Source organism: Protopterus annectens, chromosome 6.part0 (assembly GCF_019279795.1).
Source record: "Protopterus annectens isolate FY-2018-M chromosome 6.part0, PAN1.0, whole genome shotgun sequence".
Taxonomy (NCBI): domain Eukaryota; kingdom Metazoa; phylum Chordata; order Ceratodontiformes; family Protopteridae; genus Protopterus; species Protopterus annectens.
The window spans coordinates 1,452,813,807-1,452,957,985 of NC_056737.1; positions in this window are offsets into that span (position 1 = coordinate 1,452,813,807).

Sequence of the window (144,179 nt, forward strand, 5' to 3'; positions counted from 1 at the left end):
TGATACGCTAGAAGGCTTCCCTCCAACACAGAAAGGCTTGGGGGGCTCAGAAGCTTACAAACAGTCCTGGATACAGCAAATCTGTATCTGGACTAGACTAGTTACAGGAAAGGTGGGAAACAATCATAAACACAGGCTTTTAAACCAGGAAGTTATAAGAGATGGAAAAACTGCCCAAACAGCCAATAAACTACAATTCCTGGGCCAGAAACCATTCTTGTGGTAGATAGATGACCTAGTGCTTACCACTCCCACTGATAAGCTAGAAGGCTTCCCTCCAACACAGTCAGTAGGACAGTATTGGAAGATCTTAGTTGACGCGCAGTATTATGGAAGGTGAGCAGACCAGACAGGGCAGGTATTTTATTTGGTTGGTATAGCAGTTGATGGGTCAGGAGAAGTTTATTGTATTTTAGTAGGTTAGAGAGTTCTAACCATCCTAGCTGTCCTAGGGAGAGGCAATGGTGAGAACGAAACTTAGCATTGGTTACAAGTTTTGAGATTTTATTGTAGCAGGTAGATAGTTTTAGAAGGTCAGGTTTGTTTAGGTTAGTTAGAACTGGGGAAGCATATAGTAAGGTGGAAAGTAGATGGGTACGAGAGATAGTGATTCAGGATTCCTGTTTGAGGAAGCTCTTGCAGCGGTAGAGTAAACCTAGTTTTTTATGAACTTTGGCAATTGTTAGTGTTATATGTTTATCAAATTTTAGGTTTTGGTCAATATTTACACCTAGTAGCTTGGCTTGAGTTATTGGTGTGATAAGGGTATTGTTAGAGGATGTTATTAAGAATGATGAGGTAGGGATAAAAGTTTTGGATGGGGGGAAGATCATGAGTTGGGTCTTAGATGGGTTTAGTATGAGTTGGGAGTAATTTAGCCATTTTTCTATAGTAGTGAAGGCTTCCAGAGTTCTATCTTGGAGTAATTGTAGAGAGGGGGCTGAGCAAATAAGGGTGGTGTCATCAGCATACTGAACTATATTAGTTTGTTGGGTAGCCGAGGGGAGGTTATTGGTAAAGATGGAAAATAGTAAGGGACCAAGAATGGATCCTTGCGGAACACCTTGTCCCACTGGGAGGAGAGGGGAGAGAGAGTTATGCCATTTAACAGCTAATTGCCAGAGGGCAGATAATTTTTAAACCACGGTAGAGAGGAGTTATCCAGATTAAGCTCAGAGAGAGTCGATAGTAATTTGCAGTGGGATACCATGTCAAATGACTTTGCAGGTCTAGGATGACAACAGATACTAAGTTACTGAGATATCTTTGTTGGTTGACGTGGTCAGTAAAGGATATAAGGGCAGAGGTGGTACTATGTTTTGGTCGAAATCCATGTTGGGAATTTGCTAGCAGGTAATATTGAAGAAGATGATTCAGTAATTGGGTGTGTACACATTTTTCTAAGATTATTGATAGAGGAGATAGTATAGCTATGGGGCAATAACTGCTAAGTTCTGTCGAGGAACCACCTTTGTCTAGGGGGACAACGTAAGAAATTTTCCAGAGAGAGGGGACAGTGTGTTCAGCTATGGATCTGTTGATGAGTATGGAAATAGGGTAGGCTATGGCAGAGGCGGCAATCCTGAGGTAATCAGTGGGGAATTTATCAGCAGCGAGAGTGGCGGGTTTCAGTTTGGCAAGGTGTTTACGAATTAGGTCAGTTGGAACTGGTTTAAGAGAGAATTGGGCATTGGTCTTATGGTGACAGTTTTGTATTTTGGGGGTATTTGTAGCAGAAATGGGGAAATTGTTGAATAACTTTTGGATGGAGGAGGTGAAATGGTCATTAAACTGGGTTGCAATATCATTGTTATCACCTTCAGTGTTAGTGTTTGCATAGGTGATTTTGCCTGGTTAGAGAATTTGATTGATTGTGAACCAGAATTTTTGTGGATTGTTGTAGTAAATTTTTTGTAGCTGAATATAAAGTTTTTTGTAGCTGGATATAATAACTTTTTTGTCATTGCGTATTTGTTTTTTTTTGCTTTGTTTCGGAGCTCTAGGAAATATTGCCAATTTGTACTTGTTTTGTTGGTACGCCAGTCTGTCTAAGCTATGTCTTGTTGTTTGAGTAAGGATCTTGTGTCCTTTGAGATCCAGGGGGCTGGGTTGGTTTTAGTACGAATTATATGCTGTGGGGCCATAAGATTAAGGATACCTGAGAAGGTAGTATTAAAGTACTCCATGGCTTTATCTAATGGTAGAGTTTTAAGGGGTGACCAATTTATTTTTTTAAGGTGTTGATAAATTGGTCTGGTAGGAAATTTTTGGAACTACAGATAGAAAGTAAGATGGGGGGTTTTATGGCTTTTGTATGCTGTCTTAGTATGAATGTGGGTAGGTGATCACTGAGGGAGTCGGGTAATGTACCAGATATATTGGCAGATGAAGGCTTGTTGGTTAGGGTCCAGTCTAATATGGATTCTTTTTTGATGGATTTGTCTATATGGGTGGGGGTTTGGATAAGTTGTGTGAAGTTAAATAGGTTTAAGTGGTACTTTGGGGGGAATGCCATGATAGAGGCCCAATCAGTGTTGAAGTCCCCTAGGACAAGTGTCTCCTGAGGGAGGGCAGTGGAAGTCCAATGTAAAATGGACACCAGAGTGGCAATATTGTCACCTGGTGGTAAGCAGACACCTATAATGTTGAGTTGTTTCTGCTGGTTTGATTTTATATTTGCAAACAGGGTTTCTGCATAGCCGAAAGTAGGGATATCTTTACGTATTTGTTGGAAAGTAACATTGTACCTGTAAATTAGGGCAATGCCACCACCTCTTTTAGCTATTCGATCACATCTAAGGATGTTGTAGCCAGGAGGGACTATGGTGGTATCTTTGGTGCGGGGCTTGAGCCAGGTCTCAGTTAGGAGTGCAATGTCAGGGTCATAGAAGGATATAGAGGCATGTAGCTCTTCAGTTTTATTCATGATGCTGCGGATGTTTATACTGAGTATTAAGGGGTCAGAGGGTTTTTGCTTCCAAGGGTTATTAGGCCCACGCAAGTTTGTGGCGGTGGGTGTAGTAGTGGAGGGGCCGGGGTTAGGATGGATATCGCCACTGAGTGCAAGTTAGTTAGTAGCAGTGGTCAGTGTGTGTAGGTAACTGGCGATCATATTATGTATGAGTAAGCTGGGTAGTTTTTTATAATTAGTTTCTTTGTTAGTGAGCTTGGTGAGATCAAAGGGGGTGTGGTTGAAGATGGTAGGTGAAATGTATATGCGATTATGGTGGTGAGTGTTTGTAAAGGTTAGTGTGGGGGAGTTTAGGTGATTGTGGTTAGTGATAGTGGAGTGGTATGAAGTTAGATGGTAGCCCAGGGAGAGGAGAACTGCTAAGAAAATAGAAGGCGCAAGCATGGTGATAGTTGAAGGGGTAGTATATGTGGAGTTAAATTATCTGGTTTGGGAGATATTAGAGGGAGAAAGGATAGTGTGATGTGGCGGAGCACCACAGAACAAATTAATGAGCAGGTGGTGAAAGGAAAGAGGGGGGGGAGTGGTTGGAGGATGATGGGCTAGGTTGGTGGGAGGTGTTAGCAAAGTCAGGTGACTGTGGTTATGAATAAATTTGGGTATATGCAGGGCGGGTGGGGAGCAAACAGAGTGGGCTGAGTCAACTCCACAAGGAACTCAGCAAAGAACTGAAACAGTGAACTAAAGTAGGTAAGGTACTTTTAAAGTGCAATTATATTTAACTGTGACTGGCAACACCACTGCAACTTTTATGGGCAGTAGCTAACAGTAAATCAGGGGGAAAGTCAGGGTCGACTGTTAATTAAGGAACGTTGTTAATTTTAAGTCAGTTGCAAAGTAAAAGGGGTGGGTTCTATGGCAGACCTTAATATCCATGCACACTACTCACTCAGAGCAACAAATATGATACTTTAATGAAAAAAAAAATCACCTACAGGTTTTAATAACTAGTGCAGCTCTGTAGTGGAAGATGGTGGAGCAGGTAGTAGACCACTGTAGCTTCAGATCGCAGAGTACAGTCCCGAGGGAGAGGCAAAGCTGCAGAGTAAGATATTCAGTAAAAAATGCAGCAGGTATATTTAAGCAAGAGAGAAGCAGGAGGTGCATGGGACGCCAGGACAGAGGAGTTACCAGGATTCACAAAATGGTGTAGGATGTCTTGCTGTCTGGCTGATATCATTGGTCTGGTCCACATAACTGTTATGTATTCCTGACACATCAGTGGGATGATGTGGGGGATTGAGGTCAATAACTAATGAGATGGAAATGAGTCACAGACTTGTGATATTTCAGTCAATATATGTTAGGACATGCAGTGTTACTACATCAACTTTCTCAGCTTATTTACTCACGTATTTTGGATATGTCCCTAATTTCATGCCTTTGTCTCCTCACTTTGTCAGGCTTGGTCCAGATTCATTGCACTAATGGGTTCTGAGCATACCTCTCCACTGCCAGGATTTTCACAGAATATCCAGATGTTTGGCCCATACTTTTGTTCTGTTCAACAATTTATTTTTATTTGTCTGGTAAATCACTGTGATGATCCAAGGATTTATGTCAGTAAATAATGACATAACATTTCAGTTTCCATCCTCATATCCTTCAGTAATTGTCTGCTGAAACGCACCCTGTTGCTGTAGTAAATGTCTTCATTTCTAACAGCGATAGTTGTAATATGTCCCTATATCTGGCCCATTCTCCACCCTTTACAGCCTTTGTACAAATGTCTTGCACTAAGAGGTTGAGAGGGATGGTTCTGAGGTCTGACTGCACTGTGTGTTATGTACACACACACACACACACACACATATATATATATATATATATATATATATCGCCCACCTAATCATGAAGGGATTCACATCCAGATCAGGGGAGGTCATCATACCTCTTTACTCATCCCTCATCAGGCCCATAATTGAGTACAATGCCCCTTTTGTGATGTACCTTACCAGACACCTGCAGCAACTGGAAAGACCCCAAAAGTACCTCACCAAGAGGATCAAAGGGCTCAAACAGATGCCATATGCTGCCCAGTTAAAGAAACTCCAGCTCTACTCAGTGGCATACCGCCTGTTCAGAGGCGATCTGTGCCTGATGTATAAAAGCCATGTCCATCCCGAAATTAATGGACATGCTGCACCTCAGAAAATCCAAATCCCATCGAGCTACGCTCGAGACTTGAACCTCAGCACTGAAATAAATAGGACATGCTGGAGGGACAGATTCATAACCCAGAGGCTCCCTTCACTCTGGAATAAAATCCCAGTCCAGGTTAGGCAGAGTCCCTCATTGACTCTCTTCAAGAGGAATCTTGATGAGTGGATGGGAGATCGTAGGTTTACCCCGGGTATCACTTCTGCGTCACTGTTAGACAGAGGCACAGTATACTAACCTCGAAAAAGGGCATAGCAAAATAAATTTAAAATGGGTGGCGAAAGCCAAACACATTCTGGCTAGGCTTATAAATGCCCTAGGGCAGATAGCCTAGTATGAACCTATGAACCTATGAACCTATATATATGTATATGTCTATATATAACACAAGAATGATTACACAGAGCTTTCTCCCTAATGTTGTATGCCTCTATTGCATGATATGTTTGAAAAAGCAACACAAACTCCTACAGCTTAGATGGTGTGGTGGTGCATTGCTTTGAAATTAGTGTACAGGGTCATGATTTTGAGACTTGGGACTGATATTTTTTTCCTTAATGTTAAATGGCCAGAATGCATGGTTGTTAAAGCATTGCTCACAGCTTAGATGGCGCAGTGGTATGTTGCTGTGAGTGTAGAGCACAGCCTCCTGGGTTTGAGACTTGGCAGGCTAACTATTTTGTTTCATTTTATGTGTATCAGGTTTGTGGGATTGATATCATAATTTTATGTTTGCCCTCCATGACATCCCCCTATGTGCTTTCATTACATTATATTCTTGTGTGACTATACTGTATGGGGAACTTGTGTTTATATGGGGTTTTCACATCTTTTATAGACTAACATCTCACTTTTGGACCTGCTACACTACCCTGGTTGACAAAAAATAGTTGCTACATAATTTAAATTTACAAAAATAATTTTAACACTACTTTCCCATAGAAAAATGGGTTGTCTGTTTTGGTACTTGAACTGTGAACGACTGCATGTATACATATATAGCCAGGACTTTATCCACTACACTATTGCAGTTTGGAATGTTCACTTGTATATTTGCATTTATCTCCTAGGTAATGTTTAAGCTATGCTAAGCAGATGGCCATAACCCACACACCCGCTTAGCTAGGCTTAAACATTCCTTAGGCTTGAAAAAAATACAAATTTATATTATAATTATATTGTTATGTTATATACATGAGTCTTGTGGTATTCTGACAACTCATTGAGGACTGCAGTTGTCAAATAATGGCATTCATTTGGTTTTCAGGCTTCTATCCTTCTGGGACTCCTGCTAATACATATCCTGTTTTCTATCAACTTTCTGTGTGTGTGAGGGCAATTTTTCATGTGTGTCCCTAATGTATTATTTATTCCCCCAATCATTTGTGCCTTTGTCTACATGCACTGCTATAAGGGAATATTGGCATACATTTGCTTTCAGACTTCTACCCTTCCATAATTCATGCTGATTTATGAGCTGTTCTCTATCAACTTTCTATGTTTGTGAGGGCTATATGTGTGTTTTGTCACTTTTGAGGGATTTATCCCCCATTATGTGTGCATTTACACACATTTACTGCTTTAGCAGGTTGCAGAAATGTCATACAGCACTCCAGCAATGCAAGGGGTGTGACAGAACCTGTCACATACCCCCTGCATTCCTTTCTTTATGCCGATGTTTCTTTCAGTGTCCGCAGACACTGAAATGATCATTTTCTCATTTCAGTGTCCGCAGACACTGAAATACTGACATAATATTAGAGTCAATCTCTAATATTATGCCAATTCCTCTTAGAAAGTGCTGTATGACACTTTCTGTGTACAGGGGGCGTGTTCAGTGTCATTGCATTACTTGGACATGCCCCTTGCACTCATTCACAGTTCGTGTACGCATAGAAAGCACAGCAGCGCACCTTCATGAGTATTCAAGGTGCGCTGCTGTGCTAAACTGACACGAACCACTCCGTGCAAGAATAGTCTTATTCTTACACTGAGTTTGTTGAATCCAGGGGCCTGTTTAAATTAATTGTTACTTAAAATGTTATATTTAACAGAAGCTGTTATAAGTTACTGAATTCATTTTGTTTTGAACTTTATGCATACAAGTGTTGTCATTATAAGTAAGTGATTTCCTCCCCATATGCAGCTGTACAGACAGACTTGTATTGCAAATGTTAACAGTATATGAAGGATGATCTACTGCACATCTTCAGTTCTTATGAGTAATTCCTTGCACTCTGTGGTATAACTATGGAAACCTACAGATTCCAACACTATCCATATCTAGTATGTGATGTTGATATTACCAATATTTCTTAATTCATGTTTCTAAACAAAACTATTAAAAAGTATTGGTACTTATGTATTATTGCAACCAGATTTTGCGGTACAATGTACTTTATTGAGGCTAAGTAAGCAAATGAAAAAGATGTGTATTACGGAAGGGTAAAGTGTTCAAAAGTGTTCTGGGGTATCAGTAGTGCTTTTTTAGGCAATTATCATGTACAGTTTTAGGATTTGTGGCTTGCGTGCTGTAAAAACATCTAGCATTGCGTTCAGTGCTAAGAGTGGTCACGTGTTTACGTATATTGGCCTGAAAGCACTGTGGGACTTAGCGTACAATGTGTAAGGTGTTTTCCAGATTTATTTTTCTGCTTTAGTTCGTTATTTTTGGAGTTGCTACTTACAATAAGAAACAGGACACCACTCGGAAGGATTATTCTTCCATTTTACCATATGTAAACTGAATGTTTTTGAAGAAAAGAAGAAACTGGACACATGAACGTAATATAGGTAAAGTATTTATTGGTCATTTTCATACAGTATACAGTAAATCGGAGACATGCGATTTAATTTATGTGAAGTACCAAGTAAGTTTCAAACAAAATAATGAAAGGTTGTTTAATAAACTTTGTTAGAAGTACAAAGTTCTGCTTTGATTTTATGTACTGATGCTTGTAGTTTTACTGCAATGCCCGTTTTCATTTCTTTTTTTTGTATGTGATACGACTCTAGAGACAGGGATTGTTTAGTTGATCTTGTACTGTTTTTCTGCATACAAAGCTTGAGAAGATGTGGATTGCTCAGTTGCTGTTATACTGATTTCAGTGTAGAAAAGTTGAACTAAAGCTTTGACAACTTTTGATGGCACGAGAAAAGGAACGCAATAAAGCAGTATGGGGCAAGCTTAGCTGACGTGACATGCTGGCGGTAACATGGGAAACCTATTTTCAAGACTCATTTTGTCAGTGAACTTAATAGTAAACATTGTTAAACCTTACAAACATTACAGAAAATATGTTGTTGAAGTTTATAAGACTGTATTAGTGTTTTTCCACGTAAACCAAAGCAACTAGCATTACCGCGAAAATCTGGTTGCGATAATACGTAAGTACCAAAGTATTGATGCTTTTATGAATAATTTTTCAGTGATGCCTCTTAACAAAGGTGTTATGCCTACTGGCTCATTATACTAAGGATCTGTATTGTCTATGGCCTGCCTATGGATCCTGAGGTATTCCGACACTTTCTGAAAAATGTTCAATTGTTACTTGCTGTAGTATTTTAATGTGAGATACAAGCAGACGCCTGTGGAATGATGCTGTTGTCTTTGGACCTCCACACATTGTACTTATATTGTCAGAAGTCCTAATCCCACCCATGAAATGTAAAGATATTGCAAGTTATGTTGATTTTACAAATGTTACGTACGAAGGTATTATTACTTTTTCTCTGTTACATTTGTATTTATTACAGGCAGTGTTATACAGACCTTTGCATTGCACAAGAATGCATGCTGTTTATGTTGACATATGCTGCTCATAAAATCAAATACAAATGGGTTCACACAAGAATATTATCATGTGCATATCTCTGTCTTTTAGATGGTCAAACATCTTAGGGCTGACAGCTTCTCTCCTCAGGAAAATTACATCACAACTGATGCTTTCCAGCACCATAGACAGAGACTCCTAGGCTGTTCAGGTGATACATTTTGGAGAAATGAAATTTGGAATGATGTCACCAACATGATTAATGCAGTTGGAGGCCACATCCTGTGAAGCCATCAGATGTCACAGCTCAGACATGATCATTCATGCAGCCAACAGAGTGAGGCATTATGGGAGATCAAGGGATGCCACTGGTGGCGGATCACCATTAATCCCCGATGACATCACAGTGTTTCTGGTTTCACTGCATACAGTAAGAGGGGAATGACACTTTTCTGATGGTGGGATTGAAGCTGGAGTTCTAGGCTGAAATTGTATGTCTTTCTTTCCATTACATGACTGTGGATTGAAAAAATCACTGCATATTGCTGTAGGATGCATATTCATGTATTGTTTTTGATTTACAGCATCAGAGTTGAGGTATGCACACACATCCACACTGGGTGAGGATGATGAACATAAGTTTAATAATGTATTTTTACAACTGGAGTACAGAAAGAGCAATCCAAAAAAACACTGTAATGCTGTTTGCATTAATATTCACAGGTCCACCTACTTCAGCACACTGCTGTTTACTGTCATATTGTTATTTACCTAAAATTGTACACTGCAGGTATACCCTGTGGAGGCCCATGCCATGCAGGTTCAAGTGCAGACAGACCAGGAATGTTACAGCAAAATTGTCATAGCTTACATCAATGTGCAGCACACATGTGATACACAACATTTATGTCAATATTTGTCAACAAAGGCCCATCTGGTGTACATTTGCAACATCCACCACATAAGTATTTGAAGCTCCTGTTACTGTGTTGTGTATGTGATGCTGTCAGTATTGTTTTTGCTAAATACATGACTGTGTTATATTTCTCTGTACTTTCCCACTGCAGGATCCACAGTACAACCCACAACCTCTCATCAGCAGGAGCCTGTCAGTGGTATGATATTAACGAAGTTTCAGATCTGTCATTGCTGTTAATCCTATTGTTGTCCTCCATTAATACTGTCCTTCTTCCCATTCCTAGGCCAGACTACATCAACAACATCAAGTGCACATATAAGTGGTATGTGTATGCTACATCTCTGCATGTTTTAACTGTGTTTACCTGGTTAATGCTGTCAGTGATGTGATCACTAATGCTGTTTTTCTTCCCCACAATAGTTGAAATTCATCATCTTCCAGTGAGCTGTTGTCAGGTGTGTGTTTTTTTGTATTCCCCACATATGTTATGTATGTTGGCCTTGTAACCAAATTATGTACTTCATATATGTAGATTATGTGAAATATACGTACAGCAGACCTCATGTAAAGTCATTATTATTTGTAAAATTGAAGTGAGATACATAAGTCATATCTCTTTGATGATATCCATCATGTGATGTGAGCAAATTGTCCTGATCTGTGTCTTTGTATTTTGTAGCACATCAATTATCTATATTATCCAGCAGCCCATCCAGCAATCAGGATGGTATTCAAGATGTTTATCAGCATGATAGTATGGCTTCTGACATAATGGACCTTGATGTGTTTGGAGAGTCCATTCATGAGGTTGACAGTGATGTTGCTGAAGCTGTAGCCTCAGATGTGGAGGTCAACTTGTCTAGCTATTTGGAGGATACTGGCACAATGGATATTAAACAGAGTGAGACCATTGACCAACAGACTCCAGCTGAGACCGCTGCTGATGGCAGTTCCACATAACAACCAGAAAGAGGGCATCGCTGTAGACATAGGCAAGCAGATGTTGTGGATGGCCAGGTGTTAGAGGGTGTCTGTCTCCTTCTGTCATCAAATAAATGGTCACAGCAACAACACTGGCCAGCTGTCTGTGCACTTGCCAATACCACAGATCATGTGGCATGCCAGCTATGTGTCATGCATGAAGGACAAGAGCATAGACATGGCTAGATTATGGCTGCAGTGGCCGTTCAGGATGAGAGTCTGCTAGTTGTGGCATAGTCAGTAGAAAACCTGACCTCTGTGGCACTGCAGAAGTGTCATACATTCTGTGTTCCCTCATTGTACTCAGCTGATTGCAACCTAGGAGAGACAGGCCACCTGTTTGCAGAACTACCATTGGCCATCAAGAATCACTGTCTGTGGTCCAAATCACACAGAGTTCAGGTGCTGGCCTATCTGCTATGGCCCTGCCAGTGACAAGGACCTCAACTTGCAGTCATTCTCCTTCATCTCAACATGGTTTTGTCACCCCATCCATCTCCTCTGTGGAGCAACCAGGGCAGCATATGTCTGTACATGGTCGGGGTAGAGTGTACCATGGTGTGAGACATCAGCAAGGTCACTCTAGACTGTATTAGAGTGTGTTCAACAGTGTAATACACACAGCTGGCTCATATTACTGAATTACTACATTACTGTGATCTGTGTCTCCTGATATTGAAATTTCTGCATGTTGTCCTGGGTGGTTTCTCTTTGTTCATGTTATTATATTGTAGAGAAAGAAATGTGTAGCACTTATGTGTGCCCCTTACTGTTTTCCATACAGTGATACAACAATCTGAGTGTGTATACATACCTGTGTCAGTTGTGCAATGAGTTGATGATCCTTGTGACACATTTGCATATGTTCATGTTATAATATGTTATGATTGTGATGTTATGTCTGATGCTCAGTGTGTATATCTAGGGGGTACTTGCAATTAAATGCAATCTGTGTTGATGTTGTTAGGAACACCTGAACATCAATGCTCCATCTGTGTACTCATGTAAATGTGACTTGTAATGACTCACAGATATGGGTTAGACTCTGCCAAGTTGTCTGGGCCTGCAGTTGTGGCTGCACCGTACATTGCCTATGCCTGTAACTTCTGCATCTTTGTCCTCCTGCTCCTCCTCCAAATACCTGTGGGATGTCCTCTTCAGACAGCTGAGGTCCTTGGGGTAGTTCACCCACACTTGCAGCTGGAAGAATGCCATGTGCTCTGGTTAGCATGTTGTAAAGCATGGCATACACCGTTATCATCTGTGCTGCCTTTTTAGGTGTGCACTGCAGTGCGGTCCCAGATGTGTCCATATATCTGAACCTAGCTTTCAGTACACCAAACACATGCTCTGTGGTGTTTCTGGTTGTTGTGTGTTCAGCCTTGTAAGCCTCCTGTGAAGGGATGGATGATTCATGGTGCTGTGTTATTAGCCACGGCTCAAGTGAATAACCACAGTCACCTGTTGTAGGGAGGGGAAATACGTGTGGTTAGGATGGATATTGTTGTGAGGGGTACCCTTAACTTCCATCCTAGATCTCTTTCTGTGCTTACCCAGTAGTTCCTGTACTTATCCAGTAGAAGTTCCTCAGGTATTTCATCTTACTGGAATGCAGCCCTCAGTCCATCTTCCCTCCAAATGGTAGCATCACGGACACTTACAGGGTGTGTTGTCATGATATTTGTTATGCTGCCATCTGCTGCACACACAACTTGACAGTTGATGGATGGCCAGCCCATTCTGTTTATCTATCAGTCTGCTTCAGGATATACTGGTGACTTCACAAGTATGTGTGTGCAATCTATTGCACTGAGTGCATGCAGGAAGTTTGTAATGCTGTAAAACTGATACATTACAGTTCTCCACTCCATGGGGTTAGATGGAATGTGTATGGAGTCATCAACCTTGCTGCACATTGCTTCCAGGAATTTTGCCAGGATACATCTGGCGGCTGTCTGTGATACTCCCACAGTGTCTCCGGAATGTTCCAGATGAAAGTACACTCAGGCTAAGACACACTTTGGTTTGAAGGCGGTAAGATTTTCTTGTTGGGTCTACACAGACTTGTGGGGCACACATGTTGCAGACAGCCTGCATCAGTTATCTGTCTAGCCAGTATCTTTTGATTATTTGCTGGTCTGACAACTGGTTTAGTTGCAGCCTTGCTCTGGCTCTAGCTGGCTGCCTTCTAGGCTGCATAGCTGCAGCCCCATTTATGGTTGTATCACTGCAGCCAGATATAGTTCATTTACAGCAGGTTGCGCTTTTACATATTTTGTTATATTTTGCTACAGATTTTACCGTAATCCATAGTGTTCACTTGAGTTCCTTGGTCTGTAAAGCATACGCCGGGGATTTCAGAAATTGAGTCAGTGTGGCTATTTGTCATATTTAAGCTGTGTTGTGTTCGCATGATGTGTTTTGGAATCAGACTGGCGTGCGTGTTATCCCTAATTATTCCATGCTGAATACGTAAGTACTCGGGCTACCTTCAGAGTGTCTTCTGAAATCACGTCTGCAGCAGGTGTGCTGAAGTCGTCCTTTACTGTGCTGCACTGTCTGCACATAGCTCCTGCAAACGTTATGGAATCCAGTACATTGGATACTCATGCAGTCTACTTCAGCTCAGGACACCTGCTAAAGTTGCATCTTTCACAATGATAACTAAAACCAAAAAAGAGAAATATGGATAAAGCCTATACCAAATATTACTGATAGCGTGAAAGAAAAAAATTGATTGAAAATATTGCAGTCATAAAGTTCCAGTATTCCATATTTGTATTTTTGAAATTAAAATAAGGCTGGGTACAGATTATTTACATCTACTCTCATGACTGTCAGCATGGTTATAAAACAGATGTGAGGCATATACTGTCTTAGTAAATTTTTTCTAACAGTGTGAATTGAGGGAAATTACTTCTGGATGAAATTTGGAAGGCTTGGTGGCAGAACTATACATGCTGGAAAAAAATTATCTGACTTCAAAGCTCAGCAAAAACAGATTTTTTTTCTCCTTTGTACATAACAATGAAAAGATCTGAATACTACATCTTGAAGCAGTCCTATTATCACTAAGAGTATGGTTCTGTTATGACTGTCACTGACAGGATGTCTAAAGATTTTGTCTTTATTAATGTATATGACTACTGAACGAAAGTTCAATAGTCTGAATCCACATTCACCGAACACACTTTAGAGAAAGCACTTTTAACCGAAAAAGCGCTTTCGCTAAAGTCCCCAAAATAAACAAAAAAAACTAAAAAACCCCAAAAAACATATAACTAACATTTACGCAGGGGGGCAAGCCCCCCTGCACCCCCATGTGGGGCATGCACCCCCCTACTTTTATATTCTCACTCCGCAATCGTACTACAGTGGGGAAAAGGGAATATTCCCTCATCCCCACTGTACTATGATCTCAGCAACAGTCATTCCCCCCTGATTTTTCCCTATATCTTATTATACTTTCGCGAAAGTGCTTTTTCAGTGAAAAGCACTTTCACGAATGTATGATCGGCTGTTTCACTTTTGGTAAAATTGCCATTTGTGCATTAGTATGGATCCCGTATAAATATATATATATATATATATATATATATATATATATATATATACATACATACATATAGGTTCATAGGTTGATAGGTTCATAGGTGTGTACTAGGGTAATGGCCCTGGAGCCTTTACAAGCCTAGCCCATAGAAGTGCCTTGGCATCATGCCACCTGAAGTTAGTTCCCAGTTCCTCTATTAATACACACACACACACACACACACACACACACACACACACACACATAGATATTTATTAATAAAGATAAATTCTTTACACATCCTGTCAGTGGCAAAAATTTACTTTTCATGGTTTTACCATTTGTAGGTCATCCAATTTGATTTATTTGGTGAATAGTGAATAATGCTCTTGCATCTATTTTGATAAAACAAACATGATGATAAAATAACATATTTCTGAACATTTAGCAGATTACATAGAAATGTTAATACTAATGCCTTAACTAGACATGTATCTAATAATTAAAGTATGCATAATTTTACTTATATAATTATTACTGTTCAAAGTAGGAGAAAGAAAGGTGGTGATATCCTTTTAAGAACTGAATGCACTGAATACAAGTGGATAAATTATTTTCATGCAGATAATTTTCTGGGACTTAATAGCACTGTGAGCATCAAACTTGTTTTAAGACTCAGACTGTTATTTTATAATTGAGATTGCTAATTATTTGACTATTTTGGCTGCATTTTGATTAGTTCAGTATTTCTGAATGTTAACTAAATTGATATCGAGCAGGATTCAATAAATCCTACACAGCTCACTAAAACCATGTGTGAGTTATGGTGTGAAGCGCGCATGACAGCTGGTCGATTTGTATTTCATAAGCAGCTCTGCACGGTGTAGAGCTGCACAAACATGGTAAACATCATAGTAAGCTAATTTACTTTATAAGCATCTGAATTGTATGCTAATCAACAAATTCAAGATGGCATAGCTATTTAACAAGCTATAAAGCAGTGTACACTTAGCGTAGCCTTCTGCCTTGTACTTCAAAACCTAGTGGAATATATCTATGGAAACTACATTGGAGGGATAGAATGTTAAGGGCTGCTGTTACTCTTCTGCATGTGTGCGTGTGCATCAGGCTCATTGTTTATGCTGCTGCTGTTAGACATCGGGCAAGGAGAAGGGTATTTAGACCCAGTTTCACTTTTCATGCTCTGCATGAGATGGAAATAGTAGACAGCTCAGGGTGGACAGAGACACACTCCAGGAACTCTGGAAACTCTGTCACCCTCACCTGAGAGCCGGGGCAAACTGAGGTGAATGAGTACCTGTGGAGAACAAGGTATGTGTAGCACTTAGAATATTAGCTAAAGGAACCTTTCAGTGATCCACAGGGGACATGCTGGGTATGTCACAGGCATCAGCATCCATAATCCTATACCAATTAATGCATGCTATGCAAAAACATGCACATAACTATATTTATTTCCCTCTTACCCCAAGGACAGAGCTAGAACTATGCAGGAGTTCTACCCCATAGCACACTTTCCTGCAGTCCTGGGTGCCATAGACTGCACACACCCTGAGATTAAAACACTACCTGGGGAACAGGGAAGCATCTATAACAACAGAAAGGTGTTTCTGTCCATTAATTGCCAGGTCATGTGCAATCCTAGGAGAATCATCATGAATGTGTGTGCTGACAACTCCAGCAGTTACCACAGCTTCCATATCTGGCACACCTCACAGCTCTACCAGAGGTTTTTAGGGTTAATATCCCACTAAGATGTTTACTGGGGGATACAGGGTATGCACTCAAACCATGGTTGATGACACCAGTCAGAAATGCACCCACACCCCAGAGAGGAACATAATAATGAAGTACATGCTCAAACAAGAAATATCACAGAGCATGTGTTAGGGTTGCTGAAGTCACAGTTTCAATGCCTGGATACATTGTGGGTCGTTGTAGTATGATCAAAGTACTTGTGCCAAAATTATCACAGTCTGTGCTGTCCTACACAGTATCATCCTGCGAAAACAGCTGCAACAATGCTACCAGTGGCTAGGAGTACATGTTCCATCACCACAGTCAAGGTCCCCACATCCACATGTAGGTGAGGAGTTGGGGGAAACCCCCAGCTACTATGGATGCAGCTTGACATAGGTATGTACAATATGCCCTTGCCCTGGCCAAGTGGCAAAGGATAGCACACATAATGACTAACTAAGGAGGTACGCCTTTCATCCTAGGCATATACATGCAGTAAAATTGTTGCCAGACAACACTCAGAACCTCATATAATGGATGTATATTACTAGCATCAGACAAAGTCAGCCCCGAATAACAACAGTTGTAACTGCAAGATTATCAAGGTAAGTATTGAAACTGTAATAGAAAAATAAATGTGTAAAACATGGATGTTGCCTAACTGGTACTTGTAAATGCAGCTAAATAGAATGTGTGTAAGTTGTCCAGCAATGCCATCAATATCTAACATGATTGGCATCAGTAATATATAGTTATGCAGTTTACCAAATAAACTGGCACATGCAACTGAAATACTCACTATAGAAAAAAAATTCCAAAAAGTGTACTTATCCCAATATTCCCACAAGTGGAGCAATAAGCATGATTGAAAACAGTCTCCTCCCCTTCAAGTTCCCTATCTACATGGTCACCTTTCAGTGTAAATTCAGCTCTCTGAGCTCTCCGAACATGCATATGAGATGTGAATTCCTTAGAATTGCTGAATACCAAAATTCTGACTGTGTGTAGCAGATATGAACATTTTGTAGTCTCTACACCACTGTTATGTGCTAATGGATTGTAACTGTGAAAGATTACGCTGACTGATGCAAAACACAGTAATGCACAGACACCTGTCCATACCTCTCAACCTTTTACTGCAAGAAATCTGGACAAAGCCTGACAAAATGAGGGGACCCACACTGTGAAAGTAACAGACTCTAAATCCAACTTCAGACCAGTGACAAGTGGAGTACCACAGGGTTCAGTCCTAGGTCCTCTCCTGTTTGGTATCTATTTCTCTGAAGTACAGGCTAACAGAGAAGGTCTTTGGCTAACAAAGTTCACAGATGACTGCAAACTAGGAGCCATAATCAAATCTCCTAACGATGTGGACATCCTACAAAAGGGCCTCACTGAGACAGATGCCTGGTGTCAAAGCCATGGCCTCAAGCTCAATGCCAAAAAGTACATTGTCATCCCTTTTGGTAAAAACTCTGTACCTATGAACTACCACATAGGCGGTAGTCTACTTAACACCAAAAGTGTGATAAGAGACGTTGGGACACAGATGGACAGTAGTCTCTCCTTTGATAATCACATCGCCACAGTAGTCAGGAAATCCTTCTAGATGGCACACCTCATCACAAAAGGTTTCTCATCCAGGAAAAAAGAGGTCATTGTTCCCCTCTACTCATCACTCATTAGACCCATTATAGAGTACAGCGCCCCTTTTGGTATGTACCTCACAAGACATCTACAACAACTGGAAAGGCCACAGAAATACCTCACAAAGAAGATTACCGGCCTCAAACAGATGCCCTACGCAGACCGTCTCAAAAAACTCCAGCTTTACTCTGTCGCATATCGCCTACTCAGAGGCGATCTCTGCCTAACATACAAAGCTATGACAAACTCAGAGCTGTTGGACATGCTCCATGTAAAGAAATCCCAATCCCTCTGAGCTACACGCTCTAGGGACCTAAACCTTGTCACAACAATAAACAGAGCATGCTGGAGGGATAGATTCCTGTCGCAGAGACTTCCCATACTCTGGAACAAACTACCTATCTATATCAAACAAAGCTCCTCATTAGCACTCTTCAAGAAAAAATCTTGATGATTGGATGGGAGATAGGAAATTCACCCTGGGGATCACTTCTGTGGCTCTGCTTGACAGGGGCACAGGAAAATAATTTTCTTGGACGGCAAAAGCCAGGGTACCATTTGGCTAGGCTTATATAGGCCCTAGGGCCAATAGCCTAGTACCTACCTATGAACCTATGAACCTATGACTAAGGCCCCAAAATAGGGACACATTTTAAATATTGCTCTTATAAACTTAGAAAGTTGCTAGAATAACAGGATTTGTGTTACCATACATTTTCTGAAAGATATGAAGTCAGAATCTCAAATGATTGTCATTATTGATTTTAATCCTTAAATCATCCCAGTGATTTGTCAAAAAACACATTTATTTTATGAGGAACAGATAAAAAAATATGAGGCAAAAATCTGGACATTCTGCAAAAATCTGTACGGTTGAGAGGTCTGTGCTGTCACTGAAGTGGGTGTGTCAGTGAGGATACACGTAAACAGTGTGGAACTAACTGCAGTGAGATTTTAAGCAAAAGAAAGCACTCCACATGTAATTTCACTGGCACAGCAGCACAGTTTCCTGCCTTTCTGAAAACTGTTGTTGACTGTCAAGTATTTGCATCACACCTTGAAAGAAATATGAGAGAAAATGCACTAGAGATTGCATGTGTGATAGTAAAGCAGAGATAAGATAATGATTACCAGAATACAAACAGAAGGTAGATCTGCAGTTTTGCAAACATACTAATAAATAACATGTAATCAATTATTCCTCTAAATATGTCATGTACAATTTTCCAATCAACTGAGAATGTCCATCTGTATGAACTGTTTATTACTGGGTATGAAATGTTAATTGATTGTATGCATATTATTTATTTGCTATTGCAAAGCTGTGTCTGTGGCAAAGAGAGATAGCCCACTATAATTGTGTTGTGTAAGTGCAGCACTCTGATGATTCAAATCCAGAGCTCTGTAATTGTTTAATCTTTTATTTCCCTTTGTTTTATCTTTTATTCTTTTTCCTTTTGTCTTTTACCATATGCACAGTGCATGGCATAGTGCAAACATTGTTAGCAGCTTAAAACTGAACATTTAATGTTAGTCACCTTCTAGAATGAAAACACATTTAACAACATTGCACAGCAACTTGGATGGTGATGACTGCAGAAATTCCAACTGTCTCTGTGACACCAGTTGTAAATAGGTTGAGTTGAAAAAGAGAGGGTTGGAGTCCCACAGTAGTTATTTTTACTGAGGGTGGGTCATAATGAGTATTAATGAGTATTCACACAAAAAAAATATATGTTCACTGTGGCCTTTTATATTTGCATGTTGCCTACCTGTGTGCAACATGGTTCACTACATAAGAAATAAAATTGAAAAATGTAATTTTGTTCACCTTCCTCCAAGCAAACAGGCTAAATGGTAAGGTGTGGCTGTCAGCACTCTGGGCAGTAAGTACTAAGTGTTTAAAAAACACTTCTACTCTGGCTTTCTCTGTGGTACCAAGTGTAAGTGCAGTAAGTTCTTAACTAAAACACGTGAGGCAAGGTTCAAATCCTGCATGTGTCACCCTTTAGTAAGGGTGTCTCACTGTAATTTTACAGAAAACTTTGATTATAAAGGTAATACTACATACTAATAGCTATGTAGATCAGATTGATTGACAGAAAGGTATCATTACTGCTTGCATACACATACATTTGTCGGTATCATGTGTATTATATGTGTAACAGGTTTAACATGTCAGTGATGATTCTGTAATAAAAAATGCAGTTGCATATCTGTGTTGAATACATTAGTTTACTGACAATCATCTACACACATCCCATAACTCATGTATAACAGAACATACTGCCAAGTATGTATCATAACTCCAGTCTCTGTTACTAAAGTCATGCAAGGCTGTCCATTTCCAATATAATGTCAGATGTTAGTGCTGCATCACAGCTGAGAATGCATAAGCTAGGACTTTTTAATGTAACACATATACAGGATTAATTGAAGTATACCAGCAGTCACTCTTTTAACTTCCGTAATGACCATGGTGGGTAAATCCTTCTTCTGTGGCAATGAAGAATAACCACCTGTGTGGAAATGTATGTATTCTTGTTTACATAGGTTTGAATCCAACATTGTACAAATTACTTTAAACATTATGTAAGTCCCCACAAAATGTGTCAAGCCATCACATTTGTCCCTCTGTAGTTATGGCTCAAAAGCCAAGTCATCTAGCATTTCAATGTTGACCATTGAACAATGCGTGACTAGGCATGGCAACACACATGCTATAAATGAATGCTAAGTCTAAGATCAACATGTTGCTTCATAAACTCACTTCCTTTGTGTTTGGCAATGTTGTTCATCGCTTACCATAATACAAACATAGCTAGCATGATTGTGTGTGTTTGCGCACATATATCACAAATTGGCAGAAAACTATTACAACTGCTGTTGGAGGACCTTTGTAGACATGGCAGGAGATCGGAAGGATGGTACCAAATTCAGGGAACAGAGGTGGGGTGTGGAGGGGTCAGAAATAATAGTTGCACTCCTTGTGAAGTGCTACAGCTGTAGGCTGCTGCAGGGGGGACTACACCGGGTTTCAGTATAATGTTAAGGCTTTGAACATCCTAGCCAAGACTGTCTCTAGTTTGACTGATATACCACACACTCTGGAGCAGTGTAGACACCACTACAATGACCTAAAGAGGTGCAAGCAGGTACAACTCAGCCACTGGCTGGATGAGTTTAGAACTGCTGACATCCCTCAGTAGTGTAAGTATACAGATCAAGCAACTTTAAATGTTACTGAATGCTGTAGATTGCCAAGACTGGTATGCATAATGCTTTCATGTGCCTTCTTTCAATTTTTATTTTACAGCTGCAGAGGAAATCATTTTACAGCTGCAGAGGAAATCTTTTTACAGCTGCAGAGGAAATCTTGGTGAACAGGGAGGCACATGCTGAGAGACTGGAGCAACTCAGAGAGGCAAGGGGTATGTATGCAGCACAAATGACCCTGATTGTAATAAATGTATCATGAGTCCATAGATCAATATCAAGTTTAGCATATATTTCTTAACTGTGACAGCAAACATGCATGCTGTCTATGTAGGCAAGAGTAATATTATATTCAGATTATATGGGTTCAGTTCCCACAAGTAACTTATAGCGTCATTTCTGCATTTGATATGCAGCAATATTGGCTTTGATGCCATGCTGTAGTGTCTTTTAAAACATAGATGGAATATCTCCATATTCCAATGATTACTTGTAATAATTCATGGTCATTTTTTTGTATTTTTAAAGCTTTATAGCTAGTATAATAATAAAAAGGATATTTATTGTAAAAATGCATGTGAAATATCATAGTTATAAGCATCTCCTTTCTTTTTTGTCTCACCCCACCCATTATCTCTCTTCTTTTTTTATTTTTGTGTTTCCTGGGCTCAAACCATTCTGATGTCATACCTTTCTAACAACAAACCAAATGCTTTTCAGCACAGGGAGGAAGGAAAACTGCTGTGGCTTGGCCTGCCATCAGGCCATCAGCTGCCTCACCAACAACCAGCACTTCTGCGATTCAACCTGGCAGTACTGCCTCCTCAGTCCCTGCATTACCTGACCCATCTATATCAGGTAGCGTTGCCCTGACTACTGATGCATTGGTATGCTTCAGGAGTATTTGTGGTGGTGGTGATTGTGCCGCCCACTAGGAGATCCCAGGGATGTTGTGTGATGTAATAGAAACTGGACTTGGTGCCTGCATCAGCCACCTGTAGAAGTTGCTCATTAAAATAGAAAAAAGACTCCCACATCAAACAGCCTCTTAGGGAATTGAGAAAGGGGACAGTGATGACAGTTCTGAGGGTGAGGACTAGATTTTCACTGTTGCCACACTTGATGAGTATGTAGCACCGATATCTCCTACCTATCCCTAATCTTGGTGTTCCCCAACTGTCTGTGTCCATCACCATCCCTGTGTCTGTCTTGTTTGTCCTTTTTGTCTGTACATGCCTCCTCACCTACCCTACCTACCTGACCCACACATTCATATGTCCCTTACCCAACATTCCTCTCTTTTTGAAATCCAAAGGAAAAAACGGGCTCATGTCCCACAACAAAATTTTGTTCCAAACATATCCCTCCATTTCGCATATGTGTCTTTTTGACACACTTGATTTGGTCCAACTGGCTATACATCATTGCATTATTGTCACCCATATGTGTTGTAGTGACAGTACAAATTAATCAAATTTTCTCTACATGTACACATTACTGTGTAGAAGAAGTGAAGATCAGTGGTTCTTTCCTAATTCCCTCTTGCAAATGTCTTTATTGCTTCTCCTTTGTTCTCCCCCCTGCTTGCCTCCCCCACCTATTTCCCCTTTTGCCTTTCTACCCCGTTTTTACACCTTTAATCTGGTCAAAAAATAGAATAACACACCATGCGCATAGCCAGAATTGGCCCATAAAAAGCCTTCAGTGTTTGTCCTCTGCATTTGTGCGGTGTGTGACATTGTGTAGCAATGCCGAGTGATGGTGAATGGCTCTTCCTGTCCTCTGGCAAAACCTGGTGAGTTTTTGCCATCGGCCTCATTATTCAGGTTATCTCCAGGCAATGGTGCTTAAACATGCTGCACTGTAGGAACACAGAGGTAAAGCAAAGTAAAGGCACTACTTTGAAACAGTCTGACATTTTTGTACAATGTTAGATGTAACAAAGTGTACCTTCCAATGTGGACTGTTGAAATAATTTACTTGACGGACTGTTTTTTTGCTTATAACATCAAGGATTCAGTTCCAGATTACACTCAGATCATTTCTTACTGTGATGTTATGTTTAATCACCCACATCTTAACATTTGTCCCAGTTATGAATTCTCATGAAGATATATTGGATGCTGGCCAAAACAAATTATTTGCATTGACATTCATCCCTACAACTGTTACATATTTATCCAACCTTGTTCTGCTTTTCATAAGCCTGTTGTCCCTCTCCTAAACCTTCTTTACCTCGATGTCAGTCACTTCATGCTGCAGAACATGACAGCTTAATAATGAGAACAGACCAAACATGTCCATCAATGTAACATTACAACAAACATTGTTATGTGTAGGTCCATCCCTCCTTGTATGCACCCCTTCACTCCCACCCTGGTTTATGGGTGTGTATCTATTAGGCTGTTGGATATGCAAGTCATCTCAGGGTGTCTGCATAATGGTATGACTCTGCTAATGGATAATACAAACCTATTCATAAGTTAAACTCCACTCGCTCAATCCGCACGCAAGGCCTCAACCTGGTCTGTGACATTAATGGAATTTGTCAGCAGGATAGATTTCTGTCCCAAAGACTCCCCCATCTATGGAATATACTCCCTCTCCATGTCAAGCATAGTACATCTCTAGCCCTTTTTAAGAGAAACCTGGACGACTGGCTGGGAAACAGGAAATACACCCCTGGGATCCCAGCTGTGTCCCTGCTGGACAGGGGAAACAGGTGCTGACTTTGTGGAAACATGGGAACAATTCGTGGCTAGGCTTATAAGGGCTTCCGGGCCAATAGGCTAGTATCATTCTATGAACCTATGTTACTTTGATTCAATAGGTGATCAGTGCTCCTGTAGTGCTCAAGGTTTAAAACTCTGCTGTAGGATTCACTTTGTGTCATGTTCAGGTGATGAAGGATGAAATGTTCATCTAATAAGATGTGGAAACTGTCCTTACTGTGAAGAAGCATACTGCATACACTTTTTGGGATATCCGGCCCTACAGAAATTATCCGCTGAGTCAAAATAATCATTTCAGAATATGTATCACCCCTTGTCGTTTACACGCAATTACCTTGTGATTTGCAGTGAGGCCTGCAAAACAGCAACTAGTCATACAAGTGTATTGAGGTAGGCATTACTGATACAATTTGGGGAAGACACACACAATAGTGTAGTAATTTATTGTCATATTTCCAGTCCTGATCACATTTACTTAGCTAATGGCATCCTGGCACCATTTGTAAAAAAAAGATAATTGTCTTTATTTGAACCCTGGCTCAACTGTGTTCTGATCAGGAGCTCACTGCTTCCACATACTGTGCCATGGAGAAAAATAGGCATCTGGTTATTTTCCACACTCAGTACTGTTTCGCACTGAGCATGTTTGCACAAAGGAAGGTGAACCAAATTAAATCATACACTTTTTTCTTTAACCAGAGAAACATGTTTGCTCAATGTTTGCCCAAATGGGGAAGGCACAGCAAACAGTTATTTATGTAATAAAACTGTGGCTCCAACATTTCAAACATAGGCTACAGCACGCATATCATACTATCTGACAGCAATTTTTCTGATAACATATCTTGCAAGCCTGACACATGATACATTATCAACAAACAGATGTATTTTGCAGTTACCCCCAATCAGGTCAGTTACTGGATGCCCCTATTTGCACACAGTTTGGCACTGAGCACCAGTGGATATTGCTACATCACAAGTCCAAGTTGAATTCTTGAAATTCGAACCATGCATGTGCTAATACTTTCTCATCATCTATGCACAGCAGCTTCTCATTGATGCACTATGTAAAGTGGTGTATAGCATATTTAACTCTGGTTACTGGGCTGTAATCCTCCAATACATGGTAATGCATTCATAAACACAAAACACGTGCAGTGATATGTGTGCTTAACTGGACACATAATTTCTGATATTCATGTGTGACCTGCAGTGATGCATGTCCTAATAATATAGTAGTACTTGAGCCATTGTCAAATGGAATCCAACATTACAGAGCATATCTGCATTGTTACATTTGTTATAGGTTTATAGTGGCACTGGAAATTGGTCATCCATGATCATATCACACTGATATTTTCAGTAACTTGTATTAATGTGGCCATACCTTCATCTGAATATGAAGACACATGACTCCTTCATTGCACTACTGCTGTTTCCAAAGTGTGTGCTCTGTGTGTGTGTGTGTGTGTGTGTGTGTGTGTGTGTGTGTGTATGTGTCATCTGCACAACATCCTGAGAAAGAGGTACATGGCTGTCTTGCTTATTCTTATTTCACCCAGGTTGCCAGAATGTATTCATATGTACTTTGTCAAATTGTGATCACACAATCATATCACAAGTTCTGCCTTTTTACAGGTATCATAACAGTACATGTAACCTGTTGCACTATGATGATGTCATCCTCGATAAAGTGCATTCTGACATTATGAAATGCAGATGTTTGTGGTTTTGCATGCATTAAGTGCCATGTTCTCAAGCTTGTGTTTCTAATCTCTGAGCACTCACTTGAGTGTGTGTATGTGTTCATTCATCTATCAGTCTTCAGGCAATTTTATGCCAGGATGTGAGTCCACAGCTATGTCAGACGCACTTGCCAACATCTTCTCTGCATCCACTGATGATTTCATCCTCTATAAAGTGCACTGTGATATACCTCTCAACCTCTTAGTGCAAGAAATTTGGACAAAACCTGACAAAATGGGGGGACAGAGGTCCAAAAATAGGGACAGATTTTAAATATTGCTCTCATAAGCAAAGAAAGTTGTTAGAGTAACAGGGTTTGTTTAAACATACATTTTCTGAAGGATGTGGAGGCTAAAACTCAAATGTATGCCATTATTTAGTGACTTCAGTCCTCAGATCATACCAGTGATTTGCCAGATAACCACAAATTTTATGAGGGACAGACAAAAATATGAGCCAAAAATCTGGACAGTCTGTGAAAATCTGGACAACTTAGAGGTATGCACTGCAACACTGTTAAAGAGAGATCTGCGTGGTGTCACTAGTGCTAAGTACTGTGTTCTACAGCTTACATAACTTGATAGGTTGGGATTCTAATCAAACCTCAATCAACTTGAGTGTGTGTATTAATTTGACTATCAGTTGGAGGCAATTTTACACCAGGATGTCAGTCCACAGCTATGTCAGGCACACTTGCCAACATCTTCTTCTCTGCATCCACTGATGATGTCATCCTCTATAAGGTGCACTGTAACAGTATCAAAGACAATCATGTGCAGTGGTGCTAGTGCTATGCTGTATGGAATACAGCTTCTGTGCCTCCACAAGTGTAGTGTTCAAAACTGACGTCAGACAACTGGAGGCTGGTGGTATATTACAGTCAGGGTATGATGTTTGAATCTCTACTAAAAATTTAGTAGAACAAAAAGAAGCCAGATGGCAGTTAGAGCTAGCATTCTATATAACACCAGGTTTAAATGATGTGGTAAACATTAAGTGTTTTTTAAAAGACAGGAGAGTGACAGTTTGTAAAGGTTTAGTTAAAACATGACTTACTCAAGCTTCAGATTGTGTTAAGGTAGGCATCTAAAGGGTTAAATTTGTGATTGTATTTTAATTGCAGTTAGTTCTAGGTACAAGATGCATCAGCATTCATTTAATTATTTATCTGATTGGTTGGATTTTATTAGTTCTGTTATTTAAACTTGAAGTGTTTGTGTGAGAAAATGTTTCTGAAGAAGTCTTTGTGGCCGAATAGCGAATATTAAATTTTGACTATGATAAAAACTATATTTCGGTCAGTCTTCTTGGGGCTATTTTGGTGTTTTGTCATTGAATCTCTTTTCATTTGACTACCACTCAGGAGAACCTTTTACATAGCCCCCTGAATCCAACATCCTCCTTTTATCTCTGTTCACATAACATCCTTTCTATGGAACACTGAGGATGTCATCATCTCTCGTGATGCAGATCCCCTCCATGACCCTCTTCAAGCCATCTCCAGACCACTGGATGTATGATTGCTAATTTTGTCATGGGGTCATGCACATGTCACATATGGACAGAGGCAGTCTGTATTACATCAAACATATACACCTTATGCACGGGCCCCTACTATCTTCTCACATAGTTATAGCAATTTTTTTAAAATGGTATAATGGCTATGATTTTATGTGCTCCTGGCCGGTCACCTAGTAATGTCTTATGACTCTCTGAACATTGAACATGTCAATGGTGTTGTCATCTACATGTGCAATGTTGAGGTGTGGATGTGGTGTATCCTTATTACAGTGTATTTCAATCTGTGAGTTGAGCTACCATATTGATAACCATTACTGACATTTAGTTACATGTTCCTTCCATAATAACTATAGTAATATGCCTCCTGAGGATTGTTGACATCAGATGGTGCTATGTATATTGCTGCCTTATTAAGGCATGTGTCCTTGTATTGCAGTATATCAACATTCTTCACAGTTGCCATGCAACCATCGCAGTGACAGATGCAATATAGCACATGTGTGCATGTGTATACTTAGCAGTTGGAAATGGTCATCTTACATGCATCAATATTACATCATACTGATTACATGGGCACATACTCCTGGGTTTATCCACATATTGTAATGGTTTTATAGAGACAAACATATGACATGTCTGGATTCACTTGCAACCTTGGGAATTCATTGTATGCACTATAGCTTTGCTATTCACATGGATTATATGGTGTTCCCCAGCAGCACTGTGTGACTGTCAGCATTTGTGTCATCAACTGTTCTGCATGAGCTGCCTCAACCTCATTTGTCATGTGTCCACATATGGTGTCATGGTCCTCACCCACACATTTCCACTGTTGTACATATAAGCATATGATGTACCACTGATGTAATGATGTGGGTGGTGTAGTGGTGCAGTACTTAAGGTTGTCACCTCACAGCAAGAGGTTCTCTGGTTTGATTCTTGGCTGGGGTGCCTTTTGTGTGGAGCCTGTATGTCCTGCCTGCATTCACATAGGTTTTCTCTGGGAACTCTGGTTTCCTCCCACATTCCAAAGACATGCATCTAGAGTGTTTCTCTCTTGGCCTCCACTGAAAATAGGCTCTGTTCTAGTCAGACTTTCCTGGTCAACAAATGTTAAATAAATAAATTATCAGAGTTGCATGACTGTGTTAATAGTTCAACTGTGTCACATGTGATTTAGACCAAATATTTTATTTGGAGGTGATATACAGCCTGATGTCCACTTGTAGCATAAGTACAGCTGTGGTGTGACTGTACTGTGTCATAGACATACCAGTACATCACATCGGTTTTACCACTTGATAGTTAGCATTAACACACATGGATGTATGTCAGGATTTCATGGTAGTATCACATTTTCACTGTCAATGTTGGGGGGGGGGCAGTGCTTGTGTGGCAAATGTGCTGAGTGTTGACATGTAGTTATATAGGGTGCTCCATGTAGTATTTGTTATGTGTGCAGTATCACAGTGACAGCTTCCTCCTTCATTGAACTAGACTTTGCACTGATGTTCTTTCTGTGCACATGGGCATAGTAGATGCATTGCCATCAGTCTCACATAGTGCTGAACCATTCATTATAACAGATCACTTTTTAATTCACACATCAATTAAAGATGCTTCAAACCATATCCATCGCTATTACATGTGGCAGAAGCATGCAATACACAGCTGTGTGTAGGGAATCTACTGATAATAGTGTGTTGTTTCTTTGTGTTGCTATCCCCAAGTGTATCACATTTGGCACAGTAAGCTCCCACACATTTTGTCAGCCATACAGTACTATTCTTTGGGAAGCATACCCATTAGGATTTGACAGTACAGTCTTCCTTTCAAGATGCTTTACTAGATGCTTGTGTGCCACATCTTTCTGTATGCACACAGTAAATACAGAGCTCAGTGACAACACTGATTGCATGGGTTTGATTCTTGCAGGTGTGGATTGTGGCTTAAATGTCATGAAAACCTCTCAACTGGCCACAATTGCCCCTGATTTCATCTCCAGGTTTAACACCGTCCCTGTTATCCCCTCCAAAAAGTTGTCATTTTTGGGGAAGGGGTGGTTAATTCCCCTTATAGAATACTGATAATCATTACAGTTGTACATGTATATTCCTGCAGAACATGTATAGTAAGTTACACTCCCATATTCTGTCAATGCCACATAGTCATGGTTATACAGTTGCACCTCCACTTTCATGAGGGTTAGGTGCGGCAACCTCTTGCGAAGTCCAAAGAATCATGAATAATAATTAGGCCCTGTAACCTCAGCCCCTACTCTGACACATAACTAAAAAGTCCATCTAGTAAACTTTTCTTGTCAAATTCCAGGGACAGGAGTGGCAGAAGTGGATGATTCTACTTTGGGAAAATACATTGTGATTGGCATATGACTCCTTTGACTTTTCATTTCTTTAAAAACATTCCTGTATGGAATTAATGCCTCTTCCATTGCTTGTCTCACCTTTATTGCTAACATCATCGATGGATCAATCTTATACATGGTGTCCAAAACAGCCATGAGAAGACTAGCCACATTTTCAAGTGTAAACTTGTCCTCTGGCACCAGTTCTTCCTCTTCTTCTTCCTCATCATTCCCAACCTCATCCTGTGCAGCAGTCATTTCCAGTAGATCTTGATCGTGCAGTTCCATGATGTCCATGTCAATTAATTCTTCAATTTCCCCAAACTCCATGTCTTGAAAACCTTCCCCACCAACCTGCCTTGGTACTTCCACAAGTTCTTTCATTATCTGTTTTATTGGCTCAATAGTAAAGCTTGTGAAATCATTTGCACATTCTGGACAAAGATTCCTCCAGCAAGTGTTTATTATCTTGGGCTTTATGGCTTTAATGGCTCTATTGACAATATCTGAGGCATCAGCAATGGTAAATTCCTTCCACACTTTTATAACATTATTTGCATCAGGGTTTTCTTCCACTCTTTGCACAATTCATTCCATGCAATACCTCATGTAGTGTGCCTTGAATGTTCTTATGGCACCTTGATCAAGAGGCTGAATAAATGACATAGTGTTTGGGGGCATGTAAATCACTTCCACCCCTTTTATGTTGAATTCATGAGGTTCTGGGTGGTCAGGGAATTTGTGCAATATGAGAGAAACACATTGAAAAGTAAGCTTTTACTTGTTAGATATTTTTGCACCTTGAGCACAAAACACCTACGAAACCACTCAAGGAAGAGAACTTTCATTGTCCAGGCCTTCCTGTTGTTCCTCCAGTAAACTGGCAAATTAAACTTATCCTTGTCTTTCAATGCCCTGGGGTTAGCCACCTTATAGATAAGAGACATTTTTATCATAAACCCCATGCCAGGGGCACACAGCAAGAGTGTTAGTATGTCCCTTGCTGCCTTGAATCCTGGTGCCTTCTTTCCTTCTTTTGCAACAAAAGTTCTCTCTGGCATTCTTTTCCAAAAGGGAGTGGTTTCATGGACATTAAAATCTACTTAGGTCGATAACATTCTCCTCAGTCAACTTCTTCCAAATTGCAGGGAGTTCCCTCACTGTCTTTTCATTGGCAGATGCTGCTTCTCCATCCATCTTGACATTGCATTAGCCATACCTGCACCTGAAGTTATCAAACCATCCCTGGCTTGCATTAAATTTGTGATCCCTGCTTGTACCTTAGCTACCTTCTTTTCCTTTAAGGCATCATACACAGTTTTAGCCTTCTTCATGATCATATTAGAATTTCTTTCTTGTGGCAATCTTGCACCCACATAAAAGTTGCATTTTCCATTTGGGACATATGGGGATCATGCAGCTGATGCAATGTCTTAGCACCGGGAGCTGTTGCAGCAGCAATGGCTTTGTGTATCTCTCTCTCTTTTTTCTTGATATATCTTACAGTCGACTCATTTATCCTGTAAAGGTGGCCAACAGTGCTTGCAGTCATCCCACTAGAAAGCTTGTCAAACAATTAAACTTTCTCTGTCAGAGCCTTCACTTTCTCTACCCTCTTTGATTCACTTTCAGAGGCTCTAGGAGCACTACACTGTGGACCCATAATAAACAATTAGGTTAGTTAACAGCAAGTGAAAACAGCAAAGTTATTGTGATATGCATCGAAAAGAGACAAAACTTGTGATTGATGCTGTCTGTAGAGGCGAAGATGCATGAGACTGGCATACTCATTATATGTAGGACCCACAGCTCTTTTTAACAAAACTAAAATTTCATACAGTAATAATACAGAAATGATTTTGAATGCACTTTTAGTAAGATATTGAATTTGTGTTCAGTAATATGAATACTTCATGATTGAATAATACTGCATTATGTTTCTGTTCGGTTAAGCAAAGCACTGGTAATTCGTGAATAAGGGGATTAGCGAAAATCAAATTAGCGAAAGTGGAGGTGCAACTGTAATATTTTAAAAGTGTCCCTGCTTGTGCCTGTTTCTGCCTACATTTGTACAGGAATCTGCTGCTGTGTATCTATGATTAGTTGAGAAGCATGCTGACATGTCAGTCATATTCAAGCAAGTCAATTTGCAGATCTTCACACTATGCACATAACCCCTACTGGATATACTGTCCTTACTAAATGTCCCCTCCAATGAGCAAGTCAACAATATTTGTATCACAACCATTCATCTCTACTGACATATAAACTTGTGTGACCATCACATACATACTATCATGTGTGTTGATATAATATACTCACACAGGAGGTGTAGACAGCAGTACATACTGTGCTGTCTACATATGTGCTTGTTGTAATGCTACTGACTTGTCTTGGAAGTGTTCATATATTGAAATGTCTTACCTTGGGGACATTGCCGTATTTACCAGGCCCTCTTCCTCTTTCCTCATTCTTGTCATTCATGAAGGTGCCCATTTTTATCAACAAACTTTCTTGCCTAATGTATATTTCATTGTATTTACCCTTGCTGTCCACCCTCCATTTTTTCATTTTGCAAATAATTGTTGCAGTGCACATTGTACTCAGTGCACTTTTCTTTACTGTTAGTACTGTTGTTATTGCAGTACTTCCACCCTGGTAGTCATTGTGGCTGTCCAGCAATCTCACTGAGTAGGTTTGCTCATAGACAAACTTGCATGCTTCTTGCTTTTGTGCCGGTGCTGCTCTGTATGGTTTCCTAGTGGCAGCATTGTTGCTGGTCACGAAACCGTGCTTATACACATGTAAGTTCAAATATGCGATTAGCAGTGCTGCGTATCGCGCTAACACGTAAACTTTATGTAGGCATGAGTTTATTTAATTCTCGGGACTATGTTTCTTTCTTTTTATTTTAGCACTGAGAAAGAGTTTTGCTACTTGAAAACTTTCCTTCTTATCTTTTTATTAAACTGATGATTTTGAAATTTTGTGAGGTGTTAAAGACATTCCGATCTTGTTATTTTCGTTTCGCCCTTAGAATTATCTTCTTTACCTGACACAATTTATATTTGGTCTTTTGTATACAGCAGTTACTCAGAGCTCCTGATATGGTAGTTAGAAGTGCTGTTTTCTGGCTGATTTATTACCAGAATTAGACTGGACCAGACTGTCATTGATTCATGCTTATTCCCCAATTCTGAAAAAAAAAGACTCAGAAATTTTTAAAGGTTTTTTACAAATAGTGTCTGAAATCCCTAAGGGAAGTTCTCAGTATTATACAAGTGGGAAAAACAAGAACTTATCTGCTCTTTGCTCTGACATTTCTAAAAAGAATGCAGTCAAAATAATGCAAACTAAATTATGTCTAAAAATGTCAACATTAGCAGAAAAATATGAAAGTGATGCATTACAGAAAAAGGTATAATAAGTAAAAAAGAAAAAAGTAATATTTTAAAGCCTGCCCAGGGTTTAATAAAATCCGTGTAGGCACTGTGTAGAGCCTACATGGAATGTATCTATGTATACGATCACAGTTCCCCCTCGGCAGCACTCCATGCATATTAATGATGGCGTGCTGCCGAGGGAGATCATAGAAACAGGGATATTGAATCTATGTAGGGAGAAGTGTAGAGGCTACCTGTGGCTGTTGATGCCTAGTCAGATGTTATGTACAGAGTGAGGCTCCCTGTAATGCTCCCCACTACTCTTAAAATCCTGTGAATTGTTTTAAATGTGTAATATTTTATTTTTATGAATTTTTTTCCTGTCTGTATGTTTAAGTGGTGCAGTGAGAAGTGCAGCAATGCCAAGCTGTGTTCACATATAGACAGCTAACACCTGCTACACATCTAAAAATAGAAGCCAAATGTAATTAATTATCATAATTACATTTTTTTTCTAAATTGCTGTTTGCATGGTGCAGCGCGGAGCCCCACAGAGCCGAGTAGCACTTATACATACATAGTCGATAACTGCCCAACATCTAAAAATAGAAACTGGATGTAATTAATTATTTATTTTTGGGTCTATTTAAGCATGTTTGCATGGCGTCATTCAGTGCTCATCAGTGCTAACAGGTAGCCCAGTAGTATATGTGAAGGTATACCAGTGCTCATAATATCTAAGTAGCTAAATAGGTTACGACCTAATGTTTAGCAGGTCCTGGGTTTGAGACTGTAGCAGTCATAAGGTGTCTGTAATCTAATTTAGTATATATGTATAATTTTAAAAGCACATTTGTGAAATATGGTACTGTTGCACTGTGCTGAGTACTGCTTAAACATGCTAATGGCTACTACTGTTTTTGCAATGCTAAGCTTCGCTAAAACCTTGGTTGTGCGAGTCTTCACAATGCTTAGCTCAGCTTAGCTAGTTTGCATGCTGCTAAGTGACGTGGTGCTTATTTGAATGTTCTTCAATGACGTGTAAGGGTGGGAAAACAATTTATATTAGGCACAATAGGCAGGAATTCTGCACCATTCTTTGGATCTGATTATCTGCTGATATACCAGGCAGTTCTGGAGAGGGTGTGCATTTTTGGGCACAGATATGGGGTGTAAAGGACTTCGGGGTCTTTGTTGGGCTCTTGGTAAAGAATTATGAACCCAGGCTGATGCAGGGCAGTTTCCAGGGCTCGGAATGTAAGGCAGAAGCCTAGGACTGGTTGGCCAGGAAACCTAACCAATGCTATTGGCATCCCCTGCACTGGTGAGCAGTGTTGTCACCATTGTGATGACCTGAAGAGGAGAAAGAGGGGAACTTTGGACACCTAGGTCCAAGAGGTAAGAGCTGGGAATGACCCTGAAATATGTAAGTATGTTTTCCACTGTTTTATCAAACTGTAAGCTGGATGTCTACAAAACTGGTATGCATAATGGTTTGTTTCTCTCCCAACAGCTGCAGCTGAGAGGGCTTACAATGTTGAGTCCCATACCAGGCGCCTGGCCAGGTTGCACTGTGAGTGTGGTAAGTATGGATTTATTATGCTAACTGTAGTGCAATAAGCAAGAAAGAGTAAAGTATTTACTGCAATAAAGCATAAGCAGAAAAAACTGTAGTGCAATAAATGGGCAATTAGAGCTGTAGTGCAATAAATGAACAATAACAACTGTATTGCAATAAGCAATAAACAATACCAATAAGAGTAAGCAAAATGTTATACAACAGGATTGTGTTGCTATAACCATTGCAGTAGAGCTGTATGCATTGCTTGTCAATGGTGAGCTTGCTGCAGTCAAATGTAACACTGTCTCCAGGCCAATATCAGTCACGTAATGCTCTCTGTTCCTCCTACTCCAGGTAATAAAGGTATATGGGTGATATAGGCCACTCTATGAGGAGATATTGTGTGTGAACTTCACTGACATTTATCAGCAATACCAATAAAGTGTTAAGCAACATTGTGGATTCCAAAATAAATCTGTTTTAATAAATGCAGTATGGCTGTATTCCATGCATTCATGTTCTACTGTCACTGCAGTCAAGTATAACACTGTAATAGTTCTGGAATGCAAAACAAATGTCCAGTAACATGTATTGCTGAACTCATGGTATAGTCCAAGGTTGTCTCCAGACCAATATCAGTCACATAATGCTCTCATTTTCTCCCACTCCATGGAGAAAAGGTGTATGGTTGAGGTAGCCCATGTTATGAGCAGATATTATTGTGTTTAGATTTCACACTTATCAGCAATGCCAATAGAGTGTTAAGCAGCATTGTTGATTCCTAAATAAATCTCTCTAAATATTTCCAGTACGGCTGTATTCCTTGCATGTCTGTACTAAGTTGTTGCAGTCATTTGTTGCATTATTTGCAGATGTTCCCTTCAATCACAGCTATTGGGTTCTAGTCCCATGCCTGTCAACTAAGGCATGATGGCTGTCTAGTTTATCTGCTGTACACAAACATGCCTCTCAAGTGTCACGATTTCTAATAATGTAATTAAAGCTGCCTAATCCATCTGTTACAGGATTACCAGAAAAATGATTACCTGGAATGCAATGTATTACCAAATCTGTTTACAGAACACCTTGGTAGTTATATAAGTCCACATTATGTGAAAGTGTTCTGTGTAGTTGTGTACCTGCATTTGTCATTGCTGTGCCTATATTGATCTATGCTAACAGCTTGACAGGTATGTATGTGCTACATCAGCTATAGGAGAATTGTAGTCACTGTACTCAGAACTGAAATTACATGGCTGTAGAGTATTTATTATCAGTGTCTTCAGGGATATAGTCTGCATTGTCTGTAATGAAATGTTTCTCTCTCTCCCCACCCCTAATCTTCATTTATTTATTATTGCTGTTTATTATTATGATTTAATATTAAAATATTTTGTTAAACTAACTATATTTTGGTAAAATGTGATTTATTATTGCTATGTTTTATTATGATTCAACATTAACATATTTTGTTAAACTAACTGTTTTGTTGGCCTTATGGTTTACTTCTTATTGACATGCTGTATATATTGACTGTTATGTTACTTAATGTTGTGTTACACATAATATACATTAATTTGTATTTGGATAAATAAATATGTTGTTCCATTCTGTTAATAGTAACAATGGTTTGGTTATTACTAACCTTAACATATTACTATACCTCATTTACCACAGCACGTCAAAGTAGGCTGGTTCCGGCTGATCCATCTAACTTGCCTCCTCTCGATGTGGCACCAGGTCCCAGCACATCTGGGACCAGGACCGGTGGTGCCCACTCTGTTGCCCCTGCACTACCTGCAGCATTGAGTATTACCACCCATGGGATGGGGGCCCCCCATCTGGGAGCAGTGGTGGAGGGGGATTTGTCACCCAGGCTGAGCTGCCAGTTTTGGTGTGCAGGATAGTCTACTGTTGTTTTGACTGCTGCCTGCACCAGATTGAGGATATGCTGGCCTACCTGGTGGGCCAGCCTTGCCGCAGTGCCCAGCCTCCCCCACTGCCACCCCCGGGGCAGTGATGGAACAGTGCTGACAGTCCCATGGGTGGGGATGTGAGTCATGCTGCTGCCTTGTGGAGGCACATGGGACTTAGATTCTGTAACACCTTCCCTATCCAAGGTGTTTACTCCCCTCATGTGTCACACACCACCCCTCTCTGCTGGCTTGCCAGTCTTGTCTGTCTGCAAGTGCATCCTCACCTACCCAGCTTACCTCCCCCTACACATACCTATGTCCCTTCCCCAACATTCCACTGCCACCTTAAAAAAATGGGCATCTGTCCCAAAAAAAACTATCATCCCATACATAGCTCTCCATTTTGCACACGTGTCTACTGGACACAGGTAATTTGGCCCAATTGGCTTGACAACACAGTTGTGTTGCCCTCACCCCTCTCTCTGGGGGTGAGAGTTCAAAGTCATGTACAAATTCTGTCAAATTGCACAGTTGTTGCTGTACAAGAAATGGATAGCTATGGTTCTTTTCTACACCTGTCCTGCACATCCCTACCTGCCTTTCACTATGTTTTCCCCCTGCTTGCACCCCATTTCACCACTTTCCTATCTCAGCATTTTTCTTTTCTTTATATTTTTTAGCATGATGCTGCATGACCCACTGCTTCACGCAGCTTCACTAAGCTCAGCTAAATAGAGCTATATTGACTATATGTGTTTTTAAAATTGTAATACATAGTTACAAAATAAACACTTGTCCCATATTTTGAACCCAAGACCATCACCCCTGCAGACCACTGCATTAAACTGCCATGCCATACAACTCTTAATCAAACACCTGGTTTAAACAAAACTTATTAATTGCCAATTACAGTCATTAAGCATGTTTCAGTGTAGCTGTGAGCCATGCCATGTCATGCAAACTGGAATAAAAAGTAATGGAAAAAATGGGAGTGTACCTTAGACCCTGGTATAATAGTACAACACTAGACAGACACACACATGATAATGGATGTAAGTGAGGCCTGTGATAGCAGGTAAATGTGCCCTTTTATCAGCAACATGTAGAAAGACACCTGCTGAGGCATTCATGGCAAAATACATGTTCAACTGGGACTCTGGTGTAGAAATACATCCATATAAAGCCATGCACTTACTGATGGATGTAGAAAATGTTTGTCACAGCCTGTATGTGTGCACATATATCTTGCAAATAGACCTGTTGTAGCAGTGACTCAGTAGCTCAGTCTGTTAAATGCCTTGCAAACAGTACATTTTGCCACACACAGTCCCGTGTTCAAATCCAGTGGTGTGTAGTACTGGAATTATAGTATTGTGAAGCCAGCAAATAATGACTGAGTTATGCACTCTTTACCCATACAATGCATATAAAATGAAATGTCTACATTTTACTGATGGAAGTCATGGGCCGGCAGATAGAAACACACTTCACATATCCCTATAGCAAAAGTATAAGTGCATAAAGTGTCATGTCATGCATTAATATGCATTCACAGAGACATTTAACTCAGATACTGCAAACGAAGGCCACTAATATCAGAGTGCACCACACAATACTTTCAAACTTACTGTGCCGATTAGCACAGCTGCACACCTAACATACACATTTGAAGTACCTGCTTCTAATATGGACTGCTCTCATACATCCTCCAAATTACTACAAGACTATAACACATGACCTGACAGTCATCCAAATGGTGGACATGTTGTTATATTTATCCCCCATGTTGTTCAAGGGCACAACAAACATGTGACCTAGTACTCTGTTAGTGATACTGTTGCCTAACATACTTACCTTAAACACATGCCTTAATTGGACTGGAAAGAATAGCCTCAGTCTGGCTCTGCCTCTAAAACAAGGCTGACACAGTTCCCACAGTTACTCCTACACTTGTTGTCCTCCAAAGTGTTCACACTCTCTTTCTATGCCTATTATCTTCTGCAGCAGCTGTAGCCTGTAGCACACACATCTCTATGTAAAAGTTGCTGCTACAGACCTACACTCTGCAATGAAGTAGTCTCCTCACCCCAGTAATGTCCAGCACAACATATCAGAAAAGGCCCTTAATGAAAATGAAGGCCTTATATATTGTACTGGGGTTGTAGGTGATTGGCTGATGATAGTGCAAATCAGCTGTGATGGCTGCAATTACCATTTCAGAACCACAGATTAGTTAAGAGCCAATCACCTGCTGATGAGAAGCATGTTAAAAAGGCAAGCAACTGCCTATGGAGAACCATTCTGTATGAGACTTTCCTCACACAGACCACACATATGCAAAGTATTACCTATCTGCACATATCAGCAGAGGACTACTGCACTGCATCAGGTATGTGACCATCTTGTTTACATCAGGATGCAAATGTCTGACTATACTTATGGGGAATAGGGATTACAGCATTAAGCCTTTCTTAGAACTGTGATAATGACATGTCAATGATCTCCAGATCTGTTGCACATACAGAGGATGTGCAAGACATCAAGGGTGGAATGTATATTGTCAATGTGGCACACTGGACTTGTGGAACTCTCCCTTTACAGTGGTTGTAATAGCACATTGCTATTTGTTTGGCACAGTTGGTTTGACATATTATCGGGGGGTTGCCCCTTGGGGAAACATTACAACAGACTCCAGTGTTGGCTGTATGAACATACAGCAGTATCTGTCATGGCACACACAGAAGTACTTCACTATTGCTAGGATCCTAGTTGTATCCACATGCTTAGTATGTTTGCACACTGTGGAATATAACATGTGTGATCAAACAGTGGATATTGCCAGCCATTCTGTTCTTGCTGTATTTCTGCATAGTGTACTTCCATGTATGTGATCCTGACATGTGTTCCCATATTGTTGTTTTTCAGGGAACATGTATGCAAGGCACAATGCAGCTTTCATGGATGCAGAGAATGAGTTAATACTGGAAGGGCTCCATCAACACCATGAACTCCTACTGTACATCAGGAGACACAATAGGTTATAGCGGGAGGCACTGTGGGCTGAACTTGTCTGTGATGTCAATGCCACTGGTCATCAGAGCAGGACATATGAGCAGGTTTGACACTGCACAACAGACATGATCAATGCTGCACACAGAAGAGCAGCAGATGTAGCCAGGGATCGTGGCACTACTAGTGGAAGTCCTGCACTGGAGCAACCACTCTCAGCCACTGAAGAATTCCTAGCAAATCTAGGTGCACACAACAGCTCTCAGACACCCATCACACCCAACATCATGGATGTGGGTGCCACAGTGTCCATGACAGAGGAGCGTGCAGGTAAGCTTAGTTTGATTAGCATTGCAATACTGTAACATTCAGTGTGTCAGTGTGTATAAAATCTTATGTTGGTGTCAGGCCTGTATGCTTTTGGGGGGGAGAAGGGTTTCACTGAAGTTTGACTGTCATGCTCAGAGTTTGACCAATATAGCAATTAACACAGTAACTACTGTAAATGTGAGATATATGGACATATTGCCTTGTGGTGGTGGAACATGTGGTGGTACTGACATTACCTGTCCCTCAACTTTTCACAGACCCATCGGGTATTGGCCAAGCCTGTGGTTTTGCTCCAGGTAAGCATGACACTGTTTTGTTATAGATGTAGGTTTACAACAGTGTAATCCCTAAACTGTCATCCCAGACCTGCTGTCTGTATTGTGGTACTGTCGGCATGATTGCCAACTGCACACATGTATTCTGACTGTACACATGTTAGACTCATACCTATGCCTGATAGATGTGATGGTATTGTCAGGACACTACAGAGGGTCATATGTGTCAACTGTGCAGAGTATACACAAATGTCAACAGTGTACCTCACTGTTGCTGATGAGATTGCAGTGTAATGAGATACTATTTTCAAGCAACTACAGCTATTAGAGGGAAGAGTACTGTCCTCATGTCCTACTATATGCAGTTGGGTTTTCAACAGGTCTGTCACAGTGATGACAGTGTATAGAGTCTTACATATACCATAGCATGGTACTGCAGAGCATAATAGTGCAGGTAGTAATGTACTGCTTTTCACTTTCTTATCACAGGTGACCGGGGGGGGATTGGTCTCTGTCCCCTTCACAACCTGATGTCAGTGTCTCTTCTGACTCTGATAATGATTGTGGCCAGAGTGAGGCAAAGGTGGGGGTTTCAGGGGCTGAATTAGTCTCAGAGGTTGACATTCCTCTTCTGCCCTCATTGTTACTGCACACAGTCAGTATGCCTACACATGTCCAGTCCTCAGAGGCCACAGATATTGGACAGTCAGAGGGTGGGGACATTGAACAAGAAAGTGTGCCATCTATGGTTCCAGTTAGTATAGACACTGGCCATAGCCAGAGATCTGGTGAGGTCACGCACAGGCAGATTCACAGGGGTACTTGTAAGAGGCCTGCAGTCTGTCCACCACCTGTTGCAGGTGTCACATCACAGGTCACTCAGTGCATGTTTTGAGCTGTCATGGAGGCACAGGCACATTCTGAATGGAACACCAGATTTATGTTTAGGGTTATGGATGCAGAACAGTCTGACATCCGTGACTGCCTCCACTGCATTGGGGACACCCTGAATTGTTTCACTGATGCAGTGGAAAGAAGGTGGGCTGAGACAGTGTCTGTCTTGGACCGCACATTGTCTGTGCTGGAACCTGTGGTTGGAGTTGAGTGTCAGACTCATGGATGTAGGTCAGCAACTCCATCTGCTGAGAGTCTATGTGGCCATGCACAATTATGCTCCTGTAGTGGCAGCACATCCAGTGCTACAGAGGGGAGTGTGCTGTCCACACAACAATGTGGCAGGCCATGGGCTCATGGTCCTGGGCATTCCCATAAGGACATGGTTCCAGCAAACAGCAGTCACTGTCAGGTACAACCACCACTTCTGACCTTGGGCATGGAGGTGCCATTGCAACTCTTGGCAGAGCCAGTTCCCATGTTCGGTGCTGTAGATGATGAACTCTCAACTCTACCATGTACAGTACAAAGCTGTCCAACATACACACATGTAGGGCTAGAACTGAGCTTGACTGTGTACATGCACACACTTGCACACCACTGTCAAATGCAGGTCACCTACAGACATACATGGCATCTTTTTGTGGTCCATCTTACCTGCTTCCCTTCCTGATTCACACCATGCTGTCAACCGTTTGGGCCAGCCTAGGCCTCCTGCACCCCCACACAACACCCTGTACAAGTGATATCTGTGCCACATTCTTGTCATCCCCACCATAGATGCAGGGGAATTAAGCTATGTATCTGGTGCACAGGGTGACTATATTAGTTAACATGTATGTGTGTAATGCAGTGTTGTTTTGCCATGCCACTTGTAGTGGTTAATGACATATACTGTATGCTGGTATCTGTCACGAGTATGCCACATACTTTTGTATACCTTATGTTGTATGATGTTGTAATGGCTGTATAATTACAAAATGACAGGTGTATCATGGACCTGTTTCTGTTTCAGGAGTCTGTTGGGATAACCTATGGATACACAGCAGCAATAAAGCAGCACAAGTTGGCATGTCAGCACAGCAGAAATATGTCTTCAGCAAGGTACAGCACTATAAGTGCATGGCTCCATAAGTTCATGTGTGTATAACAGATAACAAGGACAATGGCGGCATACAGTGTAACCATGCACCCATAATCTGTGAACAGCGCTGCTACCCTTGATAAGTGTCATCAAGGTTTTGGGAACTAACACATCTGCAAGCTGTGGTGATGGAGATGACCCATCTACAAATATCCTGTGTCCAGTGCAGACAGTTGCTTGACACCAGTTATGATTGGAGTGTTCTGCATCCCACTGTGTAACTTGCACATGATGTGTGTCACAGCAGATGTGTGCTTCACATGCATGGGAGGGTTTGTTTCAGGTAGGGTGTACTGTCTGTGTTACATACCTGTCTCTTCAGCATGTACTATGTATACCACAGTGATGTTGCAGGCATGTAGAAAAGGTGAGACATGTGTTAGTCCTGTCATGGATATGTGGGAGGTACAGAGTGGGATCCGACACCTCCCTGTATGGAGCCATACATATCCCTTCCAAAGCATTTAGGAGACAGACTATACATGTACGGTTGTGACATAGACTCCAGAGGACATGTTATCTACACTGTGTATTGGTGTACCATGGAAACTGTATGGCTGCTATAGTTGTACAATATGCCTATGTAGTGACATAGCAAGGGTGCCATTGCACACAATGGTAGGTGTGATGACTGCCACATTCAATATAGCAGTGACAGTCTGGGATGTACATCTCAAACCTGTCGGTATAGGTTATACAACAGTGAATGCATCCACACATCTTACCGACCAGTGAAAGTCAAAGACTACATTACTCTCTGGTTCCATAACTCCATGTGTAATGGCTCAACTATGTGTGATGTGCGGACACTATAATATTTTGCAGGGGTGGATGATTTCCCATAGGACAGTATTGTGTAGTCAATGGCATTTATTCTTTATCAGTGGCTCAGAGAACAACTGACTGTGTCTTAGGCCATCCTGGATAACTATTGGTTCTATGTGGAATTCTGTGACAGCTCCTAATATGCAATCACCTGCTAATGTACTCAGTCAGAGGTCACTGACAGTGGCCATGACTGCAGAGAGGGAATAGGTGGATGGGGTACGCCAGTAATGGAGGATGGTGAACTCCACTTGTGACTGGCATCATTGCAGTGTAGGTCTCCCAATGCTATCTTCCCAGAGTATGACTGTCAGACACTTGTCTATCCATCAGCTGACATAACACTCTGTACATGGCATACACAGTTTCCAGGAAGGTCTGCTGGTCTAATATTGTCATACACCTTGTCAGGCCATGGTTGGTGGAGTGAGACATATGTCTGACATCCATTGCATAGTGTAGCAGTCAATGGGCTCTGCTGGTTACAGTCAGTAGGCATGATCTAGCCTTGAGCAAAAGAAACAGTGTTTGGTCCAGTCCGGTGCCAGAAGGTATATGACAGTGTTAGTGCTCGTATCCATGCTAACTCCTATCATGGCATTTCAGGTGACATGACTCAGAGATCTGTGGACACCGCTTGGCACTACATGCTAGTTGTCCTCTGTGCAAGTAAGCATTGCAGTTACTTCCAGCATGTTGCAAGAAGGGAGTCATGCAAGTTGTCTGTACAGAGCACAGACAAACAAGTTATGAAAGTGTAACTAGTACACACTGTGCTGCTTAGTTATGCTGCTGCTCACTTGCTCAAAGGATGGTCTAGGTCCTTACCTATATTGCCCTGCATCAGTGCCATGACATCCCCACATGAGTCACTAACTTATTGCATCATATGTTTACCAATATGGCTGAGAAGTATAGCCCCCCCAAAAAATGTAGTCCTCCCTGCTAGGATCTGGCCACAGATCCCACCAGCACATACCCTCCTTGCAGATAATACAGACATATATGTCAAGGAAGCCATTTACTACCTCCTGTGGGATGGCTGACATAGCATGACTGCACCTCCCCCTTCAGATGGGACAGGCAAGTATGCAGAGCTCTACACTCATTTATTATGTCAGCAGCATTACAACTGCATGAACTCAGCTGTACATGGCAGGATGGACACAGGCTCATCATAGCTCAGCAAACCTGACTTGTGAACAACTGCCATTAGCAAGCTGTAAAATAACAGATGGAGAGTGTTGTGTGACAGTGGGGTGAAGGTGCCCCCCAACATGGAGGTACTACTGCCTGAGCTAAAAGCACATAGTGTTGCTGTGATTTTGTTTAAACATGGTAAGTGACAAAAGTAGCCACCCACACAAATCAGAACCACAATGCACAGTGTAGCTACATGGGTGACCTCAAAGGACAGGCCCAGATTGTTGGTGACCTTATACGTCATGATGCCACATATGATGGATCTGTACTCATACTTAATCTGCACTCCCACACTGTCTGCATCAACTACACTCCCTTGTCCCCACCACATGTGACACATGACATTCCTATAACTTGTCCTATAACTTCCATATTTACAGAGCAGTTCATAACTGTCCTCTCATTGGAAGATACACAGCATCTATTGCACATACTAACATTCTAGGCTGCATCCCACATATGATCTGAAAAGGATTAGTAGCACCATTGGGAAACCCTTGCAATCATACTGACACCACTGGCTGGACATCAGCTGAGTGGACAATGGCAACTGTTATATTCTTGGACAGAGGTAGTGCATCTACTGACCAACATAACTGTACACCTCTTTGTCTAAGTAGCCATATCTGTATGCCAGTAGGGGTAATCATTATGGAGCTGATCAGCACACATATATGTGTTCTACACACAGTTGACTGTAGACAGTTTGGATGTGTGACAGAGGGAGCATGACTGTTACACATGGTGGACATTTCTGAGGCAGTCATCAAGGATCTGGGTGAGGGTACATCAGGGCGTACAACCGCCTAGACTGAGCCAAGCCATCTGACTATATCCCCTGCTCAGGCAACATTTACAAAGCACCCACTTAGGCATCCATGATAGTGTCATTGTAGGGGTCACTAAGTGGCCCATTGATTGCACACATACGCAACATAGGGACATCCACCTGCAATAGCTGATCTGTAAGCAGTAGTGATCACAATCCTGTGTCCTCTACTGCTTGGAATCCATTTAATCACAATGCATGTGACTACTGACTGACTGTGGCTAACAATGTTGGCTGATGTTTGCAGATTGTGAGCACTCATAGAGTCTCTCTGGTATGTAAATATCCTGCAAGAGGGTATTGCGAACACATGCATGTTGACATACTAATGGCCATAAACTCCATGCACATATATATGCAGTATCATTTCCATCAGTTACACCTATGTACCTGGTGAGTAGCACATCAGTCACAACTTGTGATGTACATATTCAGGTGTGAAAGAACTGGGCACACAGACATGGCCACACAGGTTTACTCCTAATGTGCCTCAGATCATCATGTCTATACAGTGGTATGGCAGGAATTATATGGTATAGCTGAGGCCACAGTCATCTGTAAGTGACATACTAATAACCTCCAAGTACTCTTCCCTCAGTATGCCAGTATCTGAGTGCAATGGCCATTTGTTGAAGTACCTTTCCAAGCACTTCTGGCAATTGCACACAACAGCATAGTCCCTCACAAGGACACTTTATGTCTTCAGTATGTGTTCAATGGGGTTCGTCTGCAATGAGTGTCTTTGTCACCTGTGGTATATAGACTACTCAGAAGTGATCTGTGCCTTACATATGGGGCAATGTGTGACCTTGCTTGATTGCATATGCTGCCTATCTATAGGAGGCATAGTAGATGGATAACTCACTGTAAGGACAATAACCTCATATGTGACGTTAGTACTACATGTTTGTGGGAGACTTTTGTCTGGCAGACTTAAACACACCCTTGAAACAGAACCCTGCCTAATAGCACACAGAGGGCCTCAGTGCACCTCAGCACATGCCATCTGTATGATTGGCTGGACGACCGTCATCTCAACACAGGGCATCTGCCTGTGTCCCTCTTGGACTGTGGAGATATGTGCTGATCCTATAACTACAGGTATAAAGATGTCTATGATTGTGAGGGATGTATGGCCATTATGCTAGTGAAGTTCAAACATCCTATGGCTCCATAACATGATGTAAAATGCTCTAACAGGCTCACAAACAAACATGGCTACATTGAGGATAGCACCACTTTCGATCATTGCATACAGGGCATGCCAAGGCACACACATAGTGCAAGTTGGCTGTATGTAGATGAGAACACATACCTATGTAGTGGTACAGACTACAGATCACAGTACATGATGCATGCAACATACTTCATGGCTGCTAGTACAATCAGTTAAGGACATATGCTTGATGACATCAGCAGGCCTTATTATGGTCAGTCCTTTTGGAGGCCACATCACATGCTACAAATGACTGCAAAACCCTACTAATTTCTAAGTTACCAAGGTGATCATATTTATGCTATATGGACATACACACACACACACACACACACACACACACACACACACACACACACACACACACACACACACACACACACACACACACACACACACACACACACAGCTAAGCTCACAGTACTTATCGCACATGCTACAGCTTAAGTCTAATACTACACTGTCAGCTAGTGGGCTTAAGGTGGATGACATCATCAGGCCTTGTAGAAGAGGGCAGTTTGAAAGCCAGCAGCAAGTTACAGGGCCAAAAAGTGCATATGCATTGCAGGTGGGTAGCCCATGAGGGTATGTCAGTTGTTTTGCATGGGGATGTGCACACACACACACACACACACACACACACACACACACACACACACACACACACACACACACAGACCAAGTAGCCTGTAGTGAGATTAGAACCCCACTCTATCTAGTCATACATACTATAGCTCACAGTACTTAACACACACACCACAGGTTAAGTCTGTTATATATGTGATTGCAGGCAGAGTACTTGTGGATTTTACAAACTAGGCTTGTGTTGAACAGCATCTGTGGCCTGCAGAGTGGTATTGCTTAGTACTGTTATCTGCATCTAATATTCTAGTTAGATAGGATATGTGGCTGTTTGCACTTAGATAGGCAAACCTGTGGGTAAGAAAAATGTGCTATGTCCATGCGTGTGTTGACAACATTATACATTACACCACCTGATCATCTGTGTCTGCCTACATGGTGACATCCAGCAGACATAGTTGTCTGTAGGTAAGTGGATGGGTCTATATCACCAAATCAAAAAGACTGGTAATTGAACAGCATTTCACATCAAACTGCCATTCATCGAGGTGTTTATTGTGAGATCATGGTACAGGGAAGATTGGAAAATTTGTCCTTTCCTCACTGTAGCACGATCTTGGAGTTGGTATATATAATTAGCGGGGGGGGGGTGCAGCCTCCCACAAGAGCGACTTCAACAAGTGGCATTGTCAATGTAAATGCCATTCAGTTACTGGTCTTTTTGATTTGGTGATAAACACCCAAGTGGATTATGTACTGTTACATTGGCTCCTTTGAACAACAGTATGAATGTGTGATAATGCAGATTTGCTCACCATTATTAGGGTATGTAGGACAATACAGACATCCACACACATATTTATGTATATAACAGAGATGTATATATAAATGTAGCTGTTTGTGTATGATATGTTTATGTGTTATGTAGATAAATGGGGAGAGTCTATATATAATTTTAATATATATATATATAGCTATATTTATCTGTATATATCTGACACTACATAGAGACAGATATACTATGTATGTGAGAGAGAGATAGTGACAGACAGAAATGTATATGTATATATCTCTCTATGTATTGACATATTTAAACATAACAGGTCATTTTGATGAAGGGGCAACAGAACTGCACTCATTTTAACTAAGTGTGTGGGCATGCCCAGTAGGACTGGCAGTACTTATAAAGTGACTCCAGGCCACACCTACCAGTACACTAGTCCTGGATTTTGTGTGTTAAAGACAATGACATCTGTCCCTGTTTCTGCAGTACTACACTTCACTCATAATGTCCATGGCATTCCCCAGCTGTCTGCTATACTTAATATGCGACTGAGCTTCATAATGTTACACCACACACAGAATGACAGTCTGTGAGAACACCAACATAACAATACCTCACATACAAAAGATGTGACTACTTCCAGATTAGAAACATCAACACCATCACCCATGCTAACTTCCCTAGTCCACTGAGCTACACAGTCTACCAGACAAAGAGGTGTCATTCATCACACAACAGCATAAAGATGTATGTTGTTATTCCTGGTTTACGTGTGACATACAATGTGTGATCGACTTCTGTGTTACAGCCCTGAGATTGCCTGGTATGCTGATATACCATTGCTGACTTACTGTTAAAGCAGTTATATGGGAACACTGCTGTGTTGGGGATGGGGGAACAACAGCACAGGATCTGCTGAGATAGACAGTAGTCCAAATATCATGTGACCCCACTGTTTACCATCTCCATTGACTGATGTAGTGAATATTCCAACCATGAGGCCTAGTGATTATTAGGGAACACATACTATTAGACTGGGTATCTGTAGTCCCATGTGGATGTTATGTCTGTCCACATAGTCCACTATGTTTCCTTGCATAAATGCAGCAGATCCATACATATACCATATTATAGTAAGCCTTACAAGTAGTGTGTAGGTTAGAGACTTACCTTGCAAATGCAGCAGTTGGCAGGACTGTAGTTCAGGGCTGACTCTGTGTGATGCAAGCAGTGCACAGCCAGTACATGGATAGGTACAGGTTGTGAGGGTTACCTGGCATCAACAATTTTAATATATGTATGTGAGTAGGTGTAAGGTGTTAGTCCCTAGGGCTCTAGATTGTCAGTGAATGTGCTCTGTGTTGTCTCTTATCCAAAGCCAGGGCATATTACGCACACCTATGTCTGCCTACAGGGACATCATTAGGGGGTTCCTCCTCTGAGTCCTCCTGTGACTGCATCTGTGGTGACCTAAGCACTGGTGGGGGGCTATGTATCCCTTCCCTTTGCTGATCCTGCTGCAGCTTTTTCTGCAGGATGATACTGTGCAGCATGGCACATACTGTGAACATATGTGCACATGTGGCTGGAAAGTATTGCAGGGCTCCACCAGATATATTGAGGCACCAAAACCGTGACTTCAGAAGCCCAAATACACACTCTGTGATGTTCCTAGTTTGTGAGTGCACCTCATTATGGCATTCTTCGGTGGGTGTGTGCATTTCTGATGGGTATCATTATCCACAGTTCCAGTACCTAGCCAGCATCCCTCAGTAAATGGCTGTGTGGGATGTCCCCCTAGCAAACATCTGGTACAGCTGTGATGCATGCCAAATATGGGAGTCATGATAACTGCCAGGGCTGCCAGCACACACATTCATGATAATCCCCTGGACATTGCACAAGACCTGGCAGTTGATAGAGTGGTACCCCTTGTGACTGATGTAGATTCTACCATCTTCATCAAGTGGTGACTTGATGTGTACATGAGTGCAATCTATGGCTCCCAGTACCTCAGTGTAGTGTGCTACATGGTAAGAGTGTTGCATATTGCTGGCCCTCGCCTCAGGGGTGAGGGGAAAATATATGTACTCAATGACATGTGGTAGCATGGCATCTAGGAAATAGTGGAGTACCCTGGATCTGATGCCTGTGAAAACTGCCATCATGTCCCCAGTTGGTCTTTGGAAAGTACCTGTAACTATTATCCTAAGGTCTACACATACCTTTGTTTTCACTGGAATGGGTTCCCATCTGTTGGCTCTGGGTCTGAGTTGAGGGCAGCAGAGCTCAGTGGGTTCTTGTAGTATGTCCCTGTCCACCCTGTAGCACTCTACAATCTCCAGTTCATGTAACTCCTGGAAGGTTGCCCTGGGCCTGAACACTCTTCTCTTTCTCTATCTAGGCCTATTGTTAGCAGCAGCAGCAGTACTGACTTCAGCATCTAATACATACAGATGTAGCAGACCTCCAGCAGCCCCTAGCATTCACTCAGGTAAAATTCCCAAGTCTGTACTCCAATGGTGCAGAATATGGAGAAAAAATCAGATTGTAGGGTGCATGCATGCTTTATAGTGCTCTGCTGTAGGAGCTGACTGGGTGATTGGCTACCTATGATGCATTCCACCTGTCCAGTATACCATTAACATGATTTAATGGCCCTAATTTAATTTAAGAAGGGGTCAAAACTTATTAATATGCCATTGGCTTTTAGATACATTCAGCACCGTGGTGTGCCACCAAACACATTCCTGGTAGGTAAACAAAGCTTAGCACTTAGTGTACACACCTCCCCAGGCTTTCATGCTCACTATAGTGGTGTGCAAAGCAAACACACGAAAACACATGCCCCTTAGTTAAACATAGCTTAGACGTTAGTGCACACACACCCCTGAAAGGGCATGCTCAGCATAGGAAATAGTGGAGTACCCTGGATCTGATGCCTGTGAAAACTGCCATCATGTCCCCAGTTGGTCTTTGGAAAGTACCTGTAACTATTATCCTAAGGTCTACACATACCTTTGTTTTCACTGGAATGGGTTCCCATCTGTTGGCTCTGGGTCTGAGTTGAGGGCAGCAGAGCTCAGTGGGTTCTTGTAGTATGTCCCTGTCCACCCTGTAGCACTCTACAATCTCCAGTTCATGTAACTCCTGGAAGGTTGCCCTGGGCCTGAACACTCTTCTCTTTCTCTATCTAGGCCTATTGTTAGCAGCAGCAGCAGTACTGACTTCAGCATCTAATACATACAGATGTAGCAGACCTCCAGCAGCCCCTAGCATTCACTCAGGTAAAATTCCCAAGTCTGTACTCCAATCGTGCAGAATATGGAGAAAAAATCAGATTGTAGGGTGTATGCATGCTTTATAGTGCTCTGCTGTAGGAGCTGACTGGGTGATTGGCTACCTATGATGCATTCCACCTGTCCAGTATACCATTAACATGATTTAATGGCCCTAATTTAATTTAAGAAGGGGTCAAAACTTATTAATATGTCATTGGCTTTTAGATACATTCAGCACCGTGGTGTGCCACCAAACACATTCCTGGTAGGTAAACAAAGCTTAGCACTTAGTGTACACACCTCCCCAGGCTTTCATGCTCACTATAGTGGTGCGCAAAGCAAACACACGAAAACACATGCCCCTTAGTTAAACATAGCTTAGACGTTAGTGCACACACACCCCTGAAAGGGCATGCTCAGCATGGTGGCATGCCATGCAGACAGTAAACACCAACATGGTTCTCTGCCTACACGAAGTGGATATGCGGACACGATTACTCCTTTATGCCATTCAGTAACTCCACCTCATTTGCATAGGGATCTGTGCCCATGGCCTGGAAACTACATGCTTCATAGCCCTACCACATTATTAACAGCCCCAATGCACCATTGTAGATACTCCATGCAATGTCCTGTAATACATTTCTGTCACATAGTATTAATTTTGTTTTTTCCAATTTTTTTCAATAAAGCATGTTTGCACACTGAGGTGCACAGTGCAAACATGCCCAGATTAAAAAAAAATAATTTAATTTATTTCCTTTAATTTTTCAGACACACAGGATAATAGCTTCATGCATATCTGTATGTGGTATGCCATTTCTGTCCATACATCTACATTTTTACAGCCCCTTTTTTCTGTCTACACTCCTGTACATGGAATTTTTCCATGTACACTACAGACACTGACACGAGGTCTGAAGAGATGCCTGTCTGCTTGGTGATTCACTCTACCTGACTCATTTACATGATATTTACTTACCTATGAGGTGATTTGCATGCCAGGGAACGTTCTGTATTGGTAAGTGCATGCCCACCGCTCAGCAGTATTTACTGAATCTAAAACCTGCTTACTTTCATGCAAGCAGCATGGTGCAATGCCTACATGGTAAAAAACACTGTGTAGGCTTTATTAAATTCCCTCCTGCAATTCTAGGTGTAATGCATACACACTGTAAGCCATTCAAATTGCTAAATGCTTGTAGTTACGGGTAGTAATATTTATTGTTAAATTGTAAAACAGCTGAGGTATTTTTTCTGATACATAGAAACTGCTTTGTAACATTTGCATGCAACATATAAATGAGAATGTAACAGACTGAAATGATTAAAAGATTTTAACTCTTGACTAATAAACATAAAAATAAGATTAATGCAGGCTATGCAGCGTTTAACAGGAATCAAAAGTCTTAATCTGACATCATTAATACTGCATTAAAACCAATTATTCAACATCAGGTCATGATAATTACATTAGTTTGTGGATACAAGTTCATTAATACACATTAATTTAGCTTTATTTTAGTTAAGTACGATGGAGCCAAAGGCCTCTTTTTCAGCTACTACCTTTTTACAATGTAAAAGATAGAAACCAATAAACAAAATACAGAAATGAATGTTCAAGCAAAATGCAGTAAATAAGAGAGGGATTATACTATCTATTCCAGACTGCAAAAGTAGTCAGGCAATAGTGTTGCACAGTTTGTTAACAGATAGCAGCATGGGCAAACAACACAGGCCATACCTATAAATAACTTTAATTATATTGTAGTTAACTACATTCTGTACTTTTTTCTTAGATAGAGCACATTTCTTTTTATTATTTTTGAGTCTGACACATTCCAATAACTTGATGAAAAGTCTTGCTGGCTTGTCTGGCAGTATTCTTAAAATCTTGAGAAACCTGCTAGCTGCCTTTTCTATTTTGATCTGCTGTTTAGTTATTACTATTCAGTGAACAGTATACATTCTGGCTTGAGTGAATCTCTCTATATACTATTCAGCATGGATTCCATATGCTCTATGTCAATTTAACAGAGTTCTAATGAAATTTATAGCCAGTGATGTTTGTGGGTTAAACTCCTCAAACTCTCCATCCAGAAGAACTTCTCTCATACGCCTCGGTAGGTCAGGGATGTGGAGTCTGAATGAAGTCTCATGAAGACCTCAGTCACTGGATATGACAACAAGTAGCTGTGGCAGAAAAGTAGTTAGTACATGTTATGGTGGTAACACAAGGGCATGCTGATGATCAACACTGGTGGAGAAAGGGGTCAGAGTAAAGAAAATAACCTTCTATGCAATGCTAGCAGGGGCATGTCTAATGTTTGACTGCTAGATACAAACAAACCAGGAAGTCAGCGATGGTGATCACTGAATTTAAGACCCATATGGGAAAGGTTTGATGAAGTCAGAATGACTTTTAAATGCTTTCAAACAGGTCCTGATAAACCATTCAATGACATGTGGTAGGGAAACAAAAGATTACCCAGGCTGATGTTCTTTGTATGGATGAGTGCTTCAGTAATATTCATGATTTATGGGAATTAGCAACAGGAATTGCTTTCCTGACTAGCAGAGCTCAATGGATATTGTAGTGCACAGTATGCCTTTTGGAAATATGGATATTTGCCTGCATCCAGGATCAAAGAGGCATCAGATTAACACACCCTTGTTTTTTTTTTTTTTTGCAGGTGTAAAGTTTGAGGTCCCTAAGTGTGGTCTCAGACCAAGTGCTCTCATCTACAGATCTATTTGAAAGCTAAATAATCCATTAGGGAAATCTTTTGCAGTGCTTGTTGTGAATACTTTACCTGATGAATGACTACAAGGTATTTTTTTAATTTCCAGGAGGATGTCTTGTATAGTCATGATAAGCCTTTGTAACTATGTATGCTAGATTCCATATAAGGATTTGCAGTGGAAGTACCTTTTAGGTTTAGGAGAGGCCTGTATCATGGCAGACTACACAATTTGGGTGGGTTTCACTAGAAAAACCCATAGAAGTAGAGACATTTTTCTCGGCACCTGGCTGGTGTAGAAAAAGCTGGTGGTCATCATGCAGGTTTTGGAGTCAGTCATCCACTACTGATTAAAAGCCCTAGACTGTTAAAAAATTAATAGAAAAGAATACTGTCAAAAAACAAAACAAACAAAAAAAAACTTGCTGGTGAGAGCACCCTAAAAAAGGATGTGACTGAGGAGTGGAAGGCCACTCCCTTTGTGTCTAATAGTACCAAGTGTGCTGTAACTAGTGAGGTGATTTCACAGCCCATGAGACTGGTATGTCTTTCTGCTGCCAGCCTGCGTCTGATCCCTTTGGAGGCAGACATGTCAGTAGCTTCCAGCATATCTTCCCAGACCTTACACAATACAATATCTATGCTTGAAACAGGCTGCTTTCACCAATGTCACCAGCTTTCATATTTGTGGATAATGTTGGCTCTAACTGGTAAAAAGGAATTTGCTGTTTTGACTCTCACAGTACATAACATGTTTCAGGGACAGATTAAATTATCACAGCTACTCTTTTAGGAAAGCTTCATGGATAAAGTGAGAGCTCCATACTTCTTTCTTTGCATGGAAACATGGATGTATGAGCAGCAAATCCCCATCATATGGCAGGTCTTACAATCGACAAATGAAACTGACAGCTGTAGTCCCAAATTCTCAGTAAAGCCTTGTCCTTCAAGATTTTATGAAAGTGGATGGAGAGTTTTCTCCTGTGTGACACAGTTTGCATTAGGCCCCCATACAGCCTTCCAGACACTCTACCCATAACATGGAAAAGGGGTCCTTCTCCTTTTAGACCCTAAAGTGTTCTAAAGAAGATGGGAATGACTTAGCATAGACTTCCCAGATGTTTTCCTCTCTTTGGTGTGTCCCGGGTGTATTCATTTATTATTTACTTAATTAATTTGGTAACTAGGATAGGGCACTGATCACATCAGATAATTCTGAGGTTCAGCCTGTGTCAAAGACATAATACACAGGAGTAAAATGTGAAAGTACAATGACAAGCATATTGTGCAATTGCAGTATAAAACAGATTAATTGTATAGCATGGTTTTCAATGGAATTTGAGAGTAGAGTATGAAAAAATAAGTTACTAAAGGAAGAATATAGAATAGATTTGAAAGGTCTGAGTTGTGGGACTTATCAGACTATTTTCATGGAAAACTGGTTTAAGATTACCTTAGTGAAATGTGTCTTAAAATCATCTCTTCAAGTTGCAGAATAGAAATCACAATCTTTCTTCCTTTTATGGGGATGCTTTCAAACCTAATGGATCAGTGGAGTCAGCCTTATACCTCCTCAACTATTTCCTGAGTCAGGAAATCAATAAATGTGTTTTCCAGGAGGAAAAAGGGAAGGGATGTTTTTCTAGACAATTATGGTCTAAAAAAGAGACAGGCTATGGAGGCTTATTCTAAACTTTTTAAAAATTAAACCAAGTTCAGAATACTTACCCTACAGTCCCTCCTCCCCTTATTGATGACTGATGCATTCATGGTTGCTTTGGACCTCAATGACAAACATTTACGTATTGCTATATACAACTACCACAGTAGATTATTAAGGTTCTGGCAGGGGGGTTCCACTTACATTTTATGCTCTTGCCCTCTGTACTCCCTATTGCTCCAGGGAACTTCATGTAATCTGTTGTCCTGCTAGAGGCATTTCTAAGGAGAAAAGTTATAAATAGCGATCTTTTTCGGGATGGCTACCTGTTGTAGCCGGGTCCACTATGAAATCTTGAGATCCCACAATCTCGACTGTCAAACTCCCATGTCCATAAAGTTGAGATTGTGGAATCTCAAAAATAAAACAAAACAAAAAAAAAAAAAAAGATGACAACATTTAAAAACATGTTTTTGCAGGTGGGGCAAGCCCCCCCTGCACCCCCTACACCCCCTGCAAATTAAATATACTAACTCTGAGATTGCACAGCAGTGAAGAGAATGGTAATGTTCCCGTTCTGCACTGTATAGTGATCTTCATTACCGTTCTCTTCACTGCACAGCGAACTTAGAATTAGTATTTAGGTTGCAGGGGGTGTGGTGGGTGCAGGAGGGCTTGCCCCCCTGCAAAAACATATTTTTAAATTCTGTCATCTTTTTTTTTTTTTTTTTTTTTACGGTTTCAAGATTCCATAATCTCGACATTATGGACTCTGGATTTTGACAGTCCAGATTGTTGGATCTCGAGATTTAGAAGTAGACCCATTGTAGCCCCAGTTCAAGTAGGAAATGCAGGGAAAGCTACAGTGAGGTGATTAAACAGTTCTTCTGTGGTAAAGCTGTTAGACTAGATTAAATTCAGCCAAAAATGCTGAATGTACTGTACATTGTTTTGTCATGATTAACATGCATTTTCAAAGTTGCATAGAAGGTTGGAAAAGTATCTCTTAATTGGTTGTGTGGTAGTAGTTCCCGTTTTTATAAAGATAATGAAATACACTATCTGCCTGGTGTGTGGCAATAAGAATCCCAGCCCAAAGTGCACCTGGAGCAACAAAAACAACTGAGAAAGAAACTTCACTGAGAGACAATAGACAAGTACCAGACAAATTAATGATACTCCGCTTAGATGTTGTACATTTGCTGATTTCTTGTACACCTTTATTGATTACTTCTATACCTCTGTTTACTATGTTCTTTATGTAATTTATTTCCTGTGATTTCTCCACAGAAAAAGATTCATAGCTCACTACATGATACTGATATTAATTAATGGAACTCTGTTTAAATTGTGTATATTTGTTTATTATTTGTATATCTATATTTACCATGTTCTTTATATAATGCGGGAATTTTTCAGGAGCTTTTCTCCTAAGGCCTCCACTGAAAAGGGGTAACTTTCTGCCTAGATGGACTATCTCAGTAAACAAATGCAAAAAAATAAATAACTCACTCAGGTGAGAACAGTTTGTAGAAATTTTTTTAGCTCTCTTTTTTTCTCTCCCCTTCTATAATCCTAACAGCTGTCCCAGTGTTCCACATCCTTTGTTGGATCTAGCAGCACTCCAGATCCACTGCCTGAATTTAGGCTGGGCACAGAGGGTGTCTTGCTTCCTACTTTCAGGAAGCAGGGGTTTTAGTTTTATGACATGCCTTGTTTTACCCTTACTCTCTAATGGCTTCTGTGATGACAGTCAGAGACAGGCTGGTAATGGGGACATGCAACATTTCATGCCACCTTGCAGTCCATGCAGCAGCTCAGCCATATACTCACCCAAATCCCTTAAGACCATGCCTCTGCTAGCAATGTCCCCAGCCATCACCAGAGATGCATATGATGTCACCACCCACTCAGGTATGGAAACATCCAACACTCCCTACCACTCGGTCAGGTGCCTGAGCCATTAATTGAACCCAGGTCATCTGCTTCATAGTCAGGGGTCTATCCCTCTACACCACTTGAGCAGCTAGCAGTTTGCATGAATTAAAGCAATTCAGTACCTTTTGTCAAAATGATTTCCATAGTCTTGATTCTGAATCCATGAACAGTTAGTTTTATTCCAGCAGAGACAACATCCAAGCAGACACAAGGTGAGCACTGGTACTCAGATTACATGAGATTCCTCAGAGTTACAGAAAGATTTCTGTACCATGTATCACTCTTATATTACATCAATAAATTATTAAGAAAAGAACAGTTGCCAACAACTGGAGGTTGACATTGCATCTTAGGGCTTATTAAATGATGTCCGGCAAGGGTTTAGCTATGGCCATAGTTTCTCCATCACACTGTTCTTGCTTGCTGATTCAATTTATAACTACATAAAAGACAATCAGCTAATTGTAGTATTATTTACTGACTTAGGTAAAACCTTGACTCAGTCTCATTTACCCTGCTGATTGACAAGCTGAAATTATACAAACTAGACAAATCTCATTCTTATAGGTTGCTGACTGCATGCTAAACAGAACTGCAAAGATCCAAATACAGGAAAAATGTTCCCAAGCCACCTCACATAGGAGAAGTGATCCCCAAAGTTTTTCTCTGAACCCTCTGTTATTCTTGATCTTTATTAATACCATGTGACCCCATGAAGAAGTGGCAAATACTCTACATATTGCCTTGCACTATTTCAAGCAGAGCACTGAGTCCTTAACATCTGATCTTTTTTATACAATGACATTAATGCCAGTTATCTCCGGTTTATGTAAAAGAGTCTGCTATTAACTTTTGGTAAGGCCAGGGCAATGGTATTTGAGGAATCAATTGTGCAACGTGACCCCCTCTCTAGAACAGACAGTCGCAACTGCTTTAGGGAGAGTTCTTGAAACCATGAAGTCATTCAAATAACCAAGTCCCCACTGATTATTATTTCTCATTTTGATAGGGTCAAAGAAAACCTGTAGCTTATGCTAGGAATTAATTACAGAAGGTCTCCTTTCCTTACATATGAAGCCTATATGATGCTTAATAAGTGAATATATTCCTAGGACCGAATGTTCCTTATTCACTATTTAAGAAACAAAATTATCTAAGCTCCAGCTTTTCTAGAATAAAGTTTGCAGGTTCATGATAAAAAAATAAAACAAAAAGAAAAAGAGACAGAGAGAAAATCATTGTACTTTCATAAAAGAGAGGTTACCTCAGCATATACATTTCTGCTTCTCTAGCCCTTCTTACACTCATCTTTCACAATATCCACCTTGGATGTGCCTTTTATTGAGATTTATTTTAATACTTTGCTTCATCTCCAGCCCTCTGTGATACTATTCAAACAGATCTCACATTCTTAACTTTCCAAAGCATTCTCTGCTTTATGGTTGCAAAGCATTTACTAGTCAAAAGCCCAAATATATATTCTGTTCCTGCACACATTGGGCAGTTCAGTGACCTTCTTGAATTCAGTGAAGATATAAAAACTGGGATCCCTAACACTTTATCTCTCTTCTAAATGGACAATTTAAAGTCTTATTATTCTGTCTCACTTTTGCATTCTTTCCACCTATGGTTGTGGATTAGACAGTCATCTGATTCTGACTCACAGCTAACCAATATACATACCTTTTCTCTTTTAAATACTGCTCTACACAGTCACTTTATTTCTGATTTAGGGGAACTATACCTCCCCATTCCATTAGGGCAACTTTCAGGTAAAGAGTAACCTTTCCTGGTGAAGCCTGCAGTGCCACAGGGAGAGGTTAGGCAGGGAATGAATGATGGCCTACCTGGCACCTGAGTCTAGCCTCTGAAAGAGAATGAAAGGTTACAAAAGCTCTTATCTCAGTCAGGGAGTAAATGGGTCATAGGGCCATTACTATGGCTGGTGACAAAATGAGCATGATGCTACCCCAGTTATGTGAATAAGGTGTTGGGTGGGGGAGCCCTGAAGCAATGGGTAGTGAGACAAGAAAATGAATATATAAATATATAAATAAAATTAGTTGATGCAGGTCTTATTAGATACAGGAGACACTGTATTTCTTAGATACAAGGTACTACTGCTAAAAATATTGCATTAACAAAAACAGTAGCTATTGCCATAACTATGGGATCACACAAAATAATGACAGCTGTATGGAAGTTAACACCAATGAAGGTACCACAAGTGGAAGTGAGATGATAATTAAATAATTAGGCACAAAACAAATGTAAAATAAGTAAAAATAAAATTAAAAATAAGGGTCAGTGACTGATAAGAAATATAAACCGAAGGCATAATCTGCTCATGAAGGCATTTAACAGTGATTAGTTAGTGCAGAGCATTATGGTATACACTAATAAAAAACTTTTGCTGTAGTACAGGGTTTGAGACCCTCAGCATCTGTTGACCTATTGTGTGACTCTGAGCAAGTCACTTAATTAGACAGTGCTGTGGCGAAATTGGGAAATTGAGCTTGGCTCCTCAGTGGTCTCCAGCATCCTGTACTGTATGCTTAGTAACTCCCCTATGAACCTAGGAACACATCTTTAATTCTAATGTCATTGTCTTGTAAGGGTATTCAATAAACACATTTTACCAAATGACATTTCATTCCATGTAACATTCATGGAAACTGAAGTTTTATTCAGTACAATATTCCCTCGTCTCTTTCACTTGTCTACATGCAAGTAACCTCCGCCTAGGGAATTTCCTTAAGTTATAGAAATTATTTGTTATAGTGTCTAATCATTCAGTGTTATCATAAAAATCTGTCAAAGCATCTATCATGGCTGTAGGTCAGTTTGAGAGGAGGAAAGGTGAGTAACTGCACCATAACTCTCAAACTCATAAAAGAAATTGGACAAAGGCAAAAAGGCCCAAAATAGGTACAGATTTTAAATATTGCTTTTATAAAATAGAAAGTTGCTAGACTATTAAATTTTGCATTGGCTTACGTTTTCTGGAGAATATAAAGTCTGAAACTCAAATGTCTCTCATTTAGTGACTTCGGTCCTCAATTATTTTCCAGAAAAATCACAAATGTTATAAGGAACAGACCTAAAATATGAGGCAAAAATCTGGACATTCTGTGAAAATCTGGACAGTCGAGAAGTATGCACTGGACAGATCTTGTGGACTAGCAAAAAATACACACACACACACACACACACACACACACACACACACACACACACACACACACACCTATATTTCTCTGTGTAATCTTCATCTCCTTTCATAGAGGAGTGCTCTAAAATGATAAACTCTTTAACTATGTGTGTATGCTCTTGAACATATCTGTGAGAATTGTGGTACATATGTGGTAGGTACAACTTTTATTAGTTTTACTATAAATCTTTAGGATAGCATTTAAATTTAAATGAGATATATTGTTAAAGAAATGCTTACAAATGCCAGATTTTAGAACGAGTGCAGGTAGCTATAAAATAAGGATACTCAGGAAAAAATAATAACAAAAACAAAGCTGCAGTACTCCAATATCACCAAATTAAATTTCATTAAAATTATTCCTATCTAAAAAGGAGTAATACTTCATGCAAACAGTCCTCCTTCAGTGTTAAATCATAAAATGAAGGAAGGATAGGACTTCTGTTTGTGGGAGGGAAGAAAGGAGAGGACTTCTGTCTGTGATTATGCACTCCACCGGTGTTGGGGTAAGCTATACGTGTAAGACAAGGCTATTGTTGACAATTCAGCAGTATGGGGTAGTGCTGGAGTTGACTGACATTAACTTCCACCACATTCATGACAACATACACAATGCTACTGGAGGAGCTGCTGTACTTTTCTCCATCTTCTTATCAACCTACCTGTGACTAAAGTGCTCCCAGTCCTGAGGGGAATAGTACCAGGGACACAACAGTTAGGAACTTGAAGCATAAGGTGGCAGACAGTCAGACAGAAGGTACATAATGGGGGAGGGACAAAAAAGAGAATGTTAAAGGTTCTTTTAGGGGAGGTGATTTGATTTTGATGAGTGTGCAGGACTACATGTTGCTTGCTCGTAGAATAAGTTACCACTATATAGACAACAATGTGCATCCATGACTGACTTTAAAACTTTCTTATTTCCTGGATGGGCCAGTTAGTTTATTCCTTAAAACTGGAGTCTGTGTCTTATTGGCCTTTGGACTATATGCAGTTAGCTAATACTACTAAATGTTTAAACTACTTAACTGCAAAGTCAAATGTCAATGTGTTTTAGGAATGCAGACACCTCTCAGAGTTAAATGAGTTTAGTTCCTAGGCTAAAAGTAAAGGGTTCAATGAACTATAGTAACCAATTATTGTGTAAGTGTAATAGGTGGTTTAGAATAAGGCCAGCTAGTATGTATTTATTTTAATGAAATCTGATTTTGTACTCTTGGTTTGATAAAGTCTTCTGTTTTTTGTTTAACAGGAATACATTGACTGCAACACATCTAAGAGCTGAAAACATTCTCAGTGTTTGGCAATGGGCAGACCCCAGACAGGTAAAATTTGAGAGAGCATTTCAAATCTTGAAGAGGAAAGCCACAGGGAACAAGTAAGTACCAACAATAAGGTTCAGAACTATAGTCATGTCAAACCAAGGGAACAGTTCTGGATTTTACAAAACCAAACTTTTACAAAAATTAGGCAATGCCTCAGAAAGAATTAACAAATATAAAATGAATGCGCTGTTAATGAGTGATGGTGATACATGTCATTCCAGAATCAAAATGTTTTTGTGAGAAAAATGCTCAAATCAAGTAAGAAAACAAACAATGTTGTTCTTAGGTGATGTAATATTAAAGGGTGAAGAAAATATATAACATCTAGGAAGAAAGAGGGAACGCAGATGGTGGAAGAGAGACAACAATACCAATTAAGGCAGAATGAAGATAGGAGCAGTAGTCAGAATAAAACAAAGGTTCAAACAGAATAAATACTATCCAGTCCCAGAAAGGAAGTAAAACAGAGTAAATATGTGTATAAGACTTGGAAAACAACAATGGGAGGTAATGGAATTAAATTAAATAGAATGGATGGGGAAAAAACAGAAGCTTAAAAAAGAAGGGCAACTAAATTAATGGCTCTCATTTATATGCATGAAGGAAGACAAGGGAAATTTGCCTTATAATATGGCTCGGGGAAAAAAAGGCATTCATCAACCTTAGGAATCTGTAAGATACTGAATAACAGAGCAGTGTTTCCAGTATTTATTGGCAGCTTATGGTTTTTAGGTTGATGATTTTCATAGTTAGCAGCCTCTGGGGTCTTTCTACTGTTTGATGTATATCAAATGAGATACATATCAAAGAGAGCAGTGTACTCCATAATTGGCCTAACCCATGCTAAATATAAGGGAACAAGGACCTCCTTAGACCTAGGTGATATATCCCTTTGACAATTAGGTATGTTAAGCAGAAGGACTTCCTGGCTACTGTCATTACATGGTGATCAAAGGAGAGCAAACTATCAACTCGTATTCCAAGGTCCTTAAGAACATTCTGATTTTGCTGTGGGGTATTGCATACACAGTATGCAAGTGGAAGGGGTAGTCTACAAAGTGTGACAATGTTGCACTTTTTTGCATTTAATTTGGGCCCATTTTTAATACACCAGGTATTTATAAGTGCAAGTTCTTCTTGAAGGGTTTGAATGCCAGAGGTAGAATTTATAATAACTCCAAGTTTGCAGTGTGTCCCGGATATCCAGCAAGTAAATGCCAAACAGAAAAGGTCCCAGGCTGAGCCCTTTGGGATACCACAGATCACCTTCATGTTCTGATGTGGCACCTGGCACCCACATTGTGTGGCTTCTGACTTTTAGCCAATTGTATACCCATCTTACCATACTGGGATCTAGTTTTAATGTGTTAAGATTACTATCTATGGTAACGTGGAAAATTATGTCAAAATCCTTGGACAGTTCAAGATATGCTGTGTGAACTGTATGACCATTGTCCACTGCCTGTGTTACCTTTTCAAAGAAGTTAACCAAATTCATTAGGCAGGATCTACTTTTGACAAAATAATACTTCCATGAATCTATTTGAAACAGATTTCTGATGTCAAAATTATTTATTTATTTTTTTATTAGATTTATTATGTCACTTACAAATGTCCCATGGCTTTGTAGATAAGATTCGTTAAGCTGATGGACCTATAATTTCCTGGGCTGGTGTTAGGGCCACCATTATGGAGAAGCATCACTACTGCATGTCGAATTTCAGGGACAAAGCCTATTACTAAACTAAGGTTAAATAGTTTGAAGAGCAGGTCTGCCAGAGCATGTTTGATACTACTCATTAAACAGACAGGTATTTTATCTAGTCCCATGGAAGTGTAGTTTTGGTCTTTTAAATTGCCTTCGGTATATGTTATTTAGTGATGATTGGGGTGAGAGAGTTCAATGATTCAGAGAAATGTGGCTTTGGATCGTGGTCTCTGGGGTAAAATTCACACTGAAATTGTTTGTCAATATGTTGGTGGGCTATATCTACTCCATCTGAAAAAGTGTTGCCATTTTGAATGTTACTTTTGAGTTTTCTGTTCTAGCTAAAGACAGATTTGTAATTGCCCTTTGCTTCAGATGCTAGCCTAAATTGATTAACTGCTTTAATTGTTTAGTAATATTTCTGATACTGTCTTTGATATGAGTTTTTTTATTTGCTGTGTACTTTAAGAATTGTTATGTTGGAGGACCACCAAGGACATTTGTTTTTGAATTTTCCATTATATTTAGATATGGTTGGGACTGCTAGTTCTGTGCATTTATCTAAGTGGTGATAAACTCCTTTTTGTAGCTACCTGCTGTTGCAGCATTTAGGCCAATGTTACTATAAGTGAATTTGGTGATGCTAGTTGGTTTGAAATTCTTAAATTACAAGATATTGCTTTCGAGTGGTTCAGAGATTTTGAAGGTGAACATCACAAGTTTATGATCTGACTTAACTGGGGAAGAAGTTACCAGTGGAGTACTGCATGAAAAAGCCATATTTATAAGGACGAGGTCAAGGATAATATGTCCTGTAATGGGCTTGTTAATACTTTTGCCCAGGGAGTTTTTGTTTATTAAATCTAGAAATGTATCCACACATCATACATTGGAGGTATAGGTACTTCACTTTACTGAGGGGTAGTTAAACTCTCCTAAAATAATGGAGTTGTTGTTTATAGGAAGTTCATTAAGCACATTCAGGAGTTTTACATGATTATCAGGAGACACAGAGGGTTCCTGTAACAAGCTACAAGCTGATAATTTCTCATGTTTAGTGTAATTTGGAGTTAAATGAGTTCCATTTGTGGATCTTTGGGAATCTATCTGGAAAAGATGTGGCCCTAACAAATATGGACACTCCACAAAAGTTGCCATCAGGCCAGAAGGCATAGTAGGTACAAATCTCAGATATACAGGGAGGGATTTCTATATATTTGAACCAAGTTACAGTAATTACAACAATGTTGATGTTTTCCAAATGCAGGAGAGCCTCAGTGTTGGGAATTTTGTTGTTGAGACATCTAGCCTTGAATAGAGATACTTTCATGAGAGAAAGAAGCACTATGGGGAAGCAAAGCCTTTAAACAGTAAGCCTTGGAATGAGAGGGGTAGGCCATCATTTGCAAAATAAGCAGGACTGGCAAACATCGCATCCCATGCACACACATACTGCATCCCCCTTGAATATCACCAACTGTTAATATTAGTAAAGGTAATTATCTTTGCATCTCAGCATCATTCTTGGAGAAGGAAAAATTCCACTTTGGAAAATGTCTTGCCTACATTTGTAACATGCATGGAGAGTTAATTAGAGTTCTAAAGTGTCTCTCTTTCTGCATGTACTTTATGATTTTGAATTCCAAATCATTCACTCCCACATGGACTACCACCAAGCCGTATTCATATTTGTCAGCTGAAAGGGTCTCAAGGGCCTTTGATTTATCAGAGATCTTGGCATCTGAAAGACAACTCACCATCTCTCTGTCTTGTTCAGCATGGTGAGTGGAGAATCTGTATGTCTGACTAGAGAGTCACTGATGACTAAAACATTTTTATTTGCAGAGTGATTTTGTGTAGTGGATTTGAAGTAATTTGATTCTCTGTTACTGTTTGTTGAAAGAGTGCCTGAGTGTGATGTGATGTTGGATTTATGCAGAGATCTAATCTTTGTGGGTCTAGGGGGCTTTTGCAAGTATTTTGTATGGCTTTAATGTAAGACGGATTAGTGTGGCTTGGTGTAAAATGTGGTGGAAACGAGTGTGTCTCACAGTCCATGTTTTCCACAAGAATGAGGCCTCCATATTTGTTAGATATTTGTATCTCTCATTGACAGAATTATTAGTGTTATTAAACTGAGTAAGAGTTTGTTATCTGTGAGCATGGGGCTATTACTACATTGCCTGCGAATATCAAAAGCTGTGAAGCTGGCCATAAGGCACAGTTGTTACGCAAGATGATATGTAAAGGATGGATTGAGACTTGGCAAGACTGGAAAGGTAGAATATAAAAAAGCAGCATAAATTTAATGCATAAATGCAAAACAATGTACCTGCCATGAAGTAACATAAAAAAATAAAAGACTACATAGTTAGAGGGAGAACAAATTGTTGTTGCGTCTTTCGGCTTTTCCCGGTTAGGGGTCGCCACAGCGGAACTCCGGTCCACTGACGATTGGCAGTTGATTTTTACATGCCGAGTTGCCAGCCCTGACGCACAACCTTCAACGAAGGTACACCCATTCACATAAGTCTCCACGCAGAAGACACTCTAGCTGAGAATCGAACCGGACAACGTCTTACTGTGAGGTGACAACGGTACCGCAGCACCACCCAGAGAACAAATATAGAAAGCAAATTGCAGTTACTTGTATCAGGTGAACTGAATTTGCTCCAAAGGCAGTCAGAGTTTTGGAATGTATATGAAAGGGTGTCATTAATTGAAACCTGGATGTTATTCTTCCCTTATATGAGCACATGGCAAGACCTCATCTGGAAAACTCTGTTTGGTTCTAGAGACTTCCTTTAGCCTGGAAAAGGACAAGTTAAATGTAATACAAAAGAATGCAACAAAAGTATGTTTGGGCTTCACCAGGGGCTGCATAAAGGACACCAAGACATTAATAAGTATTTTTAAAGAAGGGAAGCATGGGAGGAGTAATATAGAAGTATATAAGGAATTTACAGAGTCCAAGTGCTGCATTGTTTTAATAAAGAAATAGCTTGGCAGTTAGTGCAGAGAATTAAGGCTATGAGTCCTGGGTTTGACTTCAACAGCCTTTAGTCACCTACAGTATGACTCTGAGTAACCTACTTTACCAGTCAGTACTCTGGGGCAGCTGGAAAATTTGGCTAGGCACTTTGATGGTCTCCTGGACTACTTTCCTAGTAACTACCAATGAATTTAAGTGTATAAGAACAAGAAACTGCAATTTGTAGACAAACTGTAGAATGATTAAGGGATGAGAAATGACTTATTTTCATAGAAGGAGTGACAGATAAGAATAACAATTTTCTTGGAGAGCTGATATAATCTGAGATTGTGACAAACTTCAAAAACACACAGGAAAGACATAAGCTATCAGTAAAGTATGGTAGAAATAACTAAGCTGTGATTGCATAACATCTGTAGCCTGTCCATAAGGTAGGGAATTAGATAAATTAGACAGATCATGCAATGTTTTTAACACTGATAAATGTGTTTCTATGTTTTTGGGTTTTCACCTGTCTAGACCCTTTGCATCTTTATCTGTAAATATTTAACTGGAAATTATATGCTTAAGTGTAATTGTCCTCATTTCAAGTTATTGTATAGGACATTTTCAGAAATGTAGTTTTGAATCAGAAATGAAATGAAATTAATGGTGTTCCTTACTGCATACCTTCTTGCTGCATTTTACAGCTTATCATTGTCAGGACCACAATTGTACCCACATGAAACATTTTCTTTTTCTTGCCTCTGATTTTAAAGGGTAAAATGAGCAGTCATGCATGCAGTCCTCACTACTCTCTAAACTTGAAACCACCATAAGGTTGCTAGATTTGCTGCTAATCTTCCTCCTAAAACTCACCACTGCCTTGCCCTCAGGACACTTAACTGGCTAGAGCTTCCGCACCACCTCTTGTTTTCCTAACTTCTTATAATCCATTCCCCCCTGCCCTAATATCTCATCACTTGTCCCATCTTACACTCCCCCAAGACTTCTTCGAAGCTCTGATCAATATCTCCTAAAGATACATAAACCTAAACGTACCTTAGGCCAGGTGCTGTATAGTTATCTCCCTGCTCTTTCATGGAATAAGCTTCCTATGACCCTTAGAAACATCACTCCAGTCCATGAGTTCAAGAAAGCTCTGCAAAAACACCTTTCCAATTCTTGGATCTGTCTCTGTAATCATCCTACCTGAACTCCTTCCCCTTCCACTCCCCCCCACAGTTATTTTCTACCTTATCTCCCTATATCTACCTAATTTCTCCAACTAACACCTATTTATCCTTTAACTATTCTCTTTTTATTTCATGTCACTATTTCAACTTCTCTCCATAACCCAACTCTACTCTGTACATGTCACCTGCCATCTGTGCCCTTGTGTATTACCTTGGCTCTCATATATTAGAATTATGAAACCTCTGGTTCATAATTCAGACTGATATTAAACTGCTCAGCAGCCAACTAACAACTATCCTAACTTTCAAACTACCAGATCTCAGCAATTTACCTGGTCCTAGTTCAATTGTATCTACACATATTTGTATTAATCTGCAAATTATTGATAATTTTTTCTTTCCTCTATCGGTAGCATCCACCTCAGATTTACTTCTTAACTTGGATATCTTTATATTTGTTAAATCATTGTTTTTAATTACTTATATTTTGTATTTTTTGTATCTTAATTCGATGTTAAATTTTGTTATGTGGAGCTTTTTTCCCTGGGCCTCCGCTGAAAAAGGGCAGTTGCTCAGTCAGATTATCCCGGTCAACAAATGTCAAACAAACAAATAAATAAATAAATAAATAAAATAAATAAATAAGCAGTGGTTGGCAAAATCCCAGGATTCTTCATATAAGATACTTTATATAGTAAGAATATATTGAAGCTAATTTTTGTTCTTTTTATTTCATGGTCCTCCAAATTGTCTTGCTCCTTTTTCAAATAAACAAAATGGTTAACAGTGAACATAATTTGCGTATGAGTGACCCTCTAAACCCTGAGTTATGTTTATCATTCACATTGTACTATAGGAAAGAACAGAAGAACAGAGGTAGTTATTCCTAACATTTTCAGGCCAATACAAATCTCACTATTGATACGTTGACTGGAACATTGTTTTGTTATATGGACTGCATTTAATTCAGCTTGCTAATATTAGTATTGAAAGCAGGACTGTACTTGCTTGGAAAGAGGTGGGGCACTTGGCATGATTTCTTTTCATGCCGTACTTTTAACACATTAAACCCTAATGATATCTTCACGCATTTGTCTAAGATCAGTCTAGTCACAGTGGCCTCTCTTGGTGTATAATACTGCCTCTTTGTATTTACATTAATAAATGTAAAACCATATGATAAATAAGCTAATTAAATATCTCATCTTTAAAGCTTGCATCATAAGCAATACAACTACATTACTATATGAGTTCTGTCTAGTACTTCTGGAACTATGAACTGTTGTTCATGCACTAATTATACATATTGTCATAATTTTCACATTTCTACAAATATTTCAACAGCCAATAACTATAATCATGATTCATTAGCTTCAAATGAAAGATCACAGCAGGATGAACAAAAAAAATTCTACTGATAGTATACAGTGTAGCTTGAGCAGCTAATCACATATTTCAAATTGTTTATGAAACATTCAATTACTGTCTGCTGTTCTTACTATGACTTACACAATCTGCTTTAATAATTGTATCTGAAACATAATATCAGTGCACTGCTGAGGTTGTGTTGAGTAGTTTGCTGTTTATACTTCTTTACTGACATGTATGGTTCTAAAGATATAAATATTTGTTTATACTGCAGGTTTATAACTTGATTTTGTCAAAGAGCTATTGAAGCTACATTGCAGTTTTCCAGAGCTCTGGTGGTGGAAATGACTTAGGAGGAGGTTCATACTAGACTAACTGCCTTTGTGAGTCGTTTTAAGCTTAGCCAGTTACCCCAGGTGAGAATCAAACCCTGTACCTTGTGTCCATAAGGTAAACACCTTAACCATTACTCCAACCTCCCACCAGTGCCTATTTCCATCCTGGATCAGTTTTAAACATGTACTCTGAGGTTCTTCTTGCTTATATTTTCATTATCAAGAATGCTCATTTTACTGTTCGCAAGGCCTACTTCTGAGGTTTCTAAGAAATTATGCCAAGGTCCTTAATAGTGGCACCGCCATGCACATGCATATTTGCTAGAGACTGATCAGCAGGTCATCATTTGCAGTTAACTTTTTTTTTGCATTTGTATTTGCTCTCTTAAGGCTGTACCTAGATTGAGCCTAGCCAAGATTAGAATAATTAACAAATTACCATGCAATATTTTCTGGCTTGTCAGAAAACAAGCAAACTGATACTGTCTCTCCCTACTTCAATGTTGTTATCACATTTTTAAATATGAGCATCTCTACTTTTCATGTAAGGGAGATCAGGTCCATTTCATAGTAAGAAAATATTCCTCAAATGCACTTAGAGTTTTACTAGCATAAGCCTTAACAATGTGATCAACTCTTACAGGACTGTAATATTAATGATAGTAAGTCTCCTGTGGCAGTTTATAATAAGGGCTTCATGGGTGCAAAGTAATAAAATCACCAAAACCACAATATCATTTTCAATATATTATTATTAAAAACATGCAAGTAAAACTTTTGCTGAGTGAATCAACTTTTTAGATATAACATTAATTAAAGACTGTTAGGAACACATAGATACTACAATATATAAGAAAAGAGTTAAGCAAAATGCATATCTTCATAGAACAAGCATGCATTCTCCATTTTTTTAATAACTTGTAAAAATTCAAATACTACGAGTGGCTAATTTGAAAACTATAGATATGAATATGCATCATCAAACACACATTACTGCACAAGACTTTATTGCAGGAAGATATAAAGCCAGCAAAGTATTTCAAATTTAAAATGATGTTGACAAATGTGATATGGATACAAAACCTATATTCTCTAACAGGAATATTACATAAGTTAATGGAGTAAAACGGGCACATCAGCATAGAACAAGAATACACAACCATTTAAGGTAATCAAAAATAGGTATTGGCCCATTATTAGAGATATACCTAAGTTAAAACATGTAATAAGTGATCCACCCAGTTTTGGATACAAGAGGAATACAGATTGAAAAAAAAATGATGTAACAAGGAACAACCAAGTATCACCATATTCTATACCACTAAAAAGAAACTTTCAAATGCAATAGTGTATATTGTGCATACACATATACTGATAAATCTTTTAAACATCCAGTTAGAGAGAAAGATTATATACTTAGTGCATATGGTGATTGTAATACATGAAATTTAGTTTATATGACTAAATGTAAAAACTGTCAGGCATACTACGTAGGAATGGCAAACCATAAACTTAAAGAAAGAATAGGTAATCATCTTTCAGACATAAATAGGAAAATTATCGCAAATGCATTTTACAAACATATTGCTAATACTGTCGGTGCCCAATGTTTTAGATTCATTATTTTATGTATAATTTATGAACCTTTGTGAGGTGGTAATACAAAGCATTTAACAGAACAAGAAGAGTTAAAGTGGATACTTAGACTAGGAGCACACATTAGCCCAGGATTAAATGGTACTGTTACTTTAAAATCACTTCTTTGAGAATTACACAACAGAGTGCATTGAATTAAGTGAAATAATCAACTATGTTATGTGATTTTAGTTTTAACTCTCTCTCTCTCTATATATATATATATATATATATATATATACACACACAAACACACACAAACATACACACACACACACGCACACACATATATATATATATATATATATATATATATATATATATATATATATATATAGTGATTGTTGCATTGTTTTATATGCCTCATGAAGCTTATGAGTGAAAGTTTTATTTATGTGTTCTTAATAAAGATTTTACACCAGTGCTGATATTGCAGTTCCAGTGATTTTATTACTTTGTATTTTCATCTATTGAACTTTACCAGATTTGTTGCTAAGCCTAACTGTTTGCTTGTATTAGGCTTCATGGGTATTGTTGATCAGTTTACCCCTTTCCAAATATGTCTTGCCTAGACTTGAGTTTAGGAATTATAGTTTGACTTTGAGATATTAGAAATAAGAAGAAAATGCTGGAGGTAAGTATATCACTGGATATGATTCCAAACTGATTTACAAAGGCTGAACAATTTTCTCACATAGCTTTTCACCCAGCATTTTACTAAATTTATTTTGAACAAGACTATTTCAGTTTATTTCTGACAAGGACATTTCATATTATTTTAAAATCTTGGGCTCAATTTTCTCTGAACCACCTTATTACATGCCGGCATCAAAAATGATAGCATTATCATCTCAAACTCAAACATTTTTTCCAGAAGTAAATATGAAGCTTTCTTGATTACTCATAATCATTGCCACTAACCACCACTGCAGAAATAGAAAGTATCAACAAAAAACTTGTCCAGTGACTTTCAAAATGTCTGTGTAGTTTATATCCATAACTTAATCAAGTCAAGATTTAAGAAAAAAGAAAAAAAAAAGAACTAAAACATCAACATTATTTAAGAAGCTATGATTTTATAGAGAGTATATGGTATGATTAAGTGGCATTTGCCAAGAAAGCACTTACTGACATTTTTGTGAATACATTTCTTTGGATTTTATTTAGTCATGGTGGTCAAGTGTTCTTTTCATAGACTTTTTCTGTATTTTGTGGAGTACACTGACCTTTACCCACCGGTTCTTCAGTTTGTTCGTGATTGCAGACATTGTCTCCCTGTAGTGCTAATGTTGACATATAGGTGGAGAGGTAAGCACCTGAAACAAAGTCAGTCTGCAGTGCCTCCTGTATAATTGACATGAGAATGTATGCATGAGAAGAAGTGGATCTGACACGCATGCATTCTAACCATAAAATGATGGAATGTGCATGATGTGGAAAGTGCAGATGATGAAGTGGAACAAAGCTGGTGTCAGACTCATCCTTACTGTAGTTCAGGGATGAATCAAAAACGCAGTATCTTGCATGTGCAAGGTCATCAGCAGCACACTGCAGCCTTCTTTCTCCACGCAGTGCATTTTCATCTGTATGTGGGACTTGACTGGGAGGAGCTAGTGCACTCCTGAATGTGATATCCTTCAGGTGAGACATTAAACCAAAGCTCCTCTGTTTAAGCTGGTGGAAGCTCGGATGGATGTAAAAGATCACATGGCACCTACTGAAAAGAGTAGGGAAATTTCTCCGATTCCCTGTCCAAAGTACCACCACCTTGGGTCTTCCTTCAAATGAGGCCACTAGGCTATTGGGACTAAACCGATCAACAAAAGATAGAAAAAAATAATTTTATTTCCTATATGTACCTCAGCCAGACTCTCTTAAGCTTTTTGCACTAATTATTCAGTGCTTAGATTAGTCACATAATCCATGTTCATGAGTTTAGTACTATAAGTTAACCCTAACTGCCCCCTTTTGAGCCATTTTAAGCATTATCAATTATCCTCAGAGACTGAAACACCTTGTTTGTGTTTGTAAGGCAAACACCTTAACACCTTAACCATTAGGCCACCCTCAACTCTATACACAGAATATGAAATGTTTTTTTTTCCTGCTGCAGATGTGCACTCACAAGTTGCACTATTAAAGCTATTATTTTATTGTAGAGGTCCATTATATAATGCACAGCTATCAAGCTACATGCGTGGTTACTGCCCAAAATAAAAATCTGACCCCACTTCACTAAAACTCTTATAAAGGCTTTCTCCATCATCATTCATTAAGCTGTTTATAACAACACATACTCCTCCTATATTAATTCAGTATATAAAAACTTCAACATTTTCCTTCCATACTGTGTTTTAAATAGATGCCTTTGGTCCTGTCCTCCCAATTAAAAATATATTTGGTCACTTTATTCTGTCATGCAATTGCATCTTCAATAAAGTGTGTCATAATGTACTAAGATTCTTAGAACACTTGCATGGACAGCACTACTAATTTGTCCCCAGAGTAAGTTTAACTGAAATTCCAGTTAAACTTTAAAAACTTATATTCTCCAAATAAGACAGAGAGTACTATCCAAAAATGATGCTATATAAGAATACTGTATATCTAAACTTTCTAATCTCTTAAAATTAATGACCAAAAAAAGCTGGGAAGTATTGCTTAGTTAATTTCCTGACATTTTCTATATCCTTCTTAAAGATCATAAAAAATAGTCATCAACACAGATAGTGAAAATGTTTTATCATATTGATTAAGACTTAACAAAGCAAGTAAAACTCATATGTAAAATATCACAGAACCATTCTAAACACCCTAGTGGTGAACATTTTGATGGAAGTTTCTGTATAATCCTAGCTAAAATGACTTCATAATACTTACAATGTAGTAATAACATAAATGGTTTTATATACTAACCAAAACTAGAAAAGATATTGTATTTTTTTTGGGGGGGGGGGTCTGGGCACCTTCCTCTTGCAAAATTCCAAAATGTCCTATGTAGAAAGCTCTCCTAGCTTAAATTACATTTGTGTGAAGAGAAACAAAAATCAAAATACCTGAATCCGTATATAATGATAATAGTATTTGAACCATATTAGTATTATGCTGCTATCAATATTTTTGTTGTTGAGTTTTGTTTAGCTAATAACAGTAAAATAGCCCTATATGTATAGCCCTTGGAAATATTCATACTCACAGATGTTTACACAAAGAAAAATCATAGGATGGGCATCATAAATCCTCCTTGTTCACAATTCAATATATGATTTAATTAAATGATACTTATGACATTCCCCATATAGCTTTTACAAGCTTCCAAATGTATAACTTAATCAAATAAAAAATGTTGTCTTCATCACGTAAAGTTAAAATTCAGACAGGCTAATGTGGGCTATAGATGTTTCTTCTGGTCATCAAAAACACAACATACCTCAAGGACAATTCTACTCAAAACTGCTTCATACTGTGTTATTTTACATAAAAAGGACTTCCTCAATACACAATACTATTCATAACTGAAGATAAACATTTCCTGCTCTAAACCTTGGTCCAACAAGACTGTTATTTTACTCATTCCAGATGAACACTTGACATTCTATCTTTCACAATTGATAAAGACAGTGTTATTCACTGTCTACAGCGGCATGCAGTTTTGTCTAGTGGAAATAAAAGCAATCATCTTTAGCATTCATAGCCTTTCCTCTTTTCTGACATATTCAGGAAAAGTATAATAGTGTCAAGACACAGTTGCCTTATTATCAGCAGTGCAGAAACACTCCGCATGCATCTGTTCACAGCTAAAATGTTCCATGGTCATATGTTCCCTTATGCAACAGTGGAAAAAAGACTTACTTGGACTATTTTACTTTTTCATTATAAAATTCAGTTTCAGTGGAAAAATGATTATTATTTAACTGCCGGATAATGATCGCTATCGAATAGAAAAAGAAAAAACACCAACTACAGTGCAAGTGTACTAATTGTCGGCATGAGGCCACTTTAATGTTTCATATGATGAACAGATGTCAGTGTTTGCATTTTCTTTCGACTGATTTTTTTCTTTTTCTTTTTGCTAGGAATTTGAGCCTGACTAAGATACACTGTGTAAGACAATAAAGCATTCACTAACAAAGATAATTTAGCAACACTACAAATGATTAATTTGTCAGTACTTTCTTTCCTTTCATAGTATAGTATACCTTTTTCCATGTGTTTAACTGTCACTTAGTAAGATCCAAGTTATTTACAATTAATTAGTTTAGACTAAATTACTTAAAATTCTAAATTAGTATAGACTGATGCACAAAGATTTTATTTTAATAACACTATGGACCAAAGAAACATATACTCATTTGTTATTTTTATGTACTATTTTTTTATTTAAATCACAAATTGACAAAGTTGGACTGGAACAAATCATAATCAGTTTTCAGTCAGCTTTGCCATCTGCTGACCAAACTAAATCCCCCAGATTTACTATTCTTTCATGCAGGACTAGCTTAGTCCTGCACCGAAGTGGCCGTTTAGGAGCAGGATGGCAGTGCGCCATGCATATTAATGAAGGAGCGCTGCCTGAGCTCCTAAACTTACACGGGGCGTGTAAGAGTGCAGAGGGCATGTCTGAGAGCAGAGCTCTCAGAATATACATGCCCTCACAATGAAGAACAGCAGAAAGCCCAAAAGAATCAGCGAGAACACTCATAGGTGTCCGCATACTCCCAGCAACATCCCCCACGTGTACAAGAGCAATAGTAAACACAAGCACTATAAAGATCCTTTTTTATTTTTATGAAACAGATTAAATTTAACCGTAGGTGCGCCGGTTTGCCTATTGCTTAACTACAGGTAATACAGCTGAAATCTCAGAAGAGGATAAAAGGGAAGATATATGCAAATGAGTCAGCATAGCAATAATGTAGTGGGCAGAGCAATCACCTTACGAGCAGTCATTCCTGTTTTGAGTCCCACTGCAGCACATTCCATTTTCCATGTCAAATCACTTTATGACCAATATTTTTAGTTGCATAACCTACTAAATACATATATTTCTGAACTGGAGTACTGCATTAAATGTAGATGTGAGGTGTCAGTGTAATAATGTTGCAAAGTCCACAGATAATCACATATGCCCCATACAGTATATGTACACAGGAATCATGGATACAAATGGAAGATAAAATGTGTAATGAATGATAACACCATACAGCTTCCAAATCCCCTACCTTCCCAAGAAACATTAGACATTACTGTCTAAATTAGTGCAGTGGTAAGTTGGAGTAAGCACTAGTAAGCAAGTGTAAGCACTAATAAGCAGTAGTAAGTGGGAGTAAGCATATGTAAGCACTAGTAAGCGGGTTTAAGCCCGTTTGTGCAGGGGTAAGCAATGCGCACGCAGGTTAATCAATATTGAAGCTAACTCTCTGTAAGCATAATTAACCGGAGGTTAGCATAATTTACCCTCACACAAACCCGTGCAAACCCGCTTACAACTGCTTAAATGTGCCTTAATCACTCTGTATCCAACAGCCGTTGTTCTGCCCTGCAACAAAATGAACAGCCGTGCAGGTCTTGAACCCTATACACTATAGTCACAGTAGTTAACCACCAAGCCATCACAGCAGTACATAAGATTGGGGTATCACCAAACAAACCCTCACTATAGTAAAATCAAACTGAAAATGTGAAAGGAATCAGTATACAGTCATATGATAACATAAATATGTGAACTGGACTACTGAAATAAGCCCAGATATGAGGTGTAGATGTAATAGAGTGTTGAAGTCCCCTACTAAACACAAGGACCTCATACAGTGTACGTACACATGAATCATGGATACCAGACATATATATATATATATATATATATATATATATATATATATATATATATATATATATATATGATGTAATGAATAATAAATTAATGTCAAAAAGCAAATATAATGCAAAGTCAATTTTAAGCAATGCTAAGCATTGCAAAGGCCAGCTTAGGAGGTTTACGCAATGTCTAGGCCAGCTAACTCAATATACCCAGTGGTATACCCCTTCAAACAATGCCAACCTTAGGTAAGCAGGTTTGCCCATAGCTTAGCCTTTTCAAAACCGTCCAATCATGACAAAGTGCGGGAATTCAGCCCTACTTAAACCCAAAAGGCAGGAATACATCTCATAACTGGTTGTAGCTTCCCGTTGCAGACATCATGGCAGAAAGGGGAGAGGGAGTGCACTTCTGGACACAGTGCTGGGGCATCCAGGAGTCCAGAATCATGGCAGAACTCCTTGTCAAAGACCATGAGCAGAGACTGCTGTAGGGCCAGTACCAGGGTTTCCAATATAAGGCAGAAGCCTGGGACTGTTTTGCTCATGATCTCACCAGTGCCACTGGCATATCCCAAACTGGTGAGCAGGTCAGGCATCAATATGCTGACCTGAAGTGGCATAAGGGGGATCTATAGCACACACAGCAACGGTCTGAATCCTGGGAGTGGAAGTAGTCTGCATACAGATTCATACCCGACAACTGTACATATAAGTCCAGAATGTAAAGTACATGGGCTCATATCTGCTGCATGTCCCCCTGTCCCCCTGGGAAATCAGTGGGATGATCCCAGATGTTTAGGCAGCAAACAGGAAATACAACTGATTATCACACATCTATGAGAACACACATGTCACACTAGCAACTCCCCAAAATCTTATGAGAGTATTAAGCCACGTATGTCCCATTTACACCCCATGTTGTCAAGCTGTGACCAGAGTGTGTAGAGTAACAGAGTGAGATGTATGTGCATACTACTAATGTGAAATCTGGTAGTTTGTGTGGCAACATTCAGATAGTGCTAACAAACATTGCTCCCACAGGTACATTGGATACGAACACTGTGCCGAGAAATAAAAGCTTAATACCCTGTACTGGTACTGTTTACACTGGTATTGTATGGAATTGGGAGTGTTGCAGTTGCTCTGAATACTAAGGTATCACTGATCACTGTCACCCACATGGTGCTACATAATATAACTGTGTAGGAAATCCTGTATAAGATTGTTGTAAGTCACTAAAGGTTGAAGAGGGCAATAGTCTAAATATGTCCCAGTTCACCTGCATGTGGTCAAGACATGGCCAGAGTCTGTGCAAAAAGAGATGGACAGGTATGTGTATAACATCAACCTGGAATCTGGGAGTATGTTTAGAAACAGTTAATGTTAACAAACAATTCCTCCACAGGTATACCAGATAAGAGGTGTATACTGCAGGTAAAACCAGTTCATATATAAAGATGATGACAGCCATATCACTGTCCAAATTAAGGCAATAGGGTAGTGTAGTAATACTTGTAAGGTACAGATAACAGCACTGACTAGGAAAATAATGCAAGCTACAGCAATATACTAATTGTTAATTGACATCTCCCCCCACCATATCTCCAACATTACAATAAATACCTACCTCAACTGATATGTGATGACTCCATTGTTATGTTGGGACATATGCCCTATTGTTTGATAATTATTTAAATCTGTTTCTATGCATGTGCTATGTGGAAATACTCCAACATTGGTGGCATGGTGCCACCAATGTACCTGCATGCTGTTGTTATAACCACTGTGGTCCCATATATGCATGTGTTCCATTTGCTATGCAACTGTTCCATATCTGGTGTCTGGATTAATGGGAATATCTATGCATGTTGTTATACCTAACCCTGGAATGTGTTGTTATTACTAACCCACATATGTTGATACACCATAAACACCATAGCACATATGGGAATGGGGGTCTCAGCGGACCCACCTGTCCCACCTCAGCTGGCCATGGCAATGGGCACCAGCACATCTGGGGCCCAACCCAGCACCTCCTTGCCCATTGGTCCTACACCACCTTCAGGTGGAACCACCTCAGAGGATGGGGCTCACCCCCCCTGGGAGTGGGCGTGGACAGGAAGCTATCACCCTTTGTTAGGTCCGGGTTGAGGTGTGTAGAGAGCTTGATCAGCAGTTTGGAGATCTTCTACACCAGCTCAAGGGCTGCATGTCACGACTAGAGGGTAGGCCTGGCTCTCCAACTCAGCCCCCAGCACATCCACCTTTGGGGCTGAGAAGTTGCAGTGGTGACTGCCCGTGGGTAGGGATCTCAGTCCCACTCTTTCCACTAGGGGGCTCATGGGCTTCTGATTTCCCAACACCCATCCCCATCAAGGTGTTTACCCCCCACATGTGTCATATACCACCCCTGTATGCATCTTGCTTGTCTTGTCTGTTAACCTACCCAACCTACCTCCCCAAATATACCTACTATCCCTCCACAACATCCCACTCTCACCTGAAAAAGAAAAAAAGGGCAATCTGTCCCCACCCAAAAAATCTTGCCCCATACATAGCTGTCCATTTTGCACACATGTCTACTGGACACATGTAATTTCGTCTAATTGGCATCACAACATATTATTGTTGTCCTCACCCATCTCTCAGGGGTTTGAGTGTCCAAATCTGCCTCCAAATTCAGTGTATATGCACAGCTGTTGCTGTAGAAGAAATGGACAGCTATGGACCTTCCCTACACCCTCCTGCACATCCCTAGCTATTTTCCCCAATGTCTTTCACTCTTTGTGCCCCTTTTTCACCACTGTCCTATCAACCCTTTTTTCTTTTCTTTTAAAGAAATGAGCATGGGGTAAGTGGGAGTAAACACTTTTAAGTAGCAGTAAGTGGGTATAAGCTTGTTTGCACAGGGGTAAGCAATGAGTACACAGGTAAGGAATTGAGAAGCTAAATCAGTATAAAAAACTGTAATCAGAAGTTAGCATTGCTTACCTCCACGCAAACCTGTGCAAACCCGTGCAAACCCGCTTACAACTGCTTAAAAGTGCCTTAATCACTCTGTATCCAACGGCCCTTGTTCTTCCTAGCAACAAAATAAACAGCTTTTGCAATGCTCAAACCCAGGACCCTGCACACCATAGCCAAAGTGATTTTTCCACTAAGCCATGTCAGACTCACATAACCCTGATGTTTTCACAAACATATCATCCAGCCCAGTCATTCAACAGTACAGGAGATATATTTCAACATGTAGATATATGTGTGCGTGTATATATATTAATATCTAAATAGATATAACATATCTATATATGTAGATATAGATACACACACACACACACACACACACACACACACACACACACACACACACACACACATATATATATATATATATATATATATATATATATATAGATATAGATATGTAACTACACATACACACAGTGAGATATGTATAGGAAGATGCATATGTAGAAGGTGCACACAATATGGAACAGCCACTATGGCTACCACTGCCACCTTACCAGCTGGACACTGTATGAGCCACCCATACAAATGACAGTTGTTGCTTGCAACATATACCTACAGAGAAGTCAAAGGATATAACACCACACACAGGTTTGCATACATGGGAAAACTTTATTTGTGTACTATTACAGTTGTATATACCATGTCATATAGCTGTTTAGACACTGACATACATATAAACAAAGTAATGCAACTGTGAAGCAGTTATATTAATGCAGTAGTCTTGAAAGGTTTACATATGTTGCTGTCCAGGCCAAAGCCGTCAAGTAGTACAATAGTAAAGGCAGACTGGGCACAGGATACCAATCAATCAACAGTAAGTAATGCAGCTGTTTAGTCCAGCAGCCTCTATCTACACTCTGTACATGATCCCTAGGGGGTAAAGACCTCAGCTGACACAATGGGATGTATTTGTTACATAACAAGGTATAAATGCCACCATCATAATCACACTGACAAACAGAACAGTCTGTATGGCAGGAGGCAGTAGACCTGCATTTACCCAAGGTGAATTGTATGGTAATGTACATCCAGATACCTTAAGGCAGTTCACCCTTGATACCCCCACATGTTGTAACAGCCTAGGTTAGTTATGGTGCATCCCCCAAGACTCAATAACACAGGGCCATATACCACTGTTACACTGGCCTCTGGAGTGCATAAAGGCACACATGTATTGTGTAGGTGAAGCCCACACAAATATGGACCCAACCCCACAATATGTGTGAGGGACACAACAGCGATGGACTGATGACAGGAATGGCAGCATGAGCCCGATGCATAACAACCCCTGACAGCATGTCATATGTACAAAGCCTGGTATGTAGGTGGAGGACAGAGGTTGGAATGGAACACAAGCCCATATGTGTAAAACTGTTGTCATACAATAAGCAAGTCACTGGTATTACAGGATAGTCTGAAACATACCCTTAGTCAGGAATATGAAGTTAGAAACAGAAATGGATGTAGTCATGTACTGATAGCACTCAACACACACACTGCCAGTGATATATCTGACACAAGACCTGTGTGGTGGACAGACAAAACATAATAGACACACCTCTGGCCATCAAGTGGATAGGCCCACAGTTGAGAGCTATGCAGACAGAACTGCATTCCAAGTTAAACTAGTATGTACACATAAACCCTGTAACACCGGTGCTATACAATGCATACAACAACACTACTGACACCCTGTAGTTCTGGAACCTCCTACAAATATATAGCTGGCCTGAGTGTGCAGGGTCCCCTGTAAGAGGTTTTGCTACCTGCTGTATGTAACACTGCTGCCCACACACAGGCAGGATGACTATCATACAGAAAAGGTAAAGGGACCATGCCCATATGATGTAGGGATTTATAATAGTTGGTTGCCATGACAGTGGTAATTGGAAGTACTACACAGCATGCTGCATGCAGGTAGCAAGTGGAGGACACTGATTGGTGCAGAGGCCATCACTTGATCATGTGCATCACCTACAAATACCATGCTGCAATCTTTGCAACGCATCTCATTCTATTTACTGGAGAGAGAGACTGAGAGTGAGAGTTAGAGAGACAGAGAGTGCGCGTGTAAGGCACAGAAAAAAAAACATCCAGAAGAGACTGCATTCCCAGAACAGGTATGTGAAGTATATATGTATGTAATTGACCATAGTACTTGGTCCAGAATAATGGGATAGATGATATGGAATGATTTATATGTGCCTTCAGGTTTTGTTGTTGCAATGATGTGCAGCTCGACAACTGCTAAGAACAATAGAGTCCATCCCTGTGAGTAGTGGGTCATACCAGTCAACTGTGCAGAGCAGCAATGACTGATAAGATGTAAGCCATCATAGTGTGTGTTGTGTAATGGGAATTATGTATATTACGTGGTCAACAGCTGGTGGTGGAAGTAATGCCATAATAATGGATATTTGGGTTCCACAGCCCACCTCTTGCAGGATACTCAGGTTAACCTGTATTGTAGCATGCAGGAATGCCATAGGTGTGTAATAGGGTACCTCCAATCTGGTCCAACATGTACCCCCCAGTGTCAGGCTGTGGCCATATGTTGCACCTGTCTGTGTTGTAGCAAGACAGAATAGTGCAGCTGTGCAGGAAGGTGTTGTGAGATTATGGACCTGATGTTTGAATGTACCCCACATATAGGTATGCATATGTGTACACACACACACACACACACATATATATATATATATATATATATATATATATAATTATAATATATATATATATATATATATGTGTGTGTGTATGTCCACAAATATACAGATACTCATTTGTAGACATATATATGAACACATATATACATCATATATATCTACACATATATAGATATATATCTATTTGCACATGTCTACATATATACAAACACACACACACAAACATATATGTATGTAAATACATGTCTCCTATATTACAACCACAGTGCTGCATGCTATGTACGAGGAAACAGCACACATAGCAATACACACTGATATCTACATCTGTCAGTGTGTGCAACATGGATGGATATGTCACATGTGAACCCCTTGTTGCGACCACATTGCCCTTGTTTGTGAGGTATGGAATGGGAATGTGGGGAAATATTGCAGGTATAGTTGTGGAGATGGTCAGGGTTGGTAGATATATAGAACAGCCTGCAGGGGTGGTATGTGACACATGTGGTGGGTAAACACCCTGGATGGTGTGTGTGGTCTGTAATGTGGATGCCCCATGGGCCCCAATATGGACACAATGGGAACAAGCCTCCCACCCACTGCTACTCACAACAGCAGTTCACATCCCAAAGGTGCCTGGCCTGGAGGATGAGCAAGAGGAGCATATGGGCCCCGTGAATGTGTACTGGGTGCCTCAAGGTGATGTAGCACATCCCACATGTGTCTGTGGAGCCTGTTATGGAACAGACCCTGGACCTGACCTCAGGGGACAGGAACATGTCTGTGTGTTCCCCCAGGGGGAACAACATCCCCTGAGTTGGTTCCACCTGATGGTATTGCTGGACCAGCACATGAGGAGGCTCCAAGGTAAGTTACACATGTGATGTGACCTGGTAACATGGGCAGATGAGTTTGGAGAGGTGGTTCTGCTGGCTAATAGCACATATACATGCTATTGTGTCACTGTTATAGAACATATGTCAGTAGTAATGGTCTACACAATCCTGGAACATGTCCAACAGCATGCATAGATAATTCCAATAACACAGAATGTCAGATGTGTAGCAAACACATAGCAATCATACCACAGGCATATATGGAACCATAGTGACCCTGACAATGGCATGCAGCTGAGTAGTCTGTAACAGGCCAGCAATGATAGTGTCCACACAGGGAGCATGGCTACAAACACATTGCACAAAGTGTGGTACAATACAATATCTGCCCCACTGGTAGGTATGCTGTAGCCATACCTATTGAGTTGTGTGTACAGTTTGTTGTCACTGATTTGTTGAGGGGGGTGACAGTGATGCGTATTAAGAACTGTGGTAAACTTGCTGCATGACTTGCTCACACCTGTGTCCATCTTTATGTCTTTCAGGCACGATGTCCCATGGAAGGCTGCTAGCCTACACAACAGCTGAAAATGAAATTCGGCTGACTGACCTCATAAAGCACTATGCAATCTTGTTTGGCCGAGCCACCCGTGATCAGCAGGAGGGGACCGCCCTGTGGAATGACCTAGTCCACAGGGTCAATGATGTTGGAGTGCACAACTGTAATTATGAGCAGATTCGGCATCATTGTTCTGACCTGCGTCACAATGCCCATCAGCATGCTGCAGCAGTCTGGGGATCACCTTGCCACAGTGGGGGGGGGGCATGCCATCCATCCCCCTGACATGTGTGGAGGAGCTCCTAGCCAGCCTTGTGGCACCTGCCTGTCCACACAGCCAGCAACCAGTGGACACCTTTGTGGAGGTGGCTGCCACCCACACACCTGCCATGGAGCGTGCAGGGAAGGCCACAGGGCACATCATTAGACCACTGATGCATATACATCCACATTTTTACAGGTAGATCATGCATATCTGACATGTCATAGATATATTTTGTTGCTGCATAGTAGTGATAAACAGATGTGCATATGTGGTAGTATTGTGGGCATGTACTGTTGATGTATTGTAATGCTGAATCCACCCTGTAGCAATGCCACAGGTGTGGCCACTGACTTTGCATCTCTCACCTTCTTATGTAGGTCCCTCCAGGATACCACCAAGGCAGCAGCCTGTAGCTGGTGGGTATGGTTTATGTAGATGCTTGCCAATACACTGGGCATGTAATGGCAATGGTATATTCCATGCACACATCTAACACACCTACCCAGAATGCATGCTGTACATGTGCACGTATTGTTGCTGTTAAATGCAGGCATCATAGGGGTGACCATGATGGGGTATTGGAAGGGTATGTTAGACACCTGCATGATAACTAACATCCTGTCATTGCGGAATGTGTCCACAGGGAGTAACAGAATGGTGGGAGACATGGGGTACAGTAGGGACATGTTTGGAACAACACCCATATACAGTGCAACACCAGTGTATATATCTGTAGGACAATGGCAACTGCTGCAGAGGTACACTATTGCATAAGGCATTATTGTGGTCCACATTATCAACTGGGACCAGGCTGTAACATGTGGTGTTCAGTGTATGGGACACTGCAAAGTGACACACATGTGTAGGGCTTACTTGTCATGCATCTGCAAAAAGACTGAAGGATGGGCTGTCAGCATGACACACCAGTACACTGCAGCAGGGATCCTAAGGATGTTAAGAATGGCTGTATCTGCACATAGTCAGGTTCAGGACATGTGGCAGATGTAACTCTACCCCCACAGCAACAGTAACAGCAGTGTGTGAACACCAAGGGATGTGCACATGAGTAGACCTTGCAGTCATGCAGATTAGGGGGACATGTGTAGGACAGACTGAACATACACTGGCAAATGCAGCTGGCCCATGCTAGTATGCTCCTGCCAGGAGTAGTGACTGCTGTAGTACACATAACAAGAGGTGCGCCAAACTGTCATGATAAGGGTGTGCACACATATGCCCGTACTGAGTGTATGCATCGTGGTCAGCATCTGCACACCTAACACATACTGTAGACACTGCATGTGAAAGTACAGGACATATGTCACATATCGGGCTTATGTACTGTTAAGATATGCTGTGATGTGGTCCTATGGCAGATCAAGGATGGGTGCATCATATCAATAAGGGTGTGTACACCCTCCATAGCAATGGTATGCTCTGATGGTTGTCAGTGTAAGAGTACTGGATTATTCATACATGGCCCACTGATGTTGAGAGCTGTCAGACATCAGGCATTCACAAATGACATCTGTCTACATATCATCCCAGGTATGTGTTGCTGAAAAACATAGGGGCTGTGAGCATTAAAGCTGACATAATTGACACAGTAGTACACATTCAGCAATGGGTTGTACATCTGTGAGGTGTGGTGCACAGCACATGGCAGGGTGCAGAACAGATACACAGCAATACTGTGTATGTGGGTGCAGTGATATCCAGGGGAAGGGACATCACCTAGTGACACAGCACATGCATCACACACATGTATACTGTTACTAGCATGGGTTGTCTATAGCTGCACTGCATGCTGTTGTGTACTATATGTTATTCATGTTGACAGATGGGTAACAGGAGGACTGTGTGTACTATCATGGTGCAACCTCACCCTTATGTGTGTGTGTGTGTGTGTGTGTGTGTGTGTGTGTGTGTGTGTGTGTGTGTGTGTGTGTGTGTGTGTGTGTGTGTGTGTGTGTGGGTGGCCGTGTATGCACATGTGTGATTGTGGGATGTTCATACAGCAGTACTTCCCTTTGGGATCATGCAGTACATGGACATGGACTGCCACATTACACACCAGGAATACCTGTCATCTATGTAATCACAGGACAGCTGATAGTATAATAAGGTCTGTAGCATGGAACAGGCATTGAGAGGGAAGGTAGACACCAGGTATACCCTTAATATCACATTCAGCAGAGAGGTGACCTACAGCCCACATATGCAACACTACAGATGCATTGGGGAAGTACTAGTCAACACCAGGGAGTGTATCCATATATTACAGTTGTCACATGATAGGCTGCTTGAGCAGCATATCTGGCATGTACTGAGCAATACATACACATGACACACTAGTGCATGATATTATGGAGTGAACATAGTAGCCCACACATATAGGGGCCATGCTCATGATGTCCGGACATACACGGGGTGAACACTGAATGACAGCAGTGAGGCCATCTAAAACCACTACACACAGGTCAGGCAGGTAATGTAGTAACAGGTCTTGTGTTGTGATCACTTGTCTAGGTATTTAGAGGACTGATATGTTAATGAGTGGTATCAATGTGTGTATGTTACCAAGTGTGATACAGGATGGGGAACACATGGAAATATACATGGGACTGTTTGTAAAGTCATGGACAGGTAGGTATTATGGTGGTGTATGTGTGTGTGTGTGTGTGTGTGTGTGTGTGTGTGTGTGTGTGTGTGTGTGTGTGTGTGTGTGTGTTTGTGTGTATGTGTGTACTGTTAGGCAATGCTGTACAGGTTTTAACATGCGTTTATTGATTTCCCCCACAGGTGGCGAGGTGGGTCATGGTCCATCCTACATGCAATCTGATGTTGGTGCCCATACAGATACCGAAGATGATGATAGTACTGTTGAGGCACAGGTTGGGTTGTCAGGGGTCAAAACAGCGCCATCATTTGACATCCCCCTTTTAGCCACCCCAGCCCCCCCCACACAGTTTCAGAGCCTATACATACCACATCACCAGTGGCCTTAGCGGAGGAATAGCTGACATTTGGTGGCAGTGCACAGGAAAATGTGGTATCCGTGCCTACTGTGTCTGGTTGCAGCAGGCATAGCCAGATGTCTGGCAGGGCACCACATAGGCAGATGTCCCAGGGTGCTCATGGTAGGGCCACTGGACATCTTGGCCCTGGCAGAGGTGACATAGCTGGTACCAGCAGGCACATGTTTCAGGCTGTCATGGCAGTGCAGGCATGTATGGAACATTACACCACACAGGGCCTGAGGCTGCAGAGGACTGCTCTCACATCTGCCAGCAGCAACTTCTATGAACTGTCTGGTGCCATTCATGCTCATACAGAGCTCATGGATAGACAGTCTGGTGAGATGATGGCCCTCATCGACCGTGGCATGTCTGTGCTTGAACATGTGGTGGGGGTGCAGTGACGGCCTCGCGGACGTAGGCCAGCAACACAAACAGCTGGCAGTCAATGTGGATGTGCTAGGACACCAACGGGCTCCTGTAGTGGCAGTACCAGGCTCAGCAATATGGGGGGGCACTGTCCACACCACAGCAGGCCACTAGCACGTGGTCCTGGCCATTCCCAGGAGGGACCTGATACCAGCGGACATTTGCCATCATCAGGTGAGAGTAGTACATTGAGGCTGAACCTGGACGTGCCTATGGAACCCCTGGCAGGCACAGTCCACATGTCCATGGTAAGAAACAGTGAACTGCGCACCCTGCTGGGTATGGTCTGCAGCTGTCCATAAACACCTGTGTAAGGCCACCACATGGCAGATCTGTGTGCATGCATACCCACACACTATACAAACACACCTAGGGCAACCCTATACCTACACGGACCACATCACCACGCCCAATTCACCTCAGTATACCTCTCACCCACACACATGGTGTCAAATGTATGGTCCACCCTCGGCCTCTGGCAAACCAACAATACATCCTGTACATATGATGATACCTGTGCCACATCCCTGTCATCCATGCCATCAATGCAGGGACAGGCTAATATCATTCTGATGCACATGGTGACGGTACTACAGTGTACCACAGTACTGCAGTGTAACATGCTGTAAGGAGTAAAGTGTAATGCATATATGTCAGGTAGTGTAGCCGTCCAGCAATGATGCATTATAGCTGTTAGCTACACTGGTTGAGTGTGGTCTCTATAATGTTATCCATTTGTGTTGTAGGTGTACATGTGTCAGCACAGGGATAGTCTGCAGTCATATTCCAAAACAGGGTATTGCACTGTGGTGACACCATTGCTGTGACATATCTGGGGTACAGTTGAACATATGTCACAGTTATTGCCTGTGCCACATAGAGAATTGACCCACTTGGACATGTATACTCTGCAACCTGATGTAGACCCATCCACATATATGCACACTGTTACTTGGCATCACTGGGACTAGACCCCAACCTAGGTATATAGTGATACTGATGTGTGTGGCTTCCATTGCACACACCACACAGCGTTTAGTGTGAGGTATGTCCCAGGTTACATGTTACTTGCAGAACATCCCCAGACATGTACAGTATGGGGGATGTACTGGGTGTATATAGACAACGCATAGTGTGATATACCTTTATATACACATTAACAGACACATAACAGGTAGACACACATCTGAGAGACCAGGACCTATCGTTGCTAACTAACTTGACCATGTGTCCAATGTGTTACAGGTAGACCTGCACACAGCACATGCATTACTGGCCTGGAATGTGGTATCAGTTACTTGTATGGTTGATGGTGACTGTGGTAACCATAACATGGTACATGGGACATATACCAGGTGTACCTTGGTGTAATGACAGTGTAGATAGCACCCACATCCCCCAGTGGATATTGTACAACCTGACACCCATGATAACACTCTGATATACCTACCATCACATATTGGCCACGACTGTGATACAACCCATTGTACATCCCAACAGTGCTACTACAGGGATATGCATCTAATGCACATGCCACATGCATAGCAGGGTGTTGCATTATCATGCCTCACTGATGGGCAGCAACAATACTATCTGTACTACCATGTGGCTATGGGTATTGTAATAGGAGTATGTGGCCTCGGAATGCTGTACCCTACAGATAAACGGACATGCACACATACACACACTTGCCAGAACACAATGGGTATCCCATGTCTATCAACCCATTTTTACAACATTGTTGTGATGGTACTGCAAGGCTTGTGTAGCCAGTATGGAGAGGAGCTTAACAGGGTACATGTAATGTACCATACAGCAGCAGCCACAACTGGCTATGGAAATGGGTGTTGTGGTGGTTGTGAAGGCCCTCATGGAATTCCCATGTACAGGTGTGCTAACACACAGACACTGCTATGCTCAGTCATGCACACATACACGTGTCAGTACTGGGGTGCATCTCTGCAGATGGTCATAGCTGTGTACCTAGCTATTGTCCAGGGGGGATGGGTTGTGTAGGGGTTGTGTGCACAGTGATATCCTGCCACCTGCCATGTGGCAGCAGGCAAGCCATCAACAGACACTACTATGGTGACCCTCAGGATGAAAGTGACATGCATCAGGCATTCCACCAGGTGCCTCCTGCACATGGCCACTGAGGTGGTCAAGTTGACATGCATGGGACATGCATTACAACACATGGATAGTGTCTGTGATGGAGACCTGTACCCAAACATGTTCAGTTGACTGTGGTAGTGTATTGGAGGTACCCGTGGCATGTGGTGCATACAGGGTGTTATCTTCAATATGTGCCATTTCTTACACAGCTGGGCAGACATGTCAGTGTCAATTAAGCTTAGGATGCCTGTACATACTCCAGCGGGATACCTGCCATCTGCACATCTGTACAGGGACTGACAGTCATCAGCTTGGCAAGTAGCTATGCAGTAGGATGAATGTGTTGACAGATAGACATTTGACAACAATATGTATGCCATAACTACGTCAGGAGCCCTCACTATCATGTGCTGTACAGGCGGTAGTCTACAGTTACATTCCACATGTTGGATCATTACCCAGTAGGGGTTATATACTGTGAAACTGCTCACACACCAGGGATACAACAGGGAGGCCTCAGAGTCCAGCTATGCCTGCGGGTGTGCCTGTTGTCACTACTACATTTAGCACTCTACTCTTGCATGGGTAGGCACTGCCAACAGTAGTAACACCATCATACACTACATGCCAGTGTGACAGCACATACCCTGGGCTACTACCCCTGTATGTAACAAAGGCACACAGATAAGAGTGCTGTACAGGCCTCACATATGTCTGTGTCCCAGACATGACACTCATACCCCTTGCTACCATAATGACAGCACAGAGGTACATGTATTGTACATGGCATTACATACACTTATTACAGATGTCATTACCCTTCTATGTTATCTGACTGGGGGGTGTGAACCGGTTACCAGGTCTAAGCCATGCTTAGCAGGTATCAACATTGCTCCAATATAACAGCTACGTTGATTTATGCACTAGTAAGCAAAGCCTACATGGTGTAAGCACCCGCACATTTACCCGTAGCTTAGCTTCATGCAAAACCACACAAACATGCTTAAAGCTGCTCAAAATTGCCTTAACCACTCTGTATCTGACAGCCCTTGTTCTACTCAGCAACAAAATGAACAGCCCTTGCAGGACTTGAATGCAGGACCCTGTACACTAAAGACACAACACTTAACCACTATGCCATGACCACTGTGAAAACAGTTGTTTTTCCAATATATCTGTCAATACACATATTGATTAGTATTGAACAATTGCCTTTACTACCACAATTATGTTGTACTTGTTATTAATATGATTGTTACATCACAGATGTTTTAATATAAAGTACACATAGCAAATACATACAATGAGATACAGCTGGGAGAGTATACACAACCGTGAGGTTTACACATGACAGGAATATGGATATACATACATATAATAGGTTGATCTATGTCTACATGTACATACAAATGTCTGTTCATGCATATGTCTGTATACATATCTGTATAGTGCAGCATATATATGGGCATGTGTACATCTCTTCATATGTACATATATGTGTATATATATATATATATATATATATATATATATATATATATATATATATATATATATATATATATATATATATGCATATATGTATATATATATATTAATATATGTATATATATATATATATATATATATATATATATATATATATATATATATATATATGTAGATATCTATAGCTATATGTGCATACATATCTATTCTGATATACCTATTACTGTCAATATATATGTAGATATCCATAAGTATATGTGTATATGTATCCCTATCTGTATATGTATAGACATATATTGTTGTTTATATGTGTATATCTGAGTGTTTATATGTATATGTATGTACATATACATATCCATCTATGTATATCATTATGTATATGTGCATATATATATATATATATATATATATATATATATATATATAGATATATGGATAATTATATATACATATATGTCCACCATATGTCCTGAACATGGAGTGGAGCCCTACCTCAGCCCCAATAGTCCCAACCTCATAGTGCAAGGGGATGTCAGGTATGTAGTGCAGGTATATATGTAGACTATTGCTACTGTGATAAGTGTTGTCTTCACAGACATGTTGTGTGTGGGAGGTCACATCTGCCTTTAACATGTGCGCCATTGTCTACTGACAGACATCCTACAGACATCTTAGTACAGTACCACTAATAACACAGTACTGATCCTGTGGACTACAGCAGAGATATGGCCAATACATGTGGGCAGTCTGACACACTCTGGTCAGTCTAGAGATATATGCAGAACCCCTTAGTGCAAGACATGTAAACCAAGCCTGGCAATGTGGATGCTAACAGCCATGTAGATGGGTATAACATGTAAATACTGGTATACATTTTCCTGCAGAGGTTATGCATTCACACACCCCTGTCTGTCCTACCACATAATAACTGCTGGCACAGAGGTGCCATGACCACATACTACCCACTAGTTAGAGACAGACATCTGTACAGCATCCCACTGCTTTGTCTGACATATATGAATGTTAAGGTGGGCTGGCAGCAGTACATCTGGCAAGTATCTGGACATAACATCACACTGGGTAAGTACACTAAGCTGCTAGGCATGTAACAAAGCACTGTGCAGGCTACAGGCAGACTGCCACAACACTGGCCTACATGTCTGATAGGGGAATACACATGTACCTGCATACATAGCAGGCTCTACAGGCATGTCACAGCACAGAGTAACAGACACCTGTGTGAAAGTGCATAACCACAACCAATGTGAACACAGCCACAGCCACAAATGGTAGCTAGTGTAATATTACAGTATATGGACTATCTGATCAACACCATCCTCATATGTGCCACTCAGACACTAACCCTATATATACTGGCTCACACAGGTGGGTATTGTATTCACCATCTAGTCACCTGGGTAACTATTGTGTGTGGCCATTACTGTGCATTGCTTGCCATGTAGGTGTTCTTTAGTCCATGACATGGACAGTATCTGGGATTTGCACATGTCCCACATGCATGTACAGTGACATGTGGAACTGTACCTGGGGTGTCTGGCCCATGTTGTGTACACAGATTGCTATCATCAGATGTGCCAATCCTGGTCTCATGTGGCGAGAACTGCTGATGGACAGCATGTTGACCCTGCACCTACACTGATAGCATGAGACAGGTATTCCCTGGTGTCAGTGGCATCTGTCCATACAGGGCATGTGTTTAAGGCATGGTATATCCTTTGTGGGTCACATTTGATGGCACCACAGGTGTTGCAGGTGTCCAGTGGGGAACATAGTGAAGGTGCACTGTCTGCATGTATGTGCCTTTTGGACTAATGGACAGGGTGTCATGCCCTCTGTAGTCCACTGCAATCACACCATGGTTACTATCTGTGGGCAATATGCAGGGTACTACCAACATAGCAGTTGTTGCCTAGGCAAGTGTGTTTGTGTATTGGATGGGTTGCGAGTGTTCTCTGGGTAATACAAGGGTTGCTAACTTTGTTCGCCAGGCCTTGATGTCACATGTAGGGGTATGGATTTGCACCCCAGCCTCTTGGCTATTTCACATCTGTTATCCCTGTAAGGTGGACATTGCAACATATACTAGGGCCACAATATAAGAAATTTGCAAAACCTGCTACACAATGACTCCAGTTGTTACACACTCACAGCCACCTCCACACAGGACACAAATGACAAACACAGACACATGCACACACACCTGCCATGTCTGGGATTAGAACTCCTACCTAACTAGTTTATTACATTATAGCACTACACAGTTATAGGAAGCACCATAGATTACTGGAGTACTACTTCCCCAAAGGTGTATTTCACAGTGAATGACATCAGCAGGCTTGCCAAAGTAGGGCATCTGAATTTTAATGAGTGTGACTAGCCTACAAAGCATTAATCCCTACACAAACAAGGCAACACAAACACAAGCATCCACACTTGCATGTGTGGGAGTAGAACCCCTACCAGAATTCTATATCACACTACACCATTACACTGTTATAGGACACACCACGGACATTACTAGGCTAAAACTTCCCAAAGGTGTATTTCACAGTGAATGACATCAACAGCCTTGCCAAAGGAGGGCATTTGACCTGTAGTGAGTGTGACTAGCCTAAAATGCATTGCTCCCTACACAGACAGAGAAACCCAAACACAAACACACACAGTTGCCATGTCTGGGATTAGCATTCCTACCTAACTAGTGTATCACACTACAGCATTACACAGTTACATGATGCACCACAGAGATTACTAGGCTACACTGTTCCCAAAGGTGTATTTCACAGTGAATTGCTCTCTACACAGACAGAGACACCCAAATACAAACACACATGGTTGCCATGTCTGGGATTAGAATTCCTACCTAACTAGTGTATCACACTACAGCATTACACAGTTACAGGATGCACCACAGAGATTACTAGGCTACACTGTTCCCAAAGGTGTATTCCACAGTAAATTGTTCTCTACACAGACACACATACACACACACACACACACACACACACACACACACACACACACACACACACACACACACACACACAGACACACACACACATACACAATTGCCATGTCTGGCATTAGAACTCTTGCCTAACTAATTTATCACACTATAGCAGTACACAATTATAGGACATGCCACGAGATTACTGGGCTGCATCTTTTCCAAAGGTGCATTTCACAGTGAATGACATCAGCAACCTTGCCAAAGTAGGGCATTTGAATTGTAGTGAGCATGACTAGCCTAAAAAGCATTGCTCCCTGCACACACACACACACACACACACACACACACACACACACACACACACACACACACACACACACACACACACACACACACACACACTTGCCATGTCTGGGATTAGAACTCCAACCTAACTAGTTTATCACACTACAGCATTACACAGTTTTAGGACATACCACATAGATTACTGGGCTACTCCATTCCCAAAGGTGTATTTCAAAGTGGATGACCTCAGCAGGCTTGTCATATTAGGGCTATTGGGGGGCAGTGTGTGAGCTATAACCCATTCATCTAGAGGTTGACACACCACAAGCAGACATATGCAGGGTTATATTCTGCAGGTATGTGTATAGAGCTGCTAGATGACTACTGCCTTCTACAGTCATGTTGCACAGCTAGCACTTGCACTACATAGTCTGTAATGCTGATGGATACTGGTGGCTAATGTCTACAGTGAGTGACATTTACACATCATGTGGTTGTCGCCATTTGGCTGTGTTCTGGGTGTGACAGGCCTCATGATGGATGGCTCTTTGTCACAGTCACTCTTCCACATATCTATGTATGTCTACATTTGGCTTATTATAGTGTGTTGTCCTTTGATATATGTCTGTATTCCTATCCACTGTGTGTGCAAAGCATGACTGGTGCATGCTGAGGAGTGCATGCACTAACATCTGCAACTTTCAGATATGTATGGTCCACTGTTGTTTGCAGACATGTGCTTCATTTTGTGTGAGCATGCCCAGTATGACCTTTCAGTATGTTGTTGTCTGACATTGCCTTTATTCCTCTAAGTGTGTGAGCATTCCCAGTATGCTCTTCTGTATTGAATGTGTGGATCCATTTCAGGTAGTTTGTACTCCAGTGCAGACCTTTGTGTTGTACATGTACATGTAGCAAACTGTTTCTGCAGGGTATCCGTAGATCATTCAGCAATATGGGGTCAGACTGTGCAGGAGATAGTGTGTACTGTAGGTGATTGTGTCTGTGCTTTTTCTGCTACATGGTACTGCTGTTAGCAGGGATATTCAGACATGTGTACTGTTATACACTGTGATGTTTTATGTCCTCATGTACTGTCAGGTGGACATTCTTGTTCACAGTGATGTCCTGGGGGATAAGGGTGACTGGAGCTGTGTCCAGTATTGTGGGCAGATGCCTATATATTCATGGGAAGTTATGCCATTCTGGCGGGGAACTGCAGACACTTGCTGCTGTGTGTGTATATACGGTTCAGTACCTTGGTATAGTGCTGACAGAGGATCCCATACTTGCACATCCATCGACATGACAGTATGGCCTTATCTTGCTGTGGCAATACCTCACAGCTGTACAGATTTACACAGTTTACCCAGAGGCAGGGGCCATGAGTCAGGACATTACCCCTATTGTGGTGTACAGGCAGGTATGTAGCCACCCATTTATGTGTTTGCAGCCAGGGATAGTGTGTGCACATGGCTGTGTGTCAGACCATGCACATTCCATGCTGCCCATGCTCCCACCCTCCCTCTATTATTCTATCCTCTTCCATACATTATTCATACATTCTCTGATACTTTCCCTAAGGTTATCACCTCATCACAGCTGTGTTTTGGTGTTGGTCCACAGGTCATGCAGTGGGACATGGTGGACATGTTAATGTGGTTTGTCCACATGGCCTTGCATATGACTAATGTGGAATGTGTTATGTTGTTATTTCGGTGTACATGACATGACATGAGTTGGCAGTAAGCGTGAGACACAGGCCTTTGGCAGAGACCTGTAGGCCATTTGGTGTAGATGCAAGCCAGCTGTGGCAGGCCATTACATTCTATCAGTCCTACAGCCTCAGACCACCATACAATATATTGTGACAGGGTAGGTGTACTAGGTGTGCTAGGTGTTCATGCCAATACTTTCTATCAGTGTTGATCAGGTGGTGTGGATGCTGGCAGAGTGCTACCTATGGCTAAGGACACACCTGCATGGGACACCTGCACTGCATGCTGCATTCTTTTGCTATTGCCATATACAGGTGGGGTCATATTATGCCCATTCCCCACAGCAGGGATACGACCAGGAGATACCTGTGGGTGGTGTTTGGGTGAGCTGGGTGCATGTGTGCTATGGACACTACTTGCATCTGACACACAGATATGCATGGGGCATTCCAGTTATGCTGGCATGTGCGGGTACATCAGCTGTTTCTCAATACATCAGTCCTACCATTTTTGTGATATGCAAGTATTTGGGCAGACGACACCGGCATCCCCTACTACAGGCCCAGATAATGTGATGCATACCTGTATGTACAATTCCAAGGGTGTGTCTATTTCACAGTTACACATTATATACTGTGTGTCTGGGGTACTTTCCCTTGTGTACTGCTTGTATATCTAGACCAACAGCCATGTCATGTCAGTCTTTCAGATGGTGACACATATTGCCACCATACATTTACAATGGCTTACTGCTAGCATGTGTTATACTGGTGGGAATTGTCTTTGGCACTGCAGTTGTGAGGACTTGGCCCTGTCATCAGCAGTAGTGGGCAATAGCCACCAGGTCATGCCTCAACATGCATATATATTGACCATTCTCACACAATATGATACACACACCAACCTACCACACACATACATGCATATTGTGCAAATGCTAAAATCTATCCTGCTACCTTGGCCATCTCTGGGCATCTGTGCTCCACTGGTATTATACCTACACATACATGTTACTACATTTCTACATAGGATAGGGGGGGCACACCTGACTGTTACTACATTTCTACATAGGCTTGGGGGGGGGCACACCTGACTGTTACAATGTGTGTACATCGGATGGGGGCACATCAGACCAGTACTACATTTCTATATAGGATTAGGGGGGCACACCTGACTGTTACTACATGTATAAGTAGTGTTGGGGGTGGCACATCTAACTGTTACTACATGTCTACATGGGATTCGGGGGGGACCCACCTGACTGTTACTACATGTCTACATAGGATAGGGGGCATGCCTGACTGTTACTACTGTCTACATAGGATATGGGGGGGCACACCTGACTGTTTCTACATTGCTACACAGGATTGGAGGGGCACACCTGACAGTTGTACACATTTGCTATGACTATACTGGTATGCCAGGTACTCCATTTAATTATGTTTTCTAACCTATCATGCTGACTATTGGCATGTCAGTGTACTACAGGTCCTATGTTTCATTGACCTAAATATTAGTTTCTGACTTCCTACCCTTCAGAACTAACATCCCACTGCCTTACCTGATGTCGTCTGTCTGTGTAGGCCTGGGGGGGGTACCCATAGGCATCATTCAGTGGCCTTAGCACAGCATTTGTGTTTGTGTACATCTGTCCTGCTGGCTGTGACTGTTGTTGGGTATGTGAAGCTCCCTGACTAGCATGTGTGTGTCATATGGATACACATGTGGCCCAGCACATTTCCTGCAGTGGGTTTTGTTACCATGTATAGTACTAGCTACTATGGTGACACCCGTATTTGTTACAGATCTCATGCTGCCACTATAGGTGTCTACTATCTGCTGGCATCACATTCAGCCACCTGATTGCCTTGCATGCTAGCATTCATACTATAGATATAGGTAACAACACATACTACTACATTAGGCAATTGGTAGGTTGAGTGACTTACCTTGTGGGTGTGCCAGTATTGAGGGTGGTGCTGAATGGCTGCCTATGTCGGATGCACGTAGTACACTCACTACACATGGATGACCACAGGTAGTGTCATGTTTGGCATCCCTTTTACTGTATGTGTGAGTCAGAGAGAGGTGTCATTCCCTGGGTACCTACCTGTGTCAGTGTATATGCTATGCGTTTCCTCTTTGCCAAGACCAGGGCATACTGGGCACACCTCCTTCTGCCTACTGGGGCAGGCTCAGGTTGTTCCTCCTCTGAGTCACTCTGTGCCTGTGCAGGCTTTGGCAATGGTGGGGAGCTGTGTGGCCCTGCCACGTGCTGTTGATTATTCTGTAATTTTGAAGTTTAGTCTAACTTTGTTATTGTTTGAGTCTAACAGTTTAATGCCTTCTGTATAACTATTTATAACAGTTTTGATGACACTTTTAATCTAACAAACTTGCAGCTTTTGTATTTAGGTTTTATGAATACGTGTTTTTTTAGCAAATGTTTCTTTAAGAACTTGACTTACTGGAGGTGTGGTCATCACATGACATGTCTCAATTACTTATAAACTACTGTTTGAAACTGTGTATCTTTTCTGAAGAAGTTGCCACATTACAAGCAACGAAAAGCGCTTCAATAAATTGTTTTAGTTTACATTTTTTGGATTCCTGATATTTCCTGTGGTGGGTCTTGGTGCTGCTGACTTGGTTTTTGTTTTTAGCAATTACATCAAGATGTGACAGCACTAATGTAGGTGAATACATGTGTCCTCTATCAAGTAATACGCCTTACATCATTTTCAATGAATGTCCATATTTTTGCCTCATATGTTTGTAATGGAAAATCTTTAAAGTGTGAAGTTAGAAAATAATGACACACATTTCAGTTTCAGACTTTAGATCCCTCAGAACAAACATAAAAATAGTAATGCAAACCTGTTTTTCCATCAAATGTCAAAGTTTGTAATACAACAATGTTTAAAAACTCTCAACATTGTTGTGCCTTTGTCATACTTTTATTTATGGCTTGGTACAGCTTTTTTGGTCTAAGAGTTTGGCAGTGATGTACACATTACAAGAACCTGTAAGAAAGCCGTGTGATTTACAAATCAGCATCACAAAAACAGATATACTAAGCACTAAGTCAACCATGCACCGTGAGCATCAGACAAAAGCCACTGGACAGGCAGCAGAACAGCCCAGCCCAGAACACCACTATAAACTATGAAAATGCCTTTCCCTCTATTTTTTTTCCCATACTCTACACCACCAGTGTATACAAGCAAGGAACTTTTAACAAACAAAACAACAAAATGATAGGGGCTGCAATAGCTATCATACAACATGTGGAAGAGGCTGAGGGTGGTGAGGATGTGAATGCTGTCAACCAACCCACAGTGAGGAGATGGAGAAGAGTGCACAGACCCAGGGTAACCTACCAGGGGCTACATGAGCTGGAGATAGAGGAGCACTATAGGGTGGACAGGACCTCCTACAGCACATTGTTGAGCTCTGCCAGCCACACCTGACACACAGAACTAACAGAGGGGAACCCATCCCAGTGGATACCAAGGTATGTGTAGGCCTAAGAATGCTAGCTACAGGTACCTTCCAAAGGCCAACTTTAGATATGATGGGGATTTCACAGGAATCAGCATCCAGGGTACTCCACTAGTTCCTGGATGCCATGTCAGAACATGCCGGTGAGCACATATATTTCCCCAACACTCATTAGGTGTTAGCCAGCAATATGCATCTGTTCCACCAAATAGCAGAATACCCTGAGGTAGTGGGTGCTATAGACTGCATGCACATATGCATCAAAGCACCACCCGGTGAGCGGGGTAGGGTCTACATCAACCGCAAGGGCTTTCTCTCCATCAACTGCCAGGTTGCGTGCGATGCCCAAGGCATAATAATGAATGTGTGTGCTGGCTGCCCTGGAAGCTATCACGATTCTCACATCTGGCATCTGATGCAGCTGTGCCAGAGATTTGCCAGTGGGGACATCCCTTACAGTCACCTAGTGGGGGATGCTTGTTACGCGCTGGAGCCATGGCTGATGACCCCCATCAGAAATGCGCACACACCCGAACAAGAACTCCATAATGAGGCACATGTACAGACCAGAATTATAATAGAGCATGTGTTTGGGATGCTCAAGTCATGGTTCCAGTGCCTGGACACATCCAGTTGAGCCTTGCATTACTACCCAGCTACATATACCCAAACTGTCATCGTATGTGCCATGCTATACAATATGATCCTGCGGTAACAGCTGCAGCAGGAACAGCATCAGACAAAAGACTTATGTATCCCGAAATCCAAAAGATAAAATCAAGGATATGGCAGAGTTATCATCATTTGCACAGGGTGTTGTGTGTGTGTGTGTGTGTGTGTGTGTGTGTGTGTGTGTGTGTGTGTGTGTGTGTGTGTATATATATATATATATATATATATATATATATATATATATATATATATATATATATATATTTACTATCATTTGTCCAATCGCACCTTGGGCGAGCTATCGGTTGAGCAAACCAAATGTGCGAAAAAAATAAACACGACTGAAACAAATGTTGAATACAGAAGTGGAAAATGTCAAATTCAGCATATTTTTAACATTCCCCACACTTCTGCAAGTTATACTACTTTGCAACACACAGCAAAGAACGTTTTTGCAGGGGGACAAGCCCCCATGCACCCCCCACACCCCCTGCTACTTATATATACAAACTTTGAGATCTCACTATAGTGAGGGAAAGGTTATATTTCATGATTCCCCACTATAGTGTGATCTGTATTAAAATGTTGAAAGTTACAACAGTGAATGCTGTAGTGCATTTGCTGTTGTGTATTTCGACATTTTTCTTTTCGTTGTTTCGGAATGTCGAATTGGGTGTTCGGACTTATGTAATTCGAATGAGGTCTGATAGCCCTTTTGATAGCAAACCATTTATATATATATATATATATATATATATATATATATATATATATATACATATACACATACACACATATATAGGTTTACTATCATGTTTTGAAGTGGACTCTGTCGAATCAACTTTGCCTTAAATATGAAAGTCAAACGTTGAAAATGTCTAACTCCGATATTGCCGAAGTACAACTCTCACCCCTATCTTGACCCATGTTAACGCTTCTTCCTAGTTCGAATTCGGGATGTATTTTAGCTATATCAAAATTCAGCAATGTGACTTTTCATGGACAGGAGCCGATGATACGATCATTCGACTGAGTCCATTTTATATGTATATATATATATATATATATATATATATATATATATATATATATATATATATATATAGCTCCCCTTCGATAGATCGAACGTTTACAAGTTCAAACCTCATATGGCTGAGACCATATGTTTGAACTTGTAAAAGTTCAGTTGGACTGAATGGAGATCTCTGTACAGTGCAGAATAGGAAATTCCCCTTTTCCGCAATGTAGTGCGATCTCGGAGTTGGTATATTTAAGTAGGGCGGTGTGGGTGGTGAAGCCCCCCGTGTGGGGGTGCAGGGGGGTGTAGCCGCCCTGCTACAACCATTTAGTTTTGTTTTTTGTAGGTTTTTTACTTTTTTATTCAGTGTTCGAACTTTTACAAGTTCAAACATATGGTCTCGGACATATGTGGCTCAAATTTGTAAAAGTTCGATCTACTGAAGTAGACCTCTATATATATATATATATATATATATATATATATATATATATATATGGGTCTACTTCATATGATCGACAGTTCATATAATCAACAGCATTTTCAGAAAGACCAAAACACCTAAAGCTCAAAACACCGACAATTCATTTGGTCGAAACTCATAACATCGACACATGGCATTTAAACCATTATGCACTTTCCCCACTGTCGTGTGACTCTGGAGTTAGAATAAATAGATAGGGGTGTGTGTGGGGGGCATAGCTCCCCACATACATAGTAAATTTCACAGATACATGTGGATAGTTATAACAAAGATGACAATATTTATCTAAATAATGTGGGGGGGCTACTCCCCCCACACACCCCATTGTGGGGGGGCTGTACCCCCACACCCCCTATCTATTTATTCTAACTCCAGGGTCGCGCTACAGTGGGGAAAGGGCATAATGCTTTGAATGCCATGTGTCGATGTTATGAGTTTCGACCAAATGAGTTTTCGGTGTTTTGAGCTTTAGGTGTTTTGGTCTCTCTGAAAATATATATGTTCTGGGTTCAAATACCACAAGGAGCAAATATAAAAGAGTACAATCTTTTAAAAATATTAATTGGTAGCATGACACAAACCAAGCCAAAACAAAGAAAAAATAATTCGGAGGTCTGCAGAGACACCTACTGTAAGCACCTGGATCAACCAAATGTACTTTGAAACAAAATAAAGTATTCCAAAAACATTTTTTGATGACTGCTTTTGTTTTATTAGTAAAAATGTGCTTATCATAAAATATTTTTGGCATACTTTATTTTGTTTTGAAGTACATTTGGTTGATCCAGGTGCTTATAGTAGGAGTCTCTGCAGGTCTGTGGTTTGTTTTTTCTTTCCTTTAGAATTAATTTCTACACAAGTCGCATAAATGCTCTGCTGTTAACTTAGTCTCTATAACTGAACCATGCATAAGTGCATGGTTCCAGGATCCGCCACATAACACAAGCACTCAGGTCACTCCAAAGCAAGTACAAATATGACTCCGTCATTGTCAATGCTGGTGTGAATGACCTGAGACGTACCTCCCTGGACTACATGAAAAGAGACATAGAGGAGCTCTCTGATCATGTAGCCCAGGCCGGTATGACCCTGACCTTGAGTAGCATCTTTCCCTCACCAAGAATGATGCCACAGTATAAAGACAAAATGATCAATTTTAACAATTAAGTATTGGTGTCATTCAAAGGGGATCCAGTGTCTGTCAGCCTGGGATGACATGCTCGACAAGCCACGTTGCTTCGCTAGGGATGGCTTGCTCCTGTCACCCCTGGGCTTTCGAATACTGGCTAAGGCTCTTGCCGCCCCCATAGTGCCTTTTTTAGGCAAGGCTCAAAAGACAAACCCACCTCCATAGACAACACAAAGAAAAAGAAACTAAGGGTAATGCTGCTCAACACTAGAAGTCTAAACCTCAAGATGCACGCACTCGAGGCTCTCCTCAGTATGGAGAATATCGATATCTGTGCAGTAACAGAAACCTGGTTCAAGGCTCCCGAGAGCACCCCAGCACTACCAGGTTATACCTCATACCATGCTTTTCGGCCCCAAAACTCGGACCGAACCACAAAAGGAGGGGGAGTATCCATATTCATCAAAGATACCCACACCTCCAGGTTAGTGGCACTACATGAAGTATCGGAGACCATCCATGTGCAACTAACAGTGGGAAAAACTGCCTTTCAGTTTGTAGCCTGCTACAGACCACACTCCCAAACTCAGGAACCCCACTCAGCTTTCCTGAGAACACTGGAGAATATGAAGGTCTCTACAAACACCATTATATTGGGTGACTTCAACTACCCAAACATAGACTGAGAGCACAACTCAAGCCCCAACACCTTCGCCCAATGGTTCATAGAATTTATAAACTCAAATGCTATGGAACAACTGGTCACCATTCCCACAAGAGGGGAAAACATATTGGACCTGATCATCACCAACATGGGGACTCTATGTTCCATACCAGAGGTATACCCCTCATTGGTAAGATCTGACCATAAATTCATCTCACTGGGCATCCATATCCCGTCCCCACCCCCAGCCAAAGAACCACGGTGAAGAACTTCTCAAAAGCTAACTTCACACTTCTCAAAACCGAGGTGAAATCCTTCAAAGCCCACGGGCCAGTGGAAAATATGGCCCAAACCGCAGAATCCTTTACAAATGCTTTCTATGGACACCTACAGAAATGCATGGATCGTGCTATCCCAAATAAAACCAAGACTCATTCCTCCAAAGGCAGGAGACCTGTCTGGTGGACCCCAGCCATAAATAAGCTATACAACAGAAGGAGGAAGCTACTACATGATAGAGCAAAATCCCAAGAAGGGAAGGCATCTCTGATCAGTACTAGCAAGAAACTACGATCCCTCATAAAATCATCTAAGGCCAGCTTTGAAAGAAAAATTGCACAAGATGCTAAAGATAATCACAAGGCCTTCTTTAGTTATGTCAGGAACCTGGGTGGCAACTCCCAGATATGCTCTGAGTTAGTTCAAAATGACAAAAAATACACTGAACCCACAGACATTGCCAACATCCTGGCAGACAGGTTCAGTGCAAACCCCCCCCCCAAAAGTGAAAATGTCTATTCCAACAGAGTGTAGCCTCCCTGACATCACAGATGCACAGGTGAGAGCTGCCCTCTCCAAAGCAAAAAACACAGCATCAATGGGACCGGACGGTGTCCCCAGCTGCGTCTTACATGAACTCCAAGAAGAACTGAAACCTCACATGAAGTCACTGTTCAATCTTAGCCTTACTACAGGATATGTACCCAAGGAATGGCGTACAGCAACAGTGGTCCCACTCCACAAAGGTGGTGCCACAACGGACCCCGGAAACTATCGCCCTATAAGCCTGACTAGCCTGATCTGCAAAGCTATGGAGCGTATCATCATGAAACTCATAAACATAGACATTGGGAACCTCCAAACACTGGACCCTACCCAATTTGGCTTTGTTAAGGGCAGATCTTACCTCTTGAACCTGGTTGACTTCTTTGAAACAGTCACCAAGGCCATAGATGAAGGGAAGGTAGTCCACACAGCCTACCTGGACCTCGCAAAAGCCTTCGACACAATACCCCACTCGGGCATCATAAATAAGCTCACCAGCTTAAATATCAACCCCTATTTCACAAGATGGGTTGCAAACTGGCTCAGGGATAGAACCCACATGGTCAGAATTGCAGGTGCCATGTCAGACTCTAAACCAGTTACAAGTGGCGTCCCACAAGGCTCAGTCCTGGGACCTCTCTTGTTCGGTATATATTTCTCTGAGGTACAGGCTAACATGGGAGGTCTATGGCTGACCAAGTTCGCAGATGACTGCAAACTGGGTGCCCTAATTGACTCGCCGACTGACACAAGCATCCTCCAAAAGGGTCTCACAGAGATGGATAACTGGTGCCAGAGCCATGGCCTAAAGCTAAATGCCAAAAAGTGCATAGTCATCCCCTTTGGGAAAAACAAAGTGCCCACAAATTACCACATAGGTGGTAATCCATTAAGTACGGAAGAAGTAATTAGGGATATGGGGACCCAAGTAGATAGCAATTTCTCCTTTGACAATCACATTGCCAAAGTTGTTAGAAAGACCTTCTATATAGCCCACCTTATCACGAAAGGGTTCACATCTAGATCAAGAGAGGTCATTCTGCCCCTCTACTCATCACTCATCAGGCCCATAATTGAATACAATGCCCCATTTGGGATGCACCTTACCTGACACCTGCAGCAACTGGAAAGACCCCAAAAGTACCACACCAAGGGGATCAAGGGACTCAAACAGATGACCTATGCAGTTAGGCTGAAGAAACTCCAGCTCTACTCAGTTGCTTACCACCTACTCAGAGGCGATCTGCACCTGACGTATAAAGCTATGTCCATCCCAGAATTAATGGACATGCTCCACCTCAGGAAATCCAAATCCTTTAGAGCTGCACTCTCCAAGGATTTAAACCTCTGCACAGAAATAAATAAGACATGCTGGAGGGACAGATTCATATCCCAGAGGCTCCCCTCACTCTGGAACAAAATCCCAATCCATGTTAGGCAGAGTCCCTCAATGACCGTCTTCAAGAGAAATCTTGACGAGTGGATGGGAGATCATAGGTTTACCCCTGGGAACTCTTCTGTGTCCCTACTAGACAGAGCCACAGTAAACTAACCTCAAAGGGGCTTTCTTCTGTGACCTACTATACAGAGGCACAGTCAACTAATCTAAAAGGGTAGCAAAAGCCAAACACACTCTGGCTAGGCTTATAAATGCCCTAGGGCAGATAGCCTAGTATCAACCTATGAACCTATGAACCTATATGCACACTGCAAGGATTACAATGAACAATCCTTACTTATAGTTTGTATTTGTTAAGCAGTATACTTTTATTTATTTGTTTAACATTTGTTGACCAGGAAAGTCCGACTAGGACAGAGCCTATTTTCAATGGAGGCCAGAGAAGAAATGCTCCAGACACGTGTTTGGAATGTGGGAGGAAAGCCACATGAATGCAAGAAGGACATGCAGATTCCACAAAGAAAGAACCCCGATCGAGAATCGAACCTAAGAACCTCTTGCTGTGAGGTGACAGCATTAATTGCTGCACCACTGTGCCACCTCCCTGAATATAAAAGTTCACATGTGAACAACCCATAGATACAAACGGGCTGCCTCAATGTCGGAAAGAACATAAAAAAATAAAATTGAGAAAGCTGCCCAAGTGTGTGTTTGTGTGTGTGTGTGTGTGTGTGTGTGTGTGTGTGTGTGTGTGTGTGTGTGTGTGTGTGTGTGTGTGTGTATGAGGAGGTGACTGTGTGTGAGATCCAAAATGCGCGATGTGTGAGTGAATGCAGGTATGAATGAGGAAGTCACTGTGTGTATGAGAGATCGGGAGAGTGAGAGCAATGTGTGAGTAAATGAAGATATGAATGAGGAGGTAACTGTGTGTATGATAGATCGGGAAAGTGAGAGTGATGTGAGAGTGAATGCAGTTATGAATAAGGAAGTAACTGTGTGCATCTGAGATTGGGAGACTGAGAGCGATGTGTGAGTGAATGCAGGTATGAATAAGGAAGTGACTGTGTGTGTGTGTGTGTGTGTGTGTGAGATCGGGAGAGTGAGTGCGATGTGTGAGTGAATGCAGGTATGAATGAGGAAGTGACTGTGTGTGTGTGAGATCGGGAGAGTGAGAGCGATGTGTGAGTGAATGCAGGTATGAATGAGGAAATGACTGTGTGTGAGATCCGGAAAGAGCGATGTGTGAGTGAATGCAGGTATGAATGAGGAAGTAACTCTGTGTGTGCATGTGTGTGTGTGTGTGTGTGTGTGTGTGTGTGTGTGTGTGTGTGTGTGTGTGTGTGTGTGTGTGTGTGTGTGTGTGTGTGTGTGTGTGTGTGTGTGTGTGTGTGTGTGTGTGTGTGTGTGTGTGTGTGAGATTGGGAGAGTGAGAGCGATGTGTGAGTGAATGCAGGTATGAATGAGGAAGTGACTGTGTGTTTGTGTGTGTGTGTGTGTGTGTTTGTGTAATACCGCTAAAGCTCTTAGACCAAGAAATCTGGACAAAGCCATAAAAAAAGTAAGACAAATGCTCCAAAATAGGGACAATTTTAACAAATATTGCTCTTACAAACTTAGAAAGTTGAATTTTCTGAAGGGTATGAATTCTGAAGCTCAAATGTCTGTCATTATTTTCTAACTTCAGTCTTTAACATACCTATCAACCTGGCAGTCCAAGAAATCTGGCGAAAGACTGACAAATGGGGGGACAAAGTCCCAATGTATGTCATTATTTAGTGACTTCAGTCCTCAGATCATCCCAATAATTTGTCAGAAAACCATGGATTTTTATGAGGAACAGACCAAAAATATGAGCCAAAAATCTAGACATTCTGCGAAAATCTGTACAGTTGAGAGCATTTTGCTAAACAACCACAATTTTATGAAAAATGGACCAAAAATATGAGGCAAAAATCTGGACAGTCTGCAAAACTCTGTACAGTTGAGAGGTATGTTTGTGTATGTGTGTGAAAAAGTCCTCATAAATGCTGCATTTAGTAACAAGATGTCTTAAACCAGCTTTGTTGATAGGAAGTAAGGAAGCCTAGCTCATAAGATGTAAGAAAGCATAGCTACAGTATACAGTACTATATGTAAGATTTTTTTTTTGTTTGGAAGTGTTTCTAAAGTATTTTATATGCAAAGAAAAGTAAAATAAATACTAGACTGAGGCAAACATTTGACTAAGTGACATTTAATAAGAACCATATGTACGTGTTTTGACTTACATACAAATTTGACTTAAGGACAGACTAAAAAACAGATTTTGTCCTTAACCATAGGACTGCCTGTAATGCATCGTATTTCACATATGATGGTACTAATTTAATCTCTCACCCTAACCCTTGTCTCTCTTTTTTTTCTATATGCCATCAAAATGTTTCCAAGTCATCTTTCTCTGAAAAATCACAAAATGATTTCCAGCACAGGGAAGTAAGCCATCCCCAGTGGCTCAGCATGCCCCCGCTCCACTATGGCTCTGACACTGACACCCAGCACATCTGGAACCCAAGCTGGCAGTATTGTCTCCACTACCCCTGCACTATCTTTACCCTCAGGTAGCACTACACCAGCAGCTGCTGATGTGGTACCCTCCTGGGGTACTAGCAGAGGTGGGAATTTTATCACCCACCAGGAGATGCCAAGGTTGGTGGTAAGGGTCTGGCACAGCACCATTGGCACATGCCTATGCTGGATGGAGAAGCTGCTGTCCCTTATGGTACATAGGAGAAGATGTCAAGCATTCCAACAGCCAGTGTATTAAGGGGACAGTGATGACAGTCTTGCAAGTGAGGACTAGATTCTCACTGTCGACATGTCTGATGGACATGGGCACCCGTTGTCCCTTCCCTAACCCCAGTCATGGTGTCCCCCAAACTTTTGGGTCCCTCACTGTTCCTGTGTCCTGTCTTGTTTGCCCTGTTTTTTTCCATCTGCTTCCTCACCTACCCCACTTACCTGACCCAGAAATGCTTACGTCCCTTACCCAATATCCCTCTCTTACTGAAGTAAAAAAAAGAAAATGGGTACCTGTCCCACAAAAAATATCATCCCATACATAGCTCTCCACTTTGTACATGTCTTTGTGACACACTTGTTTGGCTATACAACATGATTACATTGTTGTCACCCCTCTTTGTTGAGGTGACAGCCTAAATTCAGCTAATATTCAGTATAATATTTTCATGTTACACTGTCGAATAAGTAGATATCTATAGTTCTTTCCTACCACCTTCCTGCACATTCCCATATTGCTTTCCCTTTGTTCTCCCCCCGCTTGCCCCCCCATTTCAACATTTTCCTATCCACCGTATTTTAATACCTTTAATATGGTCAAAAAATAGAATCACACACAACATACATAAGTAAAAAAGCAGCAATGGAGCCCTTCACTTTTTGTCTTCTATGTTTGCACTGAGTCTGGCATCGTACCAATGTCAAATGATGGTGAATGGCTCTTCAATGGTGCAGTTATCTCTGTGCAATGCCTCTTAAACAGGTTGCTTTAAGATAATACACAGTGCATGTAGAGTAAAGAATAATTTCATTGCACTATAAATACATATGTAAAACTATTATGTAAACCTGGATTCAAAACCTATGTCATCTGGGCTCCAAAAGGAATGTGTTAATGCATTTACACCTGCTACCACAGAGTCAGATAAGCAGCAGGTGTGTTTCTTACACTCAGTACTCAGAACACTCATAATTTTAGCAATGAGGCTAGTGTTTGCTCACCACTTAACTATGTGCATACCAGAAAAGCAGCATAAATGTGTATCACACATGCACAGACACTTTACCATCGATTGTGCAAAGCAGCTGCTTGGCAGTGCACTCTGGAAAGTCCAAATTTGCATCTATTACTTATGTTTACTGTCCATTTAGTCTTCATCCTATGAAAGTACATGTAAAAACACAAACAAAGAGAAGGCACGTTTTAAGGAAGGAACTAATATTTACACTGCAGCCATCTGTTACCTATACCAATGCACTTCAAACTTGGTCTTTCAGTGCTTGTTCACAAATATATCAAGTACGCTACAGAAATAAATAACAAATGCTCTCTTGTATATGACACACATCATTATTTATTTATTTATTATTTATTTACTGTCATTTGTTCACTAGGATAGTCCACTTGACCAGAAAAAGCCCATTTCCAGTCAAGGCCCGGCAAGAAAAGCTCCACAAAAAACATAAACATAGACTAGGATTCAACATTTACAAAGTTCCATACAAACATGCACATGAATTAGTTAAAGTAAAGGTAAAACAGGATTTGGTAATAAATGCAACTGCAACAACAAACAAACTGTCCCAAATTCTTACGACAAGAAAATAAGGATTTGGTAATAGTTACTGTGACAGCCCTCCGCTGAACCAGTAATCAAGGAGCCTCAATTCTCATCACTGGTAACAGTAGGGGAATGTTCACTGAGAGGATGACAAATACACACACAGTATTTCCAGATGCAGCTCTCTGCATCGAGTGCAATTTCCCTGAAGAGCACACAGAGATCACAGTCAGTTTGGGGCTGGTTTCTCTCTCTTCGTCCATATCCCCGATAAGACTCAGCATTGGCACAGCTTTACAGTTGAGTCCTTAGCCAGGGTTCCAAGCCAAGTCCTCCAACACTCTCACTGTCCAACCAGTGCTTTGTGACCCTGCCCAAGTAGCTGACACACACACTCTTGGAGGTTTGTTTTACACACACACACACACACACACACACACACACACACACACACACACACTCGCGCGCGTGCACACACACACACACACAGCTGGAAAAGTCTGGCACAGGCTTACTAGCTATGCCCCCTTCTGCCTAGACTATAAGATAGTTACCATTGCCACCAGAACCCCTTATCAGCTACTTTAAGGCCCTTAACAAAGGGTGTCCAATTTTACTGTGTAATATTAATATTAATACAAATGGTAGTTTGACGAAGAGCCATTCTATTAGGAGTGGTCCACACAGTGTCACCAAATAAATATGCAAGTACTCTCAAAACTTAAATATCTCTACAAAGTCCTTACAACATACACAACTGTTTTTTTCAATCTTCTTGTGTCAATAGCTGTAAGGATAGAAAAACTGTAGACATGGTCCATTTGACTAGCACATTTACACAAGTGCCTGTATACCAAATGATGTTGAAATGTCAGTGCTTGCCACTGTTATGCATTGCTTACCATTGTGAAAACAGGCTGCCTCCTAGTGCACACTCTCACCTACCATGTTTGAATGATGGTAAGTGATTCACAGTCTTTACAAACATTGCAAAACCAGAATGTATGCACTCTCAGCAAGCATTGAGACATTAAATTGGCAGGAAAACATCAAGATACAAAATGCAATTGGTGGGAAATGCTCATTCTACATTGAACTTGAGCTATGGCAGACATGTCTGGTGTTGCTGGTGAGGGAGTGCACTTCTGAGTGCAGAAGTGGGGTGTTCAGAAGTCCAAAGTCTTTATTGGACTCATTGTTAAGGAGCATGGGTCCCGGTTGCTGCAGCATGACTATTCAGGCTCAGAATACAAGTCTGAAACCTGGAATAGTATTGCCGGGGCTTTGACCAGTGCTACAGGTATCCCCATACTGGTAAGCAATGCAGATATTACTTTGATGGTCTCTGGAGGAGGAAGCAGGATACCCTCGACCATTGAATTGGGGACTTTAGTACAGAGTACAGAGGACTTTAGTTCAGTGAGTAATTGTAAGAGTTAAAAGCTGAATATAGTCAAGACTGGTATTCATAATGGCATTCTGTTCTGCTCTTTTTTTCCACAGCTGCCACTGAGTGAGCCTCGAATGTGAGGTCCCATACCACATATTTGTTAAGGATGCGAGAAACATGTGGCATGTATGCATCAGAACAGTACTGTTCTAAATAGCAATTTGAATAATAATTTTAATAGTAATTTAGCAGCATTAAATGTTAAGGATGGCTTAGTTGGTATTTCGTATAGTTGTATCAAATTGAGTATGCATATCTCAACTGTAAAATAAAGTAAGCATGCCTTAATCTGTAGTACAAAGCAACAGTTCCATATTCTCAAATAACAGCGAGTATGCATCTCTAAACTGTAAAAGGAAAATATGCATGCAGTAGTCTGTATGACAAAATAACAGTACAGTATTAGAGAGTAGTCAGCAGTTGTGAGTTCAAAAACCACACATCCCAAATATACAATACTGTTAGTTTTTTATCATTATTGCAATATAACTTCAGACCTCTATATCAGTGGCACAAATGACCTGTTGTAAATTGTAATCAATATAATTAGAACATGCATACTTGCAATATATGCACGCATGAAGGATTGGTGGCTGCAGTCTGTAGTATAGTGTGCCTCTGTTATGAACTGAGTAGTCTTAAAAGTAATGAAGAAATGTGTTAGGAGTTTGTAGTGTTATCAGTAAAGGTAACAGAACAGAGTCAAATAATTGTGGCAAAGCTTTGTACGTCACATATGAAGTTACTAATTTTCTCCCTTCTCATCCTAACCCTTACCTTATCTCTTTTTTTATTTTAATTTTTTGTTTTTTCCCACAGCACAGCAGGGTAGGACTGCCTCACAGGATCCTCCTGCCCCCACTCCACAAGCTACAGCACAACTGCCCAGCACATCTGGTGCATGACCTGGCAGCACTCCTTCTCCTGACCTTCCCCTACCTGGCCCCTCAGGTAGTCTTGTACCAGAGGATTGGCATGTGGCTCCCTCTGGGAGCAGTGGAGGAGGTGGTGACTTTATCAATCAAGAAGAATTATCAGTGATGATGCATAGGACTGTGTGCTGCACTGTGAGTGCAAGCCTTCACCAGATGGAGTGCCTGCTCCCCATCCTGGTTCAGAATACCCATAGGAGATGCAGACATCAGGTACTGCAGACAGTAGTGCAGTGAGGTGACAGTGATGACAGTCTACTGGATGAGGACTAGATTCTCACTGTCAGCCAGCTTGTCATGTGTGGGACCTCGATTTCCCTAACCATGGTGTTCACTCACCTCTTGTGCTCTTCATCATCCGTGCCTCTTGTCTTGTTTGTCTTGTCTGTCTGCAATTGCATCCTCACCTACTCAACTTATCTCACCCAGACATTCATACATCCCTTCCCCGACATTCCTCTCTCTCTCTTTCTCTCTCAAAAAAAAAATGGGTACCTATCAAACAAAAAAAAAAGTCCCAAACATGGCTCTCCATTCTGCATATGTGTTTTTATAAGACACTTGATTTGGTTCAATTGGCTATACAACATGATTGTGTTATGGTCACCCCTCTCTCTGGAGGTGACAGTCAAATGCAGCTAATATTTTGCATATATAATCATGTTTTATTGTTAAAGAAATGGATAGCTATGGTTCTTTCCTACATTCTTCCTGCACATTCCTGCCCTCCTTTCACTTTGTTTTTCCCCTGCTTACTCCCCATTTCACTACTTTTCTGTCTTCCCCATTTCTTTTCTTTAAAGAATTATTGCTCGATGGTGAGCATTGTGCACTAATACCCAGCAATGGTAAATGGCAGCAATATAAGTGGATATATTTAATGTATCATACATACTTATAAAATTACTACTTACACCCATATTCAAACCCAGTAAGATCTATTTATAACAACAATGCATTAACATGTGCTGCCACTGAGTCAGTTAGTAGATGTATTCTATACAATAAATGGTAACTGACACAGTTTAGCAAGGATTTCTCGTACTCCTCTGTGCCTGCTCCCCATATCACCAATGCTGTATCTTCCCCATTAATTTAGTATGAAACATCATTGCATGATTCCAGTATTGTTTTATAAAGCATTATTGCGAGATACCTATTTCATTTTATAAAGCATTAGTGCAAGATGGTGTGTGATGGTGTGCGTTGAGCAACATCGTTAAGCAATAGTAATACAAAAGTAGTTCAATGTATTAGTTACAGCTGTATTTTGACCAGTACCATCTAGCCCCCAAAAAGGAATTTATTACTGAATTAAGTAAATTAGTACTTTCAGCTCAAGAATCAGTTAAGTAGTAGGTGTATGCAACAGCAGTTAAGTCTGCCATTTGCTGTTTAGTGCCTAAAATACACATGCTACACAGTTGAGTCTGTAGCACCATCTGTTAATGCATTGATCCATTAATTTATGGAATCAGATGGTATGGGTTTGAATCCATGTGTATGTAACAATTTCAAATGCTTTTACATGTAAATCCAATTTCTGAAGTGTAATACTTAGTATGGAGTCTCTAAAATATGGCTAGATGGTACTGGTTTCCAATACAACTGTATATAACACTTATAACTGCTTTTTGCCATAGCAGCACATTATTGCATGGAGCGCACCATCATGCAATTATGCTTTAAAGAAAATAAATGGGAAATATAGGAAATTGGTAAAACGGGGAGCAAGCATGGGGAAGAACAAAGTAAAAGGAGGCCAGGAATGTGCAGGACAGTAGTAGGACAGAACCATAGCTATCTGTTTCTTCTACAGCAAATAATGTTCAGTTGTGTGGAATATTAGCTGAATTTGCAGTGTCAACCCCAGAGAGAGGGGTGACTACAACACAATCATGTTGTATAGCCAATTGGACTGAATCAAGTGTGTCAACATGACACATGCACAGAATGGAGAGCTATGTATGAGAAAACATATTTGGGAGGGGTCAGGTGCCCTTTTTTGTTTTAAGATAAAGAGAGAGGAATGTTGGGAAGGGACATAGGTATGTCTAAGTCAGGTAGGTTGGGAAGGTGAGGAAGCAATTACAGACAGACAGGACATACAAACAAGACACAAGGATGGTGAAGGACACAAGATGTAGGTGAACACCATGGTTGGGGTGATGGTGGGGACATTGTGAACCCATGGGCATCAAGCTGGGTGACAGTGAGAATCGAGTCATCACTCACTGGACTGTCATCACTCTCACCTCACTGTGCTGATGGCTGCTGACATCTGTGTCTCCTTGTGTTACTCAGTATAATGATGTGTGTCTCCATCCAGCATAGGCATGCCTCAACTGTGTGGCGCACAGTCCTACACACCAACCCTGGCAGTTCATTGCAGGTGATAAAATCACCACCTCTGCTACTGCTTCTGGAGGGAACCACTAGCTTATCCTGTGGAGCAGAACTACCTGAGGGGGCCAGGTAATGCAGGGGCAACAGAAGGGATGCTACAGGATGTGTCACAGATGTGCTAGGTCTTGGTGCCGTAGCCAGTGGAAGAGGCTCTCATGGGAAAGGCCTACCCTCCTGTGCTGTGAGAAAAAAACAAAAAAATTAAAAAAGTTAAAATGCAAAAGCAGCACCACCACCTTCAAATACTGAAAACTCAGTTCAACTCTTCCTGGCTATGTACCTCCTCTATAACTTAACCTCCTCCTTCTCCTTATATGATAACAAAACTCCTATGCTTTGTACTATTGCTGATTGATGATATTTTCTCCATAATTATTATTTTTTATCACTTGTTGATACTGGTACAATAATGCTGATTAATATATCTCTGTTTATACCTCTCTGATTGAATTCATCTGGCAATTAACAAAATCCCTGTTTTTATGTATATAGGTTCATAGGTTCATAGGTTCATAGGTTCATAGGTTCATACTAGGCTATCTGCCCAAGGGCATTTATAAGCCTAGCCCATAGTTATGTGGCTTTCGCCACCCCTTTAGTTTGAATAAAAACTATGCCTATCATTTTGCTGTGCCTCTGTCAAGCAGTGACACTGAAGTAATCCCTGGGGTATATCTGCGATCTCCCATCCATTGGTCAAGATTCCTCTTGAACAAGGCCAGTGAGGTGCTCTGCCTCACATGTACCGGAATTTTGTTCCACAGCACAGGGAGTCTCTGGGTGATGAATCTGTCCCTCTAGCACGTTCTATTTATAACCGTGTCAAGGTTTAAGTCTCCCGCCCTTGTGGTTCTGAGGGATCTAGATTTTTTGAGGTGAAGCATATTCATCAAATCTGGGTTTGACATGGCCTTATATGTCAGGCACAGGTCACCTCTGAGCAAGCGGTATGAGACTGAATAGAGCTGGAGTTCTTTCAGTCGGGCAGCATAAGACATATTTTTGAGACCCTTTATCCTTTTGGTGAGGAACTTTTGGGGCCTTTCAAGTTGCAGCAGGTGTCTGGTCAGATACATTCGAACGGGCATTGTACTCAATCATAGGTCTAATGAGTGATGAGTACAGGGGACGATGACCTCCCTTGATCTAGATGTGAATCCCTTCATGATCAGGTGGGCGATATAGAAGGTTTTCCTAACTACTTTAGCAACATGAGTGTCAAGCGAAGGCTACTGTCAACCTGGGTCCCCAGATCCCTGATGACTTTTTCTGTGCTCAGTGGATTGCCACCTATATGGTAGCTAGGGGTAACCTTGTTTTTCCCGAAGGGTATGACTATGCATTTTTTGGCGTTTAACTTCAGGCCATGGCTCTGGCACCAGTTATCTGTTTCTGTGAGGACCTTCTGGAGGATATCTGTGTCAGATGTGTTTTCGACTATGGCGCCCAGTTTGCAGTCATCTGCAAACTTTGTCAGCCATAACCCTCCTGTGTTTGCTTGTACTTCAGAAAAGTAGATGCCGAACAAGAGTGGATCCAGGACTGAGCCCTGTGGGACACCACTTGTGACAGGCTTTGAGTCTGACATGGCTCCAGCAACTCTGACCCTGTGGGTTCTGTCACTTAGCCAGTTTGCAACCCATCTTGTGATGTATGGGTTTACATTCAAGCTGATGAGTTTTTCGATGATACCTGAGTGGGGTATTGTGTCGAAGGCCTTTGCCAGGTCGAGGTAGGCTGTATGGACTGCCTTTCCTCATCAATGGCCTTGATGACTGTCTCGAAAAGTCAACCAAGTTTAAGAGGCAGGATCTGCCTTTGACAAAGCCAAACTGGGTTGGATCCAAAGTCTGCAAGTTCCTATGTCTTTATTTATGAGTTCCATTATGATCCTCTCCATGGCTTTGCAGATAAGGCTTGTCAAGCTAATGGGGGTAATTTCCAGGGTCTGTGGAGGCACCGCCCTTATGAAGTGGGACCACAGTCGCCGGCGCCACTCCTTGGAGTGTATCCTGAGGTGAGGCTAAGATTAAACAGCTGTCCTAACTGTGGGTTTAATTCCTCGTTGAGTTCGTGAAGCACACAGCCGGGGACACCATCCAGTCCCATGGATGCTGTGTTTTTTGCCTTAGTGAGGGCAGTTCTCACCTGGGCGTTGGAGATGTTTGGGGGGCTACAATCCTCTGGAATAGATATCTCTCCTTTTGGGGGGGAGTTTGCACTGAACCTGTCAGCCAGTATGTTGGCAATGTGTGTAGGTTCAGTAATTTTCAAATCATATATATGTTACTGTAATCATTATCTGTAACACTGTATCTACTTTTGTACCAATTAATGTTCAGTATTGTCTGTATCGATGTTCTTGTTGGAGCTTTTCACCCCCAGGTCTCCACTGAAAATGGGCTCTTTTAGGCCCAGTAGACCTTCCCAGTAAACAAATGCAATACATAAATAAATAAAATAAATAAATAACTAAAAAGAAAAAAGAAAAAAAAAGAGAGATAAGGGTTGGGGTGAGAGAAAATGGAGAACATTTGCAACTTCATATACAATGCATTGATACAATTATTTGACTGTATTCTGTTACCTTTGATTTTAAGCCTACCAGCTCCTAGCAAATACTTTTTTTACTGTTAAGACTACAACGCTCATAACAGATGCACACTACACTATAGATCTTACAAGTAGTCACTGTAAGTGATACTTACACATCTGTGGGGTGCCCCCAGTCCTGACTTCCTTGATGCAATGGTCAAGGTTATCCCTCTTCTTCATCTGAAGGTCTCTGTAGTGATTCCTACATTGTTAACCAGTGCGGGCTTTACCGGTAGGACTTGTCAAAGCCAGTGGCAGACTATTCCATGCTTCTGACTTGAAATCCAAGCCATGGTAGTCCCTCTGCAAAAAGCCTGGGCCCATGGTCATTAACTAGGAGTTCAACAAACAGTTTGGACTCCTGGATACCACAGCTTTGAGTATGGCATCTAAAAACCTATGCAGGAATGCCTGCCATGCCTACCACAGAGCAGCATCAATGTAGAATGATGTTTTTCTGCCAATTGCAGGTATTGTGCTTACTGAGAGCACACACATTTTGTTTTTGCAACATTTGAAACTGTTGCACATCACTTACCATCATGCAAACACAGTGCTCAAGAGTGCAAATTACCGGGCAGCGTTTTTGTGTGATGATCAACACTCTTAATTGAATGCATCCAGTTTGTGTGTCACTGTTTGTGTCCTGTTTATTAACTGTGTGGGCCATTCGACCAGTTTATGCACTGACACTCTCTGAACAATCCAGATGAGATTAGCCAAACATGTTTGTGCTAAGTAGTGGATTGTGCAAACAATGGCCCCCTAAAAAATAAATAAAAACTGAAAAAGAGTTGAAAAGAGGAAAATCAATCTATGACGTATACAGTAGAAAATTTTAGTATACATGGGATATGTCTAGATGGACCTGCTTTGTAATATCAAAATTTCAACACACTGAAGACCAAAACACTGAGACAAGAATCACGAAAGTTAAAATGCTGAACCACGTAAGAATTCCCAGAGCAAATAAACAGTTTCCCAACTGTAGTGTGATCCCAGAGTTATTATATATATATATATATATATATATATATATATATATAGTTAGGGGGGGTAACCCCCCCACCTAGTTAGGTTTTAGATAGTGCAGTGTGTTTTAATGTGGTGTTGAGCAAATGTTTACTTGCCCTGGAATACCTACGTGGTTCAGCATTTAACTTTCATGACTCTCATCTCAGCATTTTGGTGTTCTGCTTTTTTCAGTTTCAGTATTACAAAGTAGATCCGTCTACATAGGTCTGGATCCCAACTCTCAGTCCAATGCACCTTCAAAAAACAGGATGGATGACTTATCCATCTTTGTCACACAAACAGCTTTGCAGTAAAGAAAAGAAGTAATTCCTCACAACCAAGTGCTACTGAATGTACACTAATATTAAGGCATAAGTTATTATTTGTAAAGTTATTATATTTAATATATTTGGATGTAGCTCACTTAGTGATTACACAACCTGTTATGACTATTCCTTGCAAATATACAGCTCTGTCCTACCTTTCTGTCTTTCTTGGTCATTAATCAGTTACCTGAGCAGTACTTAGAGGCATGCAGTGTGTAACCAGTCTTTATCATTTACCTTAAACTGTGTGAGGATATTAACTGGGAATACTATGATATGCAGTTGCCATCAAAGGAATGGCAGGTTGGATGGCACAAGCAAGCATAGACTAGTCTTTTTTTGTGGATCAAAGGTGAGTTCCTGTTAAGACACATGCAAGGGTACACTGTTCATTTGAGGGGAGGGGAACAAAGCTGAGTTACTGCTATGGCACAAACAAGGATATGTTGCTGTTGTTACTCTCCTTGTTTTGCATCCTGACTGTTTGCTCTTGTGAGGGTTATGAAGTTGGAAACTGTAATGTGTCTTGTTACTTTCTAACTTCTCTCTGTTATGATTTCCCATTACAAATGTACAGTGCTAATCTGAGGGCATGCAGTGATCATCAGTACTTTAGAGAGGTATGAATGTCTGAATCTTTGATGCCTGAGACCTACTACTTGCTAAAGGACAGATACAAGTTAAATAACTCTCTGGTGTCACATTATGTAAATTTGTGTCCCATGTTTTATTTGGTTACTGTACCAAGTGATGAAATACAAGGACATGCCATAATATTATTATACATTATACAATGACCCCCCATTAATATTCCAATTCGTGCACGCTGATTGGTCAGCGTGCATGTTGTAACTCGACTTATACTAATGGAAAAAGGTCCGGTCGCCTGGACTTTTTCCATTAGTATAAGTCTATTTTAAAACACTGTCTCACTATGTTAAAGGAGTTTAACATAGTGACACAGGTTTAAAAAAAGCAACGGAGATCTCTGTTGCTTTTTTAAAGCTGTCTCGCTATGTTAAACTCCTTTAACATAGCGACACAGTGTGTAAAAAGCAACGGAGATCTTGCTTTCTCCGTTGCTTTTTTTTTAAACCTGTCTCGCTATGTTAAACCCATTTAACATAGCAAAACAGTTTGTAAAAAGCAACGGAGATCTTGCTGACTCTGATGCAAGCAGTACACACACAATACATGGGGAGGTAAAGGCTTTGGGACTGAGTTGAGGCCAGCAAAGGTTACAGAGTTCCTGAATTGTGTCTCTGTCCACCCTGTAGCACTCTACAATGTCCATATTGTGTATGTTGTGATAAATTAAATGTGGCCTGAAAACTCTTCACCATCTTGGCCTAGGCCCATTGGCAGCAGCAACATTGCTTGCAGCCTGTAGCACATACATATGGAGTTAAGTAGCAGCAGCTCCTAACATTCTGTCTGTTTAGACTTTCTGCATTTGTACTCCGCTACTTTTGAAATCCACAGGAAAAAAACGGCATGGACTCTACAAAGTTGCTTTATAAGTTGTCGATAGCTCCACCAGATTGGTTGATTTGCATGCAATTCAGCTTCTTATGTTGTAACTAGCATCTCTAAAATGCAGGCTAAGACAGATCCAAGCCTTGAATAATCTACTAAATTATAAAAGGCAAATTTGTAGCTAGACAAACTGATGGTGGGGACACTTGCTACATGTTTTCAAGACTTCACAAAAGCAAATTTGTTCCAAAGATATCTTTACAGAGGATTACTGAACTCCAGGAGGTATGCTTCCATAATACATATGCTGGAATATATTAATAAATAATGTAAAGCAAAGGCTTTTACACTTTTATCTGCATGCATTAGTTAAAAGCATACTGATGGCATGGTCATGTTTATCAAGCCATTTCAGAGGTACACATAATTGACAATACATGAAAATAGAATGCTATGTGATAAATATGTACAAATGTTTCATGGACAAGTCCTTTGAAAGCACTTTTAGCATTTCAAAGATGTTTTATTAGCAAAATAAGTCATGTTTCTGTTCTTTTGTGGATGGAGAAGCAAATAAAAGTTACTGTTATGTCATAAACTAGAATGGACTGTTCTTTTGTGGGGGAGCACAGCTGAGTTACTGCTATGGCACATACAGGGATATGTTGCGCTTGCTACTCTCCTTGTTTTGCATCCTTCCTGTTGTTAGTATTTCACATCTGTAGAGTGTTTTATGTTTTTCCAGTGAGTACTACTGACTGCCTACATTTACTGATTTATCTGGAAACACTTACTTTGTAGTTATGTGATACTTATGTGTATATTCATTCTGTTGTCTTTTAGGGCACAAAAAATGTCAGTGAGGTGTAGACCCCCCTTCAGTGAAGTGGAGAACAATATCATTGATGCTGTCCCTCAACATGGGGCATTTCTGCTGGGAAGGGGTCAGCCCAATAAGCAAGAAAGGCTACCAGTATGGCAGCAGATTCTTGCCAACATCAATTCTGTGGGTGGCCACAGCCAGACTTATGAACAGGTGTACCACAGGGCCACTGACATGATTATCTTTGCGCAGAGGTGAGCAGCTGCTGTTGCCTGAGATCAAAGAGTAACCAGGAGAGTGTCTGCTACAGAACCACCTCTTACCCCCAAAGAAGAGTTCCTGGTGAATACCCAACATGAGAGCTCACAGCAGAGTGGACCACAGCATGTCATTGATGTGGGTACCACTCCTTGTGGGCTTCAGGAGGAGCTTCCAGGTAGGCTTTGTTAAATGACCAGTTTAATACTGTTGTATAGTAAAACAATTGAAATAAAAGTTACTTCTGTGTCACACGTCTCTTTTTGGAGGGGGGATTGAAGATTGATACAGTGATAAGCTCAGTTTGGAGTTGTCAGACATGTTCTTCTTGAATGTACAGCTAATGCAGATATAGAGGAGTACATGTAATACCCCTGTATTACTGTTAAATGTGATGATGTTGCCCTTACCTCTTGCTTAACTTATTTCAGGACTTTCAGTAATCCAGCAACATATGTATTCTGCAGATGGTAAGCCAAATAAATTTATGTAAGTACTGCACATCAATTTAAAGAAATATCATAGTGTGTCATTTTAGGGCTATTGTGTGTATTATTGTACTGTCTGTAATAGTGGCGAGACTGTTAGTTGTTTAGCATATATTGCACCATAGTAGCGCAGGCATTAATGTATGCCTGTGTTTCTTCCTTTTTATCACTGGTGATCATGAGAGTGGGAGCTTGGGCCCTGTGCCACCTGATGCCAGCATCTCATCAGACACTAATGATGATGGTGCCAAAACTGAGGCACAGTCATGGGGTGCAGAGGGTGAATCAGACAGAGGTTGACATCCAGCCACCCCCTTAATTTTCCCAGGGCACAGCCAGAAGGACTATGCCTACCCAGTCCACTGAACCCAGAGATATTGGACAGGTGGAGGGTGAGGACAATGATTAGGGAAATGTGGCTACTGCGGCTTCAGTGCTTGTTAACTCTAGCCATAGCTAAAGTGTTGGCAAGGTGTCACACAGGAGGGTTGATAGGCATGGTTGGAGGGGGCCTACTGTCCCTCCTCTACCAGATGCAGGTGTCTCTTCCCGAGTCACTCAGCATATGTTTAGGGCCATCATGGATTAGACCAAAATTATTAGACCATGGATAGACCAAAATTATTTTGTGTCTCTAATTAATTGTTTTATCAAGAATTTATCTGTATGTAAGTCAAAGTCCTGTTTTTACTGTGGAGCTTTTCTCCTCGGGTCTCTGCTGAAAATGGATATGTATCCAGTTGGATTAACCCGGTAAACAAATGTAAAATAAATAAATAAATAAATAAAGGTATATTCAGAAAAGTGCTCCAGATAAATGCTCAGGGGTTTAGATGTGGCACAGGCTGACATGCATGACTGCCTCCACCATGTTGCTGATGTCTGGATCAGATGAATGACACTTTAGAATGAAGGGTGTCTGTGATGGACAGAGGGGTGGCTGTCATGAAACGAGCACTGTCTGTGATGGAACATCTGCTGGTAGGGGAATGGCATCCTCATGGGTGAAGGTCAGCCACAACATCTGCTAATAGTCAATGTGGCCATGCCTGATAATGCTTCTGTAGTGGCAATACTTCCACTGGTCCATCAGTGAGTTTGCTGTTCACACCCAGATGTGGCAGGCCATGGGTTGTAGTCCTGGGCATTCTCATGAAAAGTGCATGTCCAGCAGACATCAGTCACATTCAGGTAGCAGCACTGCATCTGACCTTGGGCATGGAGGTGCCAGTGAAACTCATAGCAGAGCTAGTTCTTGTGGTTGAGGGTAACAGCAATGAACTGCCAACTCTACTATGCACGGCTCACACTTGTCTGACATACCAAGATGTAGAGCTAGCACTGAGCTTCCCTGTGTTCATGCAGACTGTCACACACCACTTTCACATGGAGGACACCTACAGACACACACACAAAAGTTACATGGTTCAGCCTGTCTGCTTCCCTTTCATATTCACGCAAACTCACTGACCTTTTGTGCCAGCCTAGGCCTCCTGCCCTTCCACACAACACACTGTGCAAGTGATGATAACTGTGCCATATCTCTCTTTTCTCTCTTTTGGATTCAGGAATACAAAAGTTTTGTGTCTGATGCTCAGGATGCATAGCTAGTATATCTGCATTTGTGTTGTTGAACTGATAATTGTACATGTCACTTATATTTGCCTTGCTAAATTATACAGTGGGTAGCATCATCATGTCTGTACTTTCTAGTGTATTCTTTTGTACTGCAATGTGCCTCATTACTTTCTAAATTTTCTCTTTAATGTTTTCCAGTACATACATGCACATCATAAGACACACCACCACAGATCTCAGGATTCTATGTAGTCAAACTGTACATTACAGTGTAGTCATACTCATCAGAACAGTAATACAGTATAATGCTCTCTTTTGCATTAACTTCACTAGACATATGCAGCAGCTGGACAGACCACAGGGCTTTCTCATCAAGATAACACAAGGCCTACTAACCATGCCATGATGTATGTGGATAGATTAAAAGATGTGTCACTGTCATCTGTATGGTATCACATTAAATTGTACCTGTTATTCTAAGCCTTACTTTTGCTTTAAGCACTTGGGCTTCAGGCCAGTTGTTTTACATTAAGAAGGTTTGTAGTTTACACTCTTGTGGAGGAGAGGGTAGCCTCTGCCCTTCTGAGCTGGGAATTGCTGGTTGAGTGCTTATTATGTCTGCTGTTCTGAAAGTATCTTAGTTCTGGTTTAGGCACTTGTGCTCCAAACCAGTTATTTTACGAGGAAGGTTTGTGGTCTAGACTCTTGTGGCAGGAGAGTGTAGCCTACACCCTTCTAAGCTGGTAATTGCTGGTGAAGGCTTATTGTGTCTGTAAGTGTCTTTGTTCTGGTTTAAGTACTTGGGCTCCAGACCAGTTATTTTATACTAGGAAGGTTTATAGTCTGTACTCTTGTGGGATTATTCTAATGAATTGTCGTTTTACTGATTTTTTTTTTTTTTTGCTGTTGTGACTGCAATTCTCTGCACTTTGAATTTCTAGTACTGCTGCATTTTATAGCATATGCTAGATACAGACTTGCTGAATCTAGACTGTTTGATATCATTTGAGCACTAAAACCAGCTATCTTACATTAAGAAGGCCCACCCTGTACCCTTGTAGCAGGAGTGTGCAGCCAAGGACCCATCTGAGTTGGGAGTTGCTGGAATAAGGCTCAGCTTGGGCTTGGTTACTTTGTTAAATTCACTTAACTTCATTTGTATTTAAGTGTTGTGTTTCTGTGGGTTTGCATTCAGTTTACCAGAGCTTCTCAGATATTGCACTGCTGCCCTGTGAGCAACTCAGTTGTGCATTGTGAAGCACTGATGCAATTTCCTACCCCTAGCCCTCCATAGAATAACTACTTTTTGTTAGTCATACAGCAAAACCTGGTCCATGTAGCCCACTCCCCACTAGTTAGTACAGTATATACCTGCTATAATGGGCAGACAGTTTCCCACCATTTCTCCAGGTAGCCTGAGTGACATGGGCATACTGCAATCGCTTCATGTATACTGACAACCAGTTACTTCTAAATCAAAGAAATATAATGTGAAAACTGTATCTATCCTATGAATTTGGAATCAGTTCTCTTACATAACAACAAACCAGATATGGAACAAGTTGTCAGCAAACACACGTCACCTCTTGCACATAATAAGCTCACAACACATAAGCCCACATACATGGTGGTACTCACTAGAAGCCTACCTAAAGATCAGAGGCCTCCCAAGTGCAAACGTACTGTACACACTACAGACCCAACAGAATCCATTACACATAATACACACAACAGTGTCTTAGCCAATAAGCCCCTGAGGCAAAATTCCTGAAAACAAAATGTCTTGGTCGTAGGTGACTCTATACTGAAACACACAGGTGTCCCCTCACCAGGCTGGACAAGAGGAAGGTCATGGTCAGCTGCCTTTCAGGTGCTAGGATAAGTCAGATCATGCATTCACTCAAGTCTCTTAACAAGTACCATTATGACTCTGTCATAGTCCATGTTTGAGTGAATAACTTGAGACGTACCTCACTGGACTATATGAAGAGATATGACTGAGCTCTCAGATTATGTGTCCCAGGCAGGTATGTCATTAGCCCTAAGCTGCATTTTACCTTCAGCCAGGCTGATGCCTTAATATAAACAAAAAAGGATTGACTTCAACAATTGGCTTAGCTTCTGGTGTAAATCTAGGGGGATCCAGTATCTGTCATCCTGAGACGATATGGTCGATAGACTACACTGCTTTGCCAGAGATGGTCTTCATCTGTCATCTCTTGGCTTTTGCTTACTGGCAAAGGTACTTGCCTCCCCCATAGTGCCTTTTTAGGTGATATCATAACAACAAAATTCCTGACATACACAAATCCACCAGAGACAAACTCAAGGTTATGCCGCTTAATGCTAGGAGTCTAAATCAGAAACTGCACTCACTGTAGGCGCTCCTTACCTTAGAAGATGCCAATGTCTGTGCAGTCAGGGAGACATGGTTAAAGACTGCAGAGAGCTCCCTTGTCATGTAAGGCTACAATGCCTTCCACACATTCAGACCTCAAAACAAGCATGAAAGAACCAAAGGTGGAAGTGTATCCATCTTCATTAAAGACAAATACACCTCAAGACTGGTCAAACAGTACAACTCCCTAGAGCTACACCAAGTCCAACTAACTGTAGGTACAACTCCCTTCCATATCATTGTTAGCTATAGGTCACCAGCAATGAACCATGAGAAATACTCTCTCTACCTGGACCTACTTGAGTTGCTCACTATACAACCAAACACCTTAGTCATGTGTGATTTCAACTATCCTTCCATCAACTGGGAGTCACATATGAGCACAAATATGCTCACACTAAGGTTTCAGGACTTTGTTCATACAAATGCTTTGGAACAGATAGTCTGCACCTCCACAAGGGGCTTGAATGTCCTAGACTTATTACTCACCAACATAGGGGGTCTCTGCACCACCACCTGTGTGTTGGCCTCCCGGTAAGGTCTGATCATAAAACAGTCTCATTTGAAGTAACCATTATACCCGACCCACCTCTTAATAGCAAAAAGGATGAAAAATTTCTCTAAACCAAACTAGAGCTTCATAAGCGATGGCATAAATAGTTTCAACTCCCCTGCTACCACTGTCAGCAATGAGTGCTATACAGAGGTGTACACAAATGCCCTGTATACACACCTGTACAAGTGTGTAGACTCGGCTGTACCTGAACTGATCAAAACAGGGTCCTCACAAAAACAAGCCACCCTGGTGGGCATCAAGCATAAACAGGTTATACAACAAGAGGAAGAAACTAATGTCCAAGAACAAAAGGGAAATGACTCAGCAAAGGAAGGACATCCTCTACAGCTTGAACAAGCAAATTAGATATCTTGTAAAGACCTCTAAAGCCAATTATAAAGCTAAAATGTCATTCCTTGCTAAGGATAATCTCAAGGCATACTTTAGTTACATCAGAAATATAAAAGGGAAGGCCCAGCTTTGTGCCAAACTAGTAGTGGACAGTACCACCCATACTGAATACTACTTAGGGTGCAACATGACAGTGGATTCGCTTAGTAAATTTGTTATGGAAAAATATAAAGATACTTGGAAGAGTGTGCTGATAGGTAAACATAGAAGACTGTGCCACTGCATCTTAAAAGAATAAACCAATAAAAGACTTATTTGGAAAAGTATGCCCCAGGATTCAATAAACTCTTTGTAGGTTTCTTGCAGAGCCTACATGGTGTGTTTTCATGTACACAATGTTGCTCATCATGCGGCGTTGTGCCATGCATATTAATGATTTGCAGCACGTGTAAGCAAGCTTTTGTGGCTCTGGACAAAGACTAAAATAATGGAGGGACAAAGGGACAAAAATAGGGACAGATTTACCATATTGTTCTTATAAATGTAGAAAATAGGTAGAATATTAGGATTTGTGCAAGCTTGTATTTTCTGAAGGATATGAAGTATGGAACTAAAATGTATGTCATTATGTGTTGACTTCAATGTTTACAGATTTTCAAGAAAAGAACACATTTTACAAGGAACAGCCCAAAAATATGATGCAAATATCTGGACATTCTGCAAAATTCTGGACAATTGGGAAGTATGATGTGGATACCATTTCCGTGTAAGGTTGCTGGTCATGAAAGCAGATTGTAAGACTGCACAGCAATTGCTTTTTCCTTACTTGAGTTTTCCCTCATTCATAGTTGTTTGGTGAACTGCCATAGATTGTTTTTTTTTCATTTCAACTATGTCTTCAATTTTTTTTTTTTTGAGTCCAGTGTTTGCAAGATGCACTACTAAGCACAAACGTGTTTAGCTTTGTTCACCTAGTTTACACAAAGGCTAGTAGTACACAGACTGGAGGGGATGAACCACTGAGGTTGCAGATAGGACCCAGACAGCCACAAACACAAACTGGATGCATTCAACTAACACTATTGGTCATTGCGCAGACACAGTAAGCTGTATTGCTCTGCGATTAACAGGAAGCACTTTACGATGAGTACTAAGATAGGGAATGTCATGTCACTAATCTTGTGGCAGAAGGTGTTAAGTGTAGGTTTGGAGTCCAGATGCCCCGGTGTTCTAGTACAGGATGTGATAGAGACGATTTTCAGGAGGAGATCTGGGAGATCATGACCGATGTGTTCTAAACACAGATGATGAAAGTGATGGGGACCTTTTTGATGAGACAGAATGAGCTATGCAGGATTCATTCAGCTTGTAAGAACATCTGGGAGTCTGATCTACATCAGCCTGGTCCCGCTGGTCAGTATGTATTATCTGCATGCTCCAATTGTGTTATGCTGCCAATATGGTGATTGCCATGTAATTGATTGGAATGCATATGCACTCTTTTGCATGTATACTATGTATCTGTCATGCTTATGTGTTATTATATGTGACATTTACTTTGGTTTCAAAGTGTGCATGACACACATTAACACATTACACTGTCCAGACACATTCAACTGTCCATGCTTTGCGGTAGTTAACCTGTTAATAGTGCTGCAACAGGCATCCTGTAAACGTGTCTTACTGGGACAACTGGCAGACTACATATGTTGTCCATATTCCAACACTAATAATGTCATATGCCTTGGATGTCTATTTTGCCATATCAGGTATATGCAACATACAAACATGTCATTCCACATATTTTTGGATGACAGTTGTCATGATGTCTCACTGCCATGATGTGGTATTGTGTCATGGTTTGTCAATACTGATGACATGTTGGATCGTATGTCTTGTCTATGTGCAGTCCTCCTTTTCTGACTACATCAAACAGCAAGTAACATTAATCTGAATGTAGTGTTACAGATTACACATTCTTTCACCAATGTTTGTTTTAGTAGCATTTCCACGTCTATGATGCAGTAACATTGCTGTACACCTTCCATAAATAGTTGTACGCATTATGACTGTATATGTGTGTGCACATAGTCGGATACATACTGACTCAGGAATGTAGCTTTGACATGAAGCATCAGTAATATACTGCTGATGTGCTGTAATGATGCTCCCAGGAATGGCCTCTGCACTGTAATAAGCAGGGTGGTTGATATACACCTACATTTAATTATTTGACATTTGCATGACAGTATATGTGTATGTGATTGCAATTTTTAGCTTACTTTCCTATGCATGTTGATGTCACATGATTACATATTACTGTGCATGTGGGTTTTATACATATCCAGTTTTGTGGATATCAGCAGTCTATATGGTCATTTCACATACATATTCCATTTGTTTAAATGTATGTCTGTGTGTCTTCTACAGCACACTGTGTGCTTTGCACATACATTTGTATTGTGTCAACTTACTTTACTTTCCTGCTTTACCCTGATGTGTTCTCAGATTGTCCACCTCCCTCCCACCTTAATATTTCCCTTGTATTTTTGGCAGGAATGTTTGCCTTTGTTAAAACTACTGTCCATTACCATTTACTAATTTGACACATGGAACATGTGACAAATGTAAGGCCATTTTACAATATAGGACATTTGCACACAAGTTGCTGGCTTATGCTTTACAGTGCATCCTTGTTCTCATCCTACTTTTGTGTTACCCAGTCTAGTTTTTTGGTATTCATTATTCTGTACTGTTACATTTTTTAACATAATATTACATGTCATTGGTGTGTATGTGTGTAATGACCTTGATTTAATGTACATTCCATTTATGCCACTGATACACATACATACACAGGTACACCTGTGTGTTGCCTTTGACATGGCATATGTGTGTAACATAAACACATCCCTTTTCGCATTTGTTTTGGTTATGTACATCTACTTGTGTATGTAGCAGCCTTTGTTGATTTTCTGCAGTACTTTTATTTGGCACTTTGCTTAGTTGTTTGCCTTTCACATGCATGGTTCTACCATTGTTTGACCTGAATTTGTTCAGACTATTTAGATATGTATTTATTCATCCAATTTGTACTTTGATTCTTATTAGAACCCAAACAGTCAAAGCAATCTGGAACACAATTACCAAGGCTTCACAAGTGAAAGGTAGCAAAAATTTAATCTAGTTTTAACGCACCAAAACACACTACAGCATTTTCGTCCTCGTACAAACAGGACTTCATCAGAAATACACTTAAAAACACATTACATTCTTTATATAGTGAACTAATAACCAATTAACCATCTTACACCCCTAATAATTAATTAAATAATAAATATCCAGGCAACCTTAATTATCTAAGTTAAAAATACAGCTATTAAATACTGCTTCAAGCTTTATCATTAAATATTTCATTATTAAATACTTTTTATTCACCCCATTAAAACATATTAAAAACACCCTAATTCCAACTCATTTATTATAACATTAGGAATGTAATGTGTTTTTAACTGTATTTCTGGCGAAATCCTGTTTGTACGCTGTGGGACAATGGCTTAAAACTAAATATAATTTTGCTGATGGTTGCTTGGAGTTGGGTGGGATTTTTAACAATGAAAAAGTGGACAGTTATAATACTAATATTAACCTGTTACATGAGTTAATGCTTAGGTACAAAATTTTGTATATGGATAACTGCTACTTAAATTAATATATTGGGAGGGAAATTGTGCCTAAACGGGACAATGGCTTAAAACTAAATGTAATTTTGCTGATGGTTGCTTGGAGTTGGGTGGGATTTTTAACAATGAAAAAGTGGACACTAATATTAACCTGTTACATGAGTTAATGCTTAGGTACAAAATTTTGTATATGGATAACTGCTACTTAAATGAATGTATTGGTAGGGAAATTGTGCCTAAAGGGGACAATGGCTTAAAACTAAATGTAATTTTGCTGATGGTTGTTGGAGTTGGGTGGGATTTTTAACAATGAAAAAGTGGACAGTTATAATACTAATATTAACCTGTTACATGAGTTAATGCTTAGGTACAAAATTTTGTATATGGATAACTGCTACTTAAATGAATGTATTGGGAGGGAAATTGTGCCTAAAGGGGACAGTGGCTTAAAACTAAATGTAATTTTGCTGATGGTTGCTTGGAGTTGGGTGGGATTTTTAACAATGAAAATGTGGACAGTTATAATACTAATATTAACCTGTTACATGAGTTAATGCTTAGGTACAAAATTTTGTATATGGATAACTGCTACTTAAATGAATGTATTGGGAGGGAAACTGTGCCTAAAGGGCTGCGCATTTATAAGTATCCCAACAATGTGGGGGAGGGCAGTGAATTTCACAAGGAGTTGCTTACTATTTTCAACAATGCAGGATTAAATATTTTAAGAGCCATTATTAATAATAATGTAAGAGAAATGGACAAGCTGTTTAAGAAAATAGATAAGTTAAACCATGCCATAGTATCAAATCTTTTGTGTACAGTAGAGGCTGAAAAATCTAAGTATTTTAAAGTGAAGGATCAGATAGATAGGAAGTGTAAAAAATTGGAAAGGGTCATGGTTGAGTATAGGGAAGAATGTTCCTACCCCAAACCTAATACTAATTTTAGGAGGTCATTCTGGAACACTACCCAAGATGTAAGGGGTGACCAAGGTTGGGAGAGAACTGATAATACAGATTGGAACACTGAAGGTCACTATACAGACTTCCAAGGTGTAGGGAGTCAGGATGAATATGTCCTGGAAGACCCTTTAGATTCCGCCCCCCTGAGGAGGGCAGAAAGAATCAAACAACAGACACCTGTGAATTACAACTATTCAAGGGGAGGGGCAACAGAGAGGGAGGGAGGAGGTTTTAGATATGATTATGACTACACAAGACATGAGTAATGAAGGACTTATTGTGGTAAATGGGCCTAGGTATACATATAATGATTTCAGTATATTTAACTATAGTTGTTTGGACATTGAACCGGTATATTTTAGTTTGTTTTGTAAAGGTTTGAAATTTGTACCCAGCACTGTGAGTAGTATTTCCAATGTCCTTATAGACTTGAAACTATTCTTGAGAAAAAAGAAATTAGAACTTAAGTTACATAATAATGAGTTTAATGGAAATGGTATTAGGAAAAAGAGTGTCTACAATCCACCCCTCCATCCCCAGTTAAAAAAAACTTTGAGTCTCAGGTTGAATTAGAGCTTAGGCATTGTCTAGATAATCCTAAGAGGAAATATAACCTAAGCAGGAAGAAAATGAATTATTGAATTCCTTGAGGAACAATGGCAATATTAGGGTTATGAAATCCCGCTAAGGGAGGGGTATTGGTTATGATGGATAGCATAATCTACTCAGGGAAAATGCTGGACATGCTAAACAATACAAATATATATTCTAGACTGTCGCTTAATGAGATTAATGTGGCATATCAAAAAATTGATTTCATGCTTAAAGAAATGGTCAAGGATGAAACTGTCAAGCAAGAAGTATACCAATATTTAGTTGTAGATAAACCTAAAGTTCCTTCAATATTTGGTATACCCAAGGTCCATAAGGACATGGGTGACCAACCCCTCAGACCAATTGTGGCAGCTATGGGATCCAAAACCTACTCGATAGCTAAGTATTTGGATTTAAGGCTCAAAAAGGTGTGGTCGGAGAAGGTGGCCATTCTTAAGGACTCCTGGGATTTTCTTAAAAGTGTTAGTGGAGATTTGTATAGTGATGATTTAATTTTTGTTACACAACATCCAGGATTTGTTCAATGTTATACCCCACAATTTAGGACTTGAGTGGTTCAAAGAAACGCTAAGGATCAAGGGTAGTATTGACAGTGACACCACCCTAGTTCTTGTAGAGCTTATGGATATAGTGCTCAAACATAATTTTTTGTTTTTTGAAGGGGAGTTCTACAAGCAAACTAGTGGTGTAGCCATGGGGGCTAGTTGTGCCATAGATGGTGCTATTGTGTTTTTAACTGCATAGTGAAAGCACATAATTTTGTAGATATTATATATTAGTTTAGATTTCTATTACAATTTTATTATAATGTTATAATAAATGAGTTGGAATCATATGTTTTAATGGGGTAATGGGGTGAATAAAAAGTATTTAATAATGAAATATTTAATGATAAAGTTTGAAGCAGTATTTAGTAGCTGTATTTTTAACTTAGATAATTAAGGTTGCCTGGATATTTTGTTTTGTCAACATGGGAGGAAAAATACTTATTTCCTTCAGAATACTCACAGTACTGGAGTCATTACAGACGATATTTGGATGACATTTGTATTTTTTGGACGGGACCTGAATCATATTACATAAGTTTATTACATATGTGAATAATACCACAGAATTTTTGAAGTTTATCCATGTTATTTCACATGAGAAGATACAATACTTAGATGTGGTAATAGAAAAGGTGCCAGGGGCAAAAATGTTTAAATCTAAAGTGTTTAGAAAGGAGACATTCTCGAACGCATACTTAGTCTTTACTAGTGCCCACCCCTTTAGTCAAAAGAAGGGAATAGTGAAAAGGCAGTTTATCAGAAGTTGTAGAATGACTTCATGTGACGATGATTATATGGTAGAAAGTAGTAAACTAAAAAGGATGTTTTTGGATAGGAAATACCCCTTGGCGTTAGTGGAAGAAATTAAGAATGAAGTTAAGAAGGAGAGGAGAGGTAGATTTAGTCCCATTTTAGGGCTATCTGAGTTGGTAGAGGTCCATGTTAATGATGAGGTCTCTGAATCAAAATGGAATATTAACTTTGTTTTGAACTTTAGTAGTAATGCTTATCACATTAGGGATATTGTATCGAGGAACTGGGAAAGGGTTGGAAATTCCTCTGATCTAGAGCAGTTATTTAAGGACTCTTTGAAATTTACATACAGGAAGGGTAAGAACATAAAGGACATGCTAGAAAATCATAAAACGAAACAGGTCAAGCAAAGGAAAGGCACATACAAGTGTGGTTCTTGCACACAATGCCCATATGCTCTTCATGGAAACAGTGTTGAACCTAAGAGGTAGGCATGAGTGTATTGAGACTAATATGCACTGTAATTGTGATACTATGGGAGTGATATATATTGCTATTTGTAAAATATGTGGGTGTTTTTATATAGGTAAGACTAATGGAAATTTAAAAGGTGTATTTATGAACACCTTAATGACATTAAGAAACATGACCTTAATAATGCCCTTTACAAACATAGTACACAGAGTAAGGAAGCAGGTTTTGGTTTCTTTATCGCAGAAAAAGTGGAAATTGACCCCTGGTGGGGGGGGGGGGGTCTTGGGAAACAACCATTGAGTTCAGAGAATTATTTTGGCAACTAAAATTAGAAGCCAACAGAACACCAGGACTCAATAAATATGTCTCTTTGGCCCCTGTTCTCAAACTTAGGTCTACTAAACTCTAACCAGGTCCCTATTATATAAATAAATAAATTTAACATTATATAAATAAATACATTTATTATTCATTTAATTTTGTCTTTGTTTTGACAAGACATTGGGCAGTATGTAATGTGGCCATTTAACCAATAGATGGTGCTATTGTGTTTTTAACTGCATAGTGAAAGCACATAATTTTGTAGATATTATATATTAGTTTAGATTTCTATTACAATTTTATTATAATGTTATAATTAATGAGTTGGAATTGGGGTGTTTTTCATATGTTTTAATGGGGTAATGGGGTGAATAAAAAGTATTTAATAATGAAATATTTAATGATAAAGTTTGAAGCAGTATTTAATAGCTGTATTTTTAACTTAGATAATTAAGGTTGCCTGGATATGTATTATTTAATTAATTATTAGGGGTGTAAGATGGTTAATTGGTTACTAGTTCACTATATAAGGAATGTAATGTGTTTTTAACTGTATTTCTGATGAAGTACTGTTTGTATGAGGACAAAAACGCTGTTATGTGTTTTGCTGCGTTAAAACTAGATTAAATGTTTGCTGCATTTCACTCGTGAAGCCTTGGTTACTATGTTCCAGAGTGCTTTGACTGTTTTGGTTCTGGTGATTTTTGAGGCACTTTTTCCTCTTTTGCTTTGCTTTGAGATTCTTATTTATTACTGTTCAACACACATTTTCCATTGGTCATACACATCCAGATATAACTGTCACACAGTTTGTAATATTTGCTAATGTGATAGTGCATAGATTTGTTTTTTGCATTTCACCATGGTGGGTATGCATTCCCACCCTGTTTGTCAACTTTCCATTGACAGTGTTGTGCAGTGTGCTGTCTGTGTAACTTACCTGTCCTTACTGTTTTTATCCAACCTTTGTCTGTCTTGTATTGTACTATTTGTTCTATGGGTATACCTGCTATGAAGTACCTTCACCTCCTCTATGCCTCTGTTTAGCTTTCTTTCCATTTATGTAATAGTCTATTCCAACAAAAAAATTCCCCATGGGGCTCTGACTTTCCCTCAGATTTACCTATTTCAACACCCCTCTTATTTGTCCCTCTTCTTCCTCTACACCTCACATCTTCTTTTCTATCTCCCACATTTTTGGGTGTGTGCATTACTTGTGTTCCCCACATAAGTCCCGATACCATTGTTAGTGACTGCTAGGTATGGTGACGTGGCCATAATTGCCCTTTGCCTTTAATTTTTTTTTTAGGAAATATTTTTTTTAATGCTACATGTATTATGTAGATATCTGTAGTTGTCTTTTAGTTTAGTGTAATGAGTTATGTGAATCTATATATATATATATATATATATATATATATATATGTGTGTGTGTGTGTGTGTGTGTGTGTGTGTGTGTATATATGGGTCTACCTGAAAACACCGAAATTCCACAACACTGACAATGAGAACACCGACACCAGAAGATTGACAACAGAGAAGACAGAAAGTTGAGAATCCCAACACTGAGAACACCGACATGTTAAGGTAAGTGTGCAATAGGGATGGACGTTAGGGTCAGGGTGTGGGTAAGGTAAGTGGGTAATAGTGATGGACGTTAGGGTAGGGTGCGGGTCAGGTAAGTGTGCGATAGTGATGGACTTTAGGTTTGGGGCAGGTTAAGTGAGTTAGGGTTAGGGTGTGGGTAAGGTAAGTGTGCGATAGTGACAGACTTAAGGGTTAGGGGTGGATTAAGTGAGTTAGGGATAGGGTGCAGGTAAGGTAAGTGTGCGATAGTGACAGACTTAAGGGTTGGAGCAGATTAAGTGAGTTAGGGTTAGGGTGCGGGTAAGGTAAGTGTGCGATAGTGACAGACCTTAGGGTTAGGGTTTGGGTTAAGGTTAGTGCATAGATAGTTGTGTATGTAAGGTTTAGTGTAGGTTTGTAAGGTTTTTGGTGTGCTTGTGTTGTGTGTGTGTTTTTTGGGAAAGGTATTTGTTTTGTTGATTGTCGGGATTGTAGTTTGTCGGGCATGTGAAGTTTCATGTTTTTGAACTTTTGGTTTTGTCGTGTCAGTTATTTTGTTGGTGTTTTGGCATGTCAGTGTTATCAGGTAGACCCATATATATATATATATATATATATATATATATATATATATATATATATATATATATATATATATATATATATATATATATATATATATATATATATATATTACAAATAGCCTTGCAGCCTGAAAGCAAGTATTATAAGTTAGTGGATGGCATATAGAAATATCCATAGTTGTCTGAGATGTTTCTGTGTGTACTCCTGTATTTTTAATGTGTGTGGGTTTTTTTGGGTTATCACAATGGACTCAGTGACATTCTGTAATTGTCCATAACCTTATTGTCCAGATTTTGTTATATTTCTAAACAGCTATCAGGATTCTTGATTTGTGATCATCTTTCCATTTGTTTGGTAATGTACAGTTTTACTGAACAACCATTTCTTATAATTACAGATTACTTGTGCAAGTGTGCCATTGGAACTGTGGTAGTCCATTGTGCACTGCGATATTCTGAGTTTCTTGTTGTACATTAGCATATTACAATGTTATATGTAAGTTTCACACTGATACCAGTGTAATGCACTGGATTCTGCAAAGTTTATGGAATCCATCCCAAAATATCATTTAGAACATAAAGCATATTCTTAAAATACATTGATCTGGGGATTCAATAAACTCTGTGTAGGCTTAGCACAAAGCCTACATGGAGTTTACATGTCTGTAGGGTGAGCAGCAGCACTAATTACATATTCATGCTGCTTACCATATTTAAATGTAAACAAGCATGGTATCAACAGTGTTGCCAGCCAGGAAACAATGTAAAGCAACACAGACAGCAGCAGACATGTAAACCTGTTTACCTGTAGGCAAACTATGTCTACGTGTTTGTGCGATATGCCATGTTTACCAGTAGAGCTGTCACCACAATGATCTGTGCTGGGGCCTTTACTGTTCATAATCTATTTTTTGGAAGTCCAGGCTATGGTAGATGGTATTTGGCTTAACAAATTTTCTGATGCTTGCCAATTGGGTGCAGTCAGTGAGTCCACCAATGATGTTAACATATTACAGGAGGTGCTAACACAAACAAATGATTGGTGCCAAAGCCATGATCTACAACTAAATGTAAAAAAAGTGACATTATTATTGCCTTTGATATAGTGAAATTTCTCACTAATTACAGTATTGACAGCACCCCCAAGCTATTACACCTGTGTAGGCATAGAATATGAATGCCATGCAATGTTACAGTAGCAACATCACATATGTCTAACACTGTCACATTGCAGTTTATGGAGTATGATAGCATCATTGCATTATGAGGAGAACATGTGTGCATCATAGGACATTTATGTGGAATTACATCCTTGTGTAAAATTGTCTCATAAGTGATAGTTGTATTTGAAGACCTTCAATTAGCTTACTGTCAGATTAGAGCATCTATAGTTAAAGTAGATTGCAAACACAGCAGTTAATGTTACTGACACAGGATAGGTTTGCCTTGATTATTGTCAGAGTGCATGTTACACAGGGTGACATAGTTATTGTATGCTACAACAAGATGTTTGGAGGAGTGTTGGACATAGCTGTGGACTCATATATCATTCTAAAATTACCTATTTACAGAGCACAGTACATAGCACAAGTACCAGAGCACAATTCTAGCTTTAATAGTGTCAAAGAATACTTTATAGCTAATGACATCAGCAGAATCTGGTGAGAGGAAGATGGTAATAGTAGTATCCCACATGCTGATATATAATGCTGTCTTTCTAATGTTGAGTAAGTGCACACACACACACACACACACACACACACACACACACACACACACACACACACACACACACACACACACACACAGTCAAATGCAGTGAGAACAGAACCCCTATGTACACCAACTGGAAATTTCTGTCTTAACACAAGTGCCACAGCAGAAGTCTGACTTGGAAAGTGTCAGACAACACTTTATAAGTGATAACATCAGCAGTGTCTTGTGAGAGGAAGATGGTAATAGCAGTATCCCACATGCTAGTATAAAATGCTCTAATATCAAGCAAATGCACATACACACATGCACACACACACACACACACACACACACACACACACACACACACACACACACACACACACACACACACACACACACACACACACACACACACACACACACACCATTTGGCTGCAGTAAGAACAGAACCACTACCTATCTAAGAATACCAGCTAGAAACCTACAGTTTTTAGAAATTTAACTATATAATAGTGAGTGATTTTGGTAGACCTATTTGTAAGGGCCAGCACACCTGTGGACCTACCCCCGAGGCCATCCACCCCTTTCTTACTTTTCCTCCTTACCTCCTAAGTGAATTTAGTGTAATTCCCTACATAGACCACTAGAGAACATAAGGCATGAAAAGCTTTATTTTACTGCTAGCCGAACTCCACAAGCTCTGCTGAACAGTTATCCCAGCTGGTACATTACTTCTAGAAATTACCCTCCACCCCCAGAAAGGTATTAAAAGGAATTAACCTTTTAGTCATAAATATAGATAACCTAGACAGCTTAATCTACTGTCACTTACTACTCCTGCTATGGGACTCATTAATAATACCTTCTCCCCTACACACCTAGACCAAAAGGTCACACTTTGCATGTCTTAAGATAAGTAGTTACAGAAAGTGCCTCTTACCTACCCAAAGCCTTGTAGAACACAGTCTCACTGTATAACTGATTATCTCTCAGCTTCTCTCAGCTCTAGCCCACTCCATTCACCCTGCGGGCTCACTCCACTCCCCTACCTTACCCCCAATTCCCACCCACCTCCAGTGACCCTAAACTTATACTTCCTTAGCCACACCCTCTCTCCCAACCTTCCAATCCTATGCTTAAACCAATCTATATATTTTAACCACACCCCCTCCTATCTACCTTTCTCCATACCCACTGCATCCAGTACCTCCTCTTAAAATACTTACTCTTATTTACCTTTACCACTCCTTCCTCTCAAAGGACTCTACAAAACCCATACATCATTTTGTTTTATCCAAACCCAATTCCTACTGTAGCAGTATAGGTAACCCTAACAATATGTATACAACAACAAAACCCTTACTAACCAAGTTAATACTCTTAACTACTCTCTTACCTGTCCTCACCACTGTTTATCTCCTCACCGCCATTGAAAAATTGAATTATTACCACTTTAACTACTCCCCTAAACAAACATCTATTCAAAATTATACCCTTACCCATTTTCTAACAAATACCACATCCACACCTTGCTACCTGCTAGCCAAGTACCATCGACTCACACATATCAAATTCAATAACACCACTATAAGGAAGCTGAAATATCTAACCAGCTTCATTAACTACCCAGTTTCTGGCCTAAAAACACCCACCTTAAAAGACAGTGACATCCACCCTAACCCAGGCCCAACTAATGTCTCCACTTTATCAGCTCCTTCTACCACTCCCTCCATCCTAACAACTCAAGCCAGTCTCTCTAATTCCTTACTTATAGGTCACCTCAATATCCACAGTATTAATAACAATATTGCCCATCTCCATGCCCTCCTTGATATACATTCCTTTGATATATTCTGTCTCACAGAAACATGGTTAAAACCTGGAACTAAAGGCAATGAAATAATCTCCCCAGGTTATAATATATTGAGACTCGACTGCATAAAATGCAGGAGAGTGGGAGCAGCACTATTGTTTAAATCCATGCTACAGATCTCATAGGTTCATAGGTTAGTACTAGGCTAACTGCCCTTGTGAGCCATTGTAAGCCTAGCCGATTATCCCTTGTGAGACTCAAACCCTGCACCTTGTGTTTGTAAGGCAAACACCTTAACCATTAGACCACCCTCCCAACCCTCCTTGATACCTTATAACCCATCTCAAGATAGTAAGGCCAAAGTCCTTATCTCCCAACTTCAACTTAACCCCAGCAAAGCCCTATATATCATCTGCATCTATGTACCTTCTGGTAATAATAGTGCTACAATAGAGGACATTCTAAGCTGGGTATCTACTACTTACCCACAATAAACCATTATACTAGGAGACTTTAATACTGACTGGAAATGTGTAAACACAGATAACCCTTCAATACTTATTAATCTTTATGGCATAAGTCAAACAATTACCACCACCACTAGACTTAACAAACCTAACAACAAAGAGAGTATCTTAGATTGGATACTTATTAATAAACAACAACAAATTTACAAGGTAGGAACTCTACCAGATGACTTAAGTGATCATATGTTAACTTACATTATAAGACAAAAAAATGACATCCCTAACACCCCCTCTTATAGGATTTCATGAACCAACAAACACTTTAACCCTGTAGTTTTCCAAAATGAACTTAATGCCTGTAACTGGAACCCACTAAAAACTCTCCCTCTTGAGGAGGCTGTTAAATATTTTAACTCTAAATTCTTAATTATCCTTGATAAGCATGCACCTAAATGGTCCATCAGAATGAAGTCCAAACCAGCCCCCTGGCTCTAAAAAGATACTAGACAACAGATATTGCTTAGGAATAAATCTTGGGCCAAGTGGAGAGCATCCAAAAATATCTCTGAGCAACAAACATTTAGACAGTTGAGAAATATTACAACAAAAGCAATACTCACTGATAAAAACAACTACTATTGTAAACTATAGCAATCTCACCATAACAATCCACAAAAGTTCTGGTCTTGCTTAAATAGACTCTTACACCCAGGGCAATCTAGCACACCGCCCCCTCTAGGGGCTGATAACAATACCTCCCATCAAAGTGCCTCTGCCTTCAATACCTTCTTCACAGACACCATACAATCTCTAGCCTGTCAACTTTCTACAAACAACTCTAATCTCCCTACCTCTTTACCTGATAGTCTCCCAACATTCCAAATACAACCCATTGCTACCTCGTACATCCAAAAACGTATCCAAAAACTTAAGCTGTGTACCCCCTCTGCTGACCAAGTACCTCCTGAATACCTGCAAAAAGCAGCTAAAGCAGTTGCTTATCCTGTATCCATCCTTATAAACAGAACCATAAAAGAAGGAACCATTCCTGATATCTGGAAAATCTCCCACATTATCCCCTTATGCAAAGGCGGTAACTCCAATGATTATTCCAACTACAGGCCTATAGTTCTTTTATCACCCTTAGCAAAAGTTATGGGAAAATGCATTCACCATCAACTAATAAACCACTTAACTCAACATAATATACTAGCTAACTGTCAGCATGGCTTCAGGCCATTCCATAGTACCAAAACAGCTCTCCTATCTTTCACCAATTCCATCAATAAAAACCGTAATAATAACATCCTCTCATCAGCACTCTTTATTGATCTGTCAAAAGCTTCTGACATGGTCAACCACCCCCTACTCATAAAAACTCTTGAATCCCTTTCACTAGACACCAAGGTTGTTCTCTGGTTCAAGTCCTACCTTACCAATGTGCAACAAGCAGTCCTCTGGGAGAATAATCTATCTGCCCTCCTGCCATTCTACCTCAGAGTCCCATAGGGCTCCATTCAAGGTCCACTTCTATTTTCTTTATTCATCAATGACCTTCACTTAGTGATCACTCAAGCTACATGCATACAATATACAGATGATTCCACGCTCATATGTTCTGCCAACTCCATATCCGAACTACAATCTCTAACCCAGACAGTTTTTAACGCAGTCGAGGCTTGGTTCTTGAAATGCTGCCTCCTTTTGAATGCTAAAAAAAACAAACTCTTACTCTTCACACGTAACAGTAAGCCCCCCCCCAATAAATTTCTCTATCAAATCAAATAATGGCAACCTTATAACCCCCAGCTCTACCACCAAACTGCTAGGAATCATAATTGACAATAACCTTACCTTTGATAACCATATAAATAACACTATTAAAACCGTAAATAGAAAATTGGGCTCCTTATATAGAATAAAACCCTTATTAACACCAACAGCCAGAACTACAATTGCCCACTCCCATCTAATCTCAACTCTACTCTATGCTTCCCCCATTTATACTAACCTAAAGAAAATAATCTCGCTAAACTAGCCAACTCCTATAATAATATTGCCAGATTTGCCAATGGGAATCTATTTAGAACTCACCACTGTCTGAACCTACAGCAGCTAGACTGGCTCAAACTAAAAAACATATTGATACTTTCCCAACTTACCATTGTCCATAGGATATTCTACCAACCTAACAATACACCAATACTTTCTAACCTTATTACCCCCTATACAAACCTCAATTCCTTACAGTGTTTCACCAAACTACTGGCTACCATAAGCAAGTCCAATAACTTGGCAGGTGACTCCTTAATTTCTAATACCGCTGGAAAATATTGGAACTTGTTACCATTAGATCTAACCTTACTTCTCTCCTTTCCACTCTTTAAACAAAGGCTCAAGAAACATCTTAAAACACAATGGTTATGTCCTTGCTGTTACCCTGACTAATCTTCTGCTTTATCTATTACCTTATCTCTTTACTGCCTCCCTTCGCCAATTTAATACTGTTTACCCATTGGGAAGGAATAACTGTCTTAAATTATTGCTACAACTAGGAGATGAGATGAATGAAATTGTGTATGTAAACTACCTCACATATCTTTATGGAAGTGTGTCTTATCCTTTTAGATATTAGTTCATAAATAGTATTATCTCTTTAGCTAATGCTCTCTGATTATTTTAACATAATTTCATTTATATTTGTGTATGAAAATCTTTTTATGTTGTGTTGCTCAAATAGTATAAATTATTTTTATTTAGCGGATGTTCTCTGATTATCTTGAACATAATTTTCTTTTATATTTCTGCATGTTAATCTTTTTTATGTTACTGTTGGAGCTTTTCTCATCTGGGCCTCTGCTGAAAATGGAAATATATCCAGTTGGACTAGCCCGGTTAACAAATGTAAAATAAATAAAATAAAATAAATAGAAACCTCCCTATTTAATGCAAGCACCACAGCATGCGACTAACTTAGAGAGTGTCAGACAACACTTTATAAGTAGTGACATCAGCGGTGTCGGGTGAGAGGAAGATTAGGCCCATCAGCCTAGCTAGCCTGATCTGCAAGACCATGGAATGCATTATCATGGATTTTATAAACAAGGACATTGGCAACCTCCAAACATTTGATCCCACACAGTTTGGTTTTGTCAAAGGGAGATCATGCCTGTTAAAATATTTCACCTTCTTCAAAACAGTCAACAAAGCCATGGATGAGTGGAAGACATTGCAGACTGCCTAACTTAATAAATCCAAAAACAGGTTCGAAAAAACAGCAACACAGTCCATATCATTGGTTTTTCGAATCTATTTTTTGGATTTATTTAGTTTCTTGCCTTGTTTGTGTTCCCACACTGCCTACCTTGACATAGCCAAAGCCTCCAACACTATTCCCCACTCGGGCATAATAGATACACTGTCCTAGCTAGGCATCAACCTGTATGTTACCAGATGGATAGCTAACTGACTCACTGATAGAACCCACTTAGTCAAAATAGGGGAAGCCACCTCTAGTAGTAGACCTGTAACAAGCATTGTTGATCTGTCTTGGGGCCGCTACTTTTCTGAGGTGCAAGCCAAAACCAGTGGTCTGTGGGTAACCAAGTTTGCAGATGACTGCAAGCTGGGGACTGTCATAAATTCCCCTAGTGATATGAACATCCTCCAAGAGGGCCTTACCCAAACTAATAATTGGTGGCAGAAGCATGGCCTCAAACTGAATGCCAAGAAATGCATCATTATCCCCTTTGGGAAAATTGGAGTCCCCACTAATTATCAGATTAATAACAATGTACTAAGCATACAATCAGTTGTGAGAGACTTGGGCACCCAGGTTGATAGCAACCTGACTTTTGACCACCACATTGCCTCCTTTGTATGGAAGGCTTTCTACATGGCCCACCTCATAAGTAAATGTATTTCATCCAGGAACAAGGAGGTCATAACATCCATGTACTCCTCCCTTATCAGATCCATTATCGAGTACAATGCCCCCTTTGGCATGTACCTTGCCAAGCACATGCAACAGTTGGAGAGACCACAGAGGCTCCTGACCAGGAAAAAACAGGGTCTCAAACACCTATCCTATACAGATAGACTAAAACCCCTGTCCCTCTACTCAGTCTCATACAGACTGGTCAGAAGTGACCTGTGTCTGGCTTACAAGGCCA